The following is a 138,965-nucleotide window of genomic DNA, read 5'->3' as shown; positions in this document are numbered from 1 at the left end:
AATTTCTAAAATACAAGTACTGTTCATATTCTGACTGAACTTTGAATCTCTTGAATTTGGTAAGGTATCTGTCCCTTCGACTTAGAAAATCAATTACATTTCGGTAGTAATCCATGATTCAGATCTTAGTTTACACCATACCTTCTCATTCAGCACCAAATTATCCACATTAGATGAAATATGGCCTTGAAGTTGGTCCATGCTTCACCGGTGATGGTATATCCATGACATCAGACCAGTCCTGTTCATTGACATCACAAAGCTTCCAGCTATATTGTTTCAGGTATTGACGTCGAATACTTGTGTTTGTTGATCAGAGATTTAGTGGCCTTGCGAGTCCAGAATTTTGACATAACTGATAGTACCTGCCTGACATAATTTCTCATGGTCAGGTACAATAATCAAGACCAGAATAGATTCAGATGCAGCACATATGTTGGGTCCACTATCCATCGTTTGAGACCTTTGGTTCGTTTAAAGCTACACACGGTATTCACAAGAGCATTTCCGAGTTGATATCACATGGTATGAAAGTTACCAATCGCTTTTATACTCAGCAAAACCACTGCCCCCGGCATATGGTTGTTTTAATTGTTCATGAAGGTCATTCTGATTTGGTGGAAAGTAGCAGGCTCCAGTCAGAAAGGGACTATCTTGAGCACAAGGATTTCAACCCCAATCAGTCATGATGCCGTCCTTGGATAGATCGGGGCGCAGGTTGAATGTCAGGTCCTTCTGAGTCGCCAACCCAGTGAATGAGCCACCTTTCTGTCACACCGATTACTACCTTCTTCATCGCTAATTACTGTATGAAAGGTCGTGTACCAAATGAGAGAGGCTTGGAAACTGATATTAGGTGTTGGGATCAATCGTTGCATCTTTCTTTGGAAACTGATTAGGCTGTTGGGATCAACCATCACGTCTTTATTACCAAAAGATTGGTCTAAACTAGCCAAAGAATTCATGATAGGCTTTGAACGTGTTGAGGGCTTTAATCTTGATTGACAGCTTCACGTATTTTGTAATGCATCTACGCATATTTAGGATGCAATTTGTTTATCTCGTGGTGAGATCACAATCAAGGCTTTCCCGTCACTTCACATTTCAATAATATTGTTTAAAATTTTCTATGCTAATCGGACGATGTAGAAGTGTGTAGGATGAAATACTGATGTCCTGTGACTACTGCAGTAACCTGCCAGCGAATAATAGCAGCACAGCAGCGGAAGATTAATCCTAGAAGACAAAAAATTCTAATTTCATTGTGGAAATGTTTAGGTTAATGTTTACCAGTCGCTCAGAGATGGAATGTTAAAGGTGGGATAAGCTCCCTGTCAGCGGTCGATAGCCTTCAGGATTCAACTCCAGTTAACATTATTATGAATGGATAGTTATCAGTTCTAATGGAGGTTTGTCAATCTGGATGGGTGGAACTGCATAGTTTGTTTTTCACACCAACCTACTTATGAGTACCTGTGATTATACTTTTCTTGATTGCCGATGTCACACTGATACATACATATTTTCTACACGCCTGAAGTTAACCTCTTCATAAGTAAATGGAAATCTAGTTTACCAAACTAAAGATGCTGGGTGTCTGATGTCCATCTGGCTATATATATATATATATATATATATATATATATATATATATATATATATATATATATATATATATATATTTTCTTTTTTTTTTTTCTTTTTTTTTTGCTTTGTCGCTGTCTCCCGCGTTTGCGAGGTAGCGCAAGGAAACAGACGAAAGAAATGGCCCAACCCACCCCATACACATGTATATACATACGTCCACACACGCAAATATACATACCTACACAGCTTTCCATGGTTTACCCCAGACGCTTCACATGCCCTGATTCAATCCACTGACAGCACGTCAACCCCGGTATACCACATCGATCCAATTCACTCTATTCCTTGCCCTCCTTTCACCCTCCCGCATGTTCAGGCCCCGATCACACAAAATCTTTTTCACTCCATCTTTCCACCTCCAATTTGGTCTCCCACTTCTCCTCGTTCCCTTCACCTCCGACACATATATCCTCTTGGTCAATCTTTCCTCACTCATTCTTTCCATGTGCCCAAACCATTTCAAAACACCCTCTTCTGCTCTCTCAACCACGCTCTTCTTATTTCCACACATCTCTCTTACCCTTACATTACTTACTCGATCAAACAACCTCACACCACATATCGTCCTCAAACATCTCATTCCCAGCACATCCACCCTCCTGCGCACTACTCTATCCATAGCCCACGCCTCGCAACCATACATATATATACTTAACCGCCATCTACCGCGTCAGCGAGGTAGTGCTAGAAAAGACAAAAAGGGTACATTTGTTCACACTCGGTCTCTAGCTGTCATGTGTAATGCACAGAAACCGCAACTCTCTTTCCACATCCGGGCCTCACAAAACTTTCCATGGTTTACCCCAGATGCTTCACATGCCCTGGTTTAATGAATTGACAGCACGTCGACCCAGGTATTGTGCATCGTTCCAATTCACTTTATTCCTTGCACGCCTTTCACCCTCCAGTATGTTCAGGCCCCGATCGCTCAAAATCTTTCTCACTTCCAAGCCCCCTCATCCACAACAGATTGCATACTTGCCCCTCTCTCTAAAACTCTTACAATCACCTCCCAAACCACCCCATCCATAAACAAATTAATCAACCATGGAGACATCACGCACCCCTGCCGCAAACCAACATTCACTGGTAACCAATGACTTTCCTCTCTTCCTACTCGCACACATGCCTTACATCCTCGATAAAAGCTTGTCACTGCTTCTAGCAACTTACCTCCCACACCATATACTCTTAATACCTTCCACAAATCATCTCTATCAACCTTGTCATATGCCTTCTTCAGATCCATAAATGCTACATACAAATCCATCTGTTTTCTAAGTATTTCTTACATACATTCTTAAAAACAAACACCTGATCCACACATCCTCTACCACTTCTGAAACCACCTGTTCTTCCCCAGTCTGATGCTCTGAACGTGCCTTTACCCTCTCAATCAATACCCTCCCATATAATTTCCCAGGAATACTCAACAAACTTTCACCTCTGTAGTGCCTTTGTACGTTGGCACTATGCGTGCATTCCGCCAACCCTCAGGCACCTCACCATGAGTCATACATACATTGATTATCCTCACCAACCAGTCAACAACACAGTCACCCCCCCTCCCCACCCCCACTTTTTTTTTTTTTTTATAAATTCCACTGCAATCCTGTCCAAACCCGCCGCCTTGCCGGCTTACATCTTTCACAAAGCTTTCACTACCTCTTCTCTGTTTACCAAACCATTCTTCCTGACCCTCTCACTTCGCACACCACCCTGACCAGAATATCCTATCTATGCCACTGCCACTCTATCATCAAACACATTCAGCAGACCTACAAAATACTCACTCCATCTTCTCACTTCACCACTACTTGTTATCACCTACCCATTTGCCCCGTTCGTCGATGTTCCCATTTGTTCTCTTGTCTTACGCACTTTATTTACCTCCTTCCAAAACATCTTTTTATTCTCCCTAAAATTTAATGATACTCTCTCACCCCAACTCTCATTTGCCCTCTTTTTCACCTCTTGCACCTTTCTCTTGACCTCCTGCCACTTTTTTTTTTTTTATACATCTCCTTGTCATTTGCTCTGCTTCCCTGCAAGAATAGTCCAAACGCCTCTCTCTTCTCTTACACCAACAGTCTTACTTCTTCATCTTCTAACTCACTACCCTTTTTAATCTGCCCACCTCCCACCTTTCTCATACCACAAGCATCTTTTGCGCAAGCCATCACTGCTTCCCTAAATACATCCCATTCCTTCCGCACTTCCCTTGCGTCATTTGCTCTCACCTTTTGCCATATTTCATTTAGTCTCTCCTGGTACTTCCTCACACAAGTCTCCTTCCCACGCTCACTTACTCTCACCACTCTCTTCACCCCAACATTCTCTCTTCTTTTCTGAAATCCTCTACAAATCTTCACCTTCGCCTCCACAAGATAATGATCAGACATCCCTCAAGCTGCCTCTCTCAGCACATTAACATCCAAAAGTCTCTCTTTCACACGCCTATCAATTAACATGTAATCCAATAACGCTCTCTGGCCATCTCTCCTACTTACATACGTATACTTTTGTATATCTCTCTTTTTAAACCAGGTATTCCCAATCACCAGTCCTTTTACAGCACACAAATCTACAAGCTCTTCACCATTTCCATTTACAACACTGAACACCCCATGTAAACCAATTATACCCTCAACTGCCACATTACTCACCTTTGCATTCAAATCACCCATCACTATAACCGGTCTCGTGCATCAAAGCAGCTTACACGCCCAGCTGCTCCCAAAACACTTGCCTCTCATGATCTTTCTTCTCATGCCCAGGTGCATATGCACCAATAATCACCCATCTCTCTCCATCCACTTTCAGTTTTACCCATATCATTCTAGAGTTTACTTTCTTACACTCTATCACATACTCCCACAACTCCTGCGTCAAAGTGCCACTCCTTCCTTTGCTCTTTTCCTCTCACCAACCCCTGACTTTACTCCCAAGATATTTCCAAACCACTCTTCCCCTTTACCCTTGAGCTTCGTTTCACTCAGAGCCAAAACATCCAGGTTCCTTTCCTCAAACATACTAAACCTAATCTCTCCTTTTTTCTCATCCCGGTTACAACATCCAAACACATTCAACATCCCAACCTGAGCCTTCGAGGAGGTGAGCACTCCCCGCGTGAGTCCTTCTTCGTTTTCCCCTTTTTTGAAAGTTAAAAATATATATATATAAATATTTTAATATATAAAAATATAAATATAGATATATATATATATAAATAATATATATATTCTTTTCTTTCTTTTTTTTTAAACTATCCGCCATTCCTGCATTAGCGAGGTACGTTAAGAAAAGAGACTGGGGGCCTTTTTGGAATATCCTCCCTGGCCCCCCTCGTTTTCCCTTCCCTTTTTGGGAAAATAGAAAAAAAAAAAAAAAAAAAAAAAAAACGAGAGGGGAGGATTTCCAGCCTCCCGCTTTCCCCTTCCCTTTTAGAGTCGCCTTTTTTCGACCCGCAGGGGAAAACTGGGAAAATATTCTTCATCCCCTATATATATAATATAATAAAAATAACATATATATATAAATATTATAAAAAAATTATATATATATATAATATATAATATAAAATATTTATAATTCCCTGGGGATAGGGAAAAGAATACTTCCCCCGTATTCCCTGCGTTTTCGTAGAAGGCGACTAAAAGGGGAAGGAGGGGGGGGGCCGGAAAACCTCCCCCTCGTTTTTTTTTTAATTTTCCAAAAGAAGGAACAGAGAAGGGGCCAGGTGAGGAAAATTCCCCCCCTAAGGCCCATCCTCTGTTCCCTAAAGCGCTAACCTCGCTAATGCGGAAATGCGAATAGTACGAAAGACGAAAGAAATAATAATATATATATCTTAAAATAATGGTTTCAGAAGTGGTAGAGGAGTGTGATCAGGGATTTTCTTTGAAGAATGTGAGAAATACTTAAAAAGCAAATGGATTTGTATGTATCATATATGTGACCTGGAGAAGCCATAAGATAGAGTTGATAGAGATGCCTGTGGAAGGTATTAAGAATATATGGTGTGGGAGGCTAAGTTGTTAGAAGCAGTGAAAAGTTTTTATCGAGATGTAAGGCATGTGTACGTGTAGTAGAGAGAAATTGATTGGTTCTCAGTGAATGTAGGTTTGCGGCAGGGTGGTGATGTCTCCAAAGGTTTTAATATTGTTTATGGATGGGGAGTGTAGGGAGGTGAATGCAAGAGTTTTGGAAGAGGGGCAAGTTATGAAGTCTGATGGGATGAGAGAGCTGTGGGAAGTGAGTCAGTTTGTTGTTCGCTGATGTTTACAGCGCTGTGCTGATTAAATGTGAGAAACTGCAGAAGGCTGGGTGATTTGAGTTTGTAAAGTGTTGAAAGAAGAAAGTTAAGAGTAAATGTGAATAAGAGCAAGGTTTATTTAGGTAAGTAGGGTTGAGGGTCAAGTCAATTGGGAGGGGGGGATTTTTGAAGGGATAAAAAAACTGGAGAAAAAGTGAAGTTGTTTTTAGATATCTGGGAGTTGGATCTGGCAGCGGATGGAAACATGGAAGCGGAAGTGGATCATAGGGTGGGGGAGGGGGCGAAAATTCTGGGAGCCTTGAAGAATGTGTGGAAGTCGAAAACATTATCTCGGAAAGCAAAAATGGGTATGTTTGAAGGAATAGTGGTTCCAACAATGTTGTATGGTTGCGAGGCGTGGACTATGGATAGAGTTGTGCGCAGGAGGATGGATGTGCTGGAAATGAGATGTTTGAGGACAATGTGTGGTGTGAGGTGGTTTGATCGAGTAAGTAACGTAAGGGTAAGAGAGATGTGTGGAAATAAAAAGAGCGTGGTTGAGAGAGCAGAAGAGGGTGTTTTGAAATGGTTTGGTCACATGGAGAGAATGAGTGAGGAAAGATTGACCAAGAGGATATATGTGTCGGAGGTGGAGGGAACGAGGAGAAGAGGGAGACCAAATTGGAGGTGGAAAGATGGAGTGAAAAAGATTTTGTGTGATCGGGGCCTGAACATGCAGGAGGGTGAAAGGAGGGCAAGGAATAGAGTGAATGGAGCGATGTGGTTTACCGGGTTTACGTGCTGTCAGTGGATTTAATCAAGGCATGTGAAAACGTTTTGGGGTAAACCATGGAAAGCAGTGTAGGTATTTATATTTGCGTGTGGTGGACTTATGTAATACATGTGGGGGTGGGTTGGGCCCATTTCTTTGTCTGTTTTCCCTTTCGCTACCTCGCAACGCGGGAACACGACAAAAGCAAAAAAAAAAGAGAAAAAAAAAAAAAAAATATATATAATATATATATATATTTTATATAATAAATAAATATATATAATAATACTATATTTAATTTATTAATTTATTTTGTTTTGTCGGTCTCCCGCGTGAGCGAGGTAGCGCAAAGGGAAAAAGACGAAAAAATGGCCCAACCCACCCACATACACAAAGTAATATACATACACGTCCACACACGCAAATATACATACCTTACATCTACCAAAGAAAACATATACATACAACACACAGACTTATACATAATAAAACATGTACATAATTTATACCTGTCTGCCTTTATCATTCCCATCGCCACCCCGCCACACATGAAAAAAAAAAACACCCTCCCCCCTCATGTGTGCGAAGTGAGCTAGAAAAGACAACAAAGCCCCATTCGTTCACACTCAGTCTCTAGCTGTCATGTAAAAATGCACCGAAACCACAGCTCCCTTTCCACATCCAGGCCCCACAGAACTTTCCATGGTTTACCCTAGACGCTTCACAGCTCTGGTTCAAACCATTGACACACGTTGACCCCCGGGATACCACATCGTTCCAATTCACTCTATCCTTGCACGCCCTTTTCCCCCCCTGCATGTTCAGGCCCCGATCACTCAAAACTTTTTCACTCCATCTTTCCACCTCCAATTTGGGCTCCCACTTCTCCTCGTTCCCTCCACCCCGGGCACATATATCCTCTTGGTCAATCTTTCCTCACTCATTCTCTTCATGGTGACCAAACCATTTCAAAACACCCTCTTCTGCTCTCTCAACCACACTCTTTTTTATTACCACACATCTCTCTTACCCAACTATTACTTTTTCGATCAAACCAACCTCACACCACATATCGTCCTCAAACCACCCCATCCATAAACAAATTAATCAACCATGGAGACATCACGCACCCCTGCCGCAAACCAACATTCACTGGAACCAATGACTTTCCTCTCTTCCTACTCGCACACATGCCTTACATCCTCGATAAAAGCTTGTCACTGCTTCTAGCAACTTACCTCCCACACCATATACTCTTAATACCTTCCACAAATCATCTCTATCAACCTTGTCATATGCCTTCTTCAGATCCATAAATGCTACATACAAATCCATCTGTTTTCTAAGTATTTCTTACATACATTCTTAAAAACAAACACCTGATCCACACATCCTCTACCACTTCTGAAACCACCTGTTCTTCCCCAGTCTGATGCTCTGAACGTGCCTTTACCCTCTCAATCAATACCCTCCCATATAATTTCCCAGGAATAACTCAACAAAACTTTCACCTCTGTAGTGCCTTTGTACGTTGGCACATGCGTGCATTCCGCCAACCCTCAGGCACCTCACCATGAGTCATACATACATTGATTATCCTCACCAACCAGTCAACAACACAGTCACCCCCCCTCCCCACCCCCACTTTTTTTTTTTTTTTTTATAAATTCCACTGCAATTCCTGTCCAAACCCGCCGCCTTGCCGGCTTACATCTTTCACAAAGCTTTCACTACCTCTTCTCTGTTTACCAAACCATTCTTCCTGACCCTCTCACTTCGCACACCACCCTGACCAGAATATCCTATCTATGCCACTGCCACTCTATCATCAAAACACATTCAGCAGACCTACAAAATACTCACTCCATCTTCTCACTTCACCACTACTTGTTATCACCTACCCATTTGCCCCGTTCGTCGATGTTCCCATTTGTTCTCTTGTCTTACGCACTTTATTTACCTCCTTCCAAAACACTTTTTATTCTCCCAAAATTTAATGATACCTCTCTCACCCCAACTCTCATTTGCCCTCTTTTTCACCTCTTGCACCTTTCTCTTGACCTCCTGCCATTTTTTTTTTTTTTTTTTATACATCTCCTTGTCATTTGCTCTGCTTCCCTGCAAGAATAGTCCAAACGCCTCTCTCTTCTCTTACACCCAACAGTCTTACTTCTTCATCTTCCAACTCACTACCCTTTTTAATCTGCCCACCTCCCACCTTCTCATACCACAAGCATCTTTTGCGCAAGCCATCACTGCTTCCCTAAATACATCCCATTCCTCCCGCACTTCCCTTGCGTCATTTGCTCTCACCTTTTGCCATATTTCATTTAGTCTCTCCTGGTACTTCCCTCACACAAGTCTCCTTCCCACGCTCACTTACTCTCACCACTCTCTTTCACCCCAACATTCTCTCTTCTTTTCTGAAATCCTCTACAAATCTTCACCTTCGCCTCCACAAGATAATGATCAGACATCCCAAGCTGCCTCTCTCAGCACATTAACATCCAAAAGTCTCTCTTTCACACCCTATCAATTAACATGTAATCCAATTACGCTCTCTGGCCATCTCTCCTACTTACATACGTATACTTTTGTATATCTCTCTTTTTAAAACCAGGTATTCCCAATCACCAGTCCTTTTACAGCACACAAATCTACAAGCTCTTCACCATTTCCATTTACAACACTGAACACCCCATGTAAACCAATTATACCCCTCAACTGCCACATTACACACCTTTGCATTCAAATCACCCATCACTATAACCGGTCTCGTGCATCAAAGCAGCTTACACGCCCAGCTGCTCCCAAAACACTTGCCTCTCATGATCTTTCTTCTCATGCCCAGGTGCATATGCACCAATAATCACCCATCTCTCTCCATCCACTTTCAGTTTTACCCATATCATTCTAGAGTTTACTTTCTTACACTCTATCACATACTCCCACAACTCCTGCGTCAAAGTGCCACTCCTTCCTTTGCTCTTTTCCTCTCACTAAACCCCTGACTTTACTCCCAAGATATTTCCAAACCACTCTTCCCCTTTACCCTTGAGCTTCGTTTCACTCAGAGCCAAAACATCCAGGTTCCTTTCCTCAAACATACTACCTATCTCTCCTTTTTTCTCATCCTGGTTACAACATCCACACACATTCAGACATCCCAACCTGAGCCTTCGAGGAGGATGAGCACTCCCCGCGTGAGTCCTTCTTCTGTTTCCCCTTTTAGAAAGTTTAATATATATATATATATATATATATATATATATATATATATATATATTATAATATATATATATATATATATATATATTCTTTTCTTTCTTCTTTTAAAACTATCCGCCATTTCCTGCATTAGCGAGGTAGCGTTAAGAACAGAGGACTGGGCCTTTGTGGAATATCCTCACCTGGCCACCCCTCTGTTCCTTCTTTTGGAAAATTAGAAAAAAGAAAAAAAAAAAAAAACGAGAGGGGAGGATTTCCAGCCTCCCGCCCCTTCCCTATTTAGTCGCCTTTTACGACACTGCAGGAATACGTGGAAGTATTCTTCATCCCCTATATATATATATAATATACATATATATATATATAATATAATATATATATATATAATATATATATATATATTATATATATATATATAATATATATATCCCTGGGATAGGGAGAAAGAATACTTCCCACGTATTCCCTGCGTGTCGTAGAAGGCGACTAAAAGGGGAAGGAGCGGGGGCTGGGAAAACCTCCCCTCTCGTTTTTTTAATTTTCCAAAAGAAGGAACAGAGAAGGGGGCAGGTGAGGATATTCCCTCTAAGGCCCAGTTTCCCCTGTTCATAGCGCTACCTCGCTAATGCGGGAAATGGCGAATAGTATACGAAAACGAAAGAAATAATATATATATATATATATATATGGTTTCAGAAGTGGTAGAGGATGTGTGGATCAGTATTTGCTTTGAAGAATGTTGAAAATACTTAGAAAAGCAAATGGATTTGTATGTAGCATTTATGGATCTGGAGAAGCCATATGATAGAGTTGATAGAGATGCTCTGTGGAAGGTATTAAGAATATATGGTGTGGGAGGCAAGTTGTTAGAAGCAGTGAAAAGTTTTTATCGAGGATGTAAGGCATGTGTACGTGTAGGTAGAGAGGAAAGTGATTGGTTCTCAGTGAATGTAGGGTTTGCGGCAGGGGTGTGTGATGTCTCCATGGTTGTTTAATTTGTTTATGGATGGGGTGTTAGGGAGGTGAATGCAAGAGTTTTGGAAAGAGGGGCAAGTATGAAGTCTGTTGGGGATGAGAGAGCTTGGGAAGTGAGTCAGTTGTTGTTCGCTGATGATACAGCGCTGGTGGCTGATTCATGTGAGAAACTGCAGAAGCTGGTGACTGAGTTTGGTAAAGTGTGTGAAAGAAGAAAGTTAAGAGTAAATGTGAATAAGAGCAAGGTTATTAGGTACAGTAGGGTTGAGGGTCAAGTCAATTGGGAGGTGAGTTTGAATGGAGAAAAACTGGAGGAAGTGAAGTGTTTTAGATATCTGGGAGTGGATCTGGCAGCGGATGGAAACATGGAAGCGGAAGTGGATCATAGGGTGGGGGAGGGGGGAGCCTTGAAGAATGTGTGGAAGTCGAAAACATTATCTCGGAAAGCAAAAATGGGTATGTTTGAAGGAATAGTGGTTCCAACAATGTTGTATGGTTGCGAGGCGTGGACTATGGATAGAGTTGTGCGCAGGAGGATGGATGTGCTGGAAATGAGATGTTTGAGGACAATGTGTGGTGTGAGGTGGTTTGATCGAGTAAGTAACGTAAGGGTAAGAGAGATGTGTGGAAATAAAAAGAGCGTGGTTGAGAGAGCAGAAGAGGGTGTTTTGAAATGGTTTGGTCACATGGAGAGAATGAGTGAGGAAAGATTGACCAAGAGGATATATGTGTCGGAGGTGGAGGGAACGAGGAGAAGAGGGAGACCAAATTGGAGGTGGAAAGATGGAGTGAAAAAGATTTTGTGTGATCGGGGCCTGAACATGCAGGAGGGTGAAAGGAGGGCAAGGAATAGAGTGAATTGGAGCGATGTGGTTTACCGGGGTTGACGTGCTGTCAGTGGATTGAATCAAGGCATGTGAAGCGTCTGGGGTAAACCATGGAAAGCTGTGTAGGTATGTATATTTGCGTGTGTGGACGTATGTATATACATGTGTATGGGGGTGGGTTGGGCCATTTCTTTCGTCTGTTTCCTTGCGCTACCTCGCAAACGCGGGAGACAGCGACAAAGCAAAAAAAAAAGAGAGAAAAAAAAAAAAAAAAATATATATATATATATATATATATATATATATATATATATATATATATATATATAAATACTATATTTATTTATTATTTATTTTGTTTTGTCGGTCTCCCGCGTGAGCGAGGTAGCGCAAGGAAACAGACGAAAGAATGGCCCAACCCACCCACATACACATGTATATACATACACGTCCACACACGCAAATATACATACCTATACATCTCAACGTATACATATACATACACACACAGACTTATACATATATACACATGTACATAATTCATACTGTCTGCCTTTATTCATTCCCATCGCCACCCCGCCACACATGAAATAAGAACCCCCTCCCCCCTCATGTGTGCGAAGTAGAGCTAGAAAAGACAACAAAGGCCCCATTCGTTCACACTCAGTCTCTAGCTGTCATGTAAAAATGCACCGAAACCACAGCTCCCTTTCCACATCCAGGCCCCACAGAACTTTCCATGGTTTACCCTAGACGCTTCACATGCTCTGGTTCAATCCATTGACAGCACGTTGACCCCGGTATACCACATCGTTCCAATTCACTCTATTCCTTGCACGCCTTTCACCCTCCTGCATGTTCAGGCCCCGATCACTCAAAATCTTTTTCACTCCATCTTTCCACCTCCAATTTGGTCTCCCACTTCTCCTCGTTCCCTCCACCTCTGACACATATATCCTCTTGGTCAATCTTCCCTCACTCATTCTCTTCATGTGACCAAACCATTTCAAAACACCCTCTTCTGCTCTCTCAACCACACTCTTTTTATTACCACACATCTCTCTTACCCAACTATTACTTACTCGATCAAACCACCTCACACCACATATCGTCCTCAAACATTTCATATATATATATATATATATATATATATATATATATATATATATATATATATATATATATATATATATATATACCTTCCAATTAACTTGTCCCTCAACCCTACTGAACCTAATAACCTTGCTCTTATTCACATTTACTCTCAACTTTCTTCTTTCACACACTTTATCAAACTCAGTCACCAACTTATGAAGTTTCTCACTCGAATCATATTTGTATATCACAAAGAAATATTTTTTTTTATCAGCCAACCCAGTTGTGGGCCAATCAGGCCTCCTGTTGTCCGTCTTGAAACTGGGTCCAGTTGTGGTCTTACTGTGTTCAGTTTCGGTCACCCTACTTGAAGACAGACATTAATGGAATGGAGATAGGAGAGCGTCGAGCCACAGAGATAAGATTTGAGAAGCAAATCCTATGAGAACCGACTAAGCTACTTATATCTATTTAGCTCAGAAAAAGAGGAATGTTGAGGTGGTCTAATGCAGGTGCTCATAATGATCAATGGGTTTTTATAATCTCGATCAGTCTCGACTGACAAGCTGCTTGAGACTTGATTCGTCTGTCTCGGCTCGTTGTAATGGATATTAAACTCGTGTGTCAATGTTTTACCTCGAGTGACGTGAAATACTGGTTTTTCAACAGGATTGTTTACACGTGGAATACTTTATCGATTAAGGTGGTTAAAAGTAGTATTATAGATAGATTTTAAGAATATAGCCTTGATACTTCGCTTTAGGTCCACCATTACCACCATTTGTGCTTCCTTCGTCAAGCGATCATCTGACTTATGCGTATTTCTATCTACTTTTACAGCTCTGTGAGTTTCTGATCCCAGCCTCAGTTACCTATCCACATCCAGGCCCCACAGACCTTTCCACGTCAACCCCTGTGTATCACATTGTTCCAGTTCATTCTATCCCATGCACGCCTTTCACCCTCCTGCACGTTCAGGCCCCAATTGCTCAAAATTTTTATCACTTCATCCTTCCATCTCCCCTGATATCCACCTTATACACATATACACCAGTGTGCCTCTGCCCACAGTGCCAATTACCCATCACTGAAATGACTCCATCTGATGCTGAAACAGCAGTTAGTGGCATCAGCTTCACTGTATTTCATTGTCTTTTGTTACGTGGTTTGTTTAAACGGAAGCGCACTGCGCATCTAAGTCTTCTTTTGTTTGTAAGTTGTTGTTGCGAACATGGCGGCACAATAAACAAGGCTCTTCTCTCCATGTATCTTTATTACCTAACTATTACCATTGCCTGATATGCTCGACCCGGAGTACTTCGTGACCCACAGCTCTGGACATGCAACAAGCACTCAGAAGGTAATTCCCAAACTCCTTCTCTCAGCCCAAAACAAACCGCTAACAAACAGGATAAAAATGCTCTCTCGCTTTTCACAAACAAACCCCCACTATTCCACACAACAAACTAACAAACTAAACAACCCCCTTCCCCCTACAAACAAACACAAAGGTATACTCAACCCAGCTCAACCAAAATTGTTCATGTTAGGTTTAGGTTTTGAGCTTAGTTATTTTGTAATTCACTGGAGCACTGTAGGTGTATGATGTGATATGGTAGAAAGGTGATATGAAAGCTTTATATATACAAATTACCAACCGTTGATAGCAGCAGCAACAACAATGCTTCACTGTCCTATGTAAACTGATAAACAATGGCCTCTGTTTCAGCACACACACACACACACACACACACACACACACGAGATGGGGCCCCGCGAATGCAACATTCACCTTCTTCCATTCCCCATTCCCCTGTACATGAAAAATAGGTAATTACCATACAAAAAGCCAAAATTGGAGAAATGAGTGTGTGTGTGTGTGTGTGTGTGTGTGTGTGCGTGCACAGTCATAAAACTGAAAATACTTCATATAACATGAAATTATTATGATTATTTGATCCTTAAAAGTTTATTGTATTAGGAATGTCAGCAGTTTCATTGTCGAATCAGGACTGGAGAAAATATTTCAACGAATTTTCAAAACCTAAAACTTTCTTAAATCAAAATACATTCATCCATTACAGTGACCACTTGCTCTTCTGTATAGTTAAATATTTTCATTTCCCATTTGGGTAAGTGGGGACTGCAAGGAAGATAAGGCAAAAAACAAAAAAAAAGTCTATTTATATTTTCTCTCTAACTTCAGGAACTTAAAGAATATCTTACCAAATTGTTATAATTCAGTTTTCAAGCAGATATATTTTGGGTTTCAGATTACCTTAAACTATTACCTGCATTTTTTTTTTTTTTTTTGCATTTAGGGAAATTGATTTGCTCAAGAAATTCAGAATAAAGATTAATTTTCATATCTTGAATCTCGCATTGATATAGTGTCTGGGGTTATTAAGGCATGTAATTCACTATTTAAATTATTATAGTTTTAAAAGATGTTTCTATCATTTGCTTCGTATTTATTTGATGTTTTCCTTGATTTAATTCTTAATTCAAGTCTTGTTTATCATAAGATTTAATGTGCAAGTGGAGGCCAAGTAGGAATTCTCCATATTCATAGATTTTCTTTATTTTACATGAGATTTGCTTCTGGTAGAGCGTCCAATCCCGATGCCTCCTGGACTCCCACTACCGACCCTTCTCGCACTCTGGTTAATAAATGGAAAAGAATTTAATGAGGAAACTTTCTAGAAAAAAAAAGGTCCCCTACCCCCCTCAGCTTCTTGGGGGGGGGGGGGGGGGGACTGGCCGTCAGCAAACAAACAAACCTCAGCTACATTGCCACTCCGCCTCCATGGTGTCTTTTAATCTGAAAAAAAAAGATAAAGAACTGAATGATAAATTCCTCTTTGTCCGCTTTCGATCGCAAATTAGAAAAGGGGGTTAGATTTCACCTCCCTTCCCATCCCCACACCTTTTCAGATCACCCCTCATCCCTTTATCTCACCCCCACCCCATTCCACCTTAATCCAATCCCTCCCCATTCCAATACCCCAACCCGAACCCCCCTCCCCATTCCACCTGCCCCCCCCCCTCTCTCTCTCTCTCTCTCTCTCTCTCTCTCTCTCTCTCTCTCTCTCTCTCTCTCTCTCTCTCTCTCTCTCTCTCTCTCTCTCTCTATATATATATATATATATATATATATATATATATATATATATATATCACATACTATGGTTAGAGGAGAGGAAGAAATGGGACAAGGGAAGGGATAGTTTGAAATGGAATAGGAAGTTGAATTGTGAATAGGTCTACGGTGTATATTTTCGATGAATGTTGGTCTGTATCCCCTTCCCCTAACCCCTAAAATACCATAGATATATATTAAACAATAAAGTGGCAAAACCATTTAAGAGACATGTTACACTGTGCTGTTTTTAAGGTCTGACCGCTATCTTATAAATACGTTCCCTCTATATATATCTCATCCTTTCCGGGTAAATTAAGGCTTATCTTATCATTAGTTATTTATTACTCTCATGTATCAAGCCATTCCAAGAGAAAAAATGAAACTCGCTGTAAATACAATGTATGTCGATATTTGGGGAGACCGACCTGGTGATAACATTGCAAAATACTTATTTTCACTTTGATTAGTAGCAAGTCTTTTCCTATTATAACTTGCATTGTTGGAACAACTCATTTTAATACAATTTAGCAATCAGGATGGCATATACTGTTTTTCCAATATATTTCGGCTAATTTTGGCCAGTTTGTTTGATATCAGGGTTGGGTTGCACACCTTCATCATTCGGTTATTTACAAACGCAAAATCATAAATATGGCACATATGCTGTCAGGTCGTATATGTTATCCTTAGTTCTAGGAGAATGAAAACGCAACTCAAACCTATATATATATATATATAAATGGAATGAGCAAGTGTTCAAATGTTCACTCGTCTTCCTTCTTGATAGAAGCAACGTTCTAGAAATGCGATCCCCTCCCCCCTTGATTAACGCAACATTTCAAAAATGTTTATTCTTTTATAGTAATAATAGGGGAGCTCCTTGAAACATTAATGCTAAGATCATAACTGAAGTGCAAGGTGCACATTGAGAGGACGGAGATTTGTTTTTAAAAACAAAAGACTCGCTTTAAATGAACAGACGGGCAATATTCACTCCAGCACGAGTTATACACCGAAAAATAACCATTCTCTTAAAAGAAGGATAAGAAGAAAACGTAATCTCTAACGGGGATACTTAGACAAAAGTTGAGTTTAACACGTCATATTCCTCCTGATCTTCCCCTTACTCTTTTCCCCATTTTGTTATGAATGAGACAGACTTTCCTTGCCATATCTAATGCTATCTACATTAGCTTTTGGGCAAACCTTGACGTCAAAAGTGAAAGCGGCAAGGAAAGGGAAAATAAGTGATTTACCCCTTGCGATATTCCTCCAATGAAGTGATTCTAGCTCGCGTTATTTTGATAATCATTTCGTTTTCAAATTCTAGATCCATGAAAAGCCTGAGATCCAGTTTAGAATAAGTCTTGAGACTACCAAGCATGGGGGACAGCCATGAAGAATAGCGACGATGAAAATTCACAAAGTTTTTCCAGACAAATATGTGTGTGTGTGTGTGTGTGTGTGTGTGTGTGTGTTTATAATAACTGTCGTACATGTACGTTGCAAAGCAAATACCATCATCACTGCTACCGTGATGACGAGCCTGTCATTCGTTTGTCAGTACATAATGTAAGAGAAAGGTTTTGATAATCTTGTGTTGCTGAAGTTAAGCAACGCTCAGCACTTACCCTCTGCTTAGAGAAGTTTGGCGAGTAGCTTGGCAAATGATTTTACTTAAATAAAAGTGCATAAGGTCTGTCTTTGATGGATATCAATCTATTAGATATAGACATGATTCTATAGAGGTGAAATGCATGGAGCAATGGCAGGGAGCCTCAAAAATCGTGTTGTTAGCTGAATAATTTTCTCAAAATTTGAAGGACGTAAAAATGCAATTAAACCTCTTATCTCAATGTAAGATTCATTTATGATGATTTAATAAACTTGTGAAAAGTGATGGAAGGACTCTTTAAGCCAGTGCCCATGCCCTAAGGTTCGTTCGGCCAGAATCATTTACTAGTCGAAAAATTGTGGAAATGGGTGAGACTTTATTCCCACTGCGGGAGAACTGTAGTGTATGAACAAAGATCAAAGCTCACATACACTAAGCAAGTGCTTTTGCCATGAAGCCAGGCGCTTTCCCTTCATACTTTCTGTAGAAATCAATGAACACGTGTTTTAAGAATATTTAAATGTTGGCGGTGTGAGCGGTTAACGCCATTTTTGTTGCTATAAATAGCAGGTCATACGATTCCATATTCTTTTTGTTCCATTACTCACGGCACTATATAACGTATTTCCACTGAAAATGCATAATTTATTATGAAATGGAATATACTGAAATACTGTATTTGGCTTAAATCACACAACGGATGGCAATAATGAATAGAAATAATCTACGGTAGTGTATCGTAGGCGCATGCGCAGAACGATTTGAAAATCAGTCCTCTGTGAGACCTTGCGAAAGGGGGACAACAATCTCTTCCCTTGGAATTCGCCACAACTTTTCACTGGAACCCCTGACCTCACACCAGGACCGTGGCAACTTCAGATATAGAAGATGACTTTGAACCCGCAGTATCAGCAGATCGGGGAGACCTTCGCCAAGCAGTACTATGCGATATTTGATGGCGAGAGGGAGGGAAGGGAAAAGCTGGTCAACTTTTATCACGTGAGTGTCGTGTGAGGGAAATTATCTAGGTGTCACTAAACGTCTCCATGTGTTAAATCTTGGAAATTAGTCCGTGGAGCAGCCTCCTCTGGAGAGATTATGGAGGAAACACCTCCACCCGTAAACGTGTTTGGGTATTTTTGGACGGCAAAGTCTTGGAAACATGATATCCAAGTTAGGTTTACCTGTTTTGTAACTTGGGGTCTTCCATTTAGCCTTGTTTTTTTGGTAGGAATTGTCATCGGCTCGGGTTTATGGAAGACGTCAGAAGCAAAGGGGATGGATGAGAATGAATCTTTGCCTTTGGTGTACGTCTAAATGTAGAAAAGATACTCTTATCTCTACTCGGGAAACGAGGTGTGGGTAAGATTATGTATCTTAGGTTCTGTTCATATTTCTCTCGAGTTAATGATATTTTACCCCCACGTATCCCCCTAAGCTTCATAACCCTCACCTCTGTCCGCTTAATACCGTAAGTAGATATGAGCCCACGTATGCAGCATCACTCTTGATTGTGATAACATAATTATTAAACAACCATTTCTAAACCACTAATTAATATTCCAGAGCTAAAAGGTGACATTTCTAAACTGCTTGCTGGAGAATGTTTATTGTTGATGGAAGGAGAATACCTTTATCTTTGCTTTTGATAAATGGAATACTACCAAATCTCACATTTAAATAGTACTATTGAAGTACACTAATAATGTACACAGTGGGGAAATTCTATCTGCAATGATGTCGAACAATAAGGTTAGAAAAGATCACAGTTTCTGGAACTTTTTGGAGCTGAGAATATACTGGAATTTTGAATACCTGTAAAATTTTAGTAAAGGCCTTCGACACTATTACCTTTAGAATATTTCAGTCTTGGTTTAGTTTTCATTGAACACAATAACAGATGCAGAGCATGATTTGTGGTATTATATGGTAAAAGTCTAATTTGTCTCGGCATCAAAACTAACTTTGGAAAGTAGCTTATAATTGAAGTGCTTCGTATAGTTTGCTGTTATCAGAGATACTTGTGGAGGATTGATTTTTCATGTTTTGTAAACAGTATTAGATAATGCAATGAAAGTGTATGAGGGAAACTAAAGGATTAATCAGAGTAAATGCAGATGATACACGGCCAGCAACTTAACAGCATCTGTGAAAACCAAACCTCTCCTCCCATTCATTTAGGATTTGCTATAATGTTCAGTATTCATTGGAAATATTTGGATCTCCCAAAAACCGAAATGCATCTTGAATATGTAGATATGAAGAAATACAAGTAGAATGCAGAGGAGTCGGGGAAATGCCCATGTAATCATATAGGTTACACCATCTACTATCCTAAGTGTTATCAGTTAATGCAGTATTTTCCTTTTCTTTGTATATTTTGAGAGTACTGTATTGTGTGGTCCTCCTGAATGCATGTTACAATACCATTTTGGATAGTCTGACTGCAATTACCATGTGTTGCAATGGTAAAGTGTACTGTTGTGACTAGTTCTCTTAGGTATCAGGAAAGCAATATGCGTGAATTGGGCATGATGTTTAAGTTGTGACCCCAGTTGAATCTTAATGAAGATTGTATTGCATGTATTGCATCATGGGAATGTAGATCATGAAAGAAAATATGAAGATTGTATTGGATGTATTGCATCATTGGAATGTAGATCATGAGAGAAAATCCTGAGTATGAAATATTGATAAACTTATAAACAGGTGTTGTTGGTCAAATGGGTCTCCTTCACTGTTGCATGTGTATTTTGCTAACCTTTCTGCAATCCTCTTCTATTTTGGTTAATCTTGCTTCAACAGATGACACAGCGTGTATGCTTGTAATCTCATGCTGGAAGTGACTTTAGTTCTTTTATATTTCTACCTCTACTTTTACGTTAAATAACCTTATATTTTGTCTGATGTATGTAATCACATCTTGATAGTATTATTTGATGAAATATACTGCTCAAAATTTTGCTTTGTAATTTAGTGTATATGAAAACTACACTAGCCATTTTAAATGATTACTTTTTACTGAATATCAAGATTGGGTAATATTAGTGAGGGTTATGTATATCGGGGAAAATTTAAGAAGAGGTATTACAGAGGTAAAAAGTCAAAAGGTTTTGTTTTGCAGTTGTTATTGTATTCTCCAAACAGTACTATACACTAGCATTACAGAACAAAATCACTTGATGCTTAGATCTCAGAACAATATGGTACTGAGCTGAATTTTTACCTGAATAATAGTGATAACCACATTAGTATTGTTTCATGGGCCTCTGTGGTGTAGTGGTTTGTGGTACTAACCATCAGCATGGGTCAGCTTGGGGTTGGACTTGAATGGGTTTGTATGAGGGCATGGCATAATGGCCTGCACCCATCTCAGGTGTTCATCCTTCCCTCAGAGCTCTGACTGGTTGATGAATGGGCACCTGGTTAATGATGGTGTGTGTGTGTGCACATATATGTGGAGTTAATTACATCTAAGGTTAAGAGACGGTAACACGAGTGTGCGTTGTTTCCCCTGACATCCCAAAAGTATTTACACCTGTGAAGTCAACTTTTGAGATGAATTAGATATGCATTTATCCAGTAGATAACTTGAAAGTCAGGCATAGCATTGAAGATTTAGAACTACTATGAATCTCTCTCTCTCTCTCTCTCTCTCTCTCTCTCTCTCTCTCTCTCTCTCTCTCTCTCTCTCTTGTATATGTTGGAGGCTCCTGACATTTACAAAAGTGCACATCAAGGCTAGGCCTTAATAGAGATATAAAGAGAACTCTTGATTAAAAGGTTTCCCTTGAATTGCCACTGGCCACACAGTAAACATGTGATGCAACAGCTTGCTGGGTATTGCATGATCTAGCAAGTGGTGGGGGCACACAAGCAGGCAGCTTTTAGGAGCAAAATGTTGCCTATAGAAGAGGGAGAGTGAACCATCATTGCAGTGTTTGGCAAATGGATCAGGTTTTGAACTTATCTTCAGAGAGTTGAGAAGTCAGACCAATTTCAACTCGACTCTGTCAGGTAAAGATGTAGAGTTAGAGCTTCCTCATATGTGAAAGCAGTACAAGGGTGGATCAATCCTTTGTATGAACAGGGCATCTATTTTGAAGAAGAGAAATTTTGACATCTGAACAGGAGTCCTAGTTTCTTAGCGGGAGCCTTTGCTGTTTCTGTAATGTGAGGTTTCCAAGATAGTGTGTATGCTGCAATAATACTAAGTATTTTCATTGAGGCAAGAGGTGGAATTATAGATCACTTAAAGGAGAGAGGAAAGTTGTAAGGTGGAATATGCTTTTGCAATGTTCAGTATTTTTATTAAAACATAAAATATGGTTAATTATTGAGCTAAGGGTAATAACTTAGTGGAATATTATTCACAATGTTTTGCCGCTTTAGTTTACTTTAGCATGCAAAAAACTTACAATTGGTTTCTGTTTTTTGTATTGTGACGATAATAATTTGATAGTTGGGAATTTAAGTATCTGGGAGCTATCTTGGGTAAGTGTGGTGATATGGAAGGAGAGATAAATGAAGAGAGCAGTACAGGGTAGAAGAGTCATTGGATCCCATAATAGAATAATGAAGGGTATAGGTGTAAGTATGGAAGTGAAGAGAGGATTAAGGGACAGTATAGTCCTCACAACCCTGACCGATGCAGCCGATACATGGATGTGGAATGAGGGACAGGGATCAAGAATTCAGGATGTGGAAATGAGCAATTTGAGAAGAGCATGTGGTGTGACTAGATGGAATGAAGAAAGAAATGAAAGGATGTATGAGATATGTGGTATGGCAAAGAATGCAAAAGGAATGAATTGTGGAGTGGTAGAATGGGTGAAACATAATACTTTGAGGTGGTTTGGGCGTGTGGAAAGAATGCAAGATTGGGAGTTTATAAGGAGAGTGTATGATAGTACAATTAAAGGGGTTGGTGTGAGTGTAAGACCACCTGGGAGAGAAACAGAAGAAGAATGCTGGGAATGGTGTATGTGAGGGAGGCATGTAAGGACAAGGATAAGTGGAGACTCTTTTGCCATGGCCACCCCTTGTTGGGAGTTCCTGAGTGTTATGGGGGTCAGAGATAGCCATGAATCTCTAGGAAAATATGGGGATGAGTTAACATATAGTTTGTGAAGCCTTTCTGGAAATCAGTAGAATATATGGCATCACCTAAGTTTACTTACCAGATGCAATTTAATTTAATTTTCAGTGTTATAATTGAAACATGTTTATACTATTGTATTATGCTGTCATCTGCCACATTATGGTTTCCAGCAGCAGACCTCATCAACAATGATATGTATTCAATATGATTCCAGTATAATTCTGGGAGTATTGAAAAATGTGTGGAAGGCGAGAACGTTATCTCAGAGAGTAAAAATGGGTATGTTTGAAGGAATAGTGGCTCCAATAATGTTATATGGTTGCATGGCATGGGCTATAGATAGGGTTGTGTGGAGGAGGGTGGATGTGTTGGAAATGAAATGTTTGAGGACAATATGTGGTGTGAGGTGGTTTGATCGAGTAAGTAATGATGAAAGGGTAAGAGAAATGTGTAGTAATAAAAAGAGTGTGGTTGAGAGAGCAGAAGAGGGTGTATTGAAATGGTTTGGTCACATGGAGAGAATGAGTGAGGAAAGATTGTCAAAGAGGATATATGACATATGTCAGAGGTGGAGGGAACAAGAAGTGGGAGTGAAAAAGATTTTGAGCTATTGGGGCCTGAACATACAGGAGGGTGAAAGGCTTGCAAGGAATAGAGTGAATTGGAACGATGCGGTATACCGGGGTTGACATGCTGTCAATGGATTGAACCAGGGCATGTGAAGTGTGTGGGGTAAACCATGGAAAGTTGTGTGGGGCTTGGATGTGGAAAGGGAGCTGTGGTTTGGTGCATTACACATGACAGCTAGTGACTGAGTGCTGAGTGTGAACGAATGTGGCCTTCGTTATCTTTTCCTAGCGCTACCTCGCGCACGCGGGGGGGATGTTTGCTGTTTTTCGTGTGGCGGGCTGGCAACGGGAATGGATGAAGGCAGCAAGTATGAATTTGTGCATTTGTATATATGGTTATGTCTGTGTATGTATATGTGTGTATACGTTGAAATGTGTAGGTTTGTATATGTTCGTGTGTTGGCGTTTATGTATACATGTGTGTTCCTATGAGTCCACAGGAAAAATGAAACATGATAAGTTCCCTAATGCACTTTTGTGTAATAATCACACCATCAGGGGAGACACAAGAGAGAAATATGTCACTTGATATACATCGAAGAGATGAAGCAAGGATGCCATTTGGTAAACATGCGATTGTCCAAGACAGACAACGACCTTTCATAAACTTATTTTACAAATTTTATCAACAATAAAGTTATCTAATTTGTATAGACCATCACTAATGTTAAGATTATAATTCTTTGTGTATTCAGTAATAGAAGATTCAATGATGTTTCTCTTGGTAATAGAGTTAGAGTTAATAACTGAGATGGCATTACTCCATTCAGTACAATGATCATAGTTTTTGACATGATTAGACAAGGCATTTGATTCTTGTCCCATTCTTATGCTATATTTATGTTGCTCAAATCTAACAGAAAGATCCTTACCAGTCTGCCCAACATAAAACTTATCAATTTCTACATAGCACTTTATAGATGCACCCAAGAGAATTTTCTGGTGAATTCCTGATTAAGATATTCTTTATAGTATTATTGTTGCTGAAGGCAACATTTACATTAAAGGATTTAAGCAACATTTTTTTTTTTTTTTTTATACTTTGTCGCTGTCTCCCGCGTTTGCGAGGTAGCGCAAGGAAACAGACGAAAGAAATGGCCCAACCCCCCCCCCCCCCCCATACACATGTATATACATACATCCACACACGCAAATATACATACCTACACAGCTTTCCATGGTTTACCCCAGACGCTTCACATGCCTTGATTCAATCCACTGACAGCACGTCAACCCCGGTATACCACATCGCTCCAATTCACTCTATTCCTTGCCCTCCTTTCACCCTCCTGCATGTTCAGGCCCCGATCACACAAAATCTTTTTCACTCCATCTTTCCACCTCCAATTTGGTCTCCCTCTTCTCCTTGCTCCCTCCACCTCCGACACATATATCCTCTTGGTCAATCTTTCCTCACTCATCCTCTCCATGTGCCCAAACCACTTCAAAACACCCTCTTCTGCTCTCTCAACCACGCTCTTTTTATTTCCACACATCTCTCTTACCCTTACGTTACTCACTCGATCAAACCACCTCACACCACACATTGTCCTCAAACATCTCATTTCCAGCACATCCATCCTCCTGCGCACAACTCTATCCATAGCCCACGCCTCGCAACCATACAACATTGTTGGAACATGGGAAGTAAAATAAAATTATCATTAAAAGGGAGAACTAAAAGGTTCTTGGTATCAGTGGGAGGTTTGGGCTCAACTCTATAAAATGATATCTTTGCTAACTTAAGGGATTTATCAATGAAAGATCTAGGATACTTTAACTTAGATCCAATAGAATATATCTTCTCAAACTCATCATCAATAAACTCTGGACTGCAAATATGTGTATGTGGGTGGGTTGGGCCATTCGTTCGTCTGTTTCCTTGTGCTATCTCGCTAATGTGGGAGACAGCGACTAAGTATAATAGAATAAAAATCATTCCATCAACAATGATACATTTTCAATGTAATTCTTACTGGCGTGGGACGTTAGGTTGCCTTTGATAAGTTAATTTTTACAGTTTTTTAATCAACTTTTATCGTTAACTACATTATTTTCTTGATCATAGTCCTTCCCACAATCACTTGTTTTCATAAGATAAAACAGATATACTGCAAGTCATGCACTGCTTAATCACTTAGTTTGACTGTATGGATATGAGTTTTGTCCATTTCCAAAAAGAAATAGATTGGTGGGGCTAAGCTGATGCTGTACCCTTTTTTATGAGGTCTGCTGTGGTTACACCTCTTTTTTGATGTTTTTTGAAAAATAAGTGATTGTTATGATCTCATGTTTATATGCAGTTGCCAGGAGGTGTGTGCACTACGTGGTAATGCGTTTAAAAATGTCTTGTGAACCTTCTTCATGATGTGCTTAGCACACAAACATGTGGTAGGAACAGCTGTAAATAACATTAATGTTGGTATTATATTGATGATGTTGGCATTGATAATATCAACTGCACAGGAAAGTCAGAAAAGGTTGTCTACAGGTGCTCTTGATTTCTAGGGAAGGTTTTCAGAGGTGCTCTTTATTTGTAATGAGGTTTTCGCGGGTTCTTCATTTCTAGAAGTGTGACACATGCTTTTACATTAACCCAGCCTTTTTCTTGATTCTTATAGCACTCCCCTTTGTCAACTTATTTACTGTAGTTGTATAAAAAGAAGTAATTATACTTCCTGAGCACAAAACCACTTTTGATGTGTAAGTGTTAGGATTAGGAGTCCATTGATTTGAAACCCTGGTATTGGCACATTCAACTTGTGTATGTGTGAGCTGCTCACTTGAGTGTGAAATAAATATCCATATGAAATAAGAAAATGTGTACAGTATAGTATGTCAAGAGGTTTGCTTACATTGATGAAACATTTCAAATGGTGTAGTGGTGTGAACTACACAACCACTGGCATCAGCCAGTGTGTGAGTAGTGTTTACAGTCACCGCACTAGTTTTTTTCGCAGTGTATTAAGTCTTGCTTAGTTACCATATGCAGAATGGTCTCCCATGCTTGGCATAGCAAACCTGGCTTTTATGTTAATAGGTACCATGAAATGCTGATTTAAAGGTATATCACTGAAACTGATACATGAGACCCGTAAATATACTCTGTAGGTCTTTGTACTGTGTGCCAAGTTTTCACACACTTCCTTTGATGAGTATATCTCGTCACTAGCATTTTACTGTGTCATGGGTAATTATTTGGACTTCATAATCCCAGCTTTTGAAGTACCTTGTGTTTTGAAGTAGTTTTAGAAAATTCAACATTTAGTGTGATAAATGTTTATGACTGAAAGATGTATAACAGTAGCAGAAGGTAATGAAAAATAGTTAGTTTTGGTTGTATAGATTGACTAGTTATTATTCTCTTTAGAGATAATTGATTTTGCAGTGCAGTGTAGTAAGTATAGCCACATCTGCAGTTGAAATGCATATCTGAGGTGTGTCTAATTTTATATAACTAATGAGATTTATTGTGGTATATCATTGAAGATGGGGGGTGCACTGTTTCCTGTGTGGTGGGGTAGCGACAGGAATGGATGAAGGCAAGCAGGTATGAATATATACATGTGTTTATAGGTATATGTCTGTGTATGTATATACGTGCGTGTGTGGGCATTTATATATGTTATATGGTTGTGAGGCATGGGCGATAGGTAGGGTTATGCAGAGGAGGGATGGATGTTTTGGAAATGAGATGTTTGAGGATGATATGTGGTGTGAGGTGATTTGATTAAGTAATGAAAGGGTAAGAGAGATATGTGGTAATAAAAAGAGTGTGATTGAGAGAGGAGAAGAGGGTGTATTGAAATTGTTTGACCACATGGAGAGAATGAGTGGGGAAAGATTGACAAAGATCTATGTGTCAGAGGTGGAGGGAACAAGAAGTGGGAGACCAAATTGGAGGTGGAGGATGGAGTGAAAAAGATTTTGAGCGATTGGGGCTTGAACATAAAGGAGGGTGAAAGGAGTGCTTGGAATAGTGAATTAGAACGATGTGGTATACCGGGGTCAACATGCTGTCAGTGGATTGAACCAGGGCATGTGAAGCATCTGGAGTAAACCATGGAAAGTTTTGTGGGGCCTGGATGTGGAAAGGGAGCTGTGGTTTCGGTGCTTTATACATGACAGCTAGAGACTGAGTGTGAACAAATGTGGTCTTTGTTGTCTTTTCCTGGCGCTTACCTCACGTGCATGTGGGGGGGAGGGGGTTGTCATTTCATGTGTGGTGGGGTGGTGGTAGGAATGGATAAAGGCAGTATGTATGAGTATGTACATGTGTATATATGTATAGGTATGTATATGTGCATGTGTGGGCAATTATGTATATACATGTATATGTGGGTGGGTTGGGCCATTCTTTCGTCTGTTTCCTTGAGCTACCTCGCTGATGCGGGAGACAGTGTCAGAGTATAATGATATAATGATAATAATGGGCTGACACGGAAATAGGGGAGAAAGAATACTTCCCACGCATATCTCACGTGTCGTAGAAGGCGACTAAAGGGTACGGGAGCAGGGGGCTAGAAACCCTCCCCTCCTTTTATTTTAACTTACTGAAGGGGGAAACAGAAGAAGTAGTCACGCAGGGAGTGCTCATCCTCCTCGAAGGCTCAGATTAGGGTGTCTAAATGTGTGTGGATGTAACCAAGATGAGAAAAAGGAGAGATAGGTAGTACGTTTAAGGAAAGGAACCTGGATGTTTTGGCTCTGAGTGAAACGAAGATCAAGGATAAAGGAGAAGAGTGGTTTGGGAATGTCTTGGGAGTAAAGTCAGGGGTTGGTGAGAGAACGAGTGCAAGGGAAGGAGTAGCATTACTCCTGAAACAGGAGTGATGGGAGTATGTGATAGTGTAAGAAAGTAAACTCTAGATTGATATGGGTAAAACTGAAAGTGGATGGAGAGAGATGGGTGATTATTGGTGCATATGCACCTGGGCATGAGAAGAAAGATCATGAGAGGCAAGTGTTTTGGGAGCAGCTGAGTGAGTGTGTTAGTAGTTTTGATGCACGAGACCGGGTTATAGTGATGGGTGATTTGAATGCAAAGGTGAGTAATGTGGCAGTTGAGGGAATAATTGGAGTGTTCAGTGTTGTAAATGGAAATGGTGAAGAGCTTGTAGATTTATGTGCTAAAAAAGGACTGGTGATCGGGAATACCTGGTATAAAAAGAGAGATATACATAAGTATACGTATATCAGTAGGAGAGATGGCCAGAGAGCCAGGTGGCCAGATTATGTGTTAATTGATAGGTGTGCGAAAGAGAGACTTGGATGTTAATGTGCTGAGAGGTGCAACTGGAGGGATGTCTGATCATTATCTTGTGGAGGCAAAAGTGAAGAGATGTAGAGGTTTTCAGAAAATAAGAGAGAATGTTGGGGTGAAGAGAGTGTTGAGAGTAAGTGAGCTTTGGAAGGAGACTTGTGTGAGGAAGTACTAGGGAGACTGAGTACAGAATGGAAAGAGGTGAGAACAAAGGATGCAGGGGGAGTGGGGGAAGAATGGGATGTATTTAGGGAAGCTGTGATGGCTTGCGCAAAAGATGCTTTTGGCATGAGAAGTGTGAGAGGTGGGCAGATTAGAAATGGTAGTGAGTGGTGGGATGAAGAAGTGAGATTATTAGTGAAAGAGAAGAGAGAGGCATTTGGACGATTTTTGCAGGGAAATAATGCAAATGAGTGGGAGATGTATAAAAGAAAGAGGCAAGAGGTCAAGAGAAAGGTGCAAGAGGTGAAAAAGAGGGCAAATGAGAGTTGAGGTGAGAGAGTATCATTAAATTTTAGGGAGAATAAAAAGATGTTTTGGAAGGGGGTAAATAAAGTGCGGAAGACAAGGGAACAAATGGAAACATCAGTGAATGGGGCAAATGGGGAGGTGATAACAAGTAGTGGTGATGTGAGAAGGATATCGAGTGAGTATTTTGAAGGTTTGTTGAATGTGTTTGATGATAAAGTGGCAGATATACGGTGTTTTGGTCAAGGTGGTGTGCGAAAGTGAGAGGGTTAGGGAAAATGAGTTGGTAAACAGAGAAGAGGTAGTAAAAGCTTTGTGGAAGATGAAAGCCGGCAAGGCAGCAGGTTTGGATGGTATTGCAGTGGAATTTATTAAAAAAGCGGGTGACTGTATTGTTGACTGGTTGGTAAGGTTATTTAATGTATGTATGACTCATGGTGAGGTGCCTGAGGAATGGCGGAATTCTTGCATAGTGCCACTGTATAAAGGCAAAGGGGATAAGAGTGAGTGCTCCTATTACAGAGGTATAAGTTTGTTGAGTATTCCTGGTAAATTATATGAGAGGGTAGTGATTGAGAGGGTGAAGGCATGTACAGAGCATCAGATTGGGGAAGAGCAGTGTGGTTTCAGAAGTGGTAGAGGATGTGTGGATCAGGTGTTTGCTTTGAAGAATGTATGTGAGAAATACTTAGAAAAGCAAAGGGATTTGTATGTAGCATTTATGGATCTGGAGAAGGCATATGATAGAGTTGATAGAGATGCTCTGTGGAAGGTATTAAGAATATATGGTTTGGGAGGCAAGTTGTTAGAAGCAGTGAAAAGTTTTTGTCGAGGATGTAAGGCATGTGTACGTGTAGGAAGAGAGGAAAGTGATTGGTTCTCAGTGAATGTGGGTTTGTGGCAGGGGTGTGTGATGGCTCCATGGTTGTTTAATTTGTTTATGGATGGGGTTGTTAGGGAGGTGAATGCAGGAGTTTTGGAAAGAGGGGCAAGTATGCAGTCTGTGGTGGATGAGAGAGCTTGGGAAGTGAGTCAGTTGTTGTTCACTGATGATACAGCGCTGGTGGCTGATTCATGTGAGAAACTGCAGAAGCTGGTGACTGAGTTTGGTAAAGTGTGTGAAAGAAGAAAGTTGAGAGTAAGTGTGAATAAGAGCAAGGTTATTAGATACAGTAGGGTTAAGGGTCTAGTCAATTGGGAGGTAAGTTTGAATGGAGAAAAAGTGGAGGAAGTGAAGTGATTTAGATCCCTGGGAGTGGATTTGGCAGCGGATGGAACCATGGAAGCGGAAGTGGATCATAGGGTGGGGGAGGGGGCGAAAATTCTGGGAGCCTTGAAGAACGTGTGGAAGTTGAGAACATTATATCGGAAAGCAAAAATGGGTATGTTTGAAGGAATAGTGGTTCCAACAATGTTGTATGGTTGCGAGGCGTGGGCTATGGATAGAGTTGTGCGCAGGAGGGTGGATGTGCTGGGAATGAGATGTTTGAGGACAATATGTGGTGTGAGGTGGTTTGATCGAGCAAGTAATGTAAGGGTAAGAGAGATGTGTGGTAATAAAAAGAGTGTGGTTGAGAGAGCAGAAGAGAGCATTTTAAAATGGTTTGGTTAGATGGAGAGAATGAGTGAGGAAAGATAGACCAAGAGGATATATGCGTCAGAGGTGGAGGGAACGAGAAGTGGGAGACGAAATTGGAGGTGGAAAGATGGAGTGAAAAAGATTTTGAGTGATCGGGGCCTGAACATGCAGGAGGGTGAAAGGCGGGCAAGGAATAGAGTGAATTGGATCGATGTGGTATACTGGGGTTGACGTGCTGTCAGTGGATTGAATCAGGGCATGTGAAGCGTCTGGGGTAAACCATTGAAAGTTGTGTGGGGCCTGGATGTGGAAAGGGAGCTGTTGTTTCGGGCATTATTGCATGACAGCTAGAGACTGAACGTGAACGAATGGGGCCTTTGTTGTCTTTTCCTAGCGCTACCTCGCACACATGAGGGGGGAGGGGGATGGTATTCCATGTGTGGCGAGGTGGCGATGGGAATGAATAAAGGCAGACAGTGTGAATTGTGTGCATGGGTATATATGTATGTGTCTGTGTGTGTATATATATGTGTACATTGAGATGTATAGGTATGTATATTTGCGTGTGTGGACGTGTATGTATATACATGTGTATGGGGGTGGGTTGGGCCATTTCTTTCGTCTGTTTCCTTGCGCTACCTCGCAAACGTGGGAGACAGCAACAAAGGAAAATAAAAAAATTATATATATATGTATATATATATATATATATGTGTGTGTGTGTGTGGTGTGTGTATATGAGTGGATGGGCCATTCTTCATCTGTTTCCTGGTTCTTGCCTTGGTGATGCGATTAAGTATGATAAATGATGAATATGATAGATATAATGAAGTTAGTCACAGAGCCACTTTTCAAGGACCAAGGTTAGTGTATTGTAGGTTCAATTAGAAGAAATTGTTGATATTAGGTGAATTGTCTTTGATCATGAAATTCAGTTCATTGGGTTAGGTGATGATACTTCCCCATGCTTAAAGTGAAAGCTGTCTTGGATATTGAGTTTTGTTTTAGTTGTTACTGTTAAACTGAAATATCTATGTAAGAGGTAGAAAATTGAATAAAAGATTTGACATTAATGTTTTAAAGTTCTCCTCTTTTATGCTTGTTATATTTCTTCAGGCGGAGCTCTCGTTAATGTCTTTTGAAGGAGTCCAAGTTCAAGGAGCTGCTCAGATTTTGGACAAGATTAAGGTAAAGTTTTATTGTGTTTGGGAAAGATTCTGTTCCTTGAAGCTTTGTAAGAAGTATGTCATCTTCAGACAGTCAAGCTATAATTTTCTTACAAAGCTTATTTTTAATATCCACAATGATTAAAGATGAGACTATTAACAGTTCTGATGTCTTTTAGCACAGGATAAGGTTAGCTGCAGGTAAGGGTAGGACATGACTGCTTACTTCGCTTCCACTGTCACGGGTAACTAGAGTGTACTTTGGGATTGTTTTCAGCATTGAAAGGAGATTTCTGTTTTTAATGATCTAACCAATATTGAGAGATACCAATTATATCATATACCATTTATATCGTAACTCTTCTAATGCAGTTGCTTCAGACTGAAAATTTATTTCATAAAATGAATGCACTTTCAATGAATATTCTAACAATTGGAAATTGATGCAGGAAGTACTTACAGAGGGGGACAGGCATGCTGCACATAGTCTCAATTTTTTAAAACTATAGCGCAGCTGTTAACTCATTGAGAAGCCTGTTGAATTACCAAACACTGAAATGGTTCTCTTGTAATATATCCATCGTAAACACATTAGGCCTTATGTAAAAATGTTGCTGATAACAGAAGTTAACTTGTTGATCACAGCTTGTTATGTCAACCTCAAAGTACATCAGTATTTGTACCATGTTGACTTAACTTTTGCTTGTAATCTCTAATGTGGAGTTTTATTGAATGCTTTCTGAAAATTTGAATAAGGTGCCTCATCCATGTTACCTTCAGCATACATGATATAACTAGATATTTAACAAGAATCTTGTTAAAGGAGTTGGAAAGTGGGTGCTTGTACAGTATAAGAGTTGAGGATGAATGGAATGAATGACTGAAGATGTTGTTAATGCAGATAGCACACAGAGATTTGATAAGTAGTATGATTGTAGAGAATGTTTCCCTATGCAGTACAGCACAGACAGACAGGCAAATTAGATAAGGAAGATTTTGTAGCAAGCTGTCCATATTTCAAGTTGGTCATCACCCCTAAAGAAGCACAAATTGGTTATAGAGAAAGTCCAGAGGATGGCAACAAAGATGGTACCAGAATTGAGACAGCAAAGTCATAGGGAAAAGCTAAAGGCTTTAGATATGCCCACCTTGGAAGAGAGAAGAATAAGGGTTGATCCGATGACAATGTTCAAGTTCCAAAAATAGGTCTTTGATGTGGACAGAAAATGTTTTTTTGTGAGATGTAAGGATAGAGCAACCAGAGGACGTAACATGAATTTAAGCAAGAAACTTATGAAAAAAGATGTAAAGAAGTATTTTCATAGTATGAGAATGGTGGATGGATGGAATAGGATGAATGAGGACATTGTTGATGCAGTCAGGATAGAAGTATTTTAAGCAGTGTGGTATTAGAGAATATTCAAGTGATTGGGCCCCTTGAGGGCAAAAAAACCACCCCATATAGTACAAATGTGTTTTTGCCATATTTATTACTTTTTGAGATAAATACGGCAGTATGATTTTTCTTAGTAAAATATGCTTTTTGAAATTTTGGTTGTATGGTCATGTATTGTACATGTACTGTGTATGTAATATATGGGAAGTTCATGGGGGTGCACTGTTCATGAACATATGTGGTGTATGTTCTCATTGTACATGCAAGTACTAAGGTAGTGTACAAAATAATAGTCGGACATTGGTCAATTATGACCATTTCGCAGAAATGACTGCACAAATTATTGCACACTCATTTGTACTGTCCAATTGTATCTTTAGCTTGTGTAACCAGGCTAGTCCTACTTGTAGGCCAGGTCCTCCTGAGGCTTCAAAAAGTTGTGCAAAATTGTCTTGTATAGAAGTGGATAAGAAATTACTAGGTCCCTTAAAGATATAACAAAATGCTTTATAGTCAGGACTGAATATGAGTGGACAAACAAACATTAGAACCTGTGTTGACTTAGTTCAAGGATCGAAAATGTTATTGTTGACTATATACTTTGTTAGTTTAAAATTAACAATTGTGGACTATCTATGTAGATAGATAAACAAATGGAGATAACAGCTTGAGCATGGGACATCACAATTTCCTGTGTTGAAAGTGCAGCCTGTATTGCGCATGGTTGAAAGTTTCATTTTGCTAAATTCCTTTTTTTTTTTACTCAAAATTCCTACTTTTTGCCATATTCATTCCTTTTTTTGTTTGACAAGGTTGGCAGCTCTGGTAATTACATGTTGCATGCAGTATATTGTAAAAGAAATGAAACAGATTGGTCATACATGATAGATTGCATGGAAAGCCATGCTGTGACTTCTAACCACTTTTCTCATATGTTTGTCAGTTTTTACACCCAGCCAGCTGCATAGACCTCTCAGGTCTCAGCTGTGAGAAGCAGCCAGCATGGATGGGTTAGCTCATGTTTTGTCTGATTTTCCTTGTTTCATTTGTAGTCATATGGGTAATTATTAATGTTTGCATTACGTTTAGACCTGTTGAAGATAACTGATGAAAATTTTTTATAGTAATTTCTATTTTTTTTACCTCATACTTGATTGCCATTTGCCATGCTGAAAATGTAGCTCCCAGAACAGATGAAAAAAGGCCACATTTGCACACATCCATTCTTAGCTTTCATTTGCAACACACCAAAACCACATCTCCCTATTCACAACCAGGCTCCACATTCCTCTCCATGGTTTACCCCAGCTGCTTCAAATACCCTGGTTCAGTCCATTGGCAGTATGTCGACATCTTCGTGCCTGTTCAAGCCTCATTCAAAATCTTTTTCACTCCAGCCTTCAATCTTCAGTTTGATCTCCCTCTTCTCTTTGTTCCCCACTTTTGACACATCCTGTTTGTTAACCTTTCTGCACTCATTCTTCCAATATTTCCAAACCATTTGAGTGCATCTTCAGCTGTCTTAACCACACTCTCTCACCCTTTTATTGCTTCCTCGATCAAATCACCTCACACCACAAATCTATCTATCTACATCTCTTATGCATGTTCCACCTGGAACTCCCTCATGGGGGTGACCATGGCAATAGAGTCTCCTCGATTAGTGGACCCCAGTGTCACTTAGCCTTTAGTGCCTCACCTTTAACAGGCCACTGGCAGAGAGCAACTCTAGCACAGTGTTTGCGGAGGCTCCTACCTAATGTTCTTATTGACTACAACCATAATGTATCTACCTAATGCTCCTGCATACTACTTCCTAATGTTTCTACCTAATGTTCCTGCTTACTACTACTTCCTAATTTTTCTACCTAATGCTCTTACCTAAATGTTCCTACCTACTACTGCTATCTACTGCTTCTACCATTTCACCAAAAGGCAGGGCTAGTGCATATTGTCCTCAAACATTTCAGTTCAACACTTCTATCCTCCTCCTCAAATCCTTATCTATAGCCCATGCCTTGCATCCTTGAAATATTGTTGGGAATGCTATACTGTTATTCATAACCATTTTTGCCTTTCCAGATAATGATTTCTCTTCCCACACATTATTCAGTGCTCCCAGAAACTCTGCCTACTCATCCACCCTGTGTCTCACTTCTTCCGTGGTTCCATTTGCTGCCGTGTCCACTCCTAGGAATCGAAAATACGTCACTTCTTCCAATTTTTCTCAGTTCAAACTCATGCCTCAACTCACCTGTCTCAACTGTCCTAAACCTAATAACCTTGCTGGGACTCACATTTACTCTTAACTTCTTCCTTTCACAAATTCTTCCAAACTCTGTCACCAACTTCTGCAGTTTCTCTCTTGAATCTGCCTCCAGTGCTGTAAAAGCAAAGAACAAGTGACTCACTTCCCCGGACCTCTTATCCTGTACAGACTGCATGAGTGTCGCCCTTTCCAAGACTCTCGCATTTACCTCCCTCACCACCCCATCCATAAACATTAAACAGCCATGGTGACATCACACACCCCTGCTGCAGACCGACCTTCACTTGGAACAACTCACCCTTCTCTCTTCCTCCTTGTATTATATTGGTGAGTATAGATTAAACTTTGTGTCTGCACTCATTCACTCTGCTTTCCCTGCCCGAGTTCTTTGTTATTTTTGCAGATATCTGAATAAGTGTTAGGTCATAAGTTTGCTTGAATTTGCACTGAAGAGAAATGTGAGTTTAAGTGAAGTATGTATATTCCTGCAGCAGCTGTCAGCAGAAAATGGAGGCTTCTATTTTCAAGCTCTGCCCACTCATGTGAACATTATTATTAGTTTATGAGTTAGGTAAAAGCAAATAAAGAGAACTGCACCATGCAGAAAGAAATATATTTGTAATAGTTTCTACATGAGAGAAAGTTATGAGTCTGTTATGGTGCCATAGATGGCATGAACAAATTAGGACACTGAGCACTACAAGCAATATATATTAGTGATGAAATCCTTAAGTATTCGTATTGTTTTTGACAAAAACACCTCTAAAAATACCATCCTCCCTACTTCACAGTTAATTTGCAGGATAGTTTTCTTCAAAGCTCCTTAAAGAGTTCACAAAAGGCCAAGTTTGCATCTCTGCAAAAGGAAGCCCCTTCAGGGGAAATGGCATTTTTCTCCTTTCACACACTTTTTCCAAACTCAGTCACCAATCTCTGCAGTTTCTCACCTGAATCAGCTACTAGAGCTGTATCTTTGGCAAACAACAACTGACTCACTTTCCAGGCCCTCTTATCTACAACAGACTGCTTACCTGCCCCTCTTTCCAAAACTCTTACATTTACCTCCCACCCCATTCATAAATATATTAAACAACTGTAGGGATATCACACACCCGTCGCAAACTGACATCACTGGGAATCAGTCACTCTCCTCTCTTCCTACTCGTACACATGCCTTACATCCTTGGTAAAAACTTTTCACTTCTTCTAACAACTTACCTCCCACACCATATACACTTAAAACCCTCCATAGAGCATCTCTATCAACCCTATGCCCTCTCCAGAACCATAAGTGCTACATACAAACCCATCCATTTTTCTAAGTATTTCTCACATACTTTCTTCAAAGCACACATTATGTGTGTGTGAGTTTGGAGTGATGGAGTGAAAAAGATTTTGAGCAATTGGGGCCTGCACATGCAGGAGGGTGAAAGGCATTCACAGAATAGTGAATTGGAACGATGTGGTATACTGGGGGTCAATATGCTGTCAGTGAACTGAACCAGGGTGTGTGAAATGTCTGGGGTAAACCATGGAAAGGTGTATGGGGCCTGGATGTGGATAGGGAGCTGTGGTTTTGGTGCATTACATGACGATCAGAGAATGAGTGTTAGTGGATGTGGCCTTTTTTGTGTTTCCTGGCATTACCTTGCTAACGGAGGGGGTGACAATGCTGTTCCTTGTGCGGCAAAGTGGTGCTGGAAATGCATGAAGGTGAGCAAGTGTGAATATGTATATTTGTATTTATGTATGTGTGTCACTCAAAATCTTTTTCACTCCATCCTTCCACCTCCAATTTGATCTGCTTCTCTGTGTTCCCTCCACCCCTGACACGTATAACCCCTTTGTCAACCTTTTCTCACTCATTCTTTCCATATGTCCACACCATTTCGGTACCCTCTTCTGCTCTCTCATCCACACTCTTTCTGTTACCACACATTTCTCTTACCCTTTCATTACTCACTCAAACCACTTCACACTATATATTGTCCTCGAACATTTCATTTCCAACACATCCACCCTCCTCACTTTCATTTATTCTTGGCACCACCCTGCCCCACAGGAAATAGCATTGGCACCCCTGCATCAGCAAGGTAGCACCAAGAAACAGATGAAGAAAGGCCACACACGTTTGCATTCATATATGAGCTGTCATGTGTAATGCACCAAAATCACAGCTCCCTATTCACATTCAGGCCCCACAGACCTTTCCGTGGTTTGCCCTGGAAGTTCCACGTTCCTTGGTTCAGTCCATTGAGGGACTGTTAATCCCAGTGTACCACATTGCTTCACTTCACTCCATTTCTTGCACACCTTTTTTTTTTCCTCAAACATACTATTTATCTCTCCTCTTTTCTCGTCTTGGTTACATCCGCACATGTTTAGACACTCCAATCTGAGCCTTCGAGGAGGATGTGCATCCCCTGCTTGACTCCTGTTTCCTGTAAAGATTGAAATACAAGAAGGGGAGGGTTTTTACCCCCCCCCCCCCCCCCCCCCACACACACACACACACACACACACACACACACACACACACACACACACACACACACACAACCACCATCACCACTCCCGCCCCCTTTAGTTGCCTTCTACAGCATGCAGGGAATATATAATAGCTAACTTAGAAAAAAATATGTTGGATAATCTTTTGGCAGGTGTGTGGTGATTGGGATGTTGAGGTATGTGAAATTAGAGTCATGGCAAGTGGTTGGATGAAAAGAAATCAGATGCTGAAAGCTTTACATAGGATAATATGTGGCAAAGGATCTGGAATGGTTAAGATTACAGTTGAATTTTTCAGTAAAGGGTGTGACTGTTGTGCATTGTTTATGTGGGATTTTCATTGTATGTATGCCTCAAGATGGTGTGCCATAGGATTAGAGGAATATCTGTATATTGCCACTGCGTAAAAGCAAGGGGGACATAGTGAATGCTCTGTTTACAGAGATATTTTTTTTTTTATTATTTTGCTTTGTCGCTGTCTCCCGCGTTAGCGAGGTAGCGCAAGGAAACAGACGAAAGAATGGCCCAACCCGCCCACATACACATGTATATACATACTCGTCCATACACGCAAATATACATACCTATACATCTCAATGTACACATATATATGCACACACAGACATATACATATTTACACATGTACATAATTCACACTGTCTGCCTTTATTTGTTCCCATCGCCACCTCGCCACACATGGAATAACAACCTCCTCCCCCCTCATGTGTGCGAGGTAGCTGTCATGTAATAATGCACCGAAACCACAGCTCCCTTTCCACATCCAGGCCCCACACAACTTTCCATGCTTTACCCCAGACGCTTCACATGCCCTGGTTCAATCCATTGACAGCACGTCGACCCTTTTATACCAAATCGTTCCAATTCACTCTATTCCTTGCACGCCTTTCACCCTCCTGCATGTTCAGGCCCCGATCATTCAAAATCTTTTTCACTCCATCTTTCCACCTCCAATTTCGTCTCCCACTTCTCCTCGTTCCCTCCACCTCTGACACATATATCCTCTTGGTCAATCTTTCCTCACTCATTCTCTCAATGTGACCAAACCATTTCAAAACACCCTCTTCTGCTCTCTCAACCACACTCTTTTATTTTCCACACATCTCTCTTACCCTTACATTACTTACTCGATCAAACCACCTCACACCACATATTGTCCTCAAACATCTCATTTCCAGCACATCCACCCTCCTGCGCACAACTGTATCTATAGCCCACGCCTCGCAACCATACAACATTGTTGGAACCACTATTCCTTCAAACATACCCATTTTTGCTTTCTGAGATAATGTTCACGACTTCCAAACATTCTTCAAGGCTCCCAGAATTTTCGCCCCCTCCCCCACCCTATGATTCACTTCCGCTTCCATGGTTCCATCCGCTGCTAGATCCACTCCCAGATATCTAAAACACTTTACTTCCTCCAGTTTTTCTCCATTCAAACTTACCTCCCAATGGACTTGACCCTCAACCCTACTGTACCTAATAACCTTGCTCTTATTCACATTTACTCTTAACTTTCTTCTTTCACACACTTTACCAAACTCAGTCACTAGCTTCTGCAGTTTCTTACATGAATCAGCCACCAGCGCTGTATCATCAGCGAACAACAACTGACTCACTTCCCAAGCTCTCTCATCCACAACAGACTGCATACTTGCCCCTCTTACCAAAACTCTTGCATTTACCTCCCTATCAACTCCATCCATAAACAAATTGAACAACCATGGAGACATCACATACCCCTGCCACAAACCCACATTCACTGAGAACCAATCACTTTCCTCTCTTCCTACACGTACACATGCCTTACATCCTCAATAAAAACTTCTCACTGCTTCTAACAACTTGCCTCCCACACCATATATTCTAAAAACCTTCCACAGAGCATCTCTATCAACTCTTATCATATGCCTTCTCCAGATCCATAAATGCTACATACAAATCCATTTGCTTTTCTAAGTATTTCTCACATACATTCTTCAAAGCAAACACCTGATCCACACATCCTCTACCACTTCTGAAACCACACTGCTCTTCCCCAATCTGATGCTCTGTACATGCCTTCACCCTCTCAATCAATACCCTCCCGTATAATTTCCCAGGAATACTCAACAAACTTATACCTCTGTAATTTGAGCACTCACTCTTATCCCCTTTGCCTTTGTACAATGGCACTATGCAAGCATTCCGCCAATCCTCAGGCACCTCACCATGAATCATACATACATTAAATAACCTTACCAACCAGTCAACAATACAGTCACCCCCCTTTTTAATAAATTCCACTGCAATACCCTCCAAACCTGCTGCCTTGCCGGCTTTCATCTTCCGTAAAGCTTTTACTACCTCTTCTCTATTTACCAAATCATTTTCCCTAACCCTCTCACTTTGCACACCACCTCGACCAAAACACCCTATATCTGCCACTCTATCATCAAACACATTCAACAAACCTTCAAAATACTCACTCCATCTCCTTCTCACATCACCACTACTTGTTATCACCTCCCCATTTGCCCCCTTCACTGAAGTTCCCATTTGCTTCCTTGTCTTACGCACTTTATTTACCTCCTTCCAAAACATCTTTTTATTCTCCCTAAAATTTAATGATACTCTCTCACCCCAACTCTCATTTGCCCTCTTTTTCACCTCTTGCACCTTTCTCTTGACCTTCTGCCTCTTTCTTTTATACCTCTCCCACTCATTTGCATTTTTTCCCTGCAAAAATTGTCCAAATGCCTCTCTCTTCTCTTTCACTAATAATCTTACTTCTTCATCCCACCATTCACTACCTTTTCTAATCAACCCACCTCCCACGCTTCTCATGCCTCAAGCATCTTTTGCGCAATCCATCACTGATTCCCTAAATACATCCCATTCCTCCCCCACTCCCCTTACCTCCTTTGTTCTCACCTTTTTCCATTCTGTACTCAGTCTCTCCTGGTACTTCCTCACACAAGTCTCCTTCCCAAGCTCACTTACTCTCACCACTCTCTTTACCCCAACATTCTCTCTTCTTTTCTGAAAACCCCCACAAATCTTCACCTTCACCTCCACAAGATAATGATCAGACATCCCTCCAGTTGCACCTCTCAGCACATTAACATCCAAAAGTCTCTCTTTCGTGCGTTTATCAATTAACACGTAATCCAATAACGCTCTCTGGCCATCTCTCTTACTTACATACGTATACTTATGTATATCTCGCTTTTTAAACCAGGTATTCCCAATCACCAGTCCTTTTTCAGCACATAAAGCTACAAGCTCTTCACTATTTCCATTTACAACACTGAACACTCCATGTATACCAATTATTCCCTCAACTGCCACATTACTCACCTTTGCATTCAAATCACCCATCACTATAACCTGGTCTTGTGCATCAAAACCACTAACACATTCATTCAGCTGCTCCCAAAACACTTGCCTCTCATGATCTTTCTTCTCATGCCCAGGTGCATATGCACCAATAATCACCCATCTCTCTCCATCAACTTTCAGTTTTACCCATATCAATCTAGAATTTACTTTCTTACGCTCTATCACATACTCCCACAACTCCTGATTCAGGAGTAATGCTACTCCTTCCCTTGCTCTTGTCCTCTCACTAACCCCTGACTTTACTCCCAAGACATTCCCAAACCACTCTTCCCCTTTACCCTTGAGCTTCGTTTCACTCAGAGCCAAAACATCCAGGTTCCTTTCCTCAAACATACTACCTATCTCTCCTTTTTTCTCATCTTGGTTACATCCACACACATTTAGACACCCCAATCTGAGCCTTCGAGGAGGATGAGCACTCCTCGCATGACTCCTTCTTCTGTTTCCCCTTTTAGAAAGTTAAAATACAAGGAGGGGAGGGTTTCTGGCCCCCTGCTCCCGTCCCCTTTAGTTGCCTTCTACGACACATGATATATAAGTTTTTTTTATATATATATGTTAAATTTTATCCCTGGGGATAGGGGAGAAAGAATACTTCCCACACATTCCTCACGTGTCGTTTACGTGTAGGAAGAGAGGAAAGTGATTGGTTCTCAGTGAATGTAGGTTTGCGGCAGGGGTGTGTGATGTCTCCATGGTTGTTTAATTTGTTTATGGATGGGGTTGTTAGGGAGGTGAATGCAAGAGTTTTGGAAAGAGGGACAAGTATGAAGTCTGTTGTGGATGAGAGAGCTTGGGAAGTGAGTCAGTTGTTGTTCGCTGATGATACAGCGCTGGTGGTTGATTCATGTGAGAAACTGCAGAAGCTGGTGACTGAGTTTGGTAAAGTGTGTGAAAGAAGAAAGTTAAGAGTAAATGTGAATAAGAGCAAGGTTATTAGGTACAGTAGGGTTGAGGATCAAGTCAATTGGGAGGTAAGTTTGTATGGATAAAAACTGGAGGAAGTAAAGTGTTTTAGATATCTGGGAGTGGATCTGGCAGCGGATGGAACCATGGAAGCGGAAGTGAATCATAGGGTGGGGGAGGGGGCGAAAATCCTGGGAGCCTTGAAGAATGTGTGGAAGTCGAGAACATTATCTCGGAAAGCAAAAATGGGTGTTTGAAGGAATAGTGGTTCCAACAATGTTGTATGGTTGCGAGGCGTGGGCTATGGATAGAGTTGTGCGCAGGAGGGTGGATGTGCTGGAAATGAGATGTTTGAGGACAATGTGTGGTGTGAGGTGGTTTGATCGAGTAAGTAACGTAAGGGTAAGAGAGATGTGTGGAAATAAAAAGAGCGTGGTTGAGAGAGCAGAAGAGGGTGTTTTGAAATGGTTTGGGCACATGGAGAGAATGAGTGAGGAAAGATTGACCAAAAGGATATATGTGTCGGAGGTGAAGGGAACGAGGAGAAGTGGGATACCAAATTGGAGGTGGAAAGATGGAGTGAAAAAGATTTTGTGTGATCGGGGCTTGAACATGCAGGAGGGTGAAAGGAGGGCAAGGAATAGAGTGAATTGGATCGATGTGGTATACCGGGGTTGACGTGCTGTCAGTGGATTAAAACAGGGCATGTGAAGCATCTGGCGTAAACCATGGAAAGCTGTGTAGGTATGTATATTTGCGTGTGTGGATGTATGTATATACATGTGTATGGGGGTGGGTTGGGCCATTTCTTTCGTCTGTTTCCTTGCGCTACCTTGCAAACGTGGGAGACAGCGACAAAGAAAAAAAAAAAAAAGTATGTCAGTAGGAGAGATGGCCAGAGAGTGTTGTTGGATTACGTGTTAATTGATAGGTGCGCGAAAGAGAGACTTTTGGATGTTAATGTGCTGATAGGTGCAACTGGAGGGATGTCTGATCATTATCTTGTTGAGGCGAAGGTGAAGATTTGTAGAGGTTTTCAAAAAAGAAGAGAGAATGTTGGGGTGAAGAGAGTGATGAGAGTAAGTAAGCTTGAGAAGGAGACTTGTGTGAAGAAGTACCAGGAGAGACTGAGTATAGAATGGAAAAAGGTGAGAACAAAGGACGTAAGGGGAGGGGGGGAAGAATGTTCTCACCTTTAGGGAAGTAGTGATGGCTTGCGGAAAAGATGCTTGTGGCATGAGAAGCATCGGAGGTGGGCAGATTAGAAAAGGTAGTGAGTGGTGGGATGAAGAAGTAAGATTATTAGTGAAAGAGAAGAGAGAGGCATTTGGATGATTTTTGCAGGGAAATAATGCAAATGACTGGGAGATGTATAAAAGAAAGAAGCAGGTCAAGAGAAAGGTGCAAGAGGTGAAAAGGAGTGCAAATGAGAGTTGGGGTGAGAGAGTATCATTAAATTTGAGGGAGAATATAAAAAGATGCTTTGGAAGGAGGTAAATAAAGTGCGGAAGACAAGGGAACGAATGGGAACATTAGTGAAGGGGGCTAATGAGGAGGTAATAACAAGTAGTTGTGATGTGAGAAAGAGATGGAGTGAGTATTTTGAAGGTTTGTTGAATATGTTTGATGATAGAGTGGCAGATATAGGGTGTTTTGGTTGAGGTGGTGTGCAAAGTGAGAGGGTTAGGGAGAATGATTTGGTAAACAGAGAAGAGGTTGTAAAAGCTTTGCGGAAGTTGAAAGCCGGCAAGGCAGCGGGTTTGGATGGTATTGCAGTGGAATTTATTAAAAAAGGGGTATGACTGTGTTGTTGACTGGTTGGTAAGGTTATTTAATGTATGACTCATGGTGAGGTGCCTAAAGATTGGCAGAATTGCATAGTGCCATTTTTTAAAGCAAAGGGGATAAAGGTGAGTGCTCACATTACAGAGGTATAAGTTTGTTGAGTATTCCTGGTAAATTATATGAGAGGGTATTGATTGAGAGGGTGAAGGCATGTACAGAGCATCAGATTGGGGAAGAGCAGTGTGGTTTCAGAAGCGGTAGACGATGTGTGGATCAGATGTTTGCTTTGAAGAATGTATGTGAGAAATACTTAGAAAAGCAAATGGATTTGTATGTAGCATTTATGGATCTGGAGAAGGCATATGATAAAGAGTTGATAGAGATGCTGTGTGGAAGGTATTAAGAATATATGGTTTGGGAGGCAAGTTGTTAGAAGCAGTGAAAGGTTTTTATCGAGGATGTAAGGCATGTGTACGAGTAGGAAGAGAGGAAAGTAATTGGTTCTCAGTGAATGTAGGTTTGCGGCAGGGGTTCGTGATGTCTCCATGGTTGTTTAATTTGTTTATGGATGGGGTTGTTAGGGAGGTGAATGCAAGAGTTTTGGAGAGAAGGGCAAGTATGCAGTCTGTTGTGCGTGAGAGAGCTTTGGAAGTGAGTCAGTTGTTGTTCGCTGATGATACCGCGCTGGTGGCTAATTTATGTGAGAAACTGCAGAAGCTGGTGACTGAGTTTGATAAAGAGTGTGAAAGAAGAAAGCTGAGAGTAAATTTGAATAAGAGCAAGGTTATTAGGTACAGTAGGGTTGAGGGACAAGTCAATTGGGAGGTACATTTGAATGGAGAAAAACTGGAGTAAGTGAAGTGTTTTAGATATCTGGGAGTGGATTTGGCAGTGGATGGAACATGGAGGCGGAAGTGAATCATAGGGTGGGGGAGGAGGCGAAAGTTCTGGGAGCCTTGAAGAATGTGTGGAAGGCGAGAACGTTATCTCGGAAAGCTAAAATGTGTATGTTTGAAGGAATAGTGATTCCGTCAATGTTATATGGTTGTGAGGCGTGGGCTATAGATAGAGTTGTGCGGAGGAGGATGGATGTGCTGGAAATGAAATGTTTGAGGCCAATATGTGGTGTGGTGGTTTGATTGAGTAAGTAATGAAAGGGTAAGAGAGATGTGTGGTAATAAAAAGAGTGTGGTTGAGAGAGCAGAAGAGGGTGTTTTGAAATGGTTTGGTCACATGGAGAGAATGAGTGAGGAAAGATTGACCAGATTGTGTCAGAGGTGGAGGGAACAAGGAGAAGTGGGAGACCCAATTGGAGGTGGAAAGATGGAGTGAAAAAGATTTTGAGTGATTGGGGCCTGAACATGCAGGAGGGTGAAAGATGTGCAAGGAATAGAGTGAATTGGAATGATGTGGTATACTGGGGTGACATGCTGTCAGTGGATTGAACCAGGGCATGTGAAGCGTCTGGGGTAAACCATGGAAAGTTTTGTGGGGCTTGGATGTGGAAAGAGAGCTGTGGTTTCGGTGTATTATACATGACCGCTAGAGACTGAGTGTGAACGAATGTGGCTTTTGTTGTCTTTTCCTAGTGCTACCTCGTGCACTTGTGGGGGAGGGGGTTGTTATTCCATGTGTGGCTGGGTGGCGACGGGAATGAATAAGGGCAGACAATATGAATTATGTACATGTGTATATATGTATATGTCTGTGTGTGTGTATATATGTATACGTTGTGGTGTATAGGTATGTATATGTGCGTGTGTGGACGTGTATGTATATACATGTGTATGTGGGTGGGTTGGGCCATTCTTTCGTCTGTTTCCTTGCGCTGCTTCGCTAATGCAGGAGACAGCAACAAAGTATAATAAATAGATGAATAAATGAATAAATGTGTTACATTGTATTGGAATATGGTGATTGAAAAAGTGGTGGCATGTACAGAACATCAAAATTAGGAGGAACAGTATAGCATCAGGAGTGGTAAGGGATGTGTGACAATTTCTTCATGTGAAATATTGTTTTGTATCTTTATTCTGACTTACTTGCAGGTGGTGTGTCTTCTGGAACTTTGTATTGGCCATATCTGTACTTGTATGCTCTTTATTTATTTTATGTTATCCATATATTTCTTTGTAGCTTGTGATTTCCAATTTATGTTATTTTTGGGATATACTAATTTCATAAATTTTTTCAGAGTCTAACATTCACCAAAATTGTAAGGGCAATTACGACTGTCGACTGCCAACCCACTTTTGATGGAGGTGTTTTGGTCAATATTCTTGGCCAGCTTAAGGTGGGCAAATAATGAACCTAACTACAGTATTATTATAGCCGAGATATTTTCTAAAAATAGGATAATTGTTTCTATTATTATTGTTGAATCATTTATCTCTCTGTCAATTGTTCAGATATTTTATCCTCTGTGTCAGTGTATTGTGTCCCTTTTTATAGTGTTAAAGGAGGGTGATGCCTGTAGAATCTTCCTTATGTATTTTGGTTGCTGATCATCTCCATACCCTTGAGTATTCAGGAACCAACATCTTCGTTATGAATATTTTGTGAAGAATTCTACCTGTTACGTAGTTTGACCTTCCTGCCACTTGTAAGAGGATTACTTGAACCATAGACACTGGGGTTATATGAATTTTAACACAAGTGTTTTAAGACATGAAAGAATGTTAACATGTCACTGGACTACAATGAAAAGTCTTAAAGACTGAATTTAGGAACAGTAAAAAGTAAGCTTGCTAAGTATAAGAGGTAACAAGTATGGCATGTGGATAAAGAATGAATGACAAAACTTAGATTTACTTAGAGAAATTTTTTCTATATAGATACAAAGTAGCTCTAGGGACATTTGTTATGACTTGTATATCTGTGTAGCTATCTGTGTCTCTGATGCTCATTCTCCCCTTGAATTCCCTTATGGGGGTGACCATGGCAAAAGAGTCTATAATTGGTGAACTCCAGTGCTGCTTTTTATCCTTTGATGCCTTACCCTTAAGAGGCCACTGTCAAAAGGACAACTCTGACACACTGTATATATTAAAGAATTTGTAAAGTCATACATGAATCAGTAACTAAATATGATGGTTCACACCTTCCAAGTTTAGCTTGGCAAATAATAAGTGAAGTTGTCAGGGCTGACTTAATCCTAAACTAATTTTGAATATGGTGAAACCATTGCTATGCTGAAGGGAAATTGGTTCCTCAACCCTCCATACTTTTTTGTACTTACTAACCCAGGTTGATAATCACATGAAATTCCTTCATGAGGAGTAGAGCTAGAGAAAAGCATACACACTACTGTGCTGATGTTAGTGTTGAGAGAAAATGTGTGAAGAGATTGTGCCTTAATGTATGATCAAATTTTGCTTAAGACAGGGATAGTTTATAATGGCCTCCATGTATGTTGCTTGTATAACAGTATGTAGTAAGACTTTGCATTTTTGTTGATGTTGGCATCATCTAGAACAAATTTAGGCTGTTTTTCCTTGTCTTCTTTTCAAGGTATTTGTTTTCTCATCTTGCATACTTGTACTCTTGCTGGGCAAACCATTAAACAGTCTCTCTTTTTCTTTCTTGGCTTGGATGTTTTTGTTTGATGCCTTTTTGATATATTGTTTGGAATTATTGTAAGTTTGTTTTTTACCTTCATTTTGTTTTGTTTGTAGTGCTAGATTTTTTTTTTCTTGTTTGTTGCCATGCATAGAATATAACTCTCCTGTCTAGACTGTTTAGTTCACTTCTTTGGTATTTGATGATAGTTCATGTATACCATTTCTTCACTAGTAAAGAACATCTAAACACTGTGCAGCTTATTTATTTTGTTTTGCTTAGCTGGCAACCGAACAACCCAGCATGGGAGGGTAAATGTTTAGTGCTTGTCGCATCATTTCAGTTTGCTTATCTTTTTTATGTTTTTTGGTGTTTGTTGGTGATATGGCTTAGCGTGTATAGTTTTTTTTTTCATTACTTCTGGGGGATAGGTGGTTGATCATGGAGTGGTATATTGATAAGCATATTGCTGTGATGATTATAATGATTGGTATGGTTCTGAAAAGTTTAACAACCATAGATACAAAGATAGTGTTGAAATTTTTTATTTGTATGTAAGCATTACACATGACAACTAGAGAGTGAGTGTGAATGAATGTAGCCTTTTTTGTCTGTCTTCTTGACGCAACATCGCTGAAGCAGGGGGTAGCGATGCTGTTTCCCGTGGGGCGGGGTAGCGCTGGGAATGGATTGGATGAAGGCAAGCAAGTATGAACATGTACATGTGTATATATGTATATGTCTGTATTTTTTTTTTTTTTTTTTTTGCCGGTCTCCTGCGTTTGCGAGGTAGCGCAAGGAAACAAACGAAAGAAATAGCCCAACCCACCCCCCCATACACATGTATATACATACGTCCACACATGCAAATATACATACCTACACAGCTTTCCATGGTTTACGCCAGACGCTTCACATGCCCTGATTCAATCCACTGACAGCACATCAACCCCGGTATACCACATCGATCCAATTCACTCTATTCTTTGCCCTCCTTTCACCCTCCTGCATGTTCAGACCCTGATCACACAAAATCTTTTTCACTCCATCTTTCCACCTCCAATTTGGTCTCCTACTTCTCCTCGTTCCCTCCACCTCTGACACATATATCCTCTTTGTCAATCTTTCCTCACTCATTCTCTCCATGTGCCCAAACCATTTCAAAACACCCTCTTCTGCTCTCTCAACCATGCTCTTTTTATTTCCACACATCTCTCTTACCCTTACGTTACTTACTCGATCAAACCACCTCACACCACACATTGTCCTCAAACATCTCATTTCCAGCACATCCATCCTCCTGCGCACAACTCTATCCATAGCCCACGCCTCGCAACCATACAGCATTGTTGGAACCACTATTCCTTCAAACACCCATTTTTGCTTTCCGAGATAATGTTCTCGACTTCCACACATTCTTCTAGGCTCCCAGGATTTTCGCCCCCTCCCCCACCCTATGATCCACTTCCGCTTCCATGGTTCCATCCGCTGCCAGATCCACTCCCAGATATCTAAAACACTTTACTTCCTCCAGTTTTTCTCCATTCAAACTTACCTCCCAGTTGACTTGACCCTCAACCCTACTGTACCTAATAACCTTGCTCTTATTCACATTTACTCTTAACTTTCTTCTTTCACACACTTTACCAAACTCAGTCACCAGCTTCTGCAGTTTCTCACATGAATCAGCCACCAGTGCTGTATCATCTGCGAACAACAACTGACTCACTTCCCAAGCTCTCTCATCCCCAACAGACTTCATACTTGCCCCTCTTTCCAAAACTCTTGCATTTACCTCCCTAACAACCCCATCCATAAACAAATTAAACAACCATGGAGACATCACACATCCCTGCCACAAACCTACATTCACTGAGAACCAATCACTTTCCTCTCTTCCTACACGTACACATGCCTTACATCCTCGATAAAAACTTTTCACTGCTTCTAACAACTTGCTTCCCACACCATATATTCTTAATACCTTCCACAGAGCATCTCTATCAACTCTTATCGTATGCCTTCTCCAGATCCATAAATGCTACATACAAATCCATTTGCTTTTCTAAGTATTTCTCACATACATTCTTCAAAGCAAACACCTAATCCACACATCCTCTACCACTTCTGAAACCACACTGCTCTTCCCCAATCTGATGCTCTGTACATGCCTTCACCCTCTCAATCATTACCCTCCCATATAATTTACCAGGAATACTCAACAAACTTATACCTCTGTAATTTGAGCACTCACTCTTATCCCCTTTGCCTTTGTACAATGGCACTATGCACGCATTCCGCCAATCCTCAGGCACCTCACCATGAGTCATACATACATTAGATAACCTTACCAACCAGTCAATAATACAGTCACCCCCATTTTTAATAAATTCCACTGCAATACCATCCAAACCTGCTGCCTTGCTGGCTTTCATCTTCTGCAAAGCTTTTGCTCCCTCTTCTCTGTTTACCAACTCATTTTCCCTAACCCTCTTACTTTGCACACCACCTCGACCAAAACACCCTATATCTGCCACTCTATCATCAAACACATTCAACAAACCTTCAAAATACTCACTCCATCTCCTTCTCACATCACCACTACTTGTTATCACCTCCCCATTTGCGCCCTTCACTGAAGTTCCTATTTGCTCCCTTGTCTTACGCACTTTATTTACCTCCTTCCAGAACATCTTTTTATTCTCCCTAAAATTTAATGATACTCTCTCACCCCAACTCTCATTTGCCCTCTTTTTCTCCTCTTGCACCTTTCTCTTGACCTCCTGTCTCTTTCTTTTATACATCTCCCACTCAATTGCATTTTTTCCCTGCAAAAATCGTCCAAATGCCTCTCTCTTCTCTTTCACTAATAATCTTACTTCCTCATCCCACCACTCACCACCCTTTCTAATCATCCCACCTCCCACTCTTCTCATGCCACAAGCATCTTTTGCGCAATCCATCACTGATTCCCTAAATACATCCCATTCCTCCCCCACTTCCCTTACTTCTATTGTTCTCACCTTTTTCCATTCTGTACTCAGTCTCTCCTGGTACTTCCTCACACAAGTCTCCTTCCCAAGCTCACTTACTCTCACCACCCTCTTCACCCCAACATTCACTCTTCTTTTCTGAAAACCCATACAAATCTTCACCTTAGCCTCCACAAGATAATGATCAGACATCCCTCCAGTTGCACCTCTCAGCACATTAACATCCAAAAGTCTCTCTTTCGTGCGCCTGTCAATTAACACATCTGGATTTTGTGTGATCGGGGCCTGAACATGCAGGAGGGTGAAAGGAGGGCAAGGAATAGAGTGAATTGGATCGATGTGGTATACCGGGGTTGACGTGCTGTCAGTGGATTGAATCAGGGCATGTGAAGCGTCTGGGGTAAACCATGGAAAGCTGTGTAGGTATGTATATTTGCGTGTGTGGACGTATGTATATACATGTGTATGGGGGTGGGTTGGGCCATTTCTTTCGTCTGTTTCCTTGCGCTACCTCGCAAATGCGGGAGACAGCGACAAAGCAAAAAAAAAAAAAAATATACATACACACATACATACGCACATATACACACATACACACAGACATATATATATATATATATATATATATATATATATATATATATATATATATATATATATATATATATATTTTTTTTTTTTTTTTTTTTTTTTGCCGCTGTCTCCTGCGTTTGCGAGGTAGCGCAAGGAAACAGACGAAAGAAATGTATATACATGTGTATGGGGGTGGGTTGGGCCATTTCTTTCGTCTGTCAATTAACACATCTGGATTTTGTGTGATCGGGGCCTGAACATGCAGGAGGGTGAAAGGAGGGCAAGGAATAGAGTGAATTGGATCGATGTGGTATACCGGGGTTGACGTGCTGTCAGTGGATTGAATCAGGGCATGTGAAGCGTCTGGGGTAAACCATGGAAAGCTGTGTAGGTATGTATATTTGCGTGTGTGGACGTATGTATATACATGTGTATGGGGGTGGGTTGGGCCATTTCTTTCGTCTGTTTCCTTGCGCTACCTCGCAAATGCGGGAGACAGCAACAAAGCAAAAAAAAAAAAAAAAAATGAAGAATGTAAGAAATGATTAGAAAACTGAAACTTCTAGCTTGAAATGAAATGAAAAATGAATGTCACATAATGGTTCAACCTCTGAAATGGTTTGGGCACATGGAGAGAATGAGTGAGGAAAGATTGACCAAGAGGATATATGTGTCGGAGGTGGAGGGAACGAGGAGAAGTGGGAGACCAAATTGGAGGTGGAAAGATGGAGTGAAAAAGACTTTGAGTGATCGGGGCCTGAACATGCAGGAGGGTGAAAGGCGGGCAAGGAATAGAGTGAATTGGATCGATGTGGTATACCGGGGTTGACGTGCTGTCAGTGGAGTGAATCAGGGCATATGAAGCGTCTGGGGTAAACCATGGAAAGTTGTGTGGGGCCTGGATGTGGAAAGGAAGCTGTGGTTTCGGGCATTATTGCATGACAGCTTGAGACTGAGTGTGAACGAATGGGGCCTTTGTTGTCTTTTCCTAGTGCTACCTCGCACACATGAGGGGGGAGGGGGATGGTATTCCATGTGTGGCGAGGTGGCGATGGGAATGAATAGGGGCAGGCAGTGTGAATTGTGTGCATGGGTATATATGTATGTGTCTGTGTGTGTATATATATGTGTACATTGAGATGTATAGGTATGTATATTTGCGTGTGTGGACGTGTATGTGTGTACATTGTGTATGGGGGTGGGCTTTGCCATTTCTTTCGTCTGTTTCCTTGCGCTACCTCGCAAACGCGGGAGACAACGACAAAGCAAAATAAATAAATATAAATAAAAGAAATTGCGAAATGTAGTTAAGGTTAGTCTTAGGTGGATCTAGAGTTGATAGTTATGGGATGTGTGTTGTGATGGAGAAACAGTAGTATGCATCTGACATGACGTAGGATGAACATTATAAGCTGGCATATCCCTTTAGGCAAAATTTTGTCAGACAAACTGAGGTAGGTATGGAAGTTCTCATTATCATGTCACTCTTTATCTGACTCATAATTGGAAATGATTCAGAGTTGTCTTCTAATTTCAGCTTTTTGTATATGATATAGAGCTTTTGTCATATTTTCACTAACACTCATCACTTGTGGACCCTTTTAATGTATCAACTTTATCTTGTTGATTATCCTATGATGTCAAGTTTCATTTACTCCATTTTATATTTTTTCTTTTTCTCCTTTTCCTCTTATCACTCTGTTGTGTGTTCATCAGCAGAGCTTATCAGTTGAGCATATGACCATACTTTTTTAGCTTTGTCTATATATGGTTATATAAGGAATTATTTACAAATGTGAGTATCTCTGATGAGATTGTGCTAACAGGCAGGATTAGTTTAGCTTGATACTGTTTTCATCCATCGCCTTGTACATCATGGAATTATTGATCCTAAGTTCATCCTGAAGTGCTTTTAACCATTCATCAATGTTGCTTTTGAATCTTTCAGTACTCATCCCTTAGGATTTTCTTATTTAAACCTTTTATACTTTCTCGTCATGTCCCATGTTAGAGAGGTAGCGCCAGGAACAGATGAAGAAAGGCCACATCTGCTCACATCCATTCTCTGTCTGTCACATGTAATGCACTGAAACCACAGCTCCCTGTCCATTACCAGGCCCCACAGAACTTTCTGTGGTTTACCATGGATGCTTCACATGCTGTGGTTCAGTCCATTGACATTTTAATCCCTGTATACTATATGGCTCCAATTCACTCTGTCCCTTACACACCTTTCACCCTCTTGTGTGCTCAGGCCGAAATTGCCCAAAGTCTTTTTCACTCCATCCTTCCATCTCAATTTCGGTCTCTCTGTTCTCTTGTCCCCTCCACTTCTTACACATATATCCTCTTTGGCAGCCTTTCCTCACTTATTCTCTCTGTATTCCCTGCCCTCCCTCCTTTCAGCAAGGTAGTGCCAGGAAGAGTCTTTTTTTAAAAAAGGCCACATTCGTTCACACTCATTGTCTAGCTGTTATGTGTAATGCACCGAAACCACAGCTCCTTATCCTCGTCCAGGTCCCACAGATCTTTCCATGGTTTACCCCAGACATTCACATGCCCTGGTTCAGTCCATTGACAGTACCCCGGTGTATCACATCATTCCAATTTACTCTATTCCATGCAAGCTTCTCACCCTCCTGTATGTTCAGGCCCTGATCGCTCAAAACCTTTTTCATCCCATCCTTCCACCTCCAATTTGGTCTCCCACTTCTCCTTGTTCCCTCTACCTCTGACACATATATCCTCTTTGTCAATCTTTTCTCACTCATTTTCTCCATATGTCCAAACTATTTCAACACACCCTCTTCTGCTCTCTCAGTTACACTCTTATTTTCACACATCTCTCATACCCTTTCATTACTTACTCAATCAAACCTCCTCACTCCACATATTGTCTTCAAACATTTAATTTCCAATACATCCACCCTCCTCCATACAACCCTATATGTAGCCCATGCTTTACAACCATATAACATTGTTGGAACTACTATTCCTTGAAACATACCCATTTTTGCTGTCCGAGATGACATGCTCTTCCTCCACACATTCTTCAGCGCTCACAGAACCTTTTCCCCCTCCCCCACCATATGGCTCACTTCTGCTTTCATGTGATGCCCTTAATTAGGGCCTTAGCTGCCTGTGCCATCTCAGCTAACATAAAAAAAGAAATATTTTTCACCCATCCCCTGTAAGTCCTGCCCAGATGCCTCTCTTTTCTCTTTCACATGCAACTTCTTCATTCCACCACTCACTATCCTTTCAAATCTGCTCACCTCCCACCTTTTGCATGCCACATGCATCTCTCTCACATGCCATCACTGCTTCCGTAAATACCTCCCATTCCTCACCCATTCCTCTTGCTTAATTTTCAGATTCCTTTTGTGATTCTACATCCATTCTCTCTTGATATTTCTTCACACAAGTCCCTTTTCCATGCTCTTTTCTTAAATTCACTGTTTCGTCTTTTCTGAAAACCTCTACAAATCTTCACCCTCACCTCCAGAAAATTGTGATCAGACATTTCACCAGTTGCCCTTCTCAATGCATTTACATCCAAGTCTCCGTTTTACACACCTATCAGTTAATATGTAATCCAGTAATGCTTGCTTAAATCTGTAGATTTTTGTATGTCCCTCTTTTTAAAACAGGTAATTCCCAGTCACCAGTTGTTTACCTGCTCACAACTCCACAAGGTCTTCATTTTCATTCATAAAATTGAATACCCCATCCCCCCAATTGTTCTCTCAGCTGCCACATTAATCATCTTTCATGTAGCTTACCTATCACTAATATCTAGTCTCATACATCATATCTGCTGACAAACTCACTCAGCTGCTCCCAAAATACTTGCCTCTCGTGATCTTTCTTCTCATGGCTGGGTGCATAATCACTAATGATCACCTGTCTCTCACATGAATCTAGGATGTAGTCATGTTAACTCTATCACACACTCCCACAACTCCTGTTTTAGGAATAGTGTTACTGCTTTTTTATCTGTTTTAGGAGTAGTGATATTCCTTCCTTAGCTCTTGTCCTCTCACCAGCCAATGACTTTACTCCTTAGGCATTTTTGAACCATTCCTCTGTATTACCCTTGAACTTTGTTTCACTGAGGGCCAGAACATCAGGTTTTTTCCTCAAACATTCTTCCTACTTATCGTTTCTTCACGTCTTGGTGACATCCACACATATTTAGACACCCCAGCCTTTGCCTTCAAGGAGGGTGAGTACTCCCTGCTTTGCTCCTTATTTTATTTCTTCTTTTAGAAATTGAAATACAAGAAGGGCGGTTCAGCCCCTTGTTCCCACCCACTATAGTTGCCTTCTGCGACATGCAAGGAATACAGAGATAGAATTCTTTCTCTCCTACCTTTGGAGAGTACATTAGATAGCTTGTCCTCTTTCACAGGACTATCCTGAAGTTTTGTTTGATATCTTGAATGTTGGTGGTTGCATGAGGCCATATCTTCATCTGCTCCTGGCACTACTGCAGTGTTTAAGGAAATGGGGAAAATGTATGAATAGAAGAAACTGTTTTTGGTATATTCCAAGGTATTTCTGTAAGCTTAATTTTTGTGTTTCTTCCTTGGTGAAAGGCCTTTAACCCAAGTACATTGTTTTTGATAATCTGAATTTGTTGTCATGCAAAATTGTTTGTTTCTTGTCCTCATAATAGGTTGTAGATTCTTAATCCTTCATGGCAATTCAAAAGTTTATTCCCCTTGATATTACCTTTGAGATGTCGAATTCTTTCTGACTAATTGATTTCCTCTTGCTTAGATGGTGACCAGCAGATACAGTAGTGTTTGTGGGTGCTTTCATATTATTCATATTCGTCATCACTTTTATATTGTGTGAAAGTATCATCACTTCACTCTTTCTTTAAACCAGATGATTTTATATATGTGTTCTCCATATTTTGGCTCTTCATTTGTGATTATGGTATGTCTTTAAGCTCTCTCTTCTTCACATCTTTCCTTTCCATTTGCCATCTTTAGGTTGTAACCATCGTATCACCTATATTTTCATGATGCTTTTTTTTAATCTATCTAGATCCATGAGATTCTCCCCTGCCCATGTCTTCCTTTTTGCACTTTGTCTGCTGCCTGTGTGTAGCATCTTGTACTCTTTTCATTTGTGAAATATCTTACTATGCCTTCTTTTATGTCTGTATATTGTGGATGTTATGAAGAATACAGATGCTGTTGCTTTTCCTCTAAGGTCTTGTTAAAACATTTTCCTCCACTGACCGTTGTATTTGGCACTACTATAAATTTTCTTATAGTTAGAGACTTCCTTAATCCCTCTTCATAAATTAAGTCTTTTGATTTGATGTGCTATTTTTCCAAAATTATTCTAGACATTAATTTGTCAGATGCATAAATAAAGTCATGAAAGAATGTATCCATGCTGTGTTAGGATGAATCAAGTGCACTGTTTTTTCAGTTTTCTCTCACATATACTTACCCTGTATCTGGTAAGCTACAGTGGAACATTGGTTTCCTTGCCAGCACTTGTTGAGATTCAAAAATTGATAACATTTGGGACCAAGTTATGCACAGATTACTGAAATCTACATGTTTTTGAAATGGGCTTTAAGATTATGGTCTGAATGTATCATAACCGTAACAGTGTTTAGTGTATTTAAAATATGTTTGAATGTTTATTGTATGTAATATGTAAATATGTACTATATACAACACAGTCATTTACTGAAATTATTGCACTGCATTATCTTTCCATGATAATCTTCCATAATGTGTTAGACTAAGGTAGAGGTTGTTTGTCATATAAAAGTGGTAGGGTTAGCATTGGGCACAGCTTAAGGATATTTGATTGGAGAAGCTGGAGGCTGGTCTTGCATTTCATCAATTGTAAGAGCTGGTGTTGATGTGCATGGTGGGTCATCATAGTTAAGCAAGTGCTGTCTTGATGGTATGCAAAGGTAACAGCAGGGTGTCAGGTTTCTGTAAATTCCTCTAAATGTGGAAATTCATATATTTTCAATATAAGATTTCAGATTCCAATGAAATCTTAATTTTTCAAGATTTGTCCACATATTAGTAATGTCAAAAATAACAGAATGATCTTTTGAATACTGTTTAAACTATTTCGGTGATAATCTTATGTTTGTAAGAGCGTGTTTGAAGTAAATTTTCTGTTTATCATTTACACTGATATTCCTTATATTTTCTTTCTTTTATTCTCACATTTCTTTCCACATATATGCATTGGTTTTACATTTTATCATTAGAATTTTATTGAAATTAAGGTGCAGGAGATTTTGTAGTTGTAATGGAAATATACATTGGCATTTTGGGAACAGCCATTGGAACTTGTAGCTGTTGGTATCAACCATTCATAACTGTCGTCTGTTTATAAGCATATATGGGCTGCACATTACATTAAAGATATTTTTTGAAATGCCAAACTGATACTGGAAAGCCTAACTTACCCATCAAAGACGGTTACCTCTCTTCTTGAGAAAGTCAACTGCAGTCTGATCCAATCCAGCTGCTTTGCCACACTTCATCCTGTGCAAAGCTTTCACAACCTCTTCACCATACCAGTTACCTGGACTTTTGCTCTGTATACCATCTCATGTTGTCAAAATCACTACTGTATATGCTATTTCCTGATAATCTAACACATTCAGCAGTGCTTTAGAACATTGACTTTTTCTATTTCACCTCTTCTTTGTTTGCTTCTACTTTCCCATCTTATTACCTCACTGATACTTGTATTTTGTTCTCATGTTTTCCACACACTTTTCACTTCCTTTCAACACATTTTCTTATTCTCATTAAAGTTCATTGATAAACTTTCATCATGGCTATCATGTGCCTCTGGACCTGCTGCTGCTTTCTGTTTTACTCCTCTCAGCTACTTGGCTTCCATCCCAGCAGATACTATACATACACATCTCTTTGCTCTTTCACTAGCAATTTAACTCCCTTATCCCATCACTAATGCATTACCCTTTCTCATTCATCCACATCCCACCTTCTGAAGGTCATACACTTCACATATAGGTGTAAGCATTGTTTCTCTTGATACCTTCCTTGCCTTTCCTAGTTCCCTTGTTTCATTCATTGTTACCCTTTTCTACTCATAGTGCTTTTATAAAGATGTGGGCAGTGGGGGAGGGGACAAAGTTGAATATTCCAGTTACGGAGGCATAAGTCTTGACTGCACATGGTAAGTTGTACGGGAGGATGTTGATTTTGAGTGTGATAGCAAGCTCAGAACATGTGGTTGGGGACAAGCAGTGTGGTTTCAAGAGTACCTTCAAACAGCAATAAAGAGATTTTGCCAAAGTGGCAGGTTAGTGTGTGAGAGATGTGTGGATTTGTTAGAAATGTTCAGGGAAAGAGAGTAACTTGTAATTCCCAACTATCCATTGCTTCATTGTTTGGTGTTGATGAAAGTGATAAATTGTATAATTTAAAAGGTATAAAAAACCACACTTGGTAATAGCAGGTGATGACTCTTTTGCTATAATACTCCTTCACTTGCAAGCGCAGTAGCAGCTTCCTCTAAAGCATATACAGTATACTGCATTTTGCCCTTGAAGAAATAAGAAAATGTACAGAATACCTAAAAAAATGTAGAAAGATATGAAAATCGGTCAGTGCTATCAACAGCCTGTTCCATGAAAAAATGTAAAGAGTGGTAGTGGGAGAAGTGTGTTACATAAAGGAGGTGGTGGAGGGGGTAAACACCATCATTCTTCTTGCATCCTTCATCCCATTTATGTTGGCAATACAGCTCTAACTGATTTTGTAATATTTTGTATATATAGAATTATGTAAAATAATGCTTTAAGCACAAATACAAACAAAATTAAAGGTCTTTGAACAGTTTTTCTGGAAACATCACTGTCATGAGTGGACTTAAGGAATTTTGTTTCTCTCTGATTTGGAATCCTCCACATTTATAGTTAGCAAAAGTGATATAGTTTTTAACAAAAAGTAACACTGAGTTTCCTGAATCAGATTGCAAGGGAAAGTTGAAGGGGTGGTTGAAGCTTATGATGTCGTGGAGACGCTGTCAGAGTTGGCTTCTGTGATGGGTTGTTGTGGTTAAAATTCTACCCTTCAATTTCAAGTTCAATGATTATATAATGCATCCTATACAACTGATGTTCACCACAAATGTGATTAGAATCAGTGCAGTTTTGGTGATGAAATGGATGAGGTGGGGGTGGAGGGAGTAATCCCACTGCTCATTCCTCCTTCCAGCTCACTTGCTTCATCATGAACTGACCTCACAGCAGGCTTATTGTTGTCAAATTAGAGAAAAATTTACCAAATCTAGCAAATTTTGTTCCCTCCTCAACAGAGTTTTGAGTTGGTCTTGAGGAATGGAAATTACTTTTAGGCTGTTACTGCATATTACCCTCTCCATACTCCAACTAAAACTCTCCACCACTTTCACCACCAACTCCACTTGTGCCTGCATGTTGCATCTGTTAGTGAATGCTCTTTTTTGCTTTTGTGCTTTTTTTGCATACAGTACACTCATGTAATTGTATTTAGATTCTTCACTTTTAATGTCATCTGTGAGTGATTGAAATTGGTCTGAGGATGAGTTGGCTGAGAATCTGGAATGTAATCCTCTGCTATGTGTAGTTATAGCACATGTGAGAAGTCACTTTCAGCAAGGTTGCTTTTCATCACTGGATGCGGAGGAGTACAATCTTGTTGAGGGACTTCTTACTCCAAAGCAATATTTCATTTCTGTACTACTAATTGTATCACAGCCATGAAGCTGCAGGAGCCTTGTGAAAGGGAGTCTAGGGTTATATGATGAAGATATATACTGCACTGCTGGATAGTAGGTAGGTAGCCAACCACCAGGGAGGTATATTACCAGTACTACCCACCTGGGTATTGGAAGGGTTAGTGACGGCTGCATAGTGAGCCAACACTTGATTGGATTGGTTGTCAAGTTGCTTTCCTATGACCTAGGTGGCTGTCTTTTATTTCTGCCTCACCCATACATCGACTGATGGCATTCTGTCCATAAACATACAATCTCTCCTTGTCATACGTAACACTTGACAACACTTAACTCACACAGCTCATTCTTCGTAACTAGGTTTTCCAACAGTGAGCACTGTGTGCTAGCCCTCCTTTTTAGCAAAATGATAGGAGCAATAGATAGAGGTAGTTGTATGTAGTAGGTGGTAGGCAGCCAATGACCAGGAAGGTATTTTACCAGTACTACCCGCCTGGGTATCGGGAGGGTTAGTGACATCTGCTTCAATGGTTGTCAAGTTGTGCTTCTCTGACCTAGGTAGCTGTCTTTTCTTTCTGCCTTACTAGTTCTTGGACTGCTGGCATTCTGTCCACAAAAGCACAATCTCTCCTTGTCGTACAAAACACTTAACAACACTTAACTCACACAGCTCATTCTTCACAAGTCTAGATTTTCCTGTGGATAGCACTATGTTATAGCCCTGCTTTTTGGCAGTATGGTAGGAGCAGTAGATAGAAATAGTAGGACGGAACATTCTGGCAAGAGCATTAGAAATTTTAGGTAGTAGTAGTTGGAAAGTATACCGGGGATGATGTGCTGTCAATGGACTGAACCAGGGCATGTGAAGTGTCTAGGGTAAACCATGGAAAGGTCTGTGGGGCCTGGATGTGGATAGGGAGCTGTGGTTTTGGAGCATTACACATGACAGCTAGAGACTGAGTTTGAACGAATGTGGCCTTTTTTGTCTGTTTTCCTGGTGCTACCTCGCTGAAGTAGGGGGTAGCGATGCTGTTTCCAGTGGGGCGGGGTAGTTCCAGGAATGGATGAAGGCAAGCAAGTATGAATATGTTTTTTTTTTTTTTTTTTATACTTTGTCGCTGTCTCCCGCGTTTGCGAGGTAGCGCAAGGAAACAGACAAAAGAAATGGCCCAACCCCCCCCCCCCCCCCATACACATGTACATACACACGTCCACACACGCAAACATACATACCTACACAGCTTTCCATGGTTTACCCCAGACGCTTCACATGCCTTGATTCAATCCACTGACAGCACGTCAACCCCTGTATACCACATCGCTCCAATTCACTCTATTCCTTGCCCTCCTTTCACCCTCCTGCATGTTCAGGCCCCGATCACACAAAATCTTTTTCACTCCATCTTTCCACCTCCAATTTGGTCTCCCTCTTCTCCTCGTTCCCTCCACCTCCGACACATATATCCTCTTGGTCAATCTTTCCTCACTCATTCTCTCCATGTGCCCAAACCATTTCAAAACACCCTCTTCTGCTCTCTCAACCACGCTCTTTTTATTTCCACACATCTCTCTTACCCTTACGTTACTTACTCGATCAAACCACCTCACACCACACATTTTCCTCAAACATCTCATTTCCAGCACGTCCATCCTCCTGCGCACAACTCTATCCATAGCCCACGCCTCGCAACCATACGACATTGTTGGAACCACTATTCCTTCAAACATACCCATTTTTGCTTTCCGAGATAATGTTCTCGACTTCCACACATTTTTCAAGGCTCCCAAAATTTTCGCCCCCTCCCCCACCCTATGATCCACTTCCGCTTCCATGGTTCCATCCGCTGACAGATCCACTCCCAGATATCTAAAACACTTCACTTCCTCCAGTTTTTCTCCATTCAAACTCACCTCCCAATTGACTTGACCCTCAACCCTACTGTACCTAATAACCTTGCTCTTATTCACATTTACTCTTAACTTTCTTCTTCCACACACTTTACCAAACTCAGTCACCAGCTTCTGCAGTTTCTCACATGAATCAGCCACCAGCGCTGTATCATCAGCGAACAACAACTGACTCACTTCCCAAGCTCTCTCATCCCCAACAGACTTCATACTTGCCCCTCTTTCCAGGACTCTTGCATTTACCTCCCTAACAACCCCATCCATAAACAAATTAAACAACCATGGAGACATCACACACCCCTGCCGCAAACCTACATTCACTGAGAACCAATCACTTTCCTCTCTTCCTACACGTACACATGCCTTACATCCTCGATAAAAACTTTTCACTGCTTCTAACAACTTGCCTCCCACACCATATATTCTTAATACCTTCCACAGAGCATCTCTATCAACTCTATCATATGCCTTCTCCAGATCCATAAATGCTACATACAAATCCCTTTGCTTTTCTAAGTATTTCTCACATACATTCTTCAAAGCAAACACCTGATCCACACATCCTCTACCACTTCTGAAACCGCACTGCTCTTCCCCAATCTGATGCTCTGTACATGCCTTCACCCTCTCAATCAACACCCTCCCATATAATTTACCAGGAATACTCAACAAACTTATACCTCTGTAATTTGAGCACTCACTCTTATCCCCTTTGCCTTTGTACAATGGCACTATGCACGCATTCCGCCAATCCTCAGGCACCTCACCATGAGTCATACATACATTAAATAACCTTACCAACCAGTCAACAATACAGTCACCCCCTTTTTTAATAAATTCCACTGCAATACCATCCAAACCTGCTGCCTTGCCGGCTTTCATCTTCCGCAAAGCTTTTACTACCTCTTCTCTGTTTACCAAATCATATGTACATGTGTATATTTTATTTTTTATATTTTATTATACTTTGTCGCTGTCTCCCGCGTTTGCGAGGTAGCGCAAGGAAACAGACGAAAGAAATGCCCCCCCCCCATACACATGTATATACATACGTCCACACACGCAAATATACATACCTACACAGCTTTCCATGGTTGACCCCAGACGCTTCACATGCCTTGCTTCAATCCACTGACAGCACGTCAACCCCGGTATACCACATCGCTCCAATTCACTCTATTCCTTGCCCTCCTTTCACCCTCCTGCATGTTCAGGCCCCGATCACACAAAATCTTTTTCACTCCATCTTTCCACCTCCAATTTGGTCTCCCTCTTCTCCTTGTTCCCTCCACCTCCGACACATATATCCTCTTGGTCAATCTTTCCTCACTCATCCTCTCCACGTGCCCAAACCACTTCAAAACACCCTCTTCTGCTCTCTCAACCACGCTCTTTTTATTTCCACACATCTCTCTTACCCTTACGTTACTCACTCGATCAAACCACCTCACACCACACATTGTCCTCAAACATCTCATTTCCAGCACATCCATCCTCCTGCGCACAACTCTATCCATAGCCCATGCCTCGCAACCATACAACATTGTTGGAACCACTATTCCTTCAAACATACCCATTTTTGCTTTCCGAGATAATGTTCTCGACTTCCACACATTTTTCAAGGCCCCCAGGATTTTCGCCCCCTCCCCCACCCTATGATCCACTTCCGCTTCCATGGTTCCATCCGCTGCCAGATCCACTCCCAGATATCTAAAACACTTCACTTCCTCCAGTTTTTCTCCATTCAAACTCACCTCCCAATTGACTTGACCCTCAACCCTACTGTACCCAATAACCTTGCTCTTATTCACATATACTCTTAACTTTCTTCTTCCACACACTTTTCCAAATGGATTTGTATGTAGCATTTATGGATCTGGAGAAGGCATATGATAGAGTTGATAGAGATGCTCTGTGGAAGGTATTAAGAATATATGGTGTGGGAGGAAAGTTGTTAGAAGCAGTGAAAAGTTTTTATCGAGGATGTAAGGCATGTGTACGTATAGGAAGAGAGGAAAGTGATTGGTTCTCAGTGAATGTAGGTTTGCGGCAGGGGTGTGTGATGTCTCCATGGTTGTTTAATTTGTTTATGGATGGGGTTGTTAGGGAGGTAAATGCAAGAGTTTTGGAAAGAGAGGCAAGTATGAAGTCTGTTGGGGATGAGAGAGCTTGGGAAGTGAGTCAGTTGTTGTTCACTGATGATACAGCGCTGGTGGCTGATTCATGTGAGAAACTGCAGAAGCTGGTGACATGTGTATATATGTTAATATATATACTTTTTATTATACTTTGTCGTTGTCTCCCGCGTTAGCGAGGTAGTGCAAGGAAACAGACGAAAGAATGGGCCAACACACCCACATACACATGTATATACATACACGTCCACACACAGCACGTATACATATCTATACATCTCAATGTATACATATATATATACACACACAGACATATACATATATACACATGTACATAATTCATACTGTCTGCCCTTATTTATTCCTGTCGCCACCCCGCCACACATGAAATGAAAACCCCCTCCCCCGAATGTGTGCGAGGTAGCGCTAGGAAAAGACAACAAATGCCACATTCGTTCACTTTCAGTCTCTAGTTGTCATGTATAATGCACCGAAACCATGGCTCCCTTTCCACATCCAGGCCCCACAAAACTTTCCTTGGTTTACCCCAGATGCTTCGCATGCCCTGATTCAATCCACTGACAGCACGTCAACCCCGGTATACCACATCGATCCAATTGACTCTCTTCCTTTCCCTCCTTTCACCCTTCTGCATGTTCAGGCCCCGACCACTCAAAATCTTTTTCACTCCATCTTTCCACCTCCAATTTGGTCTCCCACCACTCCTCATTCCCTCCACCTCTGACACATATATCCTCTTGGTCAATCTTTCCTCACTCATTCTCTCCATGTGCCCAAACCATTTCAAAACACCCTCTTCTGCTCTCTCAACCACGCTCTTTTTATTTCCACACATCTCTCTTACCCTTACGTTACTTACTCGATCAAACCACCTCACACCACACATTGTCCTCAAACATCTCATTTCCAGCACATCCATCCTCCTGCGCACAACTCTATCCATAGCCAATACCTCGCAACCATACAACATTGTTGGAACCACTATTCCTTCAAACATACCCATTTTTGCTTTCCGAGATAATGTTCTTGACTTCCACACATTCCTCAAGGCTCCCAGGATTTTCGCCCCCTCCCCCACCCTATGATCCACTTCCGCTTCCATGGTTCCATCCGCTGCCAGATCCACTCCCAGATATCTAAAACACTTTACTTCATCCAGTTTTTCTCCATTCAAACTTACCTCCCAATTGACTTGACCCTCAACCCTACTGTACCTGATAACCTTGCTCTTATTCACATTTACTCTTAACTTTCTTCTTTCACACACTTTACCAAACTCAGTCACCAGCTTCTGCAGTTTCTCACATGAATCAGCCACCAGCGCTGTATCATCAGCAAACAACAACTGACTCACTTCCCAAGCTCTCTCATCCACAACAGACTTCATACTTGCCCCTCTTTCCAAAACTCTTGCATTCACCTCCCTAACAACCCCATCCATAAACAAATTAAACAACCATGGAGACATCACACACCCCTGCCGCAAACCCACATTCACTGAGAACCAATCACTTTCCTCTCTTCCTACACGTACACATGCCTTACATCCTCGATAAAAACTTTTCACTGCTTCTAACAACTTGACTCCCACACCATATATTCTTAATACCTTCCACAGAGCATCTCTATCAACTCTATCATATGCCTTCTCCAGATCCATAAATGCTACTTACAAATCAATTTGCTTTTCTAAGTATTTCTCACATACATTCTTCAAACAAACACCTGATCCACACATCCTCAACCACTTCTGAAACCACACTGCTCTTCCCCAATCTGATGCTCTGTACATGCCTTCACCCTCTCAATCAATACCCTCCGATATAATTTACCAGGAATACTCAACAAACTTATACCTCTGTAATTTGAACACTCACTCTTATCCCCTTTGCCTTTGTACAATGGCACAATGCACGCATTCTGCCAATCCTCAGGCACCTCACCATGAGTCATACATACATTAAATAACCTTACCAACCAGTCAGTAATACAGTCACCCCCTTTTTTAATAAATTCCACTGCAATACCATCCAAACCTGCTGCCTTGCCGGCTTTCATCTTCTGCAAAGCTTTTACTACCTCTTCTCTGTTTACCAAATCATTTTCCCTATCCCTCTCACTTTGCACACCACCTCGACCAAAACACCCTATATCTGCCACTCTATCATCAAAAGAAAGAGAAGAGAGAGGCATTTGGATGATTTTTACAGGGAAAAAATGCAATTGAGTGGGAGATGTATAAAAGAAAGAGACAGGAGGTCAAGAGAAAGGTGCAAGAGGTGAAAAAGAGGGCAAATGAGAGTTGGGGTGAGAGAGTATCATTAAATTTTAGGGAGAATAAAAAGATGTTCTGGAAGGAGGTAAATAGAGTGCGTAAGACAAGGGAGCAAATGGGAACTTCAGTGAAGGGCGCAAATGGTGAGGTGATAACAAGTAGTGGTGATGTGAGAAGGAGATGGAGTGAGTATTTTGAAGGTTTGTTGAATGTATATATATATGTATATATATATTGGGAAGGAGACTTGTGTGAGGAATTACAAGGAGAGACTGAGTACAGAATGGAAAAAGGTGAGAACAAAGGAAGTAAGGTGAGTGGGGGAGGAATGGGATGTATTTAGGGAAGCAGTGATGGCTTGCGCAAAAGATGCTTGTGGCATGAGAAGCGTGGGAGGTGGGTTGATTAGAAAAGGTAGTGACTGGTGGGATGAAGAAGTAAGATTATTAGTGAAAGAGAAGAGAGAGGCATTTGGAAGATTTTTGCAGGGAAAAAATGCAAATGAGTGGGAGAGGTATAAAAGAAAGAGGCAGGAGGTCAAGAGAAAGGTGCAAGAGGTGAAAAAGAGGGCAAATGAGAGTTGGGGTGAGAGAGTATCATTAAATTTTAGGGAGAATAAAAAGATGTTTTGGGAGGAGGTAAATAAAGTGCATAAGACAAGGGAGCAAATGGGACCTTCAGTGAAGGGGGCTAATGGGGAGGTGATAACAAGTAGTGGTGATGTGAGAAGGAGATGGAGTGAGTATTTTGAAGGTTTGTTGAATGTGTTTGATTATAGAGTGGCAGATATAGGGTGTTTTGGTCGAGGTGGTGTGCAAAGTGAGAGGGTTAGGGAAAATGATTTGGTAAACAGAGAAGAGGTAGTAAAAGCTTTGCGGAAGATGAAAGCCGGCAAGGCAGTGGGTTTGGATGGTGTTGCAGTGGAATTTATTAAAAAAAGCAGGTGACTGTATTGTTGACTGGTTGGTAAGGTTATTTAATGTATGTATGATTCATGGTGAGGTGCCTGAGGATTGGCGGAATGCTTGCATAGTGCCATTGTACAAAGGCAAAGGGGATAAGAGTGAGTGCTCAAATTACAGAGGTATAAGTTTGTTGAGTATTCCTGGTAAATTATATGGGAGGGTAGTGATTGAGAGGGTGAAGACATGTACAGAGCATCAGATTGGGGAAGAGCAGTGTGGTTTCAGAAGTGGTAGAGGATGTGTGGATTAGGTGTTTGCTTTGAAGAATGTATGTGAGACATACTTAGAAAAGCAAATGGATTTGTATGTAGCATTTATGGATCTGGAGAAGGCATATGATAAGAGTTGATAGAGATGCTGTGTGGAAGGTATTAAGAATATATGGTGTGGGAGGCAAGTTGTTAGAAGCATGAAAAGTTTTTATCGAGGATGTAAGGCATGTGTACGTGTAGGAAGAGAGGAAAGTGATTGGTTCTCAGTGAATGTAGGTTTGCAGCAGGGGTGTGTGATGTCTCCATGGTTGTTTAATTTGTTTATGGATGGGGTTGTTTGGGAGGTGAATGCAAGAGTTTTGGAAAGAGTGGCAAGTATGCAGTCTGTTGTGGATGAGAGAGCTTGGGAAGTGAGTCAGTTGTTGTTCGCTGATGATACAGCGCTGGTGGCTGATTCATGTGAGAAACTGCAGAAGCTGGTGACTGAGTTTGGTAAAGTGTGTGAAAGAAGAAAGTTAAGAGTAAATGTGAATAAGAGCAAGGTTATTAGGTACAGTAGGGTTGAGGGTCAAGTCAATTGGGAGGTAAGTTTGAATGGAGAAAAACTGGATGAAGTAAAGTGTTTTAGATATCTGGGAGTGGATCTGGCAGGGGATGGAACCATGGAAGCAGAAGTGAATCATAGGGTGGGGGAGGGGGCAAAAATTCAGGGAGCCTTGAAGAATGTTTAGAAGTTGAGAACATTATCTCAGAAAGCAAAAATGGGTATGTTTGAAGGAATAGTGGTTCCAACAATGCTGTATGGTTGCGAGGCGTGGGCTATGGATAGAGTTGTGCGGAGGAGGGTGGATGTGCTGGAAATGAGATGTTTGAGGACAATGTGTGGTGTGAGGTGGTTTGATCGAGTAAGTAATGTAAGGGTAAGAGAGATGTGTGGAAATAAAAAGAGTGTGGTTGAGAGAGCAGAAGAGGGTGTTTTGAAATGGTTTGGTCACATCGAGAGAATGAGTGAGGAAAGATTGACGAAGAGGATATATGTGTCGGAGGTGGAGGGAACGAGGAGAAGTGGGAGACGAAATTGGAGGTGGAAAGATGGAGTGAAAAAGATTTTGAGTGATCGGGGCCTGAACATGCAGGAGGGTGAAAGGTGTGCAAGGAATAGAGTGAATTGGAACGATGTGGTATACTGGGGTCGACGTGCTGTCAATGGATTGAACCAGGGCATGTGAAGTGTCTGGGGTAAACCATGGAAAGTTGTGTGGGGCCTGAATGTGGAAAGGGAGCTGTGGTTTCGGTGCATTATTACATGACAGCTAGAGACTGAGTGTGAACGCATGGGGCCTTTGTTGTCTTTTCCTAGCGCAACCTTGCACACATGATGGGGGAGGGGGATGTTATTCCATGTGTGGTGAGTTGGCGATGGGAATAAATAAGGCAGACAGTATGAATTATGTACATGTGTATATATGTATATGTCTGTGTGTGTATATATATGTGTACATTGAGATGTATAGGTATGTATACGTGGTGTGTGGACGTGTATGTATATACATGTGTATGTGGGTGGGTTGGCCCATTCTTTCGTCTGTTTCCTTGTGCTACCTTGCTAATGCGGGAGACAGCGACAAGGCAAAATAAAAAGAAAAAAATGATAATATATATGAGAGTGGATTTAGCAGGGGATGGAACCATGGAAGCAGAAGTGGTTCTACAGAGTCTACAGAGAATCTCTATCAACTCTATCATATGCCTTCTCCAGATCCATAAATGCCACGTACAAATCTATTTGCATTTCTAAGTATTTTTCACCTACATTTTTCAAAGCAAACACCTGATCCACACTTCCTCAACCACTTCTGAAACCACACTGCTCTTCACCAATCTGATGCTCTGTAAATGCCTTCACTCTCAATCAATGCCCTCCCATGTGATTTCCCAGGAGTACTCAACAAACACATACCTCTATAGTTTGAACACTCGCCTTTATCCCCTTTGCCTTTGTACAATGGCACTATGCATGCATCCTGCCAATCCTCAGGCACTTCACCATGCACCATACATACACTGAATATCCTCACCAACCAGTGAACAACACAGTCACCCCCTTTTTAAATAAATTCCACTGCAATACCATCCAAACCCGCAACCTTACTGGCTTTCATCTTCCGCAAAGCTTTCACTTCGTACACCACCTCGACCAAAATACCCTATATCAGCCACTCTGTCATCAAACACATTCAACACATCTTCAAAATACTCACTCCATCTCCCTCTCACTTCACCACTGTTTGTTATTATCTCCCCATTTGCCCCCTTCACTGATGTTCCCGTTTGTTCTCGTCTTATGCACTTTATTTACCTCCTTCCAAAACATCTTATTCTCCCTAGAATTTAAAGATACTCTCTTACCCCAACTGTCATTTGCCCTCTTTTTCACCTCTTGCACCTTTCTCTTGAACTCCTGCCTCTTTCTTTTATATATCTCCCAGTCATTTGCACTATTTCCCTGGAAAAATTGTCCAAATGCCTCTCTCTTCTCTTTCACTAACAATTTTACTTCTTCATCCCACCACTCACTACCCTTTGTAATCTGCTCACCTCCCACCTTTCTCATGCCACAGGCATCTTTTGTGCATGCCATCATATATATATGTAAATATATGTATACGTTGAAATATATATGTATGTATATGTGCGTGTGTATGTGGGTGGGTTGGGCCATTCTTTCATTTGTTTCCTTGCGCTACTTCGCTAACCCAGGAGACAGCGACAAAGTATAATAAATATATTTTTTTTTTTTTTTTGCTTTGTCGGTTTCCCGCATTTGTGAGGTAGCGCAAGGAAACAGACGAAAGAAATGGCCCAACCCACCCCCATACGTATATATATACATACGTCCACATACGCAAATATACATACCTACACAGCTTTCCATGGTTTACCCCAGATGCTTCACATGCCCTGATTCAATCCACTGACAGCACGTCAACCCCGGTATACCACATCAATCCAATTCACTCTATTCCTTGCCCTCCTATCACCCTCCTACATGTTCAGGCCCCGATCACTCAAAATCTTTTTCACTCCATCTTTCCACCTCCAATTTGGTCTCCCACTTCTCCTCATTCCCTCCACCTCCGACACATATATCCTCTTGGTCAATCTTTCCTCACTCATTCTCTCCATGTGCCCAAACCATTTCAAAACACCCTCTTCTCCTCTCTCAACCACGCTCTTTTTATTTCCACACATCTCTCTTACCCTTACGTTACTTACTCGATCGAACCACCTCACACCACACATTGTCCTCAAACATCTCATTTCCAGCACATCCACCCTCCTGCGCACAACTCTATCCATAGCCCACACCTTGCAACCATACAACATTGTTGGAACCACTATTCCTTCAAACATACCCATTTTTGCTTTCCGAGATAATGTTCTCGACTTCCACACATTCTTCAAGGCTCCCAGAATTTTCGCCCCCTCCCCCACCCTATGATTCACTTCCGCTTCCATGGTTCCATCCGCTGCCAGATCCACTCCCAGATATCTAAAACACGTTACTTCCTCCAGTTTTTCTCCATTCAAACTTACCTCCCAATTGACTTGACCCTCAACCCTACTGTACCTAATTACCTTGCTCTTATTCACATTTACTCTTAACTTTCTTCTTTCACACACTTTACCAAACTCAGTCACCAGCTTCTGCAGCTTCTCACATGAATCAGCCACCAGTGCTGTATCATCAGCGAACAACAACTGACTCACTTCCCAAGCTCTCTCATCCCCAACAGACTTCATACTTGCCCCTCTTTCCAAAACTCTTGCATTCACCTCCCTAACAACCCCATCCATAAACAAATTAAACAACCATGAAGACATCACACACCCCTGCCGCAAACCTACATTCACTGAGAACCAATCACTTTCCTCTCTTCCTACACTTACACATGCCTTACATCCTCGATAAAAACTTTTCACTGCTTCTAACAACTTGCCTCCCACACCATATATTCTTAATACCTTCCACAGAGCATCTCTATCAACTCTATCATATGCCTTCTCCAGATCCATAAATGCTTCATACAAATCCATTTGCTTTTCTAAGTATTTCTCACATACATTCTTGAAAGCAAACACCTGATCCACACATCCTCTACCACTTCTGAAACCACACTGCTCTTCCCCAATCCGATGCTCTGTACATGCCTTCACCCTCTCCATCAATACCCTCCCATTTAATTTACCAGGAATACTCAACAAACTTATACCTCTGTAATTTGAGCACTCACTCTTATCCCCTTTGCCCTTGTACAATGGCACTATGCACACATTCCGCCAATCCTCAGGCACCTCACCATGAGTCATACATACATTAAATAACCTTACCAACCAGTCAACAATACAGTCACCCCCTTTTTTAATAAATTCCACTGCAATACCATCCAAACCTGCTGCCTTGCCGGCTTTCATCTTCCGCAAAGCTTTTACTACCTATTCTCTGTTTACCAAATCATTTTCCCTAACCTTCTCACTTTGCACACCACCTCGACCAAAACACCCTATATCTGCCACTCTATCATCAAACACATTCAACAAACCTTCAAAATACTCTCTCCATCTCCTCTCACATCACCACTACTTGTTATCACCTCCCCATTTGCGCCCTTCACTGAAGTTCCCATTTGCTCCCTTGTCTTTCGCACTTTAATTACCTCCTTCCAGAACATAAATATATGTAAATATATACATATATGGGGTAAGAGAGTGGTGAGAGTAAGTGAGCTTGGGAAGGAGACTTGTGTGAGGAAGTACCAGGAGAGACTGAGTACAGAATGGAAAAAGGTGAGAACAAAGGACGTAAGTGGAGTGGGGATGCATTTAGGAAAGCAGTGATGGCTTGCGCAAAAGATGCTTGTGGCATGAGAAGCGTGGGAGGTGGGCAGAACAGAAAGGGTAGTGAGTGGTGGGATTACGAAGTAAGATTATTAGTGAAAGAAGAGAGAGGCATGAGGCAGGAGGTCAGGAGAAAGGTGCAAGAGGTGAAAAAGAGGGCAATTGAGAGTTGGGGTGAAAGAATATCATTGAATTTTAGGGGGAATAAAAAGATGTTTTGGAAGGAGGTAAATAAAGTGCGTAAAACAAGGGAACAAATGGGAACTTCAGTGAAGGGGGCTAATGGGGAGGTGATAACAAGTAGTGGTGATGTGAGGAGATGGAGTGAATATTTTGAAGGTTTGTTGAATGTGTTTGATGATAGAGTGGCAGATATAGCGTGTTTTGGTCAAGGTGGTGTGCAAAGAGAGAGGGTTAGGGAGAATGATTTGGCAAACAGATAAGAGGTAGTAAAAGCTTTGCATAAGATGAAAGCTGGCAAGGCAGCATGTTTGGATGGTATTGCAGCGGAATTTATTGAAAAAGGGGGTGACTGCATTATTGACTGGTTGGTAAGGTTTATTTAATGTATGTATGACTCATGGCGAGTTGCCTGAGGATTGGCGGAATGCTTGCATAGTGCCATTCCACAAAGGCATAGGTGATAGAAGTGAGTGCTCAGATTACAGAGGTATAAGTTTTTTGAGTATTCCTGGTAAATTATATGGGAGGGTATTGATTGACTTGGTGAAGGCATGTACAGAGCATCAGATTGGGGAAGAGCATTGTGGTTTCAGAAGTGGTAGAGGATGTGTGGATCAGGTGTTTGCTTTGAAGAATGTATGTGAGAAATACTTAGAAAAGCAAATGGATTTGTATGTAGCATTTATGGATCTGGAGAAGGCATATGATAAGAGTTGATAGAGATGCTCTGTGGAAGGTATTAAGAATATATGGTGTGGGAAGCATGTTGTTGGAAGTAGTGAAAAGTTTTTATTGAGGATGTAAGGCATGTGTACGTGTAGGAAGAGAGAAAAGTGATTGGTTCTCAGTGAATGTTGGTTTGCGGCAGGGGTGTGTGATGTCTCCATGGTTGTTTTATATGTTTATGGATGGGGTTGTTAGGGAGGTGAATGCAAGAGTTTTGGAAAGAGGGGCAAGTATGCAGTCTGATGTGGATGAGAGAGCTTGGGAAGTGAGTCAGTTGTTGTTTGCTGATGATACAGCGCTGGTGGCTGATTCATGTGAGAAACTGCAGAAGCTGGTGACTGAGTTTGGTAAAGTGTGTGAAAGAAGAAAGCTGAGAGTAAATTTGAATAAGAGCAAGGTACAGTTGGGTTGAGGGACAAGTCAATTGGGAGGTACGTTTGAATGGAGAACAACTGGAGGAAGTGAAGTGTTTTAGATAGCTGGATGTGGATCTGGCAGTGGATGGAACCATTGAAGCGGAAGTGAATCATAGAGTGGGGAAGGGGGCGAAAATTCTGGGAGTGTTGAAGAATGTGTGGAAGTCAAGAACATTATCTCGGAAAGCAAAAATGGGTATGTTTGAAGGAATAGTGGTTCCAACAGTGTTATATGGTTGCGAGGCGTGGCTATAGATAGAGTTGTGCGGAGGAGGGTGGATTTGCTGGAAATGAGATGTTTGAGGACAACATGTGATGTGAGGTGGCTTGATCGAGTAAGTAATGTAAGGGTAAGAGAGATGTGTGGAAATAAAAAGAGTGTGGTTGAGAGAGAGCAGAAGAGGGTGTTTTGAAATGATTTGGTCACATGGAGAGAATGAGTAAGGAAAGATTGACCAAGAGGATATATGTGTCAGAGGTGGAGGGAGCGAGAAGTGGGAGACCAACTTTGAGGTGGAAAGATGGAGTGAAAAAGATTTTGAGTGATCGGGGCCTGAACATGCAGAAGGGTGAAAGGTGTGCAAGGAATAGAGTGAATTGGAACGATGTGGTATACTGGGATCAACATGCTGTCAATGGATTGAACCAGGGCATTTGAAGCGTCTGGGGTAAACCATGGAAAGTTCTGTGGTGCCTGGATGTGGAAAGGGAACTGTGGTTTCGGTGCATTATTACATGACAGCTTGAGACTGAGTGTGAACGAATGTGGCTTTTGTTGTCGTTTCCCAGCGTTACCTTGTGCACATGCAGGGGAGGGGGTTGTTATTTCTTGTGTGGCGGGGTGGCGATGGGAATGAATAAAGGCAGGCAGTATGAGTTATGTACATTTGTACATATGTATATGTCTGTGTGTGCATATATATGTATACGTTGAGATGTATAGGTATGTATATGTGTGTGTGTGGACATGTATGTATATACATGTATATGTGGGTGGGTTGGGCCATTCTTTCGTCTGTTTCCTTGTGCTACCTCGTTAATGTGGGAGACAGCGACAAAGAAAAATGAATAAATAAAATATGTATGGGGGACAGGGGAGAAAGAATACTTCTCACTCATTCCCTGCGTGTTGTAGAAAGCAACTAAAGGGGAGGGGAGCGGGTGGGTAGAAACCCTCCCCTCCTTGTATTTTAACTTTCTAAAGGGGGAAACAGAAGGAGTCAGATTGGGGTGTCTAAATGTGTGTGGATGTAACCAAGATGAGAAGAAAAGAGAGATAGGTAGTATGTTTGAGGAAAGGAACCTGGATGTTTTGGCTCTGAGTGAATCGAAGCTCAAGGGTAAAAGAGAAAAGTGGTTTAGGAAAGCTTTGGGAGTAAAGTCAGGTGTTGGTGAGAGAACAAGAGCAAGGGAAGGAGTAGCACTACTCCTGAAACGGGAGTTGTGGGAGTATGTGATAGAGTGTAAGAAAGTAAACTCTAGATTGGTATGGATATAACTGAAAGTGGATGGAGAGCGATGGGTGATTATTGGGGCCTATGCACCTGGGCAAGAGAAGAAAGATCATGAGAGGCAAGTGTTTTGGGAGCAGCTGAGTGAGTGTGTCAGCAGTTTTGATGCACGAGACCAGGTTATAGTGATGGGTGATTTGAATGCAAAGGTGAGTAATGTGGCAGTTGAGGGAATAATTGGTGTACATGGGGTGTTCAGTTTTGAAATGGTGAAGAGCTTGTAGATTTGTGTGCTGAAAAAGGACTGGTGATTGGGAATACCTGGTTTGAAAAGAGAGATATACATAAGTCTACGTATGTAAGTAGGAGAGATGGCCAGAGAGCATTATTGGATTATGTGTTGATTGACAGGTGTGTGAAAGAGAGACTTTTTGGATGTTAATTAGCCAAGAGATGCAACTGGAGGTATGTCTGATCATTATCTTGTGAATACGAAGGTGAAGATTTGTAGAGGTTTTCAGAAAAGAATAGAGAATGTTGGGGTGAAGAGTGTGGTTAGAGTAAGTGAGCTTGGGAAGGAGACTTGTGTGAGGAAGTACTAGGAGAGACTGATTGCAGAATGGAAAAAGGTGAGAGCAAAGGACGTAAGGGAATGGGATGTATTTAAGGAAGCAGTGGTGGCTTGCGCAAGAGATGCTTGTGGCTTGGGAAACGTGGAAGGTGGGCAGATTGGAAAGGGTAGTGAGTGGTGGGTTGAAGAAGTAAGATTATTAGTGAAAGAGAAGAGAGAGGCATTTGGACAATTTTTGCAGGGAAATTATACAAATGACTAGGAGATGTATGAAAGAAAGAGGCAGGAGGTCAAGAGAAAGATGCAAGAGGTGAAGAGGAGGGCAAATGAGAGTTGGGGTCAGAGAGTGTCATTAAATTCTAGGGAGAATAAAAAGATGTTTTGGAAGGAGGTAAATGGGGTGCGAAAGACAAGAGAACAAATGGGAACATTGGTGAAGGGGGCTAATGGGGAGGTAATAACAAGTAGTGGTGATGTGAGAAGGAGATGGAGTGAGTATTTTGAAGGTTTGTTGAATGTGTTAGATGATAGAGTGGCAGATAGAGGGTGTTTTGGTTGAGGTGGTGTGTGAAGTAAGAGGGTCTGGGAGAGTGATTTGTTAAACAGAGAAGAGGTAGTGAAAGATTTGTGGAAGATGAAAGCCGGCAAGGCGGCGGGTTTGGATGGTGTTGCAGTGGAATTTATTAAAAAAGGGGTTGACTGCACAGTTGACTGGTTGGTGAGGATATTGATGTATGTATGGCTCATGGTAAAGTGCCTGAGGGTTGGTGGAATGTATGCATAGTGCCATTGTAAAAAGGCAAAGGGGACAAAAGTGTGCTCAAATTACTGAGGTATTAGTTCGTTGATTGTTCCTGGGAAATTATATGGGAGGGTGTTGATTGAGAGGGTGAAGGCATGTACAGAACATCAGAATTGGGAAGAGCAGTGTGGTTTCAGAAGTGGTAGAGGATGTATGGATCAGGTGTTTGCTTTGAAGAATGTATGTGAGAAATACTTAGAAAAGCATATGATAGCATATGATAAGAGTTGATAAGAGATGCTCTGTGAAAGTTATTAAGCGTATATGGTGTGGGAGGCAAGTTGCTAGAAGCAGTGAAAAGTTTTTAGCGAGGATGTAAGGCTTGTGTATGAGTAGGAAGAGAAGAAAGTTATTGGTTCTCAGTGAATGTCGGTTTGTGGCAGGGGTGCATGATGTCTCCATGGTTGTTTGATTTGTTTATGGATGGGGTTGTTAGGGAGGTGAATGCAAGAGTTTTGGAGAGAGGGGCAAGTATGCAGTCTGTTGTGGATGAGAGGGCTTGGGAAGTGAGTCAATTGTTGTTCACTGATGGTACAGTGCTGGTGGCTGATTTGGGTGAGAAAATGCAGAAGCTGGTGACTGAGTTTGATAAACTTTGTGAAAGAAGAAAGCTGAGAGTAAATGTGAATAAGAGTAAGGTTATTAGGTACAGTAGGGTTGAGGGACAAGTCAGTTGGGAGGTAAGACTGAATGGAGAAAAACTGAAGGAAGTGAAGTGTTTTAGATATCTGGGAGTGGATTTGTCAGCGGATGGAGCCATTGAAGCGTAAGTGAGTCAGGGTGGGGGAGGGAGCGAAAGTTCTGAGAGTGTTGAAAAATGTGCGGAACGCAAGAACATTATCACGGAAAGCAAAAATGGGTATGTTTGAAGGAATAATGGTTCCAACAATGTTATATAGTTGCGAGGCTTGGGCTATAGATAGGGTTGTGCGAAGGGGGGTGAATGTGATGGAAATGAGATGTTTGAGGACAATATGTGGTGTGAGATGGTTTGATCGAGTAAATAATGAAATGGTAAGAGAGATGTGTGGTAATAAAAAGAGTGTGTTTGAGAAAGCAGAAGAGGGTATATTGAAATGGTTTGGTCACATGGAGAGAATGAATGAGGAAAGATTGACATAGAGGATATAGGTGTCAGAGGTGGAGAGAACGAGAAGTGGAAAACCAAATTGGAGGTGGAAAGATGGAGTGAAAAAGATTTTGAGTGATCGGGGCCTGAACATGCAGGTGAGTGAAAGGCATGCAAAGAATAGAGTGAATTGGAACAATGTGGTATACCAGGGTTGACATGCTGTCAGTGGATTGAACCAGGGCATGTGAAGCGTCTGGGGTAAACCATGGAAAGTTTTGTGGCGCCTGGATGTGGAAAGGGGGCTGTAGTTTTGGTGCATTATACATGACAGCTAGAGACTGAGTGTGAACGAAAGTGGCCTTTGTTGTTTTTTCCTAGCACTACCTTGCGTGCGTGCGGGGGGGAGGGGGTTGCCATTTCATGTGTGGTGGGGTGGCGACAGAAATTAATAAACGCAGCAAGTATGGATTATGTACATGTGTATATATGTATATATCTGTGTATGTATATATGTGTATACGTTGAAATGTATAGGTGTGTATATGTGCGTGTGTGGACGTGTATGTATATACATGTGTATATGGGTGGGTTGGGCCATTCTTTCGTCTGTTTTCTTGCGCTACCTTGCTAATGTAGGTATAACATTCTGCTCTTTAATTTGTGTTTGAAAAAGTTGGTTTGGAAATTAAATGTTTTAAGACAGTTTGTGGTGTGAGGCAAGTAGATTGAATAAGGTATGATAGAGTAAGATGGAGGTGTGGTCGCAAGAGAAGCTGTATAAGAGAGCCAAATATTGTGAACTGAAAATTTTGGACATATGGAGAGAATATATATATTGGAAGTGGAGGGAACAATGAAGAGGAGGAAACTGAGGAAGGTTAGAGCGAAAGATGCTTGTAAGTGTTTGGGGCCTGAACATGCAGGAAGATGTGAGGCTTGGAGAAAATGGAGTGAATTAGAGCAATGTGGAATACAGGGGATGATGTGCTGTCATTGGCATGTGAAGGGGAACCACAGAAAGGTCTGTGGGGCCTGAATGTCGATAGCAGGCTTGTGATTTTAATGCATTGTACATGACAGCTAGAAGGTGAATGTGAGCAAATGAGGCCATTTCTTCTTTTGCTCCTGGTATTACCTCACTAATGTAGGAAACTGCAAACAAATGTGAAGGAAAAGATTGCTGATATACCTAAACTGTTTCATTTGTGTCATGAAATTTTGTTCATGCTTGTATGTGAAACTTAAGTGAAATTCCCTCCTTGAACTTAAGCCTCTTATTCCATTCCTGATTCCATTAAATCCCATGGTAAAATGGGATTCCTTGTCCACTAAGTTATGTTTTCCATAAAACTGTCTCCAACTTTAGGTGCAGAATAGGTACATGCAGCATCTGTGGATTTGGAGAGAGCATATGATAAGGATAAAAGAGAGGCTCTGGAAGGTGCTATAAACATATGGGGTAAAAGAAAAAGGATAAGAGAGAGGCTCTGTGGATTCCAGGCGCTATAAACATATGGAGTAAAAGGAAAGGTACTAAATGGAATGGAGTTTTTACCATGAGGATAAGGCAATGGGGAGGGATGGTAAGGAATGGAGGAGGGTGAGTGATTCCTAGTGAAGGTGGGTCTTCATCAAGGATATGTGATGACATTTTGGTTGTTTAGACATATTATGGACAGTTTGGTGAATGATGTGAATGCAAGGGTTGGCCTTGCATTGATTGAGGGGCAGGTCTATGATTTGCTTGGTATTAGATGGACACTGGAGTTATAATCATTTGCTGTTTGTAGATGACAACTCTGGTGGCAGACTGATTACATAATGAGTTCGAAGTGGTCAGTGTCTGATTGGATGAAGATATGTATATTTGGAGGCAAAGAAGTCCTGACAGTGTTGTTTAGATGTAAATATTTGGCCCTGAATATGTAGTAAGGAAAGTGGTGGCTGTGTTGGAAATATAATGCTTGGGGACATTGTTTGGTGTGAGGCAGGTTGATTATGTATGGAATGACAATGTAAGAGGGAGATATGGTAGTAAGCATAGTCTTAATGAGAGCAGATCTGGGTTTGCTGAACTGATTTTGACATTTAGAGGGGATGAGCAAAGAAAGACCAACAAAGAGTATTTATGTATAGAGAGGAAGGGGAAGGGGGTGGACAAGGAGATGAATGTAGAAAGGTTTTGGGGTATCAAATCCTGAATGTTTTGAAAGGGTAAAGGCATAGTTTGGATAGAATGAATTGGATCAATGCGATATAGTAAGAGTGGTAAGCTGTCAGTTGGCAAAAACCTTGGTATAGATAGCATTTAAGATAAGCCATGGGATAGTCTGTGATGTTTAAGATAAGCCATGGAATAGTGTGCATGATTTGTCTGTGGATGGGTGTTTATGGTTTCAGTACATTATACTTGGCAGGTAGTGAGTGGTTGTGCGCAGAGGATGCTGTTTATATTTTCTTTTTAACTTTAACGTATTAAGGTACATTTGTATAAAAAGACATTTTATAATGTTTCATTGTTTATTGTTCAAAAGTTTAAAGAGTTTTTGTACTGAAGTTTTATGGTTAAAGGTATCAGAAGTGTTTTACAAGAAATATATATTCATTATTAACCTTGGGGATAGGTGATAAAGATCTTTACAGTATCCACATGTCATCTGTACATCATAAATGGCAACCAAGAGGTGTGGGAGTTAGAGTGGATATCCTCTCTTCTTATTATTATTTTCTAGATGTAGAAAAAGAGGAAAGAGCCAACAGATGATTTGTACTTGAAGGCTCAGTTGTCTGTTCCTGATATCACCTTGCTAAGGTGGGGAACAGTGAGCAGGTGTCAAGAAATACTCATTACAGTATTGATTTTGTAATATGCAGTAAATGTTCCATAAAGCCTTTTAAAGATGAAAAAGATGAAATATAGATTGTTGTTGTGATCATGAAGTAAAACTCTATCCTAGTATTTAATTAACATTTCAGATATGATGCTCTTAGATGAATTACTGTGCCTCAGGGAAAAATGTCTCAATCAAGTTAGCTTTCAGATGAGTTGGCTCTAGGTTTGGAGGTAGAATTATCATTTATGAAGAGAAGAAAGAAGATAGGAAATTGGGTAGAGCTGTTAGAGACACCAGTGTTGATAGGTTACAAGGGAGATGTTGCTCCGTCTATACTACCACATTGGAAAATCCAGAAAGAAAACAATGCATTACAGAAGAAAGAGATGCAGAAAAGCCAAAGGAAGAAATTCTTGTAAGTAAAGATGTGCTTTAAAGATTAGTGCCATGTCAAAAGATTCAACAAAATACCTGAAGTAAGGAGGATGAAAAGTGGGTCACGGAAGAAAAAAAGACCACCATTGGACAATGCACCGCAAAACTTGTATTTGTGATTCAGAAGAGGGGAATGATGTTATCACTGTTTGAGGCATTCTCTTTGTACAAGAAAGTGGAAATCAAGGAGAGCTTTATGGACATATGAGATAAAAGCTAGAATATATGGATGATGACTTTGGAGATCACAACAGTCAGAGCATTGTGTTGATGATTTTGCTCAAAAAATTGAGAGCATTAGGATGATAGTTAAAAAGGTTAGTACAGCTCCTCTTTTAAGAGTGGTTGGTACCAAGGTATGCTTCCAAGAAGGGAAAGTTTGGGTTTTTAGACATTGATTGATGGAACAGATGAGAAATGATTGGCTTAAGCTCATAGACACATTCCTTAAGGACACAAGTTATGCCATCCAGAACACATGCCTTGTCCACCAGTATTTGGGAGGGAACTTTTTCATGAGGCTGTGTGAGGAAAATATAGAAGACATGGTTCTATAGGAGGAGAGAGGGAGGGTGAAGTAAGAATGGAATCATTCTTATTTGAGTTATATGAAAATTTGTCAAAAAGGACAGGTTTATCACCTTCAGAATTAGATGAATTGATCATTTAAAAAGAGAGTGGGGTTAAAGTAAATAAGTTGTTAGAGGTTAAGGACCAGAAAGAATTATGAAGAATTCAAATTCACAATCTTTCTTTTTATGAATGGCAGTTTTATTATTATTGCAAGCACAGATTTAGTTAGATAGAGATGTTGAAAGGGGAAATTTCATGGCCTGATATGCTCAGTTCCTAATGGAACAAGCATCGTAGCAGGAGTAATCAAACCACAATTGAGGGGATAGAGGTTTAATAGAAGAAGGGAAATATGACTTTGTTTTAGCCAAGATGACTTTTGCTTCTAGTTAGTGCACCTTGAAGCTACCAATTGGTGAAGTTGCACTTATCCTGAGGAAAGTATGTATGAAAGTTATGCAAGGAAGACACTGAGTCCTAATGTGCTAAGATATGGCAGTTCAAGGGGGAGAGGGAAATTGGGTAGATTTGACCAGTTGGAAATGATAGAAAGAAGATTGTCAACTGAGGACCCTAAGGGGGCAGAATAAAGCATCTATTGTAAGAGCATTAAAAGATGAAATAGAAAGTTGAATGGTAAAGGAGTGGTTGTGATCAGGAACTCGTTGGGTGAATGATAGTTGTTCCCAATTGTTAAGGAAGGAGAAGGAAAGGATTTTTACTCCACTGAGATCATTCCAAGTTGAACCAAGCCAAAATTTATGGCAGACATTGAAATCCCTTGCATGCAGTATCTCAGCATGTGAATGTGAAGAGAGCAGCACCTCATGGCAGAGTCAAATAATCCAAGAGTTCCATGAAGTGAGAAAAGTTAGGGGAAGACCTAATAGATATTAAAGCTAAGTTTTGGATAAGGAAGTTTTTGATCCAGGTGTTATCAGAGTTGGGAGAATGAAGATCCACAAGACAAATATTGGTGTTTCGTACCATAACACAAACACGGCCTTTGTAGTGAATGTGATAGTATATGTTTTAGTTAATATGATAGCAAGAGGAGAGGAAGCCTTGGACAGTTAGGCTTAAGAGAGAGAGAAAGATCATTGAGGAAGTTGAGAGGGAGGCTGGGTCTGAGGCAGTGAATATTGCAGATGTGGATAGTTAGCCTTAGTTCTCTTAAGTGCGTTCAGTTCAGTTGTATTATAGCCAAGACTTGAGTGTAGTATTCTTTCGATGTTTTGACTGTTGCTGTTGGGTCCTTAAAAGTTGAATGTATGGAGATGGTCTGGAACTGAGATTGTTTATGGAATATTCTCTCTCTTTGTTACATTGTATTATGTTATGAGGACTGTGATAGGCAATAGAGTGATTTGATTATTCCGTAATTGTGTAAATTTATGATAGGACTTCCCTATTTTCTTCGTCAAAGTTTATGTTTTGGAAGAAAATATGATGTAATTTTATCAATCTACCAAAAATCATGATTATTATATTTATATCTTTGTAATTAACTATGATGAAGCTAGCATCTTTATTTGGATCTGTGATCTATTGTTACCATCTTAGGGTATTTTCATTTACTATTTTAGTAAACAGCTTTAACCTAATGCAGTGACTATTGGTACTAGATCTTTACACTGGGTGTGTTTGGAAGACTTTTTTATGCTATTTCTTTTTTTTTTTTTTTTTGTTTTCACTGCTTGAAATGGCATGCATAGTGTAGATCAAGAGATTTAGGTAGAAAATTTATATGATAGATGTATATAGGATGAAGTTAGATTGAAATATTGGCTTCTGCTAATTGCACCCTTAGTAAACTTATATTAATGATACATATTACTGAGCAAGACCTTTACGTTAAGGGATGGACCCTATAAAAACACTACATGAATGGAAGAAAAATAATCAAAATATTCATGATAGCCATTGGAGACATTATGACAGTTGATAAGTTTAAGTAGATAGCAAATGATTCAGGATCTAAGTACAGATGTTTGAAAGTTTTGACTGTAGGTGTGACTTGAAGAGGGTGTACATCTCCAGATAGAGATAATATTAGAATTAGAATGTGTATCAAAAGTTGATAATATCAACAGTTGATAAATGCAGAACATTTCTGGAATCTCAGTTTGATGAAATTGGGATTGAAACTAAAGTCACAGTTATATATTTTAGGCTTCCAGGCTATAGAATGAATAGATTTAGATTGCATTTAGTTAAGGTTTAGCATTTGGTGATGAAGTCAGAGCCTGGAAACCAGATTCACTTGCAGACCAAGCCATTTAAAGTGACTGTGCATTTATATGGTTGTAGGATCATATTCATATATAAAGATGAATACTATATTACTTTTCATCTTCTTTTCTCCTGTCTTCTGAAATCTTTTTCTATACTAACTTTTCTCAAAACCTTCACAACTAACCATCCTTCACAAAACTGGTTTGGCTACTAGATGGATGACGACCCTCCACATGGGTTCAATCAAACTTTTATACTCAAGCCACTGGGTGACAGTTTCTTCGTTCAGCACGACATGTTTCGCTTGGCACTTCACCATATTGTCGTATGAGTGGAGGCCTCAAAGTGTCAAGCCTAAAGGGGGCACAGCTCTCATTCTCAGCTTCTGCTTCACAGCCTAACTGTAAGGTACTCGAGAATATTTCCTGGAGTGCAGTGCCATGCATGTTACTTGCCTGTCTTTTATCTTTTTTCTTTTTGATCCCTTATTTATTTAATGTTTTTGCTGTTTGTGATTATGTAGTTTGCCAAAACCCATTGATTGCTAGTGCTTGATCTAGGTTTTGATGCTGTCATTTTCTTATTTAATTTGTTGCATCAGATGTACAAAAGTGGAAATGTATGGTGGAATCTCAAAGATCACATGAGAGGGTAAGTTTAGTTATTTGGTGAGAACTGCAAGTGCATCTTTTATGTTGAAATACTTTTATTTCTGCCTCTTGTAGCATTAGCGTCATATATTAATCAGTCCTGGACATCTAATGAAAACATCTGGACCATAACAAGGAAAGACCAGTCACCCTAACAAAGCATAACAAAGCATCTGTTGGGTGTGCTAATCAGCCTTCACAAAGCAGTTGAAATGCTAAATTTATGGTGTGTGCCATGGCTACTCAGCACAAAAGCTCGTCCATACAGCACAATGTTATGACATGTACAGTTTAGTGAATCAAGGATGGACAGCAATGTTATGCAGCACATCTAAAAAGTATCCAGGGATAAAGGTGGTTCTCATAGACTTTGTAAGACTTTTAGGAATTGACATTTTTTTCAAGTGAACCATTAATTTTCACTTGCTCATGCTTAAAGTTGCTTCATGAGCTATGAAATATACTGATCAGTGCAAGTTCATCATGGTACAAGCTGGTATACAGAAGTTGTAGGTGATCCATCAACTGTACATAGCCTCACAAGACCTGAAGAGGAACATTTGGAGTTTATGTTGAGGCAGGCAGGTCAAAAATTACTGTCCAAGTTTATGAGGACTGCTGCTCTCATACTCAATGAAAATGTATTGTTTTAAGATTGGCTGTTTGGGCTGGTACATTAGGTCTTGAATTTGAGAGGGGGAGTGATGAGTAGAATATTTTCCATAGATTTAGCTTTATTGCTTTAAGGTTGACCCAAACTTTAAAAATTAGCTTGCTTGTGTTAGCAGTTCATCTAATTTCAGCTGTTGGAAAGAATCTTTTAAGTGGTGAAATGTTTAATGGTCAAAATATTTTTTTAGTGTATGAAGGTGAGTATACTCATTTCCTGAAAGCCTCATGTTCTAGATGGTATCCAGAACACAGATTAGAATGAGTAACTTGTTTATAATTTAGGATTGTATTATACATGACAGCTAGAGACTTGAGTGAACGAATGTGGCTTCTCTTTTCTTTTCCTAGCGCTACCTTGTTCACATGCTGGGGGAGGGGATTGTCATTTCATGTGTGGTGGGATGGTGACGGGAATGAATGAAGGCAGCAAGAATGAATTATGTACATGTGTATATATGTATATGTCTGTGTATGTATATACATGTATACATTGAAATTTGTAGGTATGTATATGTGCGTGTATGGACGTGTATGTGTATACATGTGTATGTGGGTGAGGTGGGCCATTCTTTCGTCTGTTTCCTTGTGCTACCTCGCTAACGCGAGAGACAGCGACAAAGTATGATAATGATAATGAAATTTTCAGATGGACATATGTTTTGTGTAGTGGTTTATCAGATGGTTGGGAAGGCATTTGTTTAGTGCTTGTTTGGTTATTTCATTATGCATATTTGTGTAAGTGTTGTGGGGAGCTTTGTAAGTATAGTCTGTTCATGTGAAGCATGGGAAAACTGTATTTTTAGTTGGAGTTGATGACTGGTTACAAATTGGTTTTTATGGTGAGGGTATAATGCTGTTGCAAAGATCCTACTAGATTGTATTGGTAATGATTTGTTTTGTCATTTAGTTTTGAGTGCTTGTGGTTGCAAGGCAGCTGTTGATTGTTGTAAATGCTATATTTTGTGTTTTTTTAGCTTTCTGATATATTTGCTTCTGATTGGGTGGATGACTAGACAGCTGAGGTGTTATGAACTCCATCTATTTAAAGTTACTCTGTGAGTGAAAAGTCACCTTTGGCAAAGCTACATCATTGAAAGTAAGGTTTCATCAAAGAACTTATCACTCTAAAGGAGTCTCCATTTCTCTTAAAGTGGACATAACACAGCCCTGGGCGGCAGGAGTCGTTAGAAAGATCTTGAGTAATGCCAGGACTCTTATAGAAATTAGTCATGGGCAATTATAAATGAGATAAGATAATTGGCAGGTGAGGCATGGCAGCTCATATATGGATGTGAGTGATTGTAGCATTTCTTTGTCTGTTTCATGGTGTTATATTGCTGACGGAAGGGATGGCAATCGAGTGTGGGGCAGAGGAAAAGCATGTGTTATTTTTTCTATTCTTTCATGCATTTGTGCTTTATCCTGTGGGATAGGGTGGTGTGGGAATAGCTGACAGTGAACAAGTATGAATATGCACATATATTTATATGTGCATATATGATTATTCATTTATTTATTATACCTGATCACCGCTTCCCACTTCAGTGAGATAATGCCAGGAAACAGATGAAGAATGGCCCATCCACTCAAATACACTTACATTTATTTATTATTCTTAGTCACTGTTTCCTGCATCAGCGAGGTAGCACCAGGAAACAGATGAAGAATGACCCATCCACTCATATACACATATGTATACATATACACCCATACACGCACATATGCATACATATACATATCAACATATACATGCATATACATACACATACACAGACATATACATATATACACATGTACAAATTCATACTTGCTTGCCTTTTATTCATTCCTATTGCTACCCTGCCCCACAGCATTGCTACCCCCACTTCAGCGAGGTAACACCAGGAAAACAGACTAAAAAGGCCACATTCGTTCACACTGTCTCTAGCTGTCGTTTGTAATGTACTGAAACCACAGCTCCCTATCCACATCCAGGCCCCACAGACCTTTCTATGGTTTACCCTAGACCTTTCACTTGCCCTGGTTCAGTCCATTGACAGCATGTTGACCCCGGTATGTCACATTGTTCCAATTCACTCTATTCCTTGCACGCCTCTCACCTTCCTGTATGTTCAGGCCCCGATCGCTCAAAATCTTTTTTACTCCATCCTTCCACCTCGAATTTGGTCCCCCGCTTCTCCTTGTTCCCTCTACCTCTTTGTCAATCTTTCCTTACTCATTCTCTTCATATATCCAAACCATTTCAACACACCCTCTTCTGCTCTCTCAACCACACTTTTTTTTATTTCCACACTTCTCTCTTACACTTTCATTACTTACTTGGTCAAACCACAACATTTCATTTCCAACACATCCACCCTCCTCCATACAACCCTATCTAAAACCCATGCCTTGCAACCATATTACATTGTTGGAACTACTATTCCTTCAAACATAACCATTTTTGCTCTCGGAGATGATATTCTCTCCTTCCTTACTTTCTTCATCACTCCTAGAACATTCGCCCCCTCCTCCACCCTGTGACTCACTTCCGCTTCCATGGTTCTTTCGCTGCTAAGTCCTCTCCCAGTTATCTAAAACACTTTAGTTCTTCTACTTTCTCTTTATTCAAACTTAGATCCCAATTAACTTGTCCCTCAACTCTAGTGAGCCTAATAACTTTGCTCTTATTCACATTTACTCTCAACTTTCTCCTTTCACATACTTTTCCAAACTCAGTCACAAACTTCTGCAGTTTCTCACTTGAATCAGCCACTAGAGCTGTATCATCAGCGAACAACAACTGACTCATATACACATAAACGTCCATACACGCAAATATACATGCATATACATATACATATCAGCATACGCATATATATATACACAGATATATTCTTCCATTTCTGGCACTACCCCACCCCGCAGGGAAGAGCATTTCTACCCCCTGCTTCAGCGGGGTAGTGCCAGGAAAACGACAGAAAGGCCACATTTGTTCTCACTCAGTCTCTAGCTGTCACGTGTAATGCACCAAAACCACAGCTCCCTGTCCACTTCCAGGCCCCACAGACCTTTATATAGTTTACCCCAGACATTCCACATACCCTGGTTCAGTCCACTGACAGCATGTCAACTCTGGTATACTGCATCATTCCAGTTCACTCTGTTCCTTGCACGCCTCTCACCTTCCTGTATGATCAGGCCCCGATTGCTCAAAATTTTTTTCACTCCATCTTTCCACCTCCAGTTTGGTCTCCTGCTTCTCCTTGTTCCCTCTACCTCTGACCCATATATGCTCTTTGTCAATCTTTTCTCTCTCATTCTCTCCATATGTTCAAACCATTTCAACACACCCTCTCATGCTTTCTCAATCACTCTTTTTATTTCCACACATCTCTCTTACCCTTTCATTACTTAATCAAACCATCTCACACCACGTATTGTTCTCAAACATTTCATTTCCAACACTTCCACTCTCTTCCGCAACCATGTAATATTGTTGGAACAATGAATCCTTCAAACATGCCCATTTTTGCTCACCAAGATAACATTCCATATATAGTTGCCATTTTCCTTGCTGTTGGGGTTGCATCAAAAACAGATGACTGAGCCTCCGAGGGAAGAATCCTCACTTGGCTAGTGTCTCTGTTCCTTCTTTTGGAAAAGTAAAACAGGAACGGAGGATTTCCAGTCCCCTGCTCCCACCCCTTTTAGTTGCTTTCTTTGACTTGCAGGGAATATGTGGGAAGTACTCTTATCTCCCCTATCCTAAGAGGTGGCACAAGGAATGGATGAAGATGAGCAAATATGAATATGTACATGTGTATGTATGTACAAGTATGTGTATGTTTATGTATGTATATATGTATATGTTGGTATGTATATGTATATTTATGTGCGTGTGTGTATATATGTGTGTATATGAGTGGATGGGTCTTTCTTTGTCTATGTCCTGGCACAACCTCGCAAGCATGGGAAACGTGATTAAATATGATAGTAATGAAAATGATAATAGGGGAGAAAGAATACTTCCCACGCATTCCCCACTTGTCGTAGAAGGCGACTAAAGGGGACGGGAGCTGGGGGCTAGAAACCCTCCCCTCCTTGTATTTTAACTTTCTAAAATGTGAAACAGAAGAAGGAGTCACGCGGGTAGTGCTCATCCTCCTCGAAGGCTCAGAAGGGGGTGTCTAAATGTGTGTGGATGTAACTAAGATGAGAAAAAAGGAGAGATAATATGTTTGAGGAAAGGTACCTGGATGTTCTGGCTCTGAGTGAAACAAAGCTCAAGGGTTAAGGGGAAGAGTGGTTTGGGAATGTTTTGGGAGTAAAGTCAGGGGTTGGTGAGAGGACAAGAGCAAGGGAAGGAGTAGCGGTACTCCTGAAACAGGAGTTGTGGGAGTATGTGATAGAGTGTAAGAAAGTAAACTGTATGTGATAGAGCATAAGAAAGTAAACTAGATTGATATGGGTAGAACTGAAAGTGAAAGAAGAGAGGTGGGTGATTATTGGTGCCTATGCACCCCGGCATGAGAAGTAAGATCATGAGAGGCAAGTGTTTTGGGAGCAGCTGAGTGAGTGTGTTAGTAGTTTTGATGCATGAGACCAGGTTATAGAGATGGGTGATTTGAATGCAAAGGTGAGTAATGTGGCAGTTGAGGGAATAATTGGTGTACATGGGGTGTTCACTGTTATAAATGGAAATGGTGAAGAGCTTGTAGATTTGTGTGCTGAAAAAGGACTGGTGATTGGGAATGCCTTGTTTAAAAAGAGAGATATACTTAGGTATACTTATGTAAGTAAGAGAGACCAGAGAGTGTTATTGGATTACGTGTTCATCAATAGGTGTGTGAAAGAGAGACTTTTGGATGTTAATGTGCTGAGAGGTGCAACTGGAGGGATGTCTGATCATTATCTTGTGAAGGCGAAGGTGAAGATTTGTAGAGGTTTTCAGGAAAGAAGAGAGAATGTTGGGGTGAAGAGAGTGGTGAGAGTAAGTGAGCTTGGGAAGGAGACTTGTGTGAGCAAGTACCAGGAGAGACTGAGTGAAGAATGGAAAAAGGTGAGAGCAAAGGACGAAAGGGGAGGGGGGGGGGGAGGAATGGGATGTATTTAGGGAAGCAGTGATGGCGAGCGCAAAAGCTGCTTGTGGCATGAGAAGCATGGGAGGTGGGTAGATTAGAAAGGATAGGGAGTGATGGGATGAAGAAGTAAGATTATTAGTGAAAGAGAAGAGAGAGGCATTTGGATGACTTTTGTAGGGAAATAGTGCAAATGACTAGGAGATGTATAAAAGAATGAGGCAAGAGTTCAAGAGTAAGGTGCAAGAGATGAAAAAGAGGGCAAATGAGAGTTGGGGTGAGAGAGTATCATTAAATTTTAGGGAGAATAAAAAGATGTTTTGGAAGGAGGTAAATAAAGTGCATAAGACAAGAGAACAAATGGGAACATTGATGAAGGGGGCTAATGGGGAGGTAATAAAAAGTAGTGGTGATGTGAGAAGGAGATGGAGTGAGTATTTTGAATGTTTGTTGAATGTGTTAGATGATAGATTGGTAGATATAGAGTGTTTTGGTTGAGGTGGTGTGCGAAGTGAGAGGGTTAGGGAGAATGATTTGGTAAAGAGAGAAGAGATAGTAAAAGCTTTGCTTAAGATGAAAGCTGGCAAGGAAGCGGGTTTGGATGGTATTGTAGTGGGATTTATTAAAGAAGGAGGTGACTGTGTTGTTGACTGGTTGGTAAGGATATTTAATGTATGTATGACATGGTGAGATGCCTGAGGATTGGCGTAATGCATGCATAGTGCCATTGTACAAAGGCAAAGAGGATAAAGATGAGTGCTCAAATTACAGAGGTATAAGTTTGTTGAGTATTCCTGGGAAATTATATGGGAGGGTACTGATTGAGAGGGTGAAAGCATGTACAGAGCATTAGATTGGGGAAGAGCAGTGTGGTTTCAGAAGTGGTAAAGGATGTGTGGATCAGGTGTTTGCTTTGAAGAACGTATGTGAGAGATACTCAGAAAAACAGATGGATTTGTTTGTAGCATTTATGGATCTGGAGAAGGCATATGATAGAGTTGATAGAGATGCTTTGTGGAAGGTATTAAGAATATATGGTGTGAGAGGCAAGTTGCTAGAAGCTGTGAAAAGTTTTTATCAAGGATGTAAGGCATGTGTATGAGTAGGAAGAGAGGAAAGTGATTGGTTCTCAGTGAATGTCGATTTGTGGCAGGGGTGTGTGATGTCTCCATGATAGTTTAATTTGTTTAAGGATGGGGTTGATAGGGAGGTGAATGCATGAGTTTTGGAGAGAGGGGCAAGTATGCCGTCTGTTGTGAGTGAGAGGACTTGGGAAGTGAGTCATTTGTTGTTCGCTGATGATACAGCACTGGTGGCTGATTCATGTGAGAAACTGCAGAAGCTGGTGACTGAGTTTGGTAAAGTGTGTGAAAGGAGAAGGCTGAGAGTAAATGTGAATAAGAGCAAGGTTATTAGGTACAGTAGGGTTGAGGGACAAGTTGTGGGAGGTAAGTTTGAATGGAGAAAAACTGGAGTAAGTGAAGTGTTTTAGATATCTGGGAGTGGATTTGGCAGCGGATGGAATCATGGAATCAGAAGTGAGTCAGAGGAAGGGGGAGGGGCAAAAGTTCTGGGAGTGTTGAGAAATGTGTGAAAGGTAAAAACATTATCTCGGAAAGCAAAAATGTGTATGTTTGACGGAATAATGGTGCCAACAATGATATATGGTTGCGAGGTGTGGGCTATAGATAGGTTGTGCAGAGGAGGGTGGATGTTTGGAAATGTGATGTTTGAGGACAATATGTGTTGTGAGGTGGTTTGATCAAGTAAGTAATGAAAGGGTAAGAGAGATGTGTGGTAATAAAAATAGTGGTTGAGAGAGCAGAAGAGGGTGTTTTGAAATGGTTTGGTCACATGGAGAGAATGAGTGAGGAAAGATCGATCAAGAGGATATATGTGTCAGAGATGGAGGGAACGAGGAGAAGTGGAAGACCAAATTGGAGGTGGAAAGATGGAGTGAAAAAGATTTTGAGTGATTGGGGCCTGAACATGCAGGAGGGTGAAAGGCATGCAAGGAATAGAGTGAATTCAAATGATGTAGTATACCGGGGTTGATGTGCTGTCAATGGATTGATCCAGGGTATGTGAAGCATCTGCGGTAAATCATGGAAAGTTTTGTTGGGCTTGGATGTGGAAAGGGAGCTGTGGTTTTGGTGCATTATACATGACAGCTAGAGACTGAGTGTGAATGAATGTGGCCTTTGTTTTCTTTTCCTAGCGCTACCTCATGCGCACGCAGGGAGAGGGGTGGTGTCATTCCATGTGTGGTGGGATGGCGACAGGAATGAATAAAGGCAGCAAGTATGAATTATGTACATGTGTATATATGTATATGTCTGTCTATGTATATATATGTATACATTGAAATGTATATTTATGTATATGTGCGTGTGTGGACGTGCATGTATATACATGTGTATGTGGTTGAGTTGGGCCATTCTTTCGTCTGTTTCCTTGCGCTACCTCGCTAATGCAGGAGACAGGGACAAAGTATGATAGAAAAGAAAAATATAGTTATAGTAATAATGATAATAGTGATAATGATAATAATAATAATAATTTTTTTTTTTTTGTCGCTGTCTCCTGCGTTTGCGAGGTAGCGCAAGGAAACAGACGAAAGAAATGGCCCAACCCACCCCCATACACATGTATATACATACATCCACACACGCAAATATACATACCTACACAGCTTTCCATGGTTTACCCCAGACGCTTCACATCGCTCCAATTCACTCTATTCCTTGCCCTCCTTTCACCCTCCTGCATGTTCAGGCCCCGATCACACAAAATCTTTTTCACTCCATCTTTCCACCTCCAATTTGGTCTCCCTCTTCTCCTCGTTCCCTCCACCTCCGACACATATATCCTCTTGGTCAATCTTTCCTCACTCATTCTCTCCATGTGCCCAAACCATTTCAAAACACCCTCTTCTGCTCTCTCAACCACGCTCTTTGTATTTCCACACATCTCTCTTACCCTTACGTTACTTACTCGATCAAACCACCTCACACCACACATTGTCCTCAAACATCTCATTTCCAGCACATCCATCCTCCTGCGCACAACTCTATCCATAGCCCACGCCTCGCAACCATACAACATTGTTGGAACTACTATTCCTTCAAACATACCCATTTTTGCTTTCCGAGATAATGTTCTCGACTTCCACACATTCTTCAAGGCTCCCAGAATTTTCGCCCCCTCCCCCACCCTATGATCCACTTCCGCTTCCATGGTTCCATCCGCTCCCAGATCCACTCCCAGATATCTAAAACACTTCACTTCCTCCAGTTTTTCTCCATTCAAACTCACCTCCCAATTGACTTGACCCTCAACCCTACTGTACCTAATAACCTTGCTCTTATTCACATTTACTCTTAACTTTCTTCTTTCACACACTTTACCAAACTCAGTCACCATTATTTTAATGATAATAATAATAATGATAATAATGATAATAATAATGTGGTTTCGGTGCGTTATACATGACAGGTAGAGACTGAGTGTGAACGAATGTGGCCTTTTTTTGTCTTTTCCTAGTGCTACCTCGCACACCTGTGGGGGGAGGGGGCTGTCATTTAATGTGTCACCGGGTGGCGACGGGAATGAATAAGGGCAAACAGGATGAATTATGTACATGTGTATATATGTATATGTGTGTGTGTGTATATATATGTATACGTTGAGATGTATATGTATGTATATGTGCTGTGTGTGGACGTGTATGTAAATACATGTGTACTTGGGTGGGTTGGGCCATTCTTTTGTCTGTTTCCTTGCACTACCTCGCTAAAGCGGGAGACAGTGACAAAGTATAATAAAAATATATATAAAATGATAATGATGATGTGCAAAGTGAGAGAGTCACAGAGAGTGGTTTGGTGAAGTGAGAGGAGGTGGTACATGCCTTGCAGAACATGAAATCCGGCAAGGTGACGGGTTTGGACGGTATTGCCATTAAATTTATTAAGAAAGGGGGTGACTTTGTTGTTGATGGTTGGTAAGGATATTCAGTGTATGTATGGATCATGGTGAAGTGCCTGAGGATTTGCAGAATGCATGTATAGTGCCATTGTACAAAGGCAAAGGGGATAAAGGTGATTGTTCAAAGTATGGAGACATAAGTTTGTTGAGTATTCCCGGAAAATTGGATGAGAGGTTAAAGTCATGTACAGAGCATCAGATTGGGGAGGAGCAGTGTGGTTTCAGAAGTGGTAGAGGATGTGTGGATCAGATGTTTGCTTTGAAGAACGTATATGAGAAATACTTAGAAAAACAGTTGGATTTGTTCTAGGCTTTGATGGATCTGGAGATGTCATATGATAGGGTGGATGGAGATGCTTCGTTGTAGGTCTTAAGAGTATACAGTGTGGGAAATAAGCTGCTAGAGGCAGAGAAGTTTTTATCAAGGGTGTAAGGCATGTGTATGGATAGGAAGAGAGGAGAGTGATTGGTTTCCAGTGAAATTTGGTCTATGGTAGTGGTGTGTGATGTCCCCATGGTTGTTTAATATATTTATGGATAGGGTGGTTAGGGAGGTAAGTGCAAAAGTTTTAGAGAGAGAGGCGAGTATTCAGTCTGTTGTGGATGAGAGGGCCTGGGAAGTTAGTCACTTGTTCGCTGATGATACATCACTGGTGAGTGATTTGAGTGAGAAACTGCAGAAGTTGGTGTGTGAAAGGAGAAAGTTGAGAGTAAATGTGAATAAGAGCAAGGTTATTAGGTTCAACAGGGTTGAGGGACTAGTTAGATGGGATGTGAGTTTGAATGGATAAAACTTGGAGGAAGTGTAGTGTTTTAGATATCTGGGAGTGGACTTATCAGCAAATAGAACCATTGAAGTGGAACTGGGTCAAAAGGTGGGGGAGGGGGGGAAGGTTCTGGGAGCAATGAAGAATGTGTAGAAAGGGAGAGCATAGTCTTGGAGAGTGAAATTCGTTATGCTTGAAGGAATGGTAGCAATATTACATGGTTGCAAAGGCATGGGCTATAGAGAGGGTTGTACGGACGAGGGTGGATGTGATGGAAATGAAATGTTTGAGGACAATATGTAGTGTGAGGTGGTTTGATCAAGTAAGTAACGAAAGGGTAAGAGAGATGTGTGGTAATAAAAAGGGTGTGGTTGAGAGGGCAGAAGAGGGTGTGTTAAATTGGTTTGCACATACTGAGAGAATGAGTGAGGAAGGGTTGATAAAGAGGATATATGTGTCAGGTGGAGGGAACAAGGAGAAGCAAGAGACCAAATTGGAGTTGGAAAGATGGAGTGAAAAGGATTGTGAGTGATCGGGGCATGGACATACAGGAGGGTGAGAGGTGTGCAAGGAATAGAGTGAATTGGAACGATGTGGTATACTTGGGTCGACGTGCTGTCAATGGATGGAATCAGGGCATGTGAAACATCTAGGGTAAAGCATGGAAAGATGTGGGGCCTGAATGTAGATTGGGAGTAGTGGTTTTGGTGCATTATACTTGACAGCAAGAAACTGAGTGTGAACAAATGTGGCCTTTTTTGTGTGATTTCCTTGTGCTACTTCGCTGACGTAGGGGTTAGTGATGCTGTTTCCTGTTAGGTGGGGTGGCACTAGGAATGGTTGAAGGCAAATTAGTATGAATATGTACATTTGTATATATGTATATGTCTTTGTATGTTTATGTACATGTTGATATGTATATGTAAATGTATGTATATGTATGTGTATGAGCATGTATGTGCATATGTGTGTATATGGGTGGATGGGTTTTTCTTTGTCTGTTTCCTGGTGCTACCTCGCTAGTGCGGGAAGCATCAGTTAAGTATGATATAATGAATTGATATACATACACGCATATACATGTACATATGCATACGTATACATATGCACATCAACATATACACATACATTTTGATAAGGAAGTGAGTGTGTGATCAAGTATATTCCTATAAGTCCATGGGGAAATGAAACACAATAAGTTCCCAAGTCCACTTTTGTGTGATAATCACATCATCAGGGGAGATACAAGAAAGAAATGTAACGGTCAATTGATATACAGCAAAGAGACATAGCTCGGATGCCATTTGGCAACAAGTGACTACCTGAATGGAGGTTGGGTGGATTCGAGTCTAGCAAGAAGCATATCATGAACTTATTATGTGGACAAGAAGGGGAACTGTTTACAAATTTTATCAAGAATAAAGTTATCCGTTTTGTATAGACCTTCACTGATATTAAGGTTACAGTTCTTTGTATGTTTGATAATAGAAGATTCAGTGATATTTCTCATGGTACAGGAGTTAGATTTAATAACTGAGGTGGCATTTCTCCAGTCAGTACAATAATAATTTTTAACATGATTAAACATGGCATTTGATTGTTGTCCTGTTCTTATACTATTTTATGTTGCTTAAGTCTAACAGAAAGATCCTTACCAGTCTACCCAACATAAAACTTATCACAATTTCTACTTGGTAATCTATAGATGCATTCTACAGAACTTTCTGGTGAGTTCCTGATTTAAGATATTCTTTATAGTATTGTTGTTGCTGAAGGCAACATTTACATTAAAGGATTTAAGCAGCATGAGAAGTGAAGTAGAATTATTGAAAGGGAGAACTAGAAGGTTGTTGGTGTCAAGGGGAAGTTTGGGTTCAACTCTATAAAATGATTTCTTTGCCCACTTAAGGGATCTTTCAGTGAAAGATCTAGGATACTTTAATATGGATCCAGTAGAATGTATCTTCTCGAACTCATCATTGGTAAATTTTGGACTGAAAATACTAATTCCCAAAGGAATATAGATTGGAATGATGATAATTTGACTCTGTCATGTTGAGCTGAGTAATAATAGGTATATGAGCATACATTGGTAGGTTTTCTTTATATGCTAAACTTGAACTTGTTTCCTTGCCTATGGATCATGCAATCTAAAAATGGTAACAAACCATTATTTTTAATTTCTGTAGTAAAGTTGATGGAAGGTACTAAATTGTTAAGTAAAGAGAGAAATGTTTGTAAATTTTCATTTGTTGGCCAAACACAAAGAACATTTACATACCTAATCTCAGTTGAATTAGAAGGTAAAATATCCTTTAATAACTTTATTTTGAAGAATTCCACATAGAGATCTCTTAATACTGGTGAAAGAGGGTTACCCATTGCCATACCAAGTTTTTGAGCATAATCTTCTCCATTAATTTGAAATCACAGTGTTTAATATACATTTTCATCCAATACATCAAATAAATATTCTAAGAGGTTGATATGAGAATTTATTGCTTTTAGGGGATTCTTATTGGGTTTAAAGTATGTTGTATCAGCACTTAAAAGATCATTCATTTTAGATAATTACTTTTGTCCATAATCACAATATTTTCCTTCACCTTCCATGTTGCTTAAATCCCTTAATGTAAATGTTGCCTTCAGCAACAACAGTACTATAAAGAATATGTTAATCAGGAACTCACTAGAAAGCTCTGCAGAATACATCTATAGTGTAGCATGTAGAAATTGTGATAAGTTCTCCGTTGGGCAGACTGGTAAGGATCTTTCTGTTAGGCTTAAGCAACATAAATGTAGTATAAGAACAGGACAAGAATCAAAGCCTTGTTTAATCATGTTAAGAATTATGATCATTGTATTGACTGGAGTAATGCCATGTCATTTATTAACTCTAAGTCCTGCACTACGAGAAATATCACTGAGTCTTCTTTTATTAGATACACAAAGAATTGTAACATTGACGTATTTTGAAGGTCTACACAAATTGGATAGCTTTATTGTTGATGAAATTCGTAAACAGTTCCCCTTCTTGTTCACATGATAAGTTTATGATATGCTTGTTGCCAGACTCGAATGCACTTGGCTTCCATTTGGGTAGTCACTTGTTTACCAAATGGCACCCAAGCTATGTCTCTTCGTTGTATATCAACTGACTGTTATATTTCTTTCTTGTATCACCCCTGATGATGTGATTATTACACGAGATTGCATTTGGAAACTTATCATGTTTCATTTCCCTGTGGACTCGTAGGAATACACAGACATATACATATTTACACATGTACATATTCATACTTGCTTGCCTTCATCCATTCCCAGCACCACCCAGCCCCACAGGAAACAGCACTGCCTCCCCCTGCATCAGTGAGGTAGCACAAGGAAAGGAGACAAAAAATGCCATCTTTGTTCTCACTCAGTATCTAGCTGTCATGTGTAATGCACCAAAACCAGTTCTCCCTTTTCACATCCAGGCCCCACATACCTTTCCATGGTTTACCCCGGGCGTTTCACATGCCCTGGTTCAGTCCATTAACAGCATGTCGACCCCAGTATACCACATTATTCCAATTCACTTTATTCCTTGCACACCTCTTACCCTCCTGTATTTTCAGGCCTTGATCACTCAAAATTCCATCCTTCCACCTCCAATTTGGTCTGCTGCTTCTTGTTCCCTCCACCTCTGACACATATATCCTCTTTCTTAACCTTTCCTCACTCTCCATATGTCCAAACCATTTCAACACACCCTCTTCTGCTCTCTCAACCACACTTGTTTTATTACCACACATCTGTCTTACCCCTTCATTACTTACTCGATCACACCACCTCGCACCACATATTGTCCTCAGACATTTCATTTCCAACACTTCCACTCTCCTCTGTACAACCCTGTCTGTGGCCCATGCTTCGCAACCATATAATATTGTTAGAAGTACTATTCCTTCAAACATACCCATTTTTACTCTCTGAGATAACGTCTATCTCTTTCCACACATTCCTCATTGCTCCCAGTTCTCACTTTCCACACATTCTTCATTGCTCCCAGAGCCTTCACCCCCTCCCCCACCCTATGCTTCACTTACACTTCCTGGCTCAGTCCATTGACAGCATGTCAACCCCAGTATACCACATTGTTCCAATTAACCCTATCCCATAGATGCCTTTCATCCTCCTGCATGTTCAGGCCCTGAGTGCTTAAAATCTTTTTCACTCTATCTTTCTATTTTCAGTTTGATCATGTTCTTATTGTTCCCTCCATTTTGTTCATATGTCCTCTTTGTCCACTTTTCCTCAGTCTTTTTCTCCATTCGTCCAGATCATTTCAGCACACCATCTTCTGCTCTTTCAGCCACACTTTTATTGCCACAAATCTCTCTTATCCTTTCATTACTTAATCAAACCACCTCACATCACATAATGTCCTCAGATGTTTCATTTCCAACATCTCCATCATTGCCTGCACAGCCTTATCTGTAGCCCATGCCTCACATCCATATAATAATGTTGGGACTGCTAATACTTCAAACATACCCACTTTTGCCCTCCCAGTTAATGTTCTCTTTCCATGCACTCTAAGGTACTCCCAGAACCTTTGCCACCTCTGCCAACCTATGACTAACTTCAGTTTCTTTAGTTCTATTTGCTGCCACCTCCACTCCTAGGTATGTAAAATTTAATTTCCTCCAACTTTTCTCCAATCTGACTCAATTCCCAGCCAATCTGTCCCACAAGCCTGCTAAGTCTAATAATTTTGCTCTTGATTGTCTTGTTTCACATACTCTTCCAAACTAAGTCACTAACTTCTGCAGTTTCTCACTTGAGTCTGCCACCAGTGCTGTGTGATCAGCAAATCACCTACAGACTCGCTCCCCATAAATTACCTTAATAATGGTGAAAACCGGGTTATAGTGATGGGTGATTTGAATGCAAAGGTGAGTAACGTGGCAGTTGAGGGAATGATTGGTATACATGGGGTGTTCAGTGTTGTAAATGGAAATGGTGAAGAGCGTGTAGATTTATGTGCTGAAAAAGGACTGATGATTGGGAATACCTGGTTTAAAAAGCGAGATATACATAAGTATACTTATGTAAGTAGGAGAGATGGCCAGAGAGCGTTATTGGATTACGTGTTAATTGACAGGCGTGCGAAAGAGAGACTTTTGGATGTTAATGTGCTGAGAGGTGCAACTGGAGGGATGTCTGATCATTATCTTGTGGAGGCTAAGGTGAAGATTTGTATGGGTTTTCAGAAAAGAAGAGTGAATGTTGGGGTGAAGAGGGTGGTGAGAGTAAGTGAGCTTGGGAAGGAGACCTGTGTGAGGAAGTACCAGGAGAGACTGAGTACAGAATGGAAAAAGGTGAGAACAATGGAAGTAAGGGGAGTGGGGGAGGAATGGGATGTATTTAGGGAATCAGTGATGGATTGCGCAAAAGATGCTTGTGGCATGAGAAGAGTGGGAGGTGGGTTGATTAGAAAGGGTAGTGAGTGGTGGGATGAAGAAGTAAGAGTATTAGTGAAAGAGAAGAGAGAGGCATTTGGACGATTTTTGCAGGGAAAAAATGCAATTGAGTGGGAGATGTATAAAAGAAAGAGACAGGAGGTCAAGAGAAAGGTGCAAGAGGTGAAAAAAAGGGCAAATGAGAGTTGGGGTGAGAGAGTATCATTAAATTTTAGGGAGAATAAAAAGATGTTCTGGAAGGAGGTAAATAAAGTGCGTAAGACAAGGGAGCAAATGGGAACTTCAGTGAAGGGCGCAAATGGGGAGGTGATAACAAGTAGTGGTGATGTGAGAAGGAGATGGAGTGAGTATTTTGAAGGTTTGTTGAATGTGTTTGATGATAGAGTGGCAGATATAGGGTGTTTTGGTCGAGGTGGTGTGCAAAGTGAGAGGGTTAGGGAAAATGATTTGGTAAACAGAGAAGAGGTAGTAAAAGCTTTGCGGAAGATGAAAGCCGGCAAGCAGCAGGTTTGGATGGTATTGCAGTGGAATTTATTAAAAAAGGGGGTGACTGTATTGTTGACTGGTTGGTAAGGTTATTTAATGTATGTATGACTCATGGTGAGGTGCCTGAGGATTGGCGGAATGCGTGCATAGTGCCATTGTACAAAGGCAAAGGGGATAAGAGTGAGTGCTCAAATTACAGAGGTATAAGTTTGTTGAGTATTCCTGGTAAATTATATGGGAGGGTATTGATTGAGAGGGTGAAGGCATGTACAGAGCATCAGATTGGGGAAGAGCAGTGTGGTTTCAGAAGTGGTAGAGGATGTGTGGATCAGGTGTTTGCTTTGAAGAATGTATGTGAGAAATACTTAGAAAAGCAAATGGATTTGTATGTAGCATTTATGGATCTGGAGAAGGCATATGATAGAGTTGATAGAGATGCTCTGTGGAAGGTATTAAGAATATATGGTGTGGGAGGCAAGTTGTTAGAAGCAGTGAAAAGTTTTTATCGAGGATGTAAGGCATGTGTACGTGTAGGAAGAGAGGAAAGTGATTGGTTCTCAGTGAATGTAGGTTTGCGGCAGGGGTGTGTGATGTCTCCATGGTTGTTTAATTTGTTTATGGATGGGGTTGTTAGGGAGGTAAATGCAAGAGTTTTGGAAAGAGGGGCAAGTATGAAGTCTGTTGGGGATGAGAGAGCTTGGGAAGTGAGTCAGTTGTTGTTCGCTGATGATACAGCGCTGGTGGCTGATTCATGTGAGAAACTGCAGAAGCTGGTGACTGAGTTTGGTAAAGTGTGTGGAAGAAGAAAGTTAAGGGTAAATGTGAATAAGAGCAAGGTTATTAGGTACAGTAGGGTTGAGGGTCAAGTCAATTGGGAGGTGAGTTTGAATGGAGAAAAACTGGAGGAAGTGAAGTGTTTTAGATATCTGGGAGTGGATCTGGCAGCGGATGGAACCATGGAAGCGGAAGTGGATCATAGGGTGGGGGAGGGGGCGAAAATTTTGGGAGCCTTGAAGAATGTGTGAAAGTCGAGAACATTATCTCGGAAAGCAAAAATGGGTATGTTTGAAGGAATAGTGGTTCCAACAATGTTGTATGGTTGCGAGGCGTGGGCTATGGATAGAGTTGTGCGCAGGAGGATGGATGTGCTGGAAATGAGATGTTTGAGGACAATGTGTGGTGTGAGGTGGTTTGATCGAGTAAGTAACTTAAGGGTAAGAGAGATGTGTGGAAATAGAAAGAGAGTGGTTGAGAGAGCAGAAGAGGGTGTTTTGAAATGGTTTGGGCACATGGAGAGAATGAGTGAGGAAAGATTGACCAAGAGGATATATGTGTCGGAGGTGGAGGGAACGAGGAGAAGAGGAAGACCAAATTGGAGGTGGAAAGATGGAGTGAAAAAGATTTTGTGTGATCGGGGCCTGAACATGCAGGAGGGTGAAAGGAGGGCAAGGAATAGAGTGAATTGGAGCGATGTGGTATACAGGGGTTGACGTGCTGTCAGTGGATTGAATCAGGGCATGTGAAGCGTCTGGGGTAAACCATGGAAAGCTGTGTAGGTATGTATATTTGCGTGTGTGGACGTGTGTATGTACATGTGTATGGGGGGGGTTGGGCCATTTCTTTCGTCTGTTTCCTTGCGCTACCTCGCAGACGCGGGAGACAGTGACAAAGTATTAAAAAAAAAAAAAAAAAAAAATGGTGAAAACATTATGAAGAGATACTGTAATCAAATTACTTTAGTCATTGTCTTTGTGTGAGGTTTTAGCCAACCTCCATGTAGGAGTAGCACATTAAAGGGCTCTAGAGCCATTTTGTGGTAGGAAGAGGGTTGGCAAACTGTGTGAGGTGTACAAACTTTTAGTGATAGCAATAGACTGAAGTCATATTTTGCAGTGAGAAGGAAGATTGTGCATAGTGTTATGATTTTAAATCATAACATGCAGCCACAGTGTTAAGATAGATCACTCTTTGTCATAATGAGGCAGCCTTTTGTCACTAGTCTGTACACTTGAATGCTATATCCTTTTTGGTTGTCAGTGTCCACCCTTAGCATTTTTTATAGAGAATGCATGGTGGATATGAGATATTTTTTGATTGGTGACATTGTTGTAAATCCAGATACAACAAAACTGATAAACCACATGCACTGTATCTGCCAACTTTATGAGTTATTTCCAGGGATTATTTGCAGAGGATTTGATGAGTTGCTGATGTCGATTGAATTTAGGGCAACACATTAGTGTGATGTGATGTATGGTGTGGGATGGCAGTGAGCGTAGTGGGTTATGAGTTGGTTGAAACTTTTACTTGTATTGGTTAAGGAGTAGTTGTTGATTTAGGGCAACATGTTGTTGTGGTGTGATGTATGGTATGGCATGGCAGTGAGCGTAGTGGGTTATGAGTTGGTTGATGCTTTTAATTGTATTGTTTAAGAAGTAGTTGTTGGTTGTATCATAGTCAGACTGAGTGGACCCTTACATTTTTGGAGGGTAATTTTAGGTTTATAGAGAGGGGAAGTGTATAGAACTCAGTTTGGTTTAAGTTGTTAGATAGATTGAGTATTTCAGTGATTGTGGATGTTTTCATGGATGATGGTGGTGTTTGTCAGTGGAGAATATTGTGGGGGTAAGTGAGTAGTATTAGATTACAAAGTGTATGTACTCTTCCAAACCTGGACACTGTGAGTATCAGATCCCCAGGTTGTGGAAGTCTAGAAAAACCTGGTAGTGTCTCTGCTTAGTCTGTGTTACAGGGAGGAAACTTGTTGCTGTTCTGGATTGTGGACATTATCATTTGAGTGGTATGATTGATAGTAAATGATTTTTCATCAAAATCTGGAGTACCTTTAGACCAAAATATTCTGGGTTTGGAAGGATATAGTCTGGGATTGGAAGGTCACAAGGTTGGGGTGTTTTATCATAAATTGGCTGTGATGGATAATGTTTGACGCTTGATATGAAGTTGGTAATTCTCATATCTGGGTGGTCATGTGTTGGGAGAGTTATTGATTTGGTTTGTAGGTGGTAGAAATTGATAGATATAGTACAGGAATGCCTCAACTTATGTCATAGATATGTTCTTGAACTTGGTTGCTTTAATCAAATATATAAGTAATGGAGACTAAGTGGTTTTGTTATTAATAAGACAGTACTGAATATTATACTAATATAAAACTGCAGTTTACATGTACCTGGAAATATTAGATATTATTATATACATACTGGACAATATATTCTATTAATAAAAAAGAAAATAAACTTTGAATTGTGGTGTAGTCTTTTCTTTGTGGGAAATGTACATTCTCAAAGGCATTCTCTTCAAAATTAATGCGTTTTTTTGTTAGAGCCACAGACAAATGTCCTCATTAAGGCTGGACCTTAATTGAAATTGAATTATAGAAAGGCTAATGAAAGGGAAAAAAGAAGAGACAAAGGAAAGTATTTATGAATTTCAGATGAAGTGAAAACCTTGTTTAAAATGTGCTTGGTTATAGTTGTTGGGAAAGATATGAGAGGGTAGAGAGTTCTAAAGCTTCAAGGTGTAGTGAAAGAAACAATTATCAAAATGGCCCATTCCTGAGTTGCCAACTTCCACACAGTAATCATGTAGCGCAGTAACTTGCCGAGCATTGCTTGTTCTAGCTAGTGGAAGGTTCACACAAGCAGCCAGCTTTAGTGAGCAAAAACTAAAGTAATATGTATAGAAGAGGGAAAGTGAATCAACATTGTGGCATTGGACAAGGTGGTCAAGTTTTGAAGTAAGCCTGAGAGAGTTTATAATTCGGACTACTTCTGACTGAACTCTGTCAAGTAAGCTTGAATCACCCCAGATGTGAGAGCAGTACTCCATCCAAGAATGGATCAATCCTATTATATGAATGGAGCGACTATTCGAAATAAAAGACATGTCAACATCTTAACAGGACTCCTAGTTTCTTAGAGGTAGACTTAGCTGTTTCCATAATGTAGGGTTTCTAAGTTAGAGTGGATGTTGTGATAATATGAAGTATATTCATTGATTGAAGAGGTGGACTTCCAGAACTGTCAAAGGAGAGAAGAAAGTTGTGAGGAATTTCGATAGGGAGATAGGTAGAGATTGGGTCTTGGAAGCATTAAACTTCAGATTTTGTGTACCCCTCTGAGATGTCCAGTCCAAGTCTGAGTTTATTGAGGAAGTTCTGTCAAGCTGAGATGCTGATCAGGTGAGAGAAGGAGTAGAACTGAAGGATGTGTAGAAATGCAGTGTTGAGTAATCAGCTTATTGGTACATTTGGTTATTTGTGAAAGAATGGAATTCATTGATGAAATGGAGACAAAGTGCTAAAGAGAATAACTGCCTTCCTTGATAATGGTCTTGAGGGTTCCATAGGAGATATTTGGTAGCAACTACATTAACATAAACAGCCTCATCAGTCATCTTGACGTGGTAATTGTATCCAGAGATTTATGAACCTCCCAGAACTTGCTTGAGATGTGTCTGCTGCTTTTTCCTGTCAAGTCATCTTATATACTTTGAGCCTTTGCTTGTATTTCAAGCATGCTGATGGTGACATTTTCATGAATTTGATGTACGATTCATGTGCTTAACTTTAATTCCATTCTCTCCGTAATCGATCCTCTCTGCACTGTCACAAATAATCCACAAGGTAGATTCACCGAGTCCAAGAACGTTTAATATCTACTCTTTGTTCACTTCATGACGTTTGAGCACATCCATTGTAACCTCAGTGATGATGGCCTTACGCATTTTAGCACTTAAAAGACGGGTTGGTGGCTTAATGCAAGAGGCAGAGCATGTGCAATGTGCTGTATACTGCGACACAAAATATTTTAGTACTCTTTGACTATGGACGGAATCCTCATCAAGTGTACGGTGCTTCTTATATGGTGCTGGCAGCCTCATGATCATTGTGCTATTCCAAACTTAAGCCCGCTTAGATTAGAAAAAAGGTACAAGTGGACCATGTGCATTATTCTGAAAAATATGCATAACTTGACGGACAATAACTGACTCATCTACCAGTCCCTCTTATTCCCCACAGACTGCATACTTGCCCCTCTTTCTCAAGACTCTTGCATTTAACCCTCTCACCATCCCATCCATAGATGAAGTAAAATACATTGGTGACATCGCACACCTCTGACACAGACCAGCCTTTACTTGGAACCATTGACTCTCCTCTCTTCCTACTGGCACACATGCCTTACACCCTTGTTAACAGCTTCTCTGCTTCTTGCAGCTATCCTTGTGCACCTTATATTCTTAAGATGTTCCACAAGGCATATTTATTAACCCTATCATATTCTTTCTCTAGATCTTTAAATGATGTATACAGATCCCTCTGTTTCTTTAAGTATTTCTCATACACATAGTTTAAATAAACATCTTATCCATACATTCTCTGTCACTTCTGAAACCACACTTCTCCTCCTGAATCTGATACTCTGTATGTTCCTTCACCCTCTCAATCAGTACTCTCCCATACAACTTACCAGGTATGCTCGACAAACCTATACCTCTGTAGTTTGAACACTCACCTTTATCCCCCATGCCTCTATTCACTGGCACTATACATACATTCTGCCAATCCCCAGGCACTGTACTATGATTCAAAGGTACATTGAAAACCCTTACTAAGCAATTGACAACACTGGCACCCCTTTCTTAATAAATTTGACAGCAATACCATCTACCCCAGCTACCATGGCACATATCATTGTATGCAAGGCTTTCACCACTTCTCAGTTCACCTTAACATTCTCCATAACTCTCTTACTTTTCATACCATCCTGACCCAAACACCCTACACCTGCCACCCTGTCATCAGACACATTCAATAGTCCTTCAGAATACCCATTCCATCTCCTCAGTTCATCACTTCCTGTTACCACTTCCCTTTTAGTTCCATTCACCATTGTTCCTAGTTGCTCTCTTGTTTTTCACATAATATTAACCTCCTTCCCAAACATCTTATTCCTCCCTAAAGTTTACTGATACTCACCCCAACTCTCATTTGCTCTCTTTTTCAACCAATGCACCTTCTGTTTGACCTCCTGTCACTTCATTTTATACATCCAACAATCATTTGCACTCCTTCCCTGTAAGTCCTGCCCAAACACCTTTCTTTTTTCTACCAACTTTACTTCATCTCACCACTCACTACCCATTTGCCCATCTCCTACCTTTCCCATGCCATATGCATCTCTCTCACATGCCATCACTGTTTCCCTAAATACCTCCCATTCCTCGACCACTCTCCTTGCTTCATTTACCATCACTTTTTGCCAATCTTCACTCACTTTCTCTGGATGTTTCTTTGCACAGGTCTCTTATCCAAGCTTACTACTTTTGTGGTATCTCTTCTCACCAATATTGTTTCTTCTTTTCCAAAAACCTCTACAAATTCTCATCCTCATCTCCATAAGATTGTGATCAGACATCCCACATCTGCCCCGTGTCAGCACATTTACATCCAAAAATGTCTCTCTTTGCTTGTTTATCAATTGATAGATAACCCAATAATTCCTGCTGACCATGTCTCCTACTCACATATGTATGCTTGTGTATGTCTCTATTTTTGAACTAGGTATTCTCACTCACCAGTCCTTACCAGTCCTTTTTCAGCATACAACTCCACAGGCTGTTCACTGTTTCCATTCATGATACTTAATACCCCATACCCCCTAATTAGGTTCTAGATATCTCAACATTTCTAAAGCCATTTCTCCCTAGTGATGGGGTTTTATAAATGCCTTTCACTGTAAAAACCTTTTCAACTTGTTCATTTCCTTACATATCCTTATGTCATCCTCTATTATTAATCCCATAATCTGAGTAGCTGCTCCTTGGCTAACAATATATTTCTGACTGATGGATGGGAATATTTTGAATTTTCACCCATCTTATCCACATTATATTGAAAATTTCTCTGTTCCACATTTCTTATATTGCTATACTCATTCCATGCTCTTTTATACCTTGCATGAGCTGGCTGGCAGCGTGTCGTCTATGTCTCGTCCTTTGCACATCTCTAAGCTCCCTTGTGTTTTGACATTTTGATTGAACCATCCTTTTCTCTTTCTAAACTTTCCATCTGTAACTAGGGCTAGAGATACATATGTCTTCACTTCTCTGTGTAAGCCTCACAGAACCTTTCACCACAGTACCCAGGTTTCTTGGTCAGAGTCTTGGCTACTGAACTCCATATCCCAATATGTGTTATCATAGGAATTGCTAATTTCTGTGTAGTATCCATGATTACATCACCTCCACTAGTCCTTTCTCATCTCAGCTCTCTTGTTTTTCTCGTGAACCACATTGTTAAACTTGGGCATTATCTTATAGGATACATTCAATATCCATGCTAGTCTCTGTGAAGATAAGATATAGTAATGAGGGCGAGTTAGTCCTTATTGTGTGTTTACTAACTTTTGGTGTAGGAAATTTCCCGGTGCACACTTAAGGAACTTGTTTCTCATGATTTCCTGTCATAATGAGAATCCAAAACATGCCAGGCTATCTCTTTATTATTGAAATACGCCATTATCAGTACTGTACCTCCTCTGAGAAGAGCATGATTTACACTTTCATATACCATCCTGATTATTCTGTTGTCATTATACATTTTTCTGTATTAGAGTCCTTTGGAGGATTATATATTATCAACACAACTCTGCTTTTCTTTCCTGCAGTTACCCTTCCCATTATGGATTGTCTGAATAGGCCATCTACTACTGTTTCCTGAAAGTATCATGTATTTCTCTAGATAGAAAAGATTTTTTTTTTTTTTTTTTGCCGCTGTCTCCCGCGTTTGCGAGGTAGCGCAAGGAAACAGATAGAAAAGATATCTTACATTTTATGTGTGCTTTGTTTCCACATCCCCAACGATACCAGGTTCAGTTTTCCTTACATGATCCTTAAATTCTTAACTCTACCATGTACTGCTACACATTCAGCATTTGTATAAAGTGCTTTAGTATACCATTACCATTGTCTGACATTCCTGACCTCTCTGCAGCACTGGCAGGAATGGTCTGTTCTCTTGTCTCATTTGCCATCTTCTGGTTTTTGCTTTTTTCTCCTCTTCCTTTCGTCTATCTTTCTTTATGAATACCTTTACTGAATTCCAGCTTGTTTCTAAATTTCTTACCTAGTCATAGAACCTCCTGGCTTGATGATTCCAAATCAAATGTAACTATAATTGGTCATTGCTTTATGTCTTGATTATATCCACCAATTCTTCATATTTTCTTTATCACTTAGATTGCATCTGGTAATTTTGTTGACTCTTGTAACCCTTCTTTCTTTATCCTTTCCTCTTTATTTGGTGTGTTTCTAAATTTCTTACCTAGTCATAGACCCTCCTGGCTAGATGATTCCAAATCAAATATAACTATAATTGGTCATCGCTTTTATGTCTTTATTATATCCACCAATTCTTCATATTTGCTTTATCACTTAGATTGCATCTGGTAATTTTGTTGACTTGTAATCCTTCTTTGTTTCTCCTTTCCTCTTTATTTGGTGTGTTTCTAAATTTCTTACCTATTCATAGACCCTCCTGGCAAGATGAGACCAGATCAAATGTAACCATAATTGGTCATGCCTTTATGTCTTGATTATATTCACCAATTCTTCGTATTTTCTTTATCACTTAGCTTGCATCTAATAATTCTGTTGACTCGTAATCCTTCTTTCTTTCTCCTTTCTTCTTGATTTGGTGTGTGTTCTTCCTCTAATCCAAGAATAGTCCATGATTAACATCTGTTGATCTCCAGTTTAATTAATTTTTGTAATTGAGGTGCCAATTGCATTGCAGCTAAGTACATCAGCTTTGGTACATCAACCTCTGTGCCTGTGGCTTTCTCTGTAATCTCCTTATTTGCTAATAAGCATTGATCATGTATGCATTGCACTTTTCTTAAATTCTCACGTACTAGTTCATAAATTTGCTGATTCTTCTGTTTCTAGCAGTACATATTGTTCTATTTACAGCTTCACTCAGTGCCCTGTGTGCATCAGTTTCAATGTCCCCAGATTCCTGTCTCATTGTATCACTCAGCATGTTCTATGTTTGTTGCGTAGCCTCAAAAGCTCTGCCTCCCTTCCCTCTATTTACATCAATAAATGTACTCAATTTTATAGGCATTCCTTGTTCAACAGCCTCTGGAACACCTAGAATAGTGCCCCTGACCTTTTCTGCCCTGAAATCATTCTACCTTTATTCAGTCCCCTTAAATAATGCTAGTTAGTGCTCATGATCAATTATCTTAACCTTTAACTCTCTGATTTCTTTTAATTTCATGACATGAAATTATGTATAAATCATGACATTATTACCTTTAGATCGATTTTTGAACTTCTCTACTTTCATCTCTGATTGCATCAGTCTCTGATCCTGATTTTCTGTTTCAACCCTCTCCAATATTTTATTCTCTGGTGTGTGTGTGTGTGATTACTGTTTGTGTGCTATGAGGAGAGAGTTTTACACTTGTGTTGCCCCATCTTGTAACATTGTATATATGTACCACGTCTTCATGTGTGTGTGTGTGTGTGTGTGTGTGTGTGTGTGTGTGTGTGTGTATGTGTGTGTGTGTGTGTGTGTGTGTGTGTGTGTGTGTGTGTGTGTTTAGGACTTTCTTTGTTTGATGAGGTTTTCTTCATGTAGTATAGAATTAGGATTGATTTTTTTCATGTTCCTGGGTGTTTTAATTGTTTCGTTGTAGTTGGTTTCTGTGTCTGAAATTTTAAAGAGTTGAATGAATGAAGGTTGTCTTAAGAAAGCATGTTCAGTGTATTTTGTTTAATGAGGCCAGATTGATATATTGTAGTTGATATACGTAAGTCTTCTTGTGGTTGATTCTGGAATTTGAAATTAGCCAATTTGTGATGGTGATGGGAAAGTGGTTAGATATGTCACAAATGATCCTCAAGGTTTTGATAGTTGTTAGAGTAGGTGAACATAGTGTTAGGTCAGGGGTTCATGGGAGTCATGAGGTCTGAGTGGCTGTCTATTGGGCTTAGGTTGTTGTTGATGGGTAATTTGTTTGGTTGCATTTATGTGGAAATCTTCTTTGGTGGGATATGTTCTGTAGGTCATTGAGACATGGTTGATTAGCAGGATTTGGCAGGGTTTGTGTATTTGGTTTTTAATATCGATAGGTTTGAATTAGATGTAAGTGTAGTGTAGTGGTGTCATTTAGTATGTGCTTCTTGTCTGAGCTGTTGTTTGTGAAAGCAATGCTTTTGCTTATAAGGATAAGGAGACTACTGCCATTTCCCTTGTCAAACATGACTTATGTGTTGGAGGTGTGGTTTGTGAAGGTCTTTGTGTATTTGGATGAAGTTGTAAGTTTGATCTTATTTATGAGGGTTATTATTATATTTGTTTTGTTTGTTGTGCTATTCTTCAGTATTAATCTCAGTACCACTTATTATATGGGATTTTATGAGATTTTTATTATGTTTGCTGTGGATCTGTTATGTTTGCTGTGGATCTGTTAGGACTGTGGATTGATGAGGGTATCAGTATGGATGGGCAGTCACTGTGTCATTTTTTGTTGTATGGTCTTTGGAAAGTAAGATTTGTGCATTTGATGTGGAACTGTTTCTGACATTATTTATTTATTTATTTTATTTTGCTTTGTCGCTGTCTCCCGCGTTTGCGAGGTAGCGCAAGGAAACAGACGAAAGAAATGGCCCAACCCACCCCCATACACATGTATATACATACATGTCCACACATGCAAATATACATACCTATACATCTCAATGTACACATACATATACACACACACACACATACTTATATACCCATGCACACAAGTCACACTGTCTGCCTTTATTCATTCCCATCGCCACCTCGCCACACATGGAATACCATCCCCTCCCCCCTCATGTGCGCGAGGTAGCGCTAGGAAAAGACAACAAAGGCCCCATTTGTTCACACTCAGTCTCTAGCTGTCATGCAATAATGCCCGAAACCACAGCTCCCTTTCCACATCCAGGCCCCACACAACTTTCCATGCTTTACCCCAGACGCTTCACATGCCCTGATTCAATCCATTGATAGCACGTCAACCCCGGTATACCACATCGATCCAATTCACTCTATTCCTTGCCCGCCTTTCACCCTCCTGCATGTTCAGGCCCTGATCACTCAAAATCTTTTTCACTCCATCTTTCCACCTCCAATTTGGTCTCCCACTTCTCGTTCCCTCCACCTCCGACACATATATCCTCTTGGTCAATCTTTCCTCACTCATTCTCTCCATGTGCCCAAACCATTTCCAAACACCCTCTTCTGCTCTCTCAACCACGCTCTTTTTATTTCCACACATCTCTCTTACCCTTACATTACTTACTCGATCAGACCACCTCACACCACACATTGTCCTCAAACATCTCATTTCCAGCACATCCACCCTCCTGCACACAGCTCTATCCATAGCCCACGCCTCGCAGCCATACAACATTGTTGGAACCACTATTCCTTTAAACATACCCATTTTTGCTTTCCGAGATAATGTTCTCGACTTCCACACATTCTTTAAGGCTCCCTGAATTTTCGCCCCCTCCCCCACCCTATGATTCCCTTCCGCTTCCATGGTTCCATCCGCTGCCAGATCCACTCCCAGATATCTAAAACACTTTACTTCCTCCAGTTTTTCTCCATTCAAACTTACCTCCCAATTGACTTGACCCTCAACCCTACTGTACCTAATAACCTTGCTCTTATTCACATTTACTCTTAACTTTCTTCTTTCACACACTTTACCAAACTCAGTCACCAGCTTCTGCAGTTTCTCACATGAATCAGCCACCAGCGCTGTATCATCAGTGAACAACAACTGACTCACTTCCCAAGCTCTCTCATCCCCAACAGACTTCATACTTGCCCCTCTTTCCAAAACTCTTGCATTCACCTCCCTAACAACCCCATCCATAAACAAATTAAACAACCATAGAGACATCACACACCCTTGCCGCAAACCTACATTCACTGAGAACCAATCACTTTCCTCTCTTCCTACACGTACACATGCCTTACATCCTTGATAAAAACTTTTCACTGCTTCTAACAACTTTCCTCCCACACCATATATTCTTAATACCTTCCACAGAGCATCTCTATCAACTCTATCATATGCCTTCTCCAGATCCATAAATGCTACATACAAATCCATTTGCTTTTCTAAGTATTTCTCACATACATTCTTGAAAGCAAACACCTGATCCACACATCCTCTACCACTTCTGAAACCACACTGCTCTTCCCCAATCTGATGCTCTGTACATGCCTTCACCCTCTCAATCTATACACTCCCATATAGTTTACCAGGAATACTCAACAAACTTATACCTCTGTAATTTGAGCACTCACTCTTATCCCCTTTGCCTTTGTACAATGGCACTAATGCACGCATTTTGCCAATCCTCAGGCACCTCACTATGAGTCATACATACATTAAATAACCTTACCAACCAGTCAACAATACAGTCACCCCCTTTTTTAATAGATTCCACTGCAATACCATCCAAACCTGCTGCCTTGCCAGCTTTCATCTTCCGGAAAGCTTTTACTACCTCTTCTCTGTTTACCAAATCATTTTCCCTAACCCTCTCACTTTGCACACCACCTCGACCAAAACACCCTATATCTGCCACTCTATCATCAAACACATTCAACAAACCTTCAAAATACTCACTCCATCTCCTTCTCACATCACCACTACTTGTTATCACCTCCCCATTAGCGCCCTTCACTGAAGTTCCCATTTGCTCCCTTGTCTTACACACTTTATTTACCTCCTTCCAGAACATCTTTTTCTTTTTATTTTTTTTTTTATTATACTTTGTCGCTGTCTCCCGCGTTTGCGAGGTAGCGCAAGGAAACAGACGAAAGAAATGCCCCCCCCACCATACACATGTATATACATACGTCCACACACGCAAATATACATACCTACACAGCTTTCCATGGTTTACCCCAGACGCTTCACATGCCTTGATTCAATCCACTGACAGCACGTCAACCCCGGTATACCACATCGCTCCAATTCACTCTATTCCTTGCCCTCCTTTCACCCTCCTGCATGTTCAGGCCCCGATCACACAAAATCTTTTTCACTCCATCTTTCCACCTCCAATTTGGTCTCCCTCATCTCCTCGTTCCCTCCACCTCCGACACATATATCCTCTTGGTCAATCTTTCCTCACTCATTCTCTCCATGTGCCCAAACCACTTCAAAACACCCTCTTCTGCTCTCTCAACCACGCTCTTTTTATTTCCACACATCTCTCTTACCTTTACGTTACTCACTCGATCAAACCACCTCACACCACACATTGTCCTCAAACATCTCATTTCCAGCACATCCATCCTCCTGCGCACAACTCTATCCATAGCCCACGCCTCGCAACCATACAACATTGTTGGAACCACTATTCCTTCAAACATACCCATTTTTGCTTTCCGAGATAATGTTCTTGACTTCCACACATTCTTCAAGGCCCCCAGAATTTTCGCCTCCTCCCCCACCCCATGATCCACTTCCGCTTCCATGGTTCCATCCGCTGCCAGATCCACTCCCAGATATCTAAAACACTTCACTTCCTCCAGTTTTTCTCCATTCAAACTCACCTCCCAATTGACTTGACCCTCAACCCTACTGAACCTAATAACCTTGCTCTTATTCACATTTACTCTTAACTTTCTTCTTCCACACACTTTACCAAACTCAGTCACCAGCTTCTGCAGTTTCTCACATGAATCAGCCACCAGCGCTGTATCATCAGCGAACAGCAACTGACTCACTTCCCAAGCTCTCTCATCCCCAACAGCCTTCATACTTGCCCCTCTTTCCAAAACTCTTGCATTTACCTCCCTAACAACCCCATCCATAAACAAATTAAACAACCATGGAGACATCACACACCCCTGCCGCAAACCTACATTCACTGAGAACCAATCACTTTCCTCTCTTCCTACACGTACACATGCCTTACATCCTCGATAAAAACTTTTCACTGCTTCTAACAACTTTCCTCCCACACCATATATTCTTAATACCTTCCACAGAGCATCTCTATCAACTCTATCATATGCCTTCTCCAGATCCATAAATGCTACATACAAATCCATTTGCTTTTCTAAGTATTTCTCACATACATTCTTCAAAGCAAACACCTGATCCACACATCCTCTACCACTTCTGAAACCACACTGCTCTTTCCCAATCTGATGCTCTGTACATGCCTTCACCCTCTCAATCAATACCCTCCCATATAATTTACCAGGAATACTCAACAAACTTATACCTCTGTAATTTGAGCACTCACTCTTATCCCCTTTGCCTTTGTACAATGGCACTATGCACGCATTCCGCCAATCCTCAGGCACCTCACCATGAGTCATACATACATTAAATAACCTTACCAACCAGTCAACAATACAGTCACCCCCTTTTTTAATAGATTCCACTGCAATACCATCCAAACCTGCTGCCTTGCCGGCTTTCATCTTCCACAAAGCTTTCAGTACCTCTTCTCTGTTTACCAAATCATTTTCCCTAACCCTCTCACTTTGCACACCACCTTGACCAAAACACCCTATATCTGCCACTCTATCATCAAACACATTCAACAAACCTTCAAAATACTCACTCCATCTCCTTCTCACATCACCATTACTTGTTATCACCTCCCCATTTGCGCCCTTCACTGAAGTTCCCATTTGCTCCCTTGTCTTACGCACTTTATTTACCTCCTTCCAAAACATCTTTTTATTCTCCCTAAAATTTAATGATACTCTCTCACCCCAACTCTCATTTGCCCTTTTTTTCACCTCTTGCACCTTTCTCTTGACCTCCTGTCTCTTTCTTTTATACATCACCCACTCAATTGCATTTTTTCCCTGCAAAAATCGTCCAAATGCCTCTCTCTTCTCTTTCACTAATATTCTTACTTCTTCATCCCACCACTCACTACCCTTTCTAATCAACCCACCTCCCACTCTTCTCATGCCACAAGCATCTTTTGCGCAATCCATCACTGATTCCCTAAATACATCCCATTCCTCCCCCACTCCCCTTACTTCCATTGTTCTCACCTTTTTCCATTCTGTACTCAGTCTCTCCTGGTACTTCCTCACACAGGTCTCCTTCCCAAGCTCACTTACTCTCACCACCTTCTTCACCCCAACATTCACTCTTCTTTTCTGAAAACCCATACAAATCTTCACCTTAGCCTCCACAAGATAATGATCAGACATCCCTCCAGTTGCACCTCTCAGCACATTAACATCCAAAAGTCTCTCTTTCGCACGCCTGTCAATTAACACGTAATCCAATAACGCTCTCTGGCCATCTCTCCTACTTACATAAGTATACTTATTTATATCTCGCTTTTTAAACCAGGTATTCCCAATCATCAGTCCTTTTTCAGCACATAAATCTACAAGCTCTTCACCATTTCCATTTACAACACTGAACACCCCATGTATACCAATTATTCCCTCAACTGCCACATTAACTCACCTTTGCATTCAAATCACCCATCACTATAACCAGGTCTTGTGCTTCAAACCACTAACACACTCATTCAGCTGCTCCCAAAACACTTGCCTCTCATGATCTTTCTTCTCATGCCTAGGTGCATATGCACCAATAATCACCCACCTCTCTCCATCAACTTTCAGTTTTACCCAAATTAATCGAGAATTTACTTTCTTACATTCTATCACATACTCCCCACAACTCCTGTTTCAGGAGTACTGCTACTCCTTCCCTTGCTCTTGTCCTCTCACTAACCCCTGACTTCACTCCCCAGACATTTCCAAACCACTCTTCCCCTTTACCTTTGAGCTTCGTTTCACTCAGAGCCAAAACATCCAGGTTCCTTGCCTCAAACATACTACCTATCTCTCCTTTTTTCACATCTTGGTTACATCCACACACATTTAGACACCGCAATCTGAGTCTACGAGGAGGATGAGCACTCCCCGCGTGACTCCTGTTTCCCATTTATTTAGAAAGTTAAAATACAAGGAGGGGAGGATTTCCAGCCCCCCGCTCCCTTCCCTTTTAGTCACCTTCTACGACCCGCAGGAATACGTGGGAAGTATTCTTTCTCCCCTATCCCCAGGGATAATATATATATATATTTTTTTTTTTTTTTTTTATACTTTGTCGCTGTCTCCCGCGTTTGCGAGGTAGCGCAAGGAAACAGACGAAAGAAATGGCCCAACCCCCCCCCCCCCCCACCCCTATGATCCACTTCCGCTTCCATGGTTCCATCCGCTGACAGATCCACTCCCAGATATCTAAAACACTTCACTTCCTCCAGTTTTTCTCCATTCAAACTCACCTCCCAATTGACTTGACCCTCAACCCTACTGTACCTAATAACCTTGCTCTTATTCACATTTACTCTTAACTTTCTCTTCCACACACTTTACCAAACTCCGTCACCAGCTTCTGCAGTTTCTCACATGAATCAGCCACCAGCGCTGTATCATCAGCGAACAACAACTGACTCACTTCCCAAGCTCTCTCATCCCCAACAGACTTCATACTTGCCCCTCTTTCCAAAACTCTTGCATTCACCTCCCTAACAACCCCATCCATAAACAAATTAAACAACCATGGAGACATCACACACCCCTGCCGCAAACCTACATTCACTGAAACCAATCACTTTCCTCTCTTCCTACACGTACACATGCCTTACATCCTCGATAAAAACTTTTCACTGCTTCTAACAACTTGCCTCCCACACCATATATTCTTAATACCTTCCACAGAGCATCTCTATCAACTCTATCATATGCCTTCTCCAGATCCATAAATGCTACATACAAATCCATTTGCTTTTCTAAGTATTTCTCACATACATTCTTCAAAGCAAACACCTGATCCACACATCCTCTACCACTTCTGAAACCACACTGCTCTTCCCCAATCTGATGCTCTGTACATGCCTTCACCCTCTCAATCAATACTCTCCCATATAATTTACCAGGAATACTCAACAAACTTATACCTCTGTAATTTGAGCACTCACTCTTATCCCCTTTGCCTTTGTACAATGGCACTATGCACGCATTCCGCCAATCCTCAGGCACCTCACCATGAGTCATACATACATTAAATAACCTTACCAACCAGTCAACAATACAGTCACCCCCTTTTTTAAATAAATTCCACTGCAATACCATGCAAACCTGCTGCCTTGCCGCTTTCATCTTCCGCAAAGCTTTTACTACCTCTTCTCTGTTTACCAAATCATTTTCCCTAACCCTCTCACTTTGCACACCACCTCGACCAAAACACCCTATATCTCAATGTACACATACATATACACACACACACACATACATATATATATATATAGATATATATATATATATTTTTTTTTTTTTTTATACTTTGTCGCTGTCTCCCGCGTTTGCGAGGTAGCGCAAGGAAACAGACGAAAGAAATGGCCCAACCCCCCCATACACATGTACATACACACATCCACACACGCAAATATACATACCTACACAGCTTTCCATGGTTTACCCCAGACGCTTCACATGCCTTGATTCAATCCACTGACAGCACGTCAACCCCTGTATACCACATCGCTCCAATTCACTCTATTCCTTGCCCTCCTTTCACCCTCCTGCATGTTCAGGCCCCGATCACACAAAATCCTTTTCACTCCATCTTTCCACCTCCAATTTGGTCTCCCTCTTCTCGTTCCCTCCACCTCCGACACATATATCCTCTTGGTCAATCTTTCCTCACTCATTCTCTCCATGTGCCCAAACCATTTCAAAACACCCTCTTCTGCTCTCATCAACCACGCTCTTTTTATTTCCACACATCTCTCTTACCCTTACGTTACTTACTCGATCAAACCACCTCACAAAAAACCACACATTGTCCTCAAACATCTCATTTCCAGCACATCCATCCTCCTGCGCACAACTCTATCCATAGCCCACGCCTCGCAACCATACAACATTGTTGGAACTACTATTCCTTCAAACATACCCATTTTTGCTTTCCGAGATAATGTTCTCGACTTCCACACATTTTTCAAGGCTCCCAAAATTTTCGCCCCCTCCCCCACCCTATGATCCACTTCCGCTTCCATGGTTCCATCCGCTGACAGATCCACTCCCAGATATCTAAAACACTTCACTTCCTCCAGTTTTTCTCCATTCAAACTCACCTCCCAATTGACTTGACCCTCAACCCTACTGTACCTAATAACCTTGCTCTTATTCACATTTACTCTTAACTTTCTTCTTCCACACACTTTACCAAACTCCGTCACCAGCTTCTGCAGTTTCTCACATGAATCCGCCACCAGCGCTGTAACATCAGCGAACAACAACTGACTCACTTCCCAAGCTCTCTCATCCCCAACAGACTTCATACTTGCCCCTCTTTCCAAGACTCTTGCATTTACCTCCCTAACAACCCCATCCATAAACAAATTAAACAACCATGGAGACATCATACACCCCTGCCGCAAACCTACATTCACTGAGAACCAATCACTTTCCTCTCTTCCTACACGTAACCATGCCTTACATCCTCGATAAAAACTTTTCACTGCTTCTAACAACTTTCCTCCCACACCATATATTCTTAATACCTTCCACAGAGCATCTCTATCAACTCTATCATATGCCTTCTCCAGATCCATAAATGCTACATACAAATCCATTTGCTTTTCTAAGTATTTCTCACATACATTCTTCAAAGCAAACACCTGATCCACACATCCTCTACCACTTCTGAAACCACACTGCTCTTCCCCAATCTGATGCTCTGTACATGCCTTCACCCTCTCAATCAATACTCTCCCATATAATTTACCAGGAATACTCAACAAACTTATACCTTTGTAATTGAGCACTCACTCTTATCCCCTTTGCCTTTGTACAATGGCACTATGCACGCATTCCGCCAATCCTCAGGCACCTCACCATGAGTCATACATACATTAAATAACCTTACCAACCAGTCAACAATACAGTCACCCCCTTTTTTAATAAATTCCACTGCAATACCATCCAAACCTGCTGCCTTGCCGGCTTTCATCTTCCACAAAGCTTTTACTACCTCCTCTCTGTTTACCAAATCATTTTCCCTAACCCTCTCACTTTGCACACCACCTCGACCCAAACACCCTATATCTGCCACTCTGTCATCAGACACATTCAACAAACCTTCAAAATACTCATTCCATCTCCTTCTCACATCACCACTACTTGTTATCACCTCCCCATTTACGCCCTTCACTGAAGTTCCCATTTGCTCCCTTGTCTTACGCACCCTATTTACCTCCTTCCAGAACATCTTTTTATTCTCCCTAAAATTTACTGATAGTCCTCTCACCCCAACTCTCATTTGCCCTTTTTTTCACCTCTTGCACCTTTCTCTTGACCTCCTGTCTCTTTCTTTTATACTTCTCCCACTCAATTGCATTTTTTCCCTGCAAAAATCGTCCAAATGCCTCTCTCTTCTCTTTCACTAATACTCTTACTTCTTCATCCCACCACTCACTACCCTTTCTAAACAGTCCACCTCCCACTCTTCTCATGCCACAAGCATCTTTTGCACAATCCATCACTGATTCCCTAAATACATCCCATTCCTCCCCCACTCCCCTTATATATATATATATATATATTTTTTTTTTTTTTTTTTTTCATACTATTCGCCATTTCCCGCGTTTGCGAGGTAGCGTTAAGAACAGAGGACTGGGCCTTAAAGGGAAAATCCTCACCTGGCCCCCTTCTCTGTTCCTTCTTTTGGAAAATCAAAAAAAAAACGAGAGGGGAGGATTTCCAGCCACCCGCTCCCTCCCCTTTTAGTCGCCTTCTACGACACGCAGGGAATACGTGGGAAGTATTCTTTCTCCCCTATCCCCAGGGATATATATATATATATATTATATATATATATATATATATATATATTTTTTTTTTTTTTTTTATACTTTGTCGCTGTCTCCCGCGTTTGCGAGGTAGCGCAAGGAAACAGACGAAAGAAATGGCCCAATCCCCCCCATACACATGTACATACACACGTCCACACACGCAAATATACATACCTACACAGCTTTCCATGGTTTACCCCGGACGCTTGACATGCCTTGATTCAATCCACTGACAGCACGTCAACCCCTGTATACCACATCGCTCCAATTCACTCTATTCCTTGCCCTCCTTTCACCCTCCTGCATGTTCAGGCCCCGATCACACAAAATCCTTTTCACTCCATCTTTCCACCTCCAATTTGGTCTCCCTCTTCTCGTTCCCTCCACCTCCGACACATATATCCTCTTGGTCAATCTTTCCTCACTCATTCTCTCCATGTGCCCAAACCATTTCAAAACACCCTCTTCTGCTCTCTCAACCACGCTCTTTTTATTTCCACACATCTCTCTTACCCTTACGTTACTTACTCGATCAAACCACCTCACACCACACATTGTCCTCAAACATCTCATTTCCAGCACATCCATCCTCCTGCGCACAACTCTATCCATAGCCCACGCCTCGCAACCATACAACATTGTTGGAACTACTATTCCTTCAAACATACCCATTTTTGCTTTCCGAGATAATGTTCTCGACTTCCACACATTTTTCAAGGCTCCCAAACTTTTCGCCCCCTCCCCCACCCTATGATCCACTTCCGCTTCCATGGTTCCATCCGCTGACAGATCCACTCCCAGATATCTAAAACACTTCACTTCCTCCAGTTTTTCTCCATTCAAACTCACCTCCCAATTGACTTGACCCTCAACCCTACTGTACCTAATAACCTTGCTCTTATTCACATTTACTCTTAACTTGCTTCTTCCACACACTTTACCAAACTCAGTCACCAGCTTCTGCAGTTTCTCACATGAATCCGCCACCAGCGCTGTATCATCAGCGAACAACAACTGACTCACTTCCCAAGCTCTCTCATCCCCAACAGACTTCATACTTGCCCCTCTTTCCAAGACTCTTGCATTTACCTCCCTAACAACCCCATCCATAAACAAATTAAACAACCATGGAGACATCACACACCCCTGCCGCAAACCTACATTCACTGAGAACCAATCACTTTCCTCTCTTCCTACACGTACACATGCCTTACATCCTCGATAAAAACTTTTCACTGCTTCTAACAACTTGCCTCCCACACCATATATTCTTAATACCTTCCACAGAGCATCTCTATCAACTCTATCATATGCCTTCTCCAGATCCATAAATGCTACATACAAATCCATTTGCTTTTCTAAGTATTTCTCACATACATTCTTCAAAGCAAACACCTGATCCACACATCCTCTACCACTTCTGAAACCACACTGCTCTTCCCCAATCTGATGCTCTGTACATGCCTTCACCCTCTCAATCAATACCCTCCCATATAATTTACCAGGAATACTCAACAAACTTATACCTTTGTAATTTGAGCACTCACTCTTATCCCCTTTGCCTTTGTACAATGGCACTATGCACGCATTCCGCCAATCCTCAGGCACCTCACCATGAGTCATACATACATTAAATAACCTTACCAACCAGTCAACAATACAGTCACCCCCTTTTTTAATATATTCCACTGCAATACCATCCAAACCTGCTGCCTTGCCGGCTTTCATCTTCCGCAAAGCTTTTACTACCTCTTCTCTGTTTACCAAATCATTTTCCCTAACCCTCTCACTTTGCACACCACCTCGACCCAAAACACCCTATATCTGCCACTCTGTCATCAGACACATTCAACAAACCTTCAAAATACTCATTCCATCTCCTTCTCACATCACCACTACTTGTTATCACCTCCCCATTTACGCCCTTCACTGAAGTTCCCATTTGCTCCCTTGTCTTACGCACCCTATTTACCTCCTTCCAGAACATCTTTTTATTCTCCCTAAAATTTACTGATAGTCTCTCACCCCAACTCTCATTTGCCCTTTTTTTCACCTCTTGCACCTTTCTCTTGACCTCCTGTCTCTTTCTTTTATACTTCTCCCACTCAATTGCATTTTTTCCCTGCAAAAATCGTCCAAATGCCTCTCTCTTCTCTTTCACTAATACTCTTACTTCTTCATCCCACCACTCACTACCCTTTCTAAACAGCCCACCTCCCACTCTTCTCATGCCACAAGCATCTTTTGCGCAATCCATCACTGATTCCCTAAATACATCCCATTCCTCCCCCACTCCCCTTACTTCCATTGTTCTCACCTTTTTCCATTCTGTACACAGTCTCTCCTGATACTTCTTCACACAGGTCTCCTTCCCAAGCTCACTTACTCTCACCACCTTCTTCACCCCAACATTCACTCTTCTTTTCTGAAAACCCATACTAATCTTCACCTTAGCCTCCACAAGATAATGATCAGACATCCCTCCAGTTGCACCTCTCAGCACATTGACATCCAAAAGTCTCTCTTTCGCACGCCTGTCAATTAACACGTAATCCAATAACGCTCTCTGGCCATCTCTCCTACTTACATAAGTATACTTATGTATATCTCGCTTTTTAAACCAGGTATTCCCAATCATCAGTCCTTTTTCAGCACATAAATCTACAAGCTCTTCACCATTTCCATTTACAACACTGAACACCCCATGCATACCAATTATTCCCTCAACTGCCACATTACTCACCTTTGCATTCAAATCACCCATCACTATAACCCGGTCTCGTGCATCAAAACCGCTAACACACTCATTTAGCTGCTCCAAAACACTTGCCTCTCATGATCTTTCTTCTCATGCCCAGGTGCATATGCACCAATAATCACCCACCTCTCTCCATCAACTTTCAATTTTACCCATATTAATCGAGAATTTACTTTCTTACATTCTATCACATACTCCCACAACTCCTGTTTCAGGAGTATTGCTACTCCTTCCCTTGCTCTTGTCCTCTCACTAACCCCTGACTTCACTCCCCAGACATTTCCAAACCACTCTTCCCCTTTACCCTTGAGCTTCGTTTCACTCAGAGCCAAAACATCCAGGTTCCTTTCCTCAAACATACTACCTATCTCTCCTTTTTTCACATCTTGGTTACATCCACACACATTTAGGCACCCCACTCTGAGCCTTGAAGGAGGATGAGCACTCCCCGCGTGACTCCTTCTTCTGTTTCCCATTTTAGAAAGTTAATACAAGGAGGGGAGGATTTCCAGCCCCCCGCTCCCTTCCCTTTTAGTCACCTTCTACGACACGCAGGGAATACGTGGGAAGTATTCTTTCTCCCCTATCCCCAGGGATATATATATATATATATATATATATATATATATATATATATATATATATATATACACACATATACATACATATACACACATATACATACATATACACACATATACATACATATACACACATACACACACATACACACACATACACACACACACATATATATATATATAGATATATATATATATATATATATATATATATATATATATATATATATATATATATATATATATATATATATATATACATATGAAAAATGTAAGAAATAATTTTGAAAACTGAAACTTCTAGCTTGAAATGAAATGAAAATATGAATGTCACATAATGGTTCAACCTCTCTCTATGGAAAAGGGAAATGTATAATTTATTTAAACAATGTCAATAGTAGTTTTCGTCAATTTAACCACTGTATCATACTGCCTGGTCCACTTCTCTTATCATGAAACTGGAATATTGGCTTATGATGTTTCTCAGTTGTCTTCATTACACAAAGTACAACCATATCTTGGATATACGAGGGTAGGTAGTTGGTCATCCGCCATAATAAAGCCTTGACAGACCAAAAGTTTATCTGGACCTCAACTTTTCCAGTACATTCATGAAAAACACCTTTTTGCTTTCCATCTCTATCACTTTGAAAAAAAATGCTCCCTTTGTTCACATTTCAATGAAAGAATAAGCTTCAATGTCTAAGCTACATTCTTTTCCAATTTCACTATTTTCTTGTTAGAGCACCATGTATGAAAACTATCACTCCAGTAACACAAACATAAACATTTACTTCCCGTTTAAAAAAGATCTGGGGAACTCTGTCTCGATACACTGCAGGTTATCACTCTATTTATTACAATTATAATATTATGCATTACTATTATGATAATACATAATGCTATTCCTTTGTTCACAATTTATCAGAATAGACGAAGAATGCCAATTCCTACTATATCTCACGTATATTTACTATAAACACCCATTATGCAACTATACTCCATATAACAACTATAAAATATACTCACCCTATTACAAATATACTAACAGTACCTACATATTACATACTATACATACATATAAACATATATAAAACAATATATATATATATATTTTTTTTTTTTTGCCGTTCTCCCGCGTTTGCGAGGTAGCGCAAAGGAAACAGACGAAAGAAAGGCCCAACCCCCCATACACATGTATATACATACCCCACCCCGCCAATTATACATACCTACACAGCTTTCCATGGTTTACCCCAGACGCTTCACATGCCTTGATTCAATCCACTGACAGCACGTCAACCCCGGTATACCACATCGCTCCAATTCACTCTATTCCTTGCCCTCCTTTCACCCTCCTGCATGTTCAGGCCCCGATCACACAAAATCTTTTTCACTCCATCTTTCCACCTCCAATTTGGTCTCCCACTTCTCGTTCCCTCACCTCGACACATATATCCTCTTGGTCAATCTTTCCTCACTCATTCTCTCCATGTGCCCAAACCATTTCAAAACACCCTCTTCTGCTCTCTCAACCACGCTCTTTTTATTTCCACACATCTCTCTTACCCTTACATTACTTACTCGATCAAACCACCTCACACCACAATTGTCCTCAAACATCTCATTTCCAGCACATCCATCCTCCTGCGCACAACTCTATTTCCCTAGCCCACGCCTCGCAACCATACAACATTGTTGGAACCACTATTCCTTCAAACATACCCATTTTTTTCTTTCCGAGATAATGTTCTCGACTTCCACACATTCTTCAAGGCTCCCAGAATTTTCGCCCCCTCCCCCACCCTATGATTCACTTCCGCTTCCATGGTTCCATCCGCTGCCAGATCCACTCCCAGATATCTAAAACACTTACTTCCTCCAGTTTTTCTCCATTCAAACTTACCTCCAATTGACTTGACCCTCAACCCTACTGTACCTAATAACCTTGCTCTTATTCACATTTACTCTTAACTTTCTTCTTTTCCCCACACTTTACCAAACTCAGTCACCAGCTTCTGCAGTTTCTCACATGAATCAGCCACCAGCGCTGTATCATCAGCGAACAACAACTGACTCACTTCCCAAGCTCTCTCATCCACAACAGACTTCATACTTGCCCCTCTTTCCAAAACTCTTGCATTCACCTCCCTAACAACCCCATCCATAAACAAATTAAACAACCATGGAGACATCACACACCCCTGCCGCAAACCTACATTCACTGAGAACCAATCACTTTCCTCTTTCCTCACGTACACATGCCTTACATCTCGATAAAAACTTTTCACTGCTTCTAACAACTTGCCTCCCACACCATATATTCTTAATACCTTCCACAGAGCATCTCTATCAACTCTATCATATGCCTTCTCCAGATCCATAAATGCTACATACAAATCCATTTGCTTTTCTAAGTATTTCTCACATACATTCTTCAAAGCAAACACCTGATCCACACATCCTCTACCACTTCTGAAACCACACTGCTCTTCCCCAATCTGATGCTCTGTACATGCCTTCACCCTTCAATCAATACCTCCCATATAATTTACCAGGAATACTCAACAAATTATACCTCTGTAATTTGAGCACTCACTCTTATCCCCTTTGCCTTTGTACAATGGCACTATGCACGCATTCCACCAATCCTCAGGCACCTCACCATGAGTCATACATACATTAAATAACCTTACCAACCAGTCAACAATACAGTCACCCCCCTTTTTTTAAAAAATTCCACTGCAATACCATCCAAACTGCTGCCTTGCCGGCTTTCATCTTCCGCAAAGCTTTACTACCTCTTCTCTGTTTACCAAATCATTTTCCCTAACCCTCTCACTTTGCACACCACCTCGACCAAAACACCCTATATCTGCCACTCTATCATCAAACACATTCAACAAACCTTCAAAATACTCACTCCATCTCCTTCTCACATCACACTACTTGTTATCACCTCCCCATTTGCGCCCTTCACTGAAGTTCCCATTTGCTCCTTGTCTTACGCACTTATTTACCTCCTTCCAGAACATCTTTTTATTCTCCCTAAAATTTAATGATATCTCTCACCCAACTCTCATTTGCCTCTTTTTCACCTCTTGCACCTTTCTCTTGACCTCCTGTCTCTTTCTTTTATACATCTCCCACTCAATTGCATTTTTTCCCTGCAAAAATCGTCCAAATGCCTCTCTCTTCTCTTTCACTAATATTTACTTCTTCATCCACCATCAGTACATGCATTGATCTATTCAGTGTCTTAGAAGGTTTGCAGGTGACATTCCAGAAAGTTGCAAGAAAATCACATTGTGGATGTCATCAACGTGAACTGATACGCTTAAATAATGTCCCAGGAAGGGAACTTATTGCTTTTGTTATGTGGTGTAGATGTGAGTCTTGGAACAGCTGACTGAGATACGTTTGGTGGCATTATCTTACCTGTTATGTTAGAAAAATTAGTTTTGCTTGATATGTTGTAAGTTCTCAGAAGAATTTGAGGTATGACATAATGCCACTTTTTAGGTTAAGGATTACTGTTATTGATTTAACAAGTTTTCTATGCTGCAGACATACACAGTATTTTGTTGGATCCAGATTAATATTGGAGATGTGAACCTTACTGCTATAGATAACAGGCTCAAGATGGCATATCTCATTGACAGTACTTAGTCACAACATAACCTCTGCCTTTTTGTTGGTAATATATATAACATGAGGCTGATAAACCTGTGGGATGTTTTTTTGTTAAACTTTGTTTTGAGCATGTCCCTTATTATGGTAAAAGTTATATACACAGATTACTGGCCTTGGATGTCTTGTCATGGTTTAGTTAGTACTGGTACTGCCCTACAGATACCTCTTATGTCTATTGTTAAAAACAAGTGATTTTTAAGACATTAACAGTCTAGCTCTCTCTGAGTATTATTCGAGTTTGCCCCAAGTTAGTTATTAGTTTCTTTACCTTCTATCCTTTTGGTTTAAAAGAAGAGAAAGGCTTCTTGGTCATTACTTAACATGTAGGTATTGCAAAAGTGCCGGACACTAACTGCTGTAATCCCAACAACACTGTATCAGTATCTAGTCTACACTCAGAGCAGCCATGCATTTGTGATACTTCCTGTGCACCTTGATGATGTACAGGTGGTTTTATAATAAAATATTCAGTGATCTGGATGAGTGAAATTGCCATCACCATCAGACCATGTAAGATAAATTTTCACTGTGTTTTATTTTGCTTCTTTGAGTTATATACATAAGAGAATTGAGACTCGTAAGATTTTTAGAGTATCATGCTATCATGGTTATATGTATGCTCATATTTATATATTTATATCTTAGTAAGTAATATGCCAATTTTATCTTTAATTTCTCACTAGTGAAAAATGTACAATGCTTTTTTTTTTTTTTTTGAGTAACATCTAATGTTTGCAAATGAGAGAATTAATTGCCAACTATTGACTACTTGATAGTTTGGTTTGATTTTGGACACCATCAGAGTACAGGCATATAAATATTTTTTTTAGAAGCTAGTTTTTTGTTACTAATTTACTTGTACAACAGAACTCCATTTAGCAGGACTAATTGGTGAGCAGAGGTGGTTGTCTGTCTGAAAGTTATGGCTTTACTTCAAGCAATTGAAATATAAGGGTAATAATAAAGTACAGAGAATTGTAGAGAATTGTATAATTCAGTACCAGCTTAAAAGATTAGTGATATAGTACAGAAATTATATTCAGTACCTGCATATGGAGAAGGTGCATATGATGTGATATAGTGTGTGAGGAGCTTAGCAGACAGCATGGCACAGGTGCTACACTCTTCCTTTGCTGTGGTATCTCACTTTCATATACATTGTAGAGTCAAGCCCAGTGTGACAGGTTTGACATGGAATGTCATTGAATGGTTTAGTAGTGAAGATGGGCTAATTAGGTGTAGCATCATAGAGGAGCCAACTTTGGTAATTTGGCAGGTGAAATGTTCCCAGAATTGAAATTGGTTGCTTTGACTTTGCAGTTTGTATGACAGGATGAAGAACTCAGTTTTCTGCTGTAAGGTATTTACATTCAGCTGCTTTATCTTGATGGATTTGGTCCACAGAACCCTCACATTGTTGATGTAGTAATGTTCGAGTTTGTGTTTAGGTAAGAAAGTATAGGATGTGTCCAGAGAGATGTGGACTTCTGATGGTTTGCTTTAGTTGTTCTTGGTACAGGCTTATTCTCTAACTGGGCAACATCAAAGATGATTTTGATGATTAAAGTGCATGGTTCTCCTTTGGTAGCTTGAACGTTGTTTAAGAATGTCTTTCAGTAGAGCACTGTATCCTCCAAATAACAGTTGGTTTTAGCAAGCATAGGGGACATAGATCACTCGCTATCCTAATGAATTAATATTTTTTCATTGGACATGAAAGAATGCTTACTAATTTGTCACATTTACACACCAGTGTTTGTTGTCAGTAATGAGGGAAGACACAGCAGTGATATATGATCAAAGAGATTAAGAAAAATGTAGGCAGAAGTTTTCATAGGGTGGAATACTGACATTGTGATGTAAGGAGGAGTGTGCTTTGATTACAGATGCACGGCTTGAGCTTATCAATGTATCATAAAACCGAAAATAGCAGAGTACTGTGTTGGTGCTTGATCCAGTTAGCCTTATGGAAAATTAGTCCTATCTGACGTCAGTTTTAATAGTTTTTAGTTGTGAGGTTTTAGCGTATTCAGATTTGTTCTGAATAAGTTAAAAGATTAGAATTAAAGGATTGCCCTTGATAGAAGGATCTTTTGTATTTGATATAGCAGAATAGATTCTAAGTTAATCATTCAACTGAAACTTTGTGCATGGATAGAATTTTAGGGAAGAAGAATGTTCGTGTTTGCCTTCTTTGTGGTCCTATATAGTGCCTTATATAATTTTAGCTTTAATAATCCTTTCAGCTCAGTTCTTAAAAACATAGGTACAGCATCTGTAGGGTAGTTGAAGTACTAACTTAATTCCATTCATGCTCATGTATCAGGAACACGGGGTACCATTTGTATTTTGTTTGTCATGTGGAATCACCCTTTATGATATCTAGTTTGCTTGGTAAGGATGATATTCTTTGATGATTAACTTATTGTTGAATCTCCATTTTTGTAATTTTTGGTGCTGTTTTCTGTATATTACTGTCATCCTTCTTTAACTATTAGCAGTGCATATGATGGACAGGAAAGGGAGGATCACTTTGCTTACTGAAATTTATGTCCGCTATTCCATTTTGTGCTCTCAAAAAGCTAGGTCAGGGGCACCTTGGTAACATTCACTTTTTATTTAGTCATGTAGAATCACCCTTACATGATCAATAGTTTGATTAAAATAATATTCTTACATAAATAATTTATCATTAAACCTCATGTTTCATATTATTTTAGGAGCTAATTTTTTTTATTGCACAGTAAACTTCAGTTTAACTTTTAGCAGTGTATATGCAGGACAAGAATGTCAGGATCACTTTGCATACTGTTATTTATGTCTACTGTCCCATATCCTGTACTTATTGCTAAGTTCAATGCACAGTCCAAAAGTTTTGTAAAACTGACATCCTTTATGCCATTTGTTAGGGTAACAACCTTCCACATGTGAAAAATGAGATTGTTCAGGGTCTTTCATCTTATTAACATGACAGTGACTGCCTATGTATACACATACAACATACCTATCATGGGACTGTTTATTTTTTGACTAAGTATATACCTTTACCAATGAGGATTGACACATTGTACAGGCACTGTTGAAATTAACAGCATGTCATGGTTACCTTTATTTTCACCTTTCCACCTCAGTATACATACCCTTCTTTGCTTTAACCTTTCATTGATCATTACCTCATTTGATACAAGTCACTTTGCTATTTACTGCTTAGTTCCTACGCAAAGCCTTTTAACTGTATTCCACACATTTTGTACATGTCTTATACCATGTTTTGATTTTCACAGACCTGTTTTTAGAATATTGATACATGACAAACCAAAGATCGTCTCACCTCAAATCAACAAGGAGAGTGATAAGGTGAGCTTAAGTCTCCACTGTTTGATGGGAGTTAAAGTTTATATTTGGCTAGATTGTTATAATCCAAGTATGATGCTAAGAAGCAGTTTAGTTGGAATGTGAGTTTAAATGGTAAAAACTTTGAGGAAGTGGAGTGTTTTATATATGTGGGAGAGGATAAGGCAGCTAATGGAAGCTGAAGTGGATCATAGATTGGGTGAGGAGATAAAGGTGTAGGGTGCATGGAGGAATGTGTGGAAAAAGAAGTCACTATCTGGAAGGTCAGAGATGGTCATGTTTGAAGGATTAGTTGTCGTAAAGTTTTGTATGGATGCAAACCTTGGGCTTTAGATGAGAATGTTTAGAAAAGGGTGATTGTGTGTGGTGAGAGAAAAGCTGATGGTTTATGGGAAAATCTGATTGTAGGTATGTCACATGTCTGGCAGCATGGTACAGTCTTATAAGCCAAATGACATGATTTGCTTACTTCATGGTATGGAGAGTAGAGGGCTGCTAATACTCTTGTTCGATGTCCTTATGTTTAGTAATATTTTCACTAAATCAGTTATGGATCCTAAGAAATTGTCTCAGAGAGTAAAGGCCTGTATTCTTGCTTGGAATCAAGAAAGATATTAAGATTTACTGGTCAGGCTGAGTTCACCATTCAGACACCTTTTTTTCATCCTTCAAACATCATCCTTCCCTAGAAAAGCTGGGTTTGGTTGACCTGTTATCAGTTATCGGGTTGACAAGTTATCAGTCACCTTGTCAGGTGACTGATAACTTGATGAAGCATGGGGTATTGACAAATGCATCTTTTTTGGGATATGACGAAAATGAGAAGAGAGGATGATAGGTAATATGTGTGAGGAAAGGAAGTAGGATGCACTGGCTCTTAGTGTAACGAAAACTCAAGGGTAAAGGGAAGAATGGTTAGGGAATGTCTCAGGAGCAAAGTTGGCTTAGTGTGAGTGTGAGAGCTACGGAAGGAGTAGCACTTCTTCTTAAGGAAGAGTAGTGGGAAGGTGTGAAATAGTGTAAAGAGGTGAGGTCCAGATGTGCGTGAAAAATGGGAGTGGATTACGAGAGGTGGACGATAATGAGTGCTTATGAACCTGGCCACAAGAAGAATGAAGAAGAGTGTTTTGGGAAAGGCGGAGTGAGTGTCAGCAGTTTTGATGCAAGAGATCAGGTTTTAATGATGGATGATGTTTTATATTCGAGAATGGGTAACATGGCAGTTGAGGGTATAAATGGGGATATGGTGAATAGGAGTGGTGAATTGCTTGTGGAGATGCGCTGAAAAAGGACTGGTGTTTGAGATTACCTTGTTTAAATAGAGACACATCAATCATTGTGTGTCCCTGTGCAGGAAAGATGGTAAGTGGGCATTATTGGATTACATACCAAGTGATAGGCATGCAAAAGGGAAATTATCTGATGTGAGTATGCTGAGAGGGGCAGATGGACGTCTGATCATTATCTGATGAAGGCAAGAGTGAAGATTTGTAAAGGTGTCTGGAAAAGAGGACATAATGTGGGTGAGAAGGGGGCAGTGAAAGTAAGCAAGCATGGAGAAGACTGAAGAAATATTAGGGGAAGTTGAGTGTAGCATGGCAAAAGGTGACAGTCACCAAAGCAAGGAGAGTGGGTGAAGAATAGAAAATACTTAGGGAGGAAGTGATTAGCCACTCAGTTGCCCTGAGGGTGAAGCCGAGTGGTTCCTGAGGCTGTGGTTTGAGAGGGTCAGCCACATCCCACAGGGAGTCAGGCTGGTGTGAGTCAATTGTGTGGTATGCGGAAGGTAAGAGGTAGGCAGGTGAGAAAGGGTAGTAAGTGATGAGATGAAGTAAAGTTGCTAGTGAATGAGAAAAGGAAGGTGTATGGGTGGCACTAACAAGGAAGGGAGTTCATGTGATTGGGAGATGTACAAGAGAGAGCAACTGGTCAAAATGAAAGTTCAGGGGCTCAAAAAGAGGGCAAATGAGGTTTGGTGTGTACAGATATCAGCAAACTTCAGCAAGATTGATAAAATGTTTTTGAAGGGCAATGTACTGTCAGTGGACTGAACCAGCGCACATGCAGCAGCCACGGTAAACCACGAAAAAAACAAAAACAAAGGAACAATTGTGTACATTGGTAAAGAGGACAAATGGAGGAGTGGTAACAGGCAGAGGTGAAGAGGAGATGGAATGAGTGCTCTGAAGGATTGAGAGATGAGACCCCGATGCCACAACCTGTCAAAAACTTTGGACATGTCAAAGGCAACCTCGTAGGATTCACCAAATCTTTCAGGGATGATGACCAGATATTAGTAAGATAGGAAAGAACATCACCCGTGGATTTCTATGGAAGCCATTACTGGTGACCAGAGAGAAGACTGTGAGATTCAAGGTGAGAATATGTGAGTTGAAGTATTGAAAGACTTTGGAAATGGTCAATGTCAAAGCAACAGAACGATAGTTAGAGGGGTATTAACAGTCACCCTTCTTAGGGATGGAATGTACCAACGCATGCTTCTAAGGAGGAAGAGTTCTGGTTTTTAGATAGAATATCAAGCACAGGTGCAGGTTCAGAAGCACTCTTTCAGTACTTGGGCATGGATGCCATCAGGAACGTAAGCCTTCCTTATGTCTAGAGAGAGAAGTGCCTCTCGACAGTTAAAAGAGAGATTATGGGAAGAGGCATAGGATTAGTAGGAGGAACATCAGTGGGTGAAGAAATGTTAGTCATCCAAGGTGGATTTAGAGGAGAAACGAGAACCAGTGAGAGTTACTTTGTCTGCTGCCTACCGTCAGAACGGAAAAGTGAAAGGAAACGTAGACCAAAGGAAATTGTTAGTGATGCCTGTAGCTAAAGACCAGAAAGACCCATCAGGAGATTACAAGAAGTTATAGCACTTCCTTTGAGTAAAGAAACACTTTGCCTCATGGATAATATGCTTGCAATGATTATGGGCAGCCATGAAACGCTGAATGGGAGTCATAAGGAGAATTTTAACAAGCATACTATGTCTGATGCCTTGCCTGAATGGTCTCAGAACTGGAATGGTTTAATCAAGGGTCAAAAAGAATGAGGTTGTCATGGAGGAAGAGGGGATAAGTGCCTTCAATACCGCAACAATAACCTTCACTATATGTTTGGTGGGGACAGAATCGTCAATATATGAGACTGATTTATACAAGGAAAGTTGGAAAAGAATTTTTGTAAGTTATTCCAGTCGGCTTTGTAGAGATGGTTATTTATGATTAATTTATTAAGGGCTGGTGGAGGAGAAAATACTGGTAAGGTAAATACATTTATGAAAGTGTAATTAGATGAACGACCTGGGGGCGAGATTATGCAATTACAGTGTGATGGATTAGAGTAGACCCCTTCCCCTTCCCCCAGAATATTAGAACAGCAGTCAGGAATATGGGTGGGATGGGAGATGATTCTAGGTAACTGAGAAGGGAGAACTTGAGGGCTTCAGTCCCCCCCACTATCTGTATGGGAGGAATTCAACCATTTACTGCTGGCATGGTAGTTCTGTTGTGTGGATGCGAGGTGCGGGCCTTTGAGAAAAATTTAAAGAATAGGGTGAATGTGTTGAAAATGAAATGTTTGAGGACAATATGTTGTGAGGAGGGTTGATCGACTAAGTAAATAAAGATGCAAGAAAGGTATGTGGCAATAAGAAGAGTATGGTTGAGATAGCTGAAGGGGGTGCATGCTGAAATTGGGCATGTGGAGAAAAGGAGTGAGGCTAATTATGAATATATATGTGCCAGAAGTGTAGGGGAGAAGAAAAAGAGGAAGATCAAACTGGAGATGGAAGGATTGAGTGAAAAACATTTTGAGCACTCAGGACTTAAACATGCAGGAGGGTGAAAGACCTGCACGTGATGAGTAAATTGGAGCGATGTGGTTTACAGAGGGCAATGTACTGTCAGTGGACTGAACCAGCGCACATGTAGCAGCCACGATAAACCACGGAAAGGTCTGTGGGGACTGTGGTTTCGCTGCATTACACACGACAGGTAAGGAATGTTCCTGGCGCTATCTCCCCAATGTAGGAAACGGCGAGCAAGAAAATATGGTACCTATTCATTAAAGCTCGAGAATGGATGCAAGCAAATGAGGCCATTTCCTTGTTTGCTTGCTATGTCGCTGACGTGGAAAATGGCAAACATTTATGAAAAATAATTACTTTTGATTGATCATCATACTGATGTTACACAGGATTTCTTTCCAGGAGCCTCTGTAGGATAAGGCTGCGCTACTTCCAGCAGCAGGGGAATATGGGAACCCGCTTGAGTGAGTAATAGTTTTTTGATGAGACTGTAATCCCAATGATTTATATAAAGTATTTTATTTATAGCATTTATGAGATGGCCATGATCAGGTTATCTCGGCTACCATGAAAAGAAGAATCAGTGTAATATTACTTCATCATATGTGACTGTAACACCATATTAAGTAGAATATTGCAATACCAGAAAAAAAAGTTGCAGACACCAATTTCAATTTTTCTGTATTTTTCATCTGTATTGGATTTTTCTTTAAGCGTGAACCTGCTTAACAAACGTCAAGTTGAAATAGTAGGAACGGTGGGAGATATGGAAACACACAGTCAAAAACATTTGTAACAGGTTTAATGTGCGGTTTATATTGTCTCTGATATCACTCCATTCACATGTATGTCAGGTTGTCAGAATTCATAAATGTTTCGCAAGGCTGAATTGAAGTCGCTGACAAAGACGTGTGTCACGGGTAAATGCAGTTGTATTTAACAACAACAACAACAACAACAGTCATCTTCACGTTTGAAACCCAGGATGGTTTGAGCTGTGATTTTCACTGTACCGTCTCAGTCAGAACAGGTCAGTCAGTGCGTTTATGTACGGTGATTATAATGATCATCTCTAGAGCCTTGAGCGGCCAATTAAATAGTATTGGAAAGCATTTACTTGTAATGTGGATCACCAAAGACAGTTCTAATGCCTTGAGTATAGAGCTAATGAGGATTGGAACGGCCTCCCTACCTAGACGAACCTACTCATATGTTGGTTTTTCATGCTGCTGTTCTGTCTCTCGAGCTTGGTCTTCTTGATCTGGAGGACTGTGACCTCTCCGTAGCACCCGATCTTCCCCTGGATGTTGGGGGACGGTTTCTTGTGCTTGACCTTTCACGTGTTGCTTGAGTTCTTGAGTCTGACCTTTGTCTTCCTTGAGTGTTGCTGCTTGTGCGTGACGTCTGCCTCGCTGGGGAGCTGTTACCACTCCTAGATCGTGCTACCTGAACGTTACCTGGTGAGCTTGGACTCACCCTGGTTTGTGGCGGGGTTGATCCTTCAGCTGCCGAGTCTGCCAGTTGAGGAGATTCGTCCAATGATACTTCTGTAGCCGTTTCTGACATTTCAGTGTCCTCCTTGACAGCCATCTCCAACAAGTCGCTTATCTCCTCCACAGGCACTTCTGACGGGCTACTTACTTTGTCCATGGCCTCCTGAGGCTGCTCAGTCATCTCTGCAACGACCAATTGTGACTGCTCAGTGGCCTGCTCAACAACTGCTTCCGTAGCCACTTTGGTTGGTTCAGTGGCAGTCTGCTGGGTAACCGTGGGCAGGTTATCTACCTTCTTTGCCCCAGTACGAGACTCATCGATGGCCTTTCTCTACAGCTACGTGTAAATGGCTGGTAACTTTTTCCGCAGCTGCCTGCGGCCGATTGATGACCCTTTCATCAGCTATGAGCGACCGGCCACCCGTCCTGATGGCAGAGACCTGAGGTGTTTTACCCTCTGCTTGAGGTTGATCAAACTGAGTTACTTCAACTTGTCCGGGTGGACTAGGTAATTTTACTTCCTCTGCCACCGTGGAAAGGCGACTTGGCGTTGCCTCAGTGTGGGGCTGCTTCAGACTTTCTTCATCTACTTGAAGTCGGTCAACACTGTCTATTTCGGTGATCCTGGGTCTCCCCTCTGTCTTTCCTTGTGCCACTGGGTCTTGGACAGACACCCTTCCTTCACTCGTTGGGGTTTGAGCACTTACTCTTGGTTGATCGGGTAATCTTTCTTCAGCCGGCGCTGGAGTTCTACCAAACTGGGTCCGACTAACTGCCGGCGCTGGGGTTCTACCAAACTGACTACCTGGAACCTGAGGTCGGTTTTGTCTTTCTGGTAACGGCCGACCAACTTGTCGTTTTGGAGCTCCCTGAGGTCGACCGCGTCTCTCTTGCTGTCTGTGGACTCGACCTGTGTTCTCTTTGCCCGCCTGACGTTGGTTGGTCCCAACTGAGCCCCGGAACCTTTTTCGTGTTACTTTTGGTTGTTGGGAGGTGTTGGGTCGTCGTCTTTCACCCCTTTGTTGAGGTACGCCTGCGGTGCTTGGCTCTCTGGATATGCTCTTCCTCTTCTCGACAACTGGAACACTTGCCGGCCTCTGTGTTACCCCTGGGTGATCATCGATTTCTTTTCTTGCCTCCTCTTCTTCTTGGGCACCAGTTACTTCTTTCCTACCTCCAAGGAGTAAGCTCGATAGCCTTGGTCCGCTCTTTGGTTTCTTCTGCCCCTGAAGACCTTCTTCGTTACCATCTTGGTCTTCTGTCGCTTTCTCGGTTTCCTGAGGTTCTTCTGTCTCCACAGGTTCGGTCTTTGCTGCCTCTGCTTGAAGGTCTGTTGAATCCAAACCGCTTTGTACTGTTTTTTCCTCAACAGGCTGATCTAACTTCTGGATCAGTATGAGATTTCTTCAAGAACTGGGGTCGCTGTGGCAACCGGGGTGCACTCGATTTCTTTGGTGGTTGTGGCCGCTGAAACTGAGGTCTGGTCACCGTCTTCTTCTGTGGCCGGCGCGGATCACTGCGTCTCAAACTGCTTGGATTGTTCCTCGTTGATGGTGCGGCTTGAGAGCTACTTTTCCTGGTTTCTGCTTGCGAGCGGGTTACCAGACCAGGCATAGTGATGCGCGTCGCTTGGGATTGCAGGGGATTGACGTGGAAACGATGGAAGATTGGGAAGTCGACTGGTTCTTCCTTCTTGTTCCTGTTGGATGAGATTCTTAACGTCTCCCTGAAACAGCAAAGGTTGTAGAGGGCGCAGCAGAGCCCAGGTCGTTCCTCCACGACGCTCAGGTCTCCTGTGTGCACCCGTGGCAGACAGTCATGCTGAGGAGAGACCATGGTATTAGATAATGTGGCTGCAGCAAGGTTTATTTTGACATTTAATGTATTATATGCTAATGGAGTGGATTTATAACTTTGTAAGCTCAGTGTTTCTTGCCACATCCGCTCACGTTTATTCTCTAGCTGTCATGTGCAATTTGTTAAAAACACAGTTCATAATCCACATCCAGGCCCCACAGACCTTTGATTGGTTTGCTCCAAAAGTTCCACATGCCCAGGTTCAGTCCACTGACAGCACGTCGACCCCAGTATATCACATCGTTCCAGTTCATTCTAACCAGTGCACTCCATTCACCCTCCTGTATGTTCAGGCCCCGATCGCTTTGCATCTTTTACATTTCATCCTTTCATCTCCAATTTGGTTCCCTGTTATACTTGTTCTCTCCACCTCTGACATTTATATCCTCTTTGTCAATCTTTCCTCACTCATTCTGTGCATGTCCTAATTATTCAACACACCCTCCTCAGCTCTCTCAACCACACTCTTTGTATTACCACCCTTTCATTATTTACTCGAGCAAACCACCTCACACCAAATACTGTCCTCACAAATAATTTCCAACACATCTACCCTCCACCACACAGCCTTGCTTCCATATGATACTGTTAGGACTACTATTCCTTCAAACATACCTAAATTTGCGAAGAAAAAAAATTCTCTTTCCACACATTCTTCAGCACTTCGAGAACCTTCTCCCCCTCACCCACCTTATGACTCACTTCCACTTCCATGATTCCGTTCGCTGCCTTATCTACTCCCAGATTCATCCAAGTTTTCTTCCTCCAACCTCAAACTCTTCT

General features: G+C 40.9%; 2 protein-coding genes across 2 annotated transcripts in view; one reads left to right on the top strand and one right to left on the bottom strand.

The window, feature by feature from the left end:
* The first annotated feature begins 18,317 nt into the window (after positions 1 to 18,317).
* On the top strand, positions 18,318 to 84,018 carry Ntf-2 (nuclear transport factor-2). The gene is made up of 4 exons (XM_071664297.1): positions 18,318 to 18,555; positions 31,713 to 31,784; positions 46,223 to 46,321; positions 83,822 to 84,018. Exons 1-4 carry the CDS (start codon positions 18,445 to 18,447, stop codon positions 83,936 to 83,938), a joined length of 399 nt encoding a protein of 132 aa, XP_071520398.1. The 5' UTR covers positions 18,318 to 18,444; the 3' UTR covers positions 83,939 to 84,018.
* A 52,485-nt stretch (positions 84,019 to 136,503) lies between these two features.
* LOC139749899 (uncharacterized) overlaps positions 136,504 to 138,965 on the bottom strand; it is a 43,528-nt gene continuing 41,066 nt past the window's right edge. The window contains 2 exon segments of the mRNA XM_071664296.1: positions 136,504 to 137,718; positions 137,720 to 138,146. Of these exon segments, the coding sequence (XP_071520397.1) occupies positions 136,640 to 137,718; positions 137,720 to 138,146 (1,506 nt within the window). The 3' untranslated portion in view covers positions 136,504 to 136,639.

The sequence above is a fragment of the Panulirus ornatus genome, chromosome 8 (genome assembly GCF_036320965.1).
Source record: "Panulirus ornatus isolate Po-2019 chromosome 8, ASM3632096v1, whole genome shotgun sequence".
Classification (NCBI taxonomy): Eukaryota; Metazoa; Arthropoda; class Malacostraca; order Decapoda; family Palinuridae; genus Panulirus; species Panulirus ornatus.
This window is presented reverse-complemented; position numbering and strand designations above follow the sequence as displayed.

Bases quoted from the DNA above. Each gene is read 5' to 3' on its own strand.
- Ntf-2 (XM_071664297.1), top strand. From the start codon at position 18,445: ATGACTTTGAACCCGCAGTATCAGCAGATCGGGGAGACCTTCGCCAAG. The intron at 31,785-46,222 runs GTAAAGTTTTAT...AAATTTTTTCAG, and splicing joins AGATTTTGGACAAGATTAAG to AGTCTAACATTCACCAAAAT. The intron at 46,322-83,821 runs GTGGGCAAATAA...TTTGGCTACTAG, and splicing joins ATATTCTTGGCCAGCTTAAG to ATGGATGACGACCCTCCACA.